Source organism: Muntiacus reevesi, chromosome 2, assembly GCF_963930625.1.
Source record: "Muntiacus reevesi chromosome 2, mMunRee1.1, whole genome shotgun sequence".
NCBI lineage: Eukaryota > Metazoa > Chordata > Mammalia > Artiodactyla > Cervidae > Muntiacus > Muntiacus reevesi.
Window position 1 is genome coordinate 46,883,666 of NC_089250.1, and position 106,453 is coordinate 46,990,118.

At 39.0% G+C, this 106,453-nt stretch overlaps 3 protein-coding genes and 1 non-coding gene across 6 annotated transcripts; 2 read left to right on the top strand and 2 right to left on the bottom strand.

The window, feature by feature from the left end:
• Positions 1-330: 330 nt before the first annotated feature.
• On the top strand, positions 331-15,020 carry CHGB (chromogranin B). Its single transcript, XM_065919625.1, has 5 exons — positions 331-379; positions 5,342-5,388; positions 5,839-5,932; positions 12,369-14,029; positions 14,915-15,020. The coding sequence occupies exons 1-5, from the start codon at positions 331-333 to the stop codon at positions 14,996-14,998; spliced, it is 1,935 nt and encodes a 644-aa protein (XP_065775697.1). The 3' UTR covers positions 14,999-15,020.
• A 19,235-nt stretch (positions 15,021-34,255) lies between these two features.
• Positions 34,256-45,993, bottom strand: TRMT6 (tRNA methyltransferase 6 non-catalytic subunit). Of its 2 annotated transcripts, XM_065921469.1 has the most exons (11): positions 45,721-45,993; positions 42,875-43,002; positions 40,792-40,901; positions 40,148-40,239; positions 39,937-40,020; positions 39,546-39,670; positions 38,421-38,779; positions 37,953-38,038; positions 37,233-37,335; positions 37,055-37,141; positions 34,256-35,733 (listed from the first exon to the last, which is right to left on the bottom strand). In XM_065921469.1, exons 1-11 carry the CDS (start codon positions 45,846-45,848, stop codon positions 35,542-35,544), a joined length of 1,494 nt encoding a protein of 497 aa, XP_065777541.1. In that variant the 5' UTR covers positions 45,849-45,993; the 3' UTR covers positions 34,256-35,541. The 2 variants fall into 2 exon arrangements, with proteins under 2 accessions (XP_065777541.1, XP_065777542.1); XM_065921470.1 differs by lacking the exon at positions 42,875-43,002 and having other exon boundaries at positions 45,721-45,927.
• LOC136161957 (U4 spliceosomal RNA) lies at positions 42,336-42,475 on the bottom strand. The gene has a single exon (XR_010661826.1). It is a non-coding gene; the product is annotated as a U4 spliceosomal RNA (small nuclear RNA).
• A 149-nt stretch (positions 45,994-46,142) lies between the features above and the next one.
• MCM8 (minichromosome maintenance 8 homologous recombination repair factor) lies at positions 46,143-97,037 on the top strand. 2 transcript variants are annotated; one of them, XM_065921472.1, is made up of 19 exons: positions 46,143-46,456; positions 48,990-49,194; positions 49,473-49,556; positions 51,796-51,878; positions 52,289-52,438; positions 53,694-53,797; positions 54,575-54,773; positions 59,442-59,527; positions 64,149-64,300; positions 64,549-64,744; positions 67,719-67,749; positions 68,417-68,557; positions 71,405-71,546; positions 77,027-77,222; positions 78,958-79,177; positions 79,508-79,717; positions 85,514-85,590; positions 94,947-95,136; positions 95,831-97,037. In XM_065921472.1, exons 2-19 carry the CDS (start codon positions 49,050-49,052, stop codon positions 95,921-95,923), a joined length of 2,499 nt encoding a protein of 832 aa, XP_065777544.1. In that variant the 5' UTR covers positions 46,143-46,456; positions 48,990-49,049; the 3' UTR covers positions 95,924-97,037. The 2 variants fall into 2 exon arrangements, with proteins under 2 accessions (XP_065777544.1, XP_065777543.1); XM_065921471.1 differs by having other exon boundaries at positions 49,048-49,194; positions 95,831-97,036.
• Positions 97,038-106,453: the final 9,416 nt, after the last annotated feature.

Below are 106,453 nucleotides of genomic sequence, written 5' to 3' on the forward strand. Positions count from 1 at the left end.
GCCTAACTCCCCACCTGCACTAAAGACTCAGAGCACCGAGGCGACTGCACTGGCGTAAATTTCTTCCTACTTGCGCCACCGCCCCTGAAGGCTGTTTCATGACGTCAGAGCTGAGCGAGGGGGCGCCGCCTCCTGGGTGCCAGCCCCTCCCAGCCCTGCGGCCCTGGCTTGCCCTTTAAAAGAGCAGGGCCTGCGCCAACCGCCCCACACCGCGGGAACCAGGATACAAGGTTGTTTCCCCGGAGCATCTTCATCTCGCCTTCCGTCCCCTTCTCATTCACCGCTTCAACTGCTATCCTCTTTTCCGCGCAGATTTGGACAAGCCAGGCCATGCAGCCGGCCGCCCTTCTCGGCCTTCTGGGAGCCACGGTGGTTGCAGGTGAGTGGGCGCGGCTGGCCGTTCAGCACCGCGGACAGCGCCAGCCTCTGTCTCCTTGGCAGTTCTGGGCATCTTGGCTGGTGGATACTGGGAGACAGGATTGAGTGGAAGGTCTCTCCCTCTTGATTTAGGGTCTTAATTTCTTCCCTTCCCTGAGTGTTTCCCTTCAACTCCCCTCCCCAACATCTGACTTGGAAAAAGCCAGAGGACTTCCTAGCTCATGTCTAAAATGTCACATCCTCTCCATCTATTTAGAGAAATGCTGTTATAGTCTTTTTCTGTATCTGCAATTAAGTGTTTGGCTTTTTAAAGCCAGATGACCACGGAGAGACAGGTATACACCTATTATATTAGTTGGCAACTGTATAATTTCTATGACTGTTATTAATATTATTTAAACATAATGAGATAAAGGTAAGTCTCTTATGTATATATGTATATAAGATATACTTTTTTCTTAACATATATGTTAAGAAATGACACATATGTATGTTCATTTATCCACAGGCTTAATGTAATATTTTTCTGTGTTTTATATTTCTGTCTCTAGGCAGAGGTAATTTCACACTCAAATTAATACATCTTTAAGTTATAAATGAAAAGTGCAACAGATATTTTGACTTTTGTGCTCCAGAAAAATAGTGTGTGTGAAATAACCACAAAAATATTCTTAGAGTAGTGAAAATAAATTGTTTTATTCAATTTGGGAGGGTGCAATTTTAAGTAGTAGGTATTTGACAGTTTCTTTATGTGTGGAAAATTGTGGGATTAATCTTTCAAACTGCTCTGAATCTCAATGATCTTTGGAGATTTGGGAGGGGGGAAGTGTGTGTGTGTGTGTGTGTGTGTATTTGTGTGCTGAAGTCACTACGAGTTCTACTGAAAAGTCAATATGCTGCCACCAGATTAAACTGGAGGGTTTTTTTTTTAAACTGTCTTAATGACCTCATAGAATATTGTTCTTATCTAAGACTGAGATTCCTAACTAGAATTGAAGCATTGCCATCCATGAATATGAGGGTTTCATTGACAGTAATTACTGGATCCCAGATGTAAAGAGAAGACAAAAGCCAGTGATAATTTTTTTATTGCAAATTCAGAATTTTCAAAAAATTCTTGTCACTCTTACAAATTGTCTACAAATGTTCATGATTTAATTGAAGAAAGCCAAATAAATATTTAGAGTCCTTCCTGGTGAAAAATATTTGCTGAAAGGAATTGCTTAATAGGCTAAATCTATGCTATACATTGTGCTATAGACCACAAAAACAATGTCATTTCTGAGACTTATTTACCTACGTGTGTATTAGTCACTCAGTCATATCTGACTCTTTGTGACCCCATGACTATAGCCCACCAGATTCCTCTGTCCATGGAATTCTCCAGGCAGGAATACTGGAGTGGGTTGCCATTCCCTACTCCAGAGGATCTTCCCAACCCAGGGATCAAACCCAGTCTCATGCATTGCAGGCAGTTTCTTTACCACTGAGCTACCAGGGAAGCCCCTATAAGTGGTAAAATATTTATGGCTCTTTTGCAAGATAATATTTTAAGAAGGGTTTATATTTTAATATCAACTAAAATCAAGATATTCTTTAAAAAAGTTTTTTGCTGAGCTATAATTCACACACCATAAAATCTATACTTTTTAAAGTGCATAAATCAGTGACTTTTAGAACACTCACAGATTGTGTAACCATTATAACATTTCAGAACATTTTCTCTCACCCCAGGAAAAAAAACTCTATTCCCCATTCCCTCTTCCTTCAAATGCTTGGAAATGAGACATGATAACCTTCAAGCAGAGTTTGTTATTTACCAAAATCACAGGAATCCTGCAGAAACCATCTGGTTTATTTCCTACCATTATGAGCTTCTGGAAGGAGATCTATACCTTTCTACAGTAGTTATTATGCATCCTAAAAATTAATATGCATTCAGGAGCTACATGCTATTCATATTACACTAGGTAAGATGGTTTCTGCATTCAAAAGAGCTTGCTTACTGTATTATTTTATAGCTGTTTTATTTCCACTCTGGGATCAAACCTTAGTTTGTTAGTCTTATTTGTTGTTCTTGTTCAGTCACTCAGTCATATCCAACTTTTTGCAACCCCATGGACTGCAGCACCCCAGGATTCCCTGTCCTTCATCATCTCCTGGAGCTAACTCAAACTCATGTCCATTGAGTCAGTGATGCTATCCAACCATTTTGTCTTCTGTCATCTCCTTCTCCTACCAAAAAGATCTTAATGACCCTGATAACCACAATGGTGTGATCACTCACTTAAAGCCAGACATACTGGAATGCAAAGTCAAGGGGGCTTTAGGAAGCATCACTATGACCAAAGCTAGTGGAGGTGATGGAATTCCAGCTGAGCTATTTCAAATCCTGAAAGATGATGTTGTGAAAGTGCTGCACTCAATATGCCAGCAAACTTGGAAAACGCAGCAGTTAGTCTTATGGAATACTAATATTTTGGAAGTTATTCTCAGATTTACCATGTGATATTATTTGAAAGTTTTTCTGCTATTTGATTACTTCACTTTTATCATAATCATTGGGTTTTCTTTTGTGCCCCCTAAATCTTAACTTATACAGAAATAAAATAAGCTACATCAGGAGTATCAACATATCTTTGGTTATTACTTTGTTGTCACAGATTCTACTGAAAGAAATACAGTGGAACTTAGATATCTCACTAGATGCATAATATGTTTTCATAAGGAGATCTGAGTTCCATCAAAAACACATCTGAAGAGCCTCAATCAGGGACACAGGACTGTTCTATAAAAACAAACATAAGTTACAAATTGTTTAGAGTCACTAAAGAAAAATATTACTCTGCCCCAAATAGTTAATAATAGCAACTATTATACATTTGTAGGGGGGGAAAAAGAGAAAGGCTATTAGCAAGAAAATAAATTACCAAAGAAAGTTTAGTAAAACTAGAATGTAAAAAGGCAACTTCTAGTTTATTGCAGGAGTAATTCTCTCAGTTATTTCTTTTCAGGGGATTTTCCAGATATCAGGTGGAAAGAGTAAGTGCTGAAGTGGAAATGTTCTCAAATAACAGTCATTTGGGGGATAAAATAATGGCCCAGCATATTGGACTCTGAATGTCAAAGGTGGCCATCCAGAGCTTGTCTGAACTGCATTTCAGGAACATCACAGGGTCATACCTTGTTAGCCACCTCTCAAATATTTCACCCATGATTTTAATTTAACACATTGCATTACTTAAGTCCCTTGAAACAACTGAAGTAGATCCCAGGCTGCGCTTTGATAAGGAACATTCACTAAGGTAAGTAAATGAAATAGGAGTTTTGTTTCTAAATTGAGTGCTATGGTTTGACTAGGGGGAAGCAGTCAAAGAGACTTTGAGAGCAAATATTTGGGAAGGAAAGGTCAGGTTGCTGGTAATAAGCAGCTGCATTTGAATAGCTTACATCTCTGATGTCTGAGAGTTTTGCTCTTGCTCCAAAAAGCTCTTCACTTGTTTCAAATTCCTGGAAGAATCTTTTGCACTGAGCTTCCCCAGCCATAATAACTGGAAGTGTCAGGAGAACTATGGAGATGGGCCTATATGTAAATGCTTTGAACTCCTCCAGTGGAAAGGGCTTAGACAGAACAAAATCAAAGTGAAAGATAAAAAAATCATAGCAACTGAAAAGGGCATTGTAAAATTAAAAACACCTGAAGTGTTTCCTAAGAAGACAAAAGCACCTCAATCATGGGTTTAAAAAAAACAGAATCTCATAAAATTTAATTTAAACAAATGAAAATTTATCTTTTTGCAATATCTCATGGACTTCTGTTAAACACTTATTTGCATGTGCTATCATGGACTTGGTGCTGTCTGGTAAAATTAGATACTTTCCATGTTCTTTACCTGGATGCAGACAACATGGGGGAAGGGAAGCAACACCGATACAGCCACATAAGCATGCTTGTCTAAGAAAAGACTTGGGGTAAAACAAGGTAATTAATTATATAAAATAATCACAACCAGGTTTTTGTAAAGGAAGTGAGTTTCAGGGAAAATATTTTCTTGGGGACTAAAGAGGCAGAGAGAATCACATATCTTTACCCATTTTGAGTAGGCAGAAAGGTTGCAGAGGGCACCCTGGTTTCCTTTAAACTAGGTTTGCTTTTAATTTTTTTTTTATTGATATACACATAGAAAACTGCATGAATCATAAGTTTACAGTTTGGGCTTCCCTGGTAGTTCTGTGCTAGAGAGTCCACCTACTAATGCAGGAGATGTGGTTTTGATCCAGGAAGATCCCACATGTCTCAGAGCAATGAAGCCCATGTTCTGCAACTATATTAAGCCTGTGCACCACAACTGATGTGTCCTTGCGTCCTAGAGCCCATGCTCCATAAGAGAAGCCACCACAATGAGAAGCCTGAGTACCACAGATAGACAGTAGTCCCTGCCCACTGCAACTGGAGAGAAACCTACACAGCAAAAAAGACCCAGCACAACCAAAAATAAATAAATAAAATTATTTTCAAAAAGACTTTTTTTATAAAAAGAAAGATCTCACATGCCACATGGCCAAAAAAATAAATAAGTATACTTCTTACTGAATTTTTCACTCACTGAACACACCTGTGTAATCAGTACCCAGATGGAAAATAGAACATTGTCAGCATCCCAGAAGGTCTCCTTCTGTGGATATGACTTATATTGGATATAAGATGGCATTTATTTCCAAATCTTGTCTACAACATGTTAAGGGAAAACAGTTGTGTCTGTGTATGCGTGTGTGTATACTTGCAACTGGGGTGATTCTGGTCTCTGAGGCAGACATCCCCAACTGTCTCCACCCTGCTCAGCTCTGACTCTGCTCCGCCTTCCAAGTAACATGCTAGGTGTGGGGTGATTTTGTGAATTTGCAGACACACAACTTCCAAAAATCAACTCACATCATTTCCCATTCCTTTTCTCCTTCAAAGCTGTCAGCTCTATGCCAGTGGACATCAGGAACCACAATGAAGAAATGGTAAGTTGAAATGGAATTCTTTAATCTAGACTTTTATCTAGACTCTGGATTCTCCCACTCATTAGCTCATCAAACTAAACAAAACAAAAAAGATACAACAATGTGGAAACGGGAGTAAGTGATGTCTCTCTTGCCTTCGTTTTTTTACCTTCTTCCTGGATGTTTTAGTGACCATGAGGATAGCTGTCATCACACCATTTTCCTTCTAATCTGTTCAGAAATGGGTATTTTTTTCTTTCTCTGGATAGTCTTGACTCAGTGCCTTTTTGCATTGCTCTGTGGAGAGGCCTGGGAGGTTTCAGTACAGACCTTGTGAATGTACATTCCTGATCCAAGGATTCTGCATAAGTACAGGTCACACAGTCAAGCTTCTCTCAACAGCAGCTCTGGGTTAAGTAGTCCATCCCAGTGACACCAGCTTTGCCAACCTGCTTTTGGGTTCCCCCCTAGGTGACTCACTGCATCATCGAGGTCCTCTCAAATGCCCTATTGAAGTCCAGTGCTCCACCCATCACTCCCGAGTGCCGACAAGTCCTGAAGAAGAGTAAGTATCCTCCACTGCAGGAAATCTTTGTCCTTTGAATAAGGACAAGATTTGTCCTTTTTCCTGCTCCCTCCATTTCAACTTCCACTTTACTTCCCTATGACCCAGGGTTGTGATGCAATGGGATGGGTACAGGCTCAACCAGTATCTGGGGAGATAAGCTATGGCTTTTAGTCCTTGCTATGCCACTTAATAGCTAGTATTACCATAGGGAAGACCCCTTGCCTCTCTAGGCCTATATCCTCAAATTAAATAAGGGAGTTGAAGTCAATGATAGTCTCTGAGATGTTTATCAGTTCTTAAATTCCTTGGTTTGAGAGTTTGGAATTTTAAAACAGGTTTTTATTTAGTGGAGGGACATATGGGGAATGCTTGTTTGTGATTAGACAGAGGGGAGAAGTGTTGAAAGATGAAAGGATAGAAGAAAACAAAAGTTATGCTTCTCTTTGCTTTCTACTCTCCTGACAATGAGGAGTTAGAAGCTTGGAAAGGTGACTGGGAAAATTTTGGCCGGTTTATGTAACAGATTGGTTAAGCCATTTTAATGCATAGTTTATTAGAATTTGTGTGTGTGTGTGCGTGTGTGTGCATGCATGCATGCGTGCTCACGTGCAACTCTTGGCAACTCCTGTCAGGCTCTTCTGTCCATGGAATTTTCCAGGCAAAAATACTGAAGTGGTTTGCCATTTTCTTCTTCAGGGGATATTCCTGAACCAGGGATAGAACCTGAGTCTCCTGCATTGGCAGGTGGATTCTTTACCACTGCACCACCTGGGAAGCCCATTGTTAAAATGAGTGGTACTACCAAATGGTGTCAGGAGCTTCAGGCCTGAGAATTGGAAGGGGTGGGGACAGACCTAGAGCATCCAAAAAGTCAGAGTGATGGCCTTTTGAGTATAGACTAGGATGTTTCTCTGCAAAACAGCTGATGCTGAAAACAAAACTTGAACAGTGATAATCAGTATCTATTGGGAGTTGTCTTGAAGAGACAAATTTTACAAAACTATGCATCTCTTTTATCATAAAGTCAAACTGATTAAAAAAAAATCCAAAAAGCTGTGCTCTCTTTAACACCTTTCTCTGCTTTTAAATTTTGAGTCAGGCTATGAACATAAGATTTTATTTTTCTTTTCACCTTCAAAATTTCCCATTGCAAGATAATACTCTTTCCATTGCTGCACATGAGGCCCCATGTATAAAATTATATTAAAAAAAAAATTAGTGACTAACCAAAAGAGTAACCTGGGGGTCTCTATTCACCACTGGGGGCTTAAGGATAACCATAGGAGGTGTGGGAGCTTGAGGCCGTAGGAGCCCCATGCACAGTGGAAGGAAGCTTCCCTACCACTCCCAGCCTAATACTTTTATGAATTTCTCCCCAACTGTCTCTTCCAGCAGTTACAGGAATGAGCTTGTTTGAATGAGCTTATTAACCATTGCAGGGAATGAGTGAAAGCAGGGTGGGTCTCCTGGCAGGGACTAAAATCTGCTCCTTTGGGCCAACCCATCTTGCTCTCTCCAGTCCCCTTTCTTTGTTTACCAGATGGATGTAGAAGTTCCGGGTCTGCCAGACTAAGTCATCAAAGAGTCATCATTGCTTTTTGTTGTTCAGTCACTTAGAAGAGTTATTGATTGTAGGGCAAACTGCTGTTAACTGCCAAGATCAGATTCTTAACCCTCAGGTAGGATTCTAGCTTTTGCTCATCATTGACTGTGTCCTGGGTTTTTTTGAGGTCTCTTGAGAGATCCCCAGGAAAACCGGTAAAAATCAAATGACCCATGTCTATCAGGACCTTAGAGACATCACAGCCAGAAAGCCATTCAATACTGAGATCAGGAAAATTTGAGCTCCTCCAGGGTGGCGGAGAAGAGAAGGCAATGGTATCCCACTCCAGTACTCTCGCCTGGAAAATCTCATGGACAGAGGAGCCTGGTAGGCTGCAGTCCATGGGGTTGCTGAGTCAGATATGACTGAGTGACTTCACTTTCACTTTTTACTTTCATGCATTAGAGAAGGAAATGGCAACCCACTCCAATGTTCTTGCTTGGAGAATCCCAGCAACGGGGGTGCCTGGTGGGCTGCCGACTGTGGGGTCGCACAGAGTCGGACACGACTGAAGCGAGTTAGCAGCAGCAGCAGCAGCAGGTTGGAGGAGACTCAAACATCAGTTAGGGCCAGACAGACAGATAACAGAAAGGAGTAAAACAGGACAGGAAGTGACTCACAAACTGGAGGATACATGCTCTTTCTAAAGGGGAGTAGATTTTTCGCAGCTTCAATGCTATTGTAAGAGAAATATGGATTCTGTTGAGACATCTTGGGATTTTTCAGAATAATTTAAAAGTTGGATTTTTCTGAGCAATGTCTCCTGGCATTTAAGTATTGCCTCTGATTCAAATTTACTGAAAATGTTATTTGGGCCAAATACAACTCACCTCTGGGCTACCAGTTCATAACTTCTGTTGACTGGAAAAAAAAGCACAACCTAAAAGTTGAGAATTATGTTTTATTCCATGGACATATTGAGGACTTAAGCCCAGGAAACAGCTTCTGGGATAGCTCTGAGGGACCATTTTGAAGAGGTAAGGGAGGAGCCAGGATATATAGGAGTTTTTGCAACAAAAAGCAGGTAATCAGAACTTCAAAAGATTACTGTTAATTGAAGATAAATAGACATCTTAAGTTAATGAATTTAGCACTTTTCTACATACAGGAAGATGCAAGAGTCAGGGATTATTGAAGTCATCCCTTGGATATGTACTTTTATCTTATTTTTTCCTTCCTAAATCCCCTCTGGGTACACAATTAGGTGTGGCTGATGATTTGATGACCATAACATCCTTTGTTTACTGACTTGGCAGGTGACACTCTTTGTCCACACTTCTGTCCTATTCTGGTTTTCTCTCTCACTGATATGTCTTATGCTTATCAGAAAACTAATGGAGTTTTCTGTCAACTAGATGGACAAATTCCTTCATGTAGCTTCCCTCCCATCCCCAGACCATCTCCATCTCCACTCCTACTCTCTCCAGCACATCTCTGGATGTGCTGAGCAAACGAACATTTGGGGAGTAGAGAAGAATCATTGTTTTATGGTTTGAAGAGACCTTAGGGAATTCATGATCCAATTTAACAGGTATAAAAATCTATTTGACCTGGTTTATCTGGTCCTCTTTGCCACATGACAGTCAGGGAAGGAAGGTGCATTTTTCCCCTTTTTACTTGAAGCAAAAGTGAGCTTCACACCTTCATTTTCAGATTGACAAAACTGTATGCTGCTAATCACAGTCCTCCTCATATCTCAGCTGAAGGGGCTAAAAGCTAAATTTAGGAAGAAGTGCTAAGTCTCAGGCAAGCTGCTATAGGCAGCATACATTTAACCAGGAAAAAATAAAAATAATTCTCTTCCTTACCAGCAGGTAGTAGGAAATGGGCCACACAGCTGGTGCCCAGGGAAGCTGAGATCCTGTTTGAATGATGTCAGTATCTGCTCAGATCCTCCCTGCTTATCTGTGCCTACCTGGTCAACCCTGCCTCAGTGTTGCACACACCATCACTGGCTCTTAAAAGGCAGAGGCATTGGTGAGGAGCTAGCCCTCAGGTGTCTGGGTGTGAATGGTCAGGGACATTTCAGTTGCCTCATAAAACATGAGAATATTATTATGCCAGACTAGGCTTTTAAGCAGAGAGAAATAGACTGCTTTCATGGACATTTTTACAAAACAGACCAATTTTTTCTGTTTTGCAAATGTCAATTCAAAATGACTCATCAAGAGTTGTTCAGTAGAAATACCATGTGAACCACAAATATAATTTCAAATTTTCCAGTAGCCACATTAAAAAAGTAAAAAGAATAAATAATAATAAATTTAATAAGTAAATAATAATACATTTAATTTTGTCCCATTTATTTTGTCAATATAATTTTTATATGTCCAATATATTTATAATATATTATCCTGTACATCTAAAATATTATCATTTCAACATATAATCAATATGAAAATTTGAGACATCTTACATGCTTTTTTTTAATCTGAAGTATCTGACATTTTGTCGCATCTTACATTTATGGCATGTCTTAGTTTGGACCAGCCACATTTCAAGTCCTCAATAGCCACAAAGAGTTGGTGGCTCTCACCATGGATGGTGCAAAGGTCAGCCCAGAGCCGTGAGCAACCTTGACTTCAGTTGTTCTATCTGAACTCAGTGACATCAGCTGAAATCCAAGCCCTCCAAACTAATAACTCAGTGTTAACTGCATTATCTCCTTTCGTGGGATGCCCTTGAGTTAAGGGACTTCCCTGGTGGCTCAGACGGTAAAGTGTCTGCTTACAATGCAGGAGACCCAGGTCCGATCCCTGGGTTGAGAAGATCCTCTGGAGAAGGAAATGGCAACCCACTCCAGTACTCTTGCCTGGAAAATCCCATAGACGGAGGAGCCTGGTAAGCTACAGTCCGTGAGGTAGCAGAGAGTTGGACACGACTGAGCGACTTCACCTTACCTGACCTTATCTTAGCAAAGAAGCTGTCAACATATAATGAATTTGAGTCAGTGTAGTGAGGTGGATGAACCTAGGGCTTGTTATATAGAATGAAGTAGGTCAGAAAGTGAAAAACAAATATTGTATATTAACATATATATGGAATCTAGAAAAATGGTACTGATGAATCTATTTGTAGGGCAGGAATAGAGATTCAGACATAGAGAATGCACTTATGAACACAGCGGGGGAAGAAGAGGGTGGGACAAATTGAGAGAAGAGCATTGAAAGATATACATTACCAAGTGTAAAATAGATAGTTAATGGGAAGTTGCCATTTACAGCAGGGAGCTCAGCCTGGTGTTCTCTGATAATCTAGAGGGCTGGGATGGGGTAAGAGGTGGAAGGGAGGTTCAAGAGGGAGGGGACATGTGTATACCTGTGGCTGATTCATGTTGATATATGGTAGAAACCAACACAACATGGTAAAGCAATTATCCTCCAATTAAAATTAAATAACTTAAAAAAGAAGCTGTCAACATTTGGAAAAGATGAGAGAAAACAATATTCAGTTGAAATATTTGCTACACCATCTACTGTTACTATTGACTTGTGCCATACAAAGATAACTCAGTTTATTGAAGTTCACTCTCTACATTTGAGAACAGGAGGGGCAGATGGGACCTGAATGAGGGAAGGATATGGTCCCTTCCACTGCTGTGCAGTTTTCTCAGGGAAGAAATATACACCCCGCTTATCACCAATTATTAAGTTATATTGTCACTTACTGCTAAGTTGCATTTATACAGTTGATTGGATAATTAAAGTCTGATAAACTAAGAGTCAGACAAGTCTGAGTGAACAACAACAAACTAATAAAGAAATTTAATCCTCTGTTGAATCTGATATTTCCCATTTTGGCTATTTAACTTTACTTAGCTGGGTTCTGGAGAAGGCAATGGCATCCCACTTCAGTACTCTTGCCTGGAAAATCCCATGGACGGAGGAGCCTGGTAGGCTGCAGTCCATGGGGTCATGAAGAGTCGGACACGACTGAGCAACTTCACTTTCACTTTTCACTTTCACGCATTGGAGAAGGAAATGGCAACCCACTCCAGTGTTCTTGCCTGGAGAATCCCAGGGACGGTGGAACCTGGTGGGCTGCTGTCTATCTATGGGGTCACACAGAGTCAGACACGACTGAGGTGACTTAGCAGCAGCAACAGTTGGGTTCTAGTGGGAGATATTTACACAATGCTAATTTTTAAAGGTTTACTTAGAGTAAATTTGGAAAGAATGGTCCTTAATTATACCTCTCTGAGCCGCAATGTCTCTGTAGTCACAAGGAGGTTGAACTACACAAATTCTAAGGTTTCTTCTGGTTCTAAATTCTAACATTTTATAGAATTTTTATAGTACTTTATAAACCTATATTTGAGTTTCAATTTGGTCACTGAAAGATGCTCAGGTGATTCAGTGGTTAAGAATCCACCTAACAACGCAGAAGACACAGGTTTGATCCCTGGTTCTGGAAGCTCCCACCTGTCTTGGAGCAACTTAGTCCAATACACCACAACTACTGAGCTTGTGCTCTGCAACAAAAGAAGTCACTGCAATGAAACACCTGCACACCACAAGGAAGAGTAGACCCCTAACTCATTGCAACTAGAGAAAGCCTACAGGCAGCAAAGAAGACACTTCCCCCCCCAAAAATGCAGCCAAAAAAAAGATGCTTATTGGGTGTCATGAAAAAATAAATATGTAGAGTATTTATCAGATTTAAATACAGCTAAGGAGTTTTCATACCATTTCTTTCAAAAGTAATCTTAAAAATTAACTTAAATAACCCAAGGATTTTCAGGATCTTTAGGGTTTGTAGTGATCACTGAGGCTGGTGCTTACTGAACCACAAGCAATTCTGAAGTGATACTCTTTTTTATTTTCATTATAGATGGAAAAGAGCTCAAAGACGAAGAGAAAAGTGAAAATGAAAACACAAGGTTTGAAGTGAGATTGTTGAGAGACCCAGCTAACACCTCAGAAGCCCCCGGGCTCTCCAGTAGGGAGGACTCAGGGGAGGGGGATGCCCAAGTCCCAACAGTAGCAGACACGGAGAGCGGTGGGCATAGCCGAGAGCGGGCAGGCGAGCCCCCAGGAAGCGAAGTGGCCAAAGAAGCAAAGACACGCTATTCTAAGAGCAAGGGACAGAACAGGGAGGAAGAAATGGTAAAATATCAGAAAAGGGAACGTGGGGAAGTTGGCAGTGAGGAGAGACTGTCTGAAGGGCTGGGAGAGGCACAAACGGCTTTTCTCGACCAAAGAAACCAGACTCCGGCTAAGAAAGAGGAGTTAGTGTCCAGATATGATACACAGTCTGCCGGGGGCCTTGAGAAGTCGCACAGCCGGGAGAGGGGCAGTCAGGAGAGCGGAGAGGAGACCAAGAGCCAGGAGAACTGGCCCCAAGAGCTGCAACACCGCCCGGAGGGCCAGGAAGCACCCGGAGAAAGCCAAGAGGATGCCAGCCCCGAGGTGGACAAACGGCGCTCGAGGCCAAGACACCACCACGGGAGGAGCAGGCCCGACAGGTCCTCTCAGGAGGGGAATCCTCCCCTCGAGAAGGAGTCACACGTGGGCACGGCCAACTCAGGGGAAGAGAAAGCCCGCCATCCAGCCCACTATAGGGCTTTGGAGGAGGGAGCCGAATATGGGGAGGAAGTGAGGAGACACTCAGCTGCCCAGGCTCCCGGGGACTTGCAGGGGGCACGATTCGTGGGCAGAGGACGTGGAGAGCACCAGGCTCTAAGACTTCCCAGCGAGGAGAGCCTAGAGCAGGAAAACAAGAGACACGGCCTTAGCCCGGGTCTAAACATGGCGCAGGGGTACAGCGAGGAGAGCGAGGAAGAGAGCGGTCCGGCGCGGGGACCCAGCTACAGAGCCGGGGGAGGGGAGGCGGCGGCCTATTCCACTCTAGGCCAAACAGAAGAGAAACGGTTTTTGGGTGAAACGCACCACCGTTTTCAGGAAAGTCAGAGGGACAAGGCGAGGCGCCGCCTACCAGGCGAGCTGAGAGATTACCTCGACTATGGTGAGGAAAAGGGTGAGGAAGGAGCCCGAGGGAAGTGGCAGCCGCAGGGAGACCCGCGAGACGCTGAGGAGAACAGGGAAGAGGCTAGGCTTCGACAGTATGCTCCCCGTCACATCACTGAAAAGGGATTAGGGGAGCTACTCAATCCATTCTACGACCCTCCCCAGTGGAAGAGCAGCCGTTTTGAGAGAAAAGACCACATGGATGACAGTTTTCTTGAGGGTGAAGAGGAAAATGGGCTGACCTTGAATGAGAAGCATTTCTTCCCAGAATACAACTATGACTGGTGGGAGAAAAAGCCCTTTGAAGAGGATGTAAACTGGGGGTATGAGACGAGAAACCCGGTCCCCAAACTCGATCTAAAAAGGCAGTATGACCGAGTGGCCGAACTGGACCAGCTCCTTCACTACAGGAAGAAGTCAGCTGAGTTCCCAGACTTCTATGACTCCGAGGAGCAGATGAGCCCACGACACACAGCAGAAAATGAAGAGGAGAGGGCTGGCCAAGGAGTTCTGACAGAGGAAGAGGTATAGTGTGGGGCTTCTGCTTAAAACTAACTTCAGATAGTTAATGTTAGTATGTTATGTACAAGATTATCTAATGTTATGGGGAAAATGATGGGAATTAATTACCATGAGACTGTAGACCTAGTAAGGGAATGGTAGAAATCTGGGTTTGATTTCTACCTGGCATCTAGCCGTTGTCCACATCCCTGTCAACTTCCTCCCACTGCAGTGCTTCTCAACCTCAGCCACACACTGTCATCACCTGGAGAGCTTGAAAAATTACTGACATTCTGGGACCCACCCTCAGAGATTCTGTCTGGTACTGGGTGCTGCGGGCATAAGAATGTTTTAAAGCTCCCAGGTGGTTTCAGTATTCAGCCAAGGTTGAAAACCACTGACCTAGTGTATTCTCCTCGGTCATTTGACTTTTCATCACTATTTCCTGGGGTAGGAAAGAACAGATGGTACAGAAATTAGCTGCTTTGTTCTCTCTTTATCTCCTAGCCTACAACAGTCAGACGTCTACGTCTGGGAGAAGTAACATTCCCGGAGCGTTACCTTCCTTAACAGTGTTTTTTTTTTTTTCTCCCAGTATTGATTATGTAGGTTGATGCATCAAAAAGTTGAATGTGTATCAGAATCATATGGGATTTCTAGCCTTAGAGTGTCTGGTTTGGTACATAGGCCCCAGATAGGGCCCAAGAACCTGTATTTCTGATAAGTTTCCTAGTGATGCTGATGCTGCTGGTCAAGGAACTGCATTTTGAAAACCACTGATGTAGGCTATCTTCTATAGCCTCTAACATATCAAAAACTCCCTTTTCTGTTCATACTCCCTCAAACTACAAAAAGGTAGGTTGTTTTTTGATCTGGGACCTCATGCCTCCACTTTTCTGTATTTTCTAGGAAAAAGAACTTGAAAACTTGACTGCGATGGATTTGGAACTACAGAAAATAGCTGAGAAGTTCAGTGGTAACCGAAGGGGCTAATGCTCATTAGAGTAAAGGGCAGATTTTAAGAGAGCCTTCACATGATCTGTTACCCACCAGTTCGCTGAAAGATTCCATTTATTTACCTAAAGGCAGAAAGTAGAATTTGCTCATCTAATGTTTGACACAATTGGAAATGTCTTTAATTTTTGCCAGAATGCTATTGAAAATATGAATAGCATGACTTGTAGTATACTATTGATCAAAAAGTAGATATATTAACATGCTTGTGACAATGACTGTGCTACTGTCCTTGAAAAAATGTCTTAGTCTGAAGTAATAAAAGATTCAACTGAGGCCAAAAGCGTCATGTTCTCAGCTTCCCTTGGGCTAATAGGAAGGAGTCTGACTTTCAGATCCTTTCTTAAGTAAATTCTAAAATACAGCACTAAGATTTGTTGGTTTGTTGGTCTTTGGATGCAGAATAGAGAAAAAAAAAAAAAAAGGAAATGAGCAAACATCTGAAATAAAATAATCCTGTGGAGGATATAGAGAAAATCAGGAAAAGGCATCTATTCCTCTGGGCTGGAGAAAGGTTAAATAGGCGTAAAGAACCTGTTTCAAAAATGATTATAAGACATTACTTTTAAAATCCTTTACCTGGAGAGCTCTGGGAATAGCTGGCCCAGAGTCATTTTTCAGGCCTGAGGAGAAAGTTGGGATAGTAGGAAGAACTCTCGACTGGGAATCATATCTGGGCTAAGTCAGACAGATCCTTGGAACTTCAGGGCCTGCTTGATTTCTGCTCTTCAAGAAGACAAGGCTCTGACTCAAGCTGTGTGACTTTGGGCAAGTTACTTTCCCTCTCTGGAGCTCAGGTACATCAGTAAAACAAGGATATCTGTTCATTGGATTGTTATGAGGATGACTGAGTTTATGCAAAACACTCAATATAGTGCCTGGTGTAAGGCAATGGTGTAGGAAACACTGGCAGCTAGCATTTCTATGGCTACAGCTTCTCCCAGCAAGACTGACAGACAAGATCTAGTCTTCCTTTTACTTGTCATCTCATTCCTCACATAAGGTGGCTTCTGCTTGGTTTATTACTACTGTTTTGGTAGTTGAGGGAAAGAGTTGTTTTCTGGGCATCAACCATGACTTTTATTCAACTGGAAGGCCGGTTATCCTCCTCTTGACTAAGTCAAGAATGGCCTGTGACTCAGCCAGATTATTCTGAGGTTAACTCTCGGTGGTGACACTTTTATCATACAGAGAGCAAGCCAATCAGTGTGATGAAACTGACAGCAAATTGTTCTAAATCTGGGCACACACTTTTCAAAGGCTCTTTATTATCTCTTTAGGGTCCTTTTTTCTTGCCATGGGATCATGATAGGTTTCTTGCAGAGGCAAGTGAGAGTGCTAGGTGGCTGCTGAAGGCAGTCCTCATGAGGCAAGGAGTTGATATATAAATGTTGTACTGGTTTCCTGGGGCTGCCGTAACAAAGTACCACAAACTGGGTAGTTTAAAACAACAGAAATTTCTTCTCTTGTAGACAGAAGTTCAAAATTAAGGGGCTGGCAGGGCCACACTCCTCCCAGTCAGTAGAAGAACATCTTTCCTTCCCTCTTCCAGCTTCTGGTGGTTTCAGTCATTTTGTGACTTGTGGCAGCATCACTCCAGTCTCTGCCCCCATCTTAACATAACCATCTTCTTTCTGTGAGTCTCTCCTGTTCACACAATGTTCTTTTTATAAGGATGTGAGTCATACTGGATTAAGGGCCCACCCTCCTCCAGTATGAACTCATCTTAACTGATTACATCTGCATCAATTCTATTTCCAAATAAAGTCACATTTGGAGGAACTAAGGCTTGGAACTTCAACATATCTTTTTCTGGGGGCAAAATCTAACCCATTTAAACAATTTAACAAGCAGGCCAGCTCCCACACCCCTCAGGTGGGTTAACTCTGAGCCACATATTCTATGCCTCCCAGAACTTCCTGGGGGATTGAGCCCCAGGTGCCACAGGTGACCTCACTAATGCACCCATTATGGGCTGTGTTTACCTCTGTCCTTCTCCTACTGGTGTTTCCTGGGATCACCTCCTAGATAAACTGATTGTCCTCAACTATTTAGTTCAGGGATTGCTCCTGGGAAACCCTAACATAAGAAAATTCAAAGGCAAGCTTATTTTATGGCAAATAATGTAACTGTAGTTATAATACATTGCAGTTATAACCACCTGTCTTAATGCATCTTGGTAGAAGATACTAGGAAATGCTTAACGTATTGCAATATATAAAATGCAATATGTCTCTCCCTTTCTCCAGTGCAGTCCAATAAAAAAATAACTTCCTAAATAAAGAGAACTCATGGGCCCAAAATGAATAGACATTTACTTACTGGATGAGAGAAACACTGCAGTGCATCCAATTCCAGCCTGGCAAGTCTCTCACAGACATGCAGTGGGCACTGCTCACGAGGGGAAGCTGCTGGTAAATGGAGCACAGCAATGCATGATGCCTCAGGCTTGGAGATGGTTCACGCAGCTTCCTTCTGGCCCACTGCCTGGTGAGGTCCTATGCACAGCCTTTCATCTTAGTTTGCAGACACTTCAGGGCAGGGGAATGTGCAGGCACGAATGCCCTATCAAGGATGCAGGAGACATCCAGAGAGTCCCACCTGAGCTGTGGTGCCCAGCAGAGTGCAATTAGGACCTCTGTGGGGCCACTATTTCTTCAAGAAGTCCAGGACCACCCAGGTCATGTTTTCACCTCCTTTAATCAAAATAATATATGTTGATGGTAAATCATCAAGTAGTCCTAAAAGGCTTACAGTGAGTGTTACGAGTTGAATCATGTGCCTCAAAATGCTGTGTGTTTAATCACTCAGTTGTGTCTTACTCTTTGCAACCCCATAGGCTGTATGTATGTAGCCTGCCAGGCTCCTCTGTCCATAGAATTCTCCAGGCAAGAATACTGGAGTGGGTAGCTATTCCCTTCTGTGGGGATCTTCCCTACCCAGGGATCAAACCTGGGTCTCCCACATTGGAGGTAGATTTTTTACTGTCTGAGCTACCAGAGAAGACCAAAATGCTATGTTGAAGGCCTAACTCCTGGCACCTGTGAATGTGACCTTATTTGGAAATAAGAGTTTCTACAGATGCAATCTAGTTATACTGGGGTCATTAGGGTCCCCATATCCAATATGAAGAGGGAAATTTAAATACAGACACAGAGGAGAATGAATCCCATATGAAAACAGACATAGAGGGAAGACAGCCATGTGAAGACAGTGGCAGAGACTGTAGTTATGCTGACACCAGCCAAGAAACGCCTGGGGTTACCAGAAGAGGCAAGGAAGGATTATTGCCTAGAAGTCTCAGGAGGAGTGTGGCCCTGCTGACACCTTCATTTGGGATTTCTGGCCTCTAGAATTGTGAGAGACTGCATTTCTATTTTAAGACACCCAGGTGTGGTACTTTGTTAGGGTACTGTAGGCACCTGATACAATGAGAAACAGATGGCCTTTGCCTCCTCCTCCCAAATCTTTTTGCAGATGCAGCCACCTGTAGTTACTTTACAGTTTTTTTTTTTCCTTTTTCTTAGTTGAGTATTCTAATTATCACAGTTTCTAATATTTTATCAAGTGATGGGTCAGGAGGGGAGAAAGGATCCTCTTATTACAAAATGAAAATACACAACATAGTATATTGTTATAACATATAATTGGGAGATCTCAGGTGCTAAATAACTAACTAAATACAATAATTACTATTTTCGCTCAGGAATTAGTCACTTGGACACATAACAGGCCTCAGTGAGAAAGTGAAGAACAAAAGGAAACAGAATGAGCCACGTGGACATCTGAGAAAAGACATATCAGGCAGAGGGAATAGCAGGTGCAAAGGCCCCGAGACAGGAATATGGTTAAAACACTTAGAGAACGAGGAGGCAGCTTGGGTACAGCCATGGAGGATGAGCATAGAGAGGTGGCAGGGTCCAAATCATGCAGGGTTTTGGTTTACCATGCATGCTCCTGGTAAGGACATTTACTTTAGCTACTGGAGAATTCTCTAGAAAACTGACATGGTTTGGTATACATCGTGATGGCTTGCAGCAGGGTGGTGGCACTAGGGATGAGGAAAAGTAGTCAAACTCAGGATCTATTTTGGAGGCAGATAATGGAGGGCCAATGGCTTTGGTGTGGATGGAAAAAGAGGAGTCCAGGATGATTCCAAGGTTTCAGGCCTGAGCAACTGGGCTTAGAACGGAGGTGGGGAACGCTGCAGGAGGGACTGGTTAGGAAGGGAGGTGTGTGGAGCTCAGGTTGGGATTTGTTAGGTTTGAGATTGGATGGAACACCAAGTAGGAAGGGTTGAGTTGGGTTTATGGGCCTGGCCCTCAAGGAAAAGGTCTGTTATAGACAGTGTGGGAGTCACCATCACAGAGATGGTATGCTGCTGTTGCTGCTGCTGCTGCTAAGTCACTTCAGTCGTGTCCGACTCTGTGCGACCCCATAGACGGCAGCCCACCAGACTCCCCCGTCCCTGGGATCCTCCAGGCAAGAATACTGGAGTGGGTTGCCATTTCCTTCTCCAATGCACAAAAGTGAAAAGTGAAAGTGAAGTCACTCAGTCGTGTCCAACTCTTAGCGACCCCAGGGACTGAAGCCTACCAGGCCCCTCTGTCCATGGGATTCTTCAGGCAAAAAAGTACTGGAGTGGGGTGCCATTGCCTTCTCCCAGAGATGGCATATAAAGCCTCCAAAGTGAGTGAGATCACCAAGTGTTATAAAAATGAGTCAAAGATGCCCTTTGTATATCATCCCCAAAGTTGTTTATTTCCTCAGTATAGGTTGATAACTGTTAGCTCAAAGACCTGTCAGTGGCAGACTCAAATTTTACACATCCATCCATTTTATCACCACAGAATCTGACTTTGAAGGTCAGCAGGATTTAATTACAGAAATTCCACAGGACTGGGGAAACAAACTCTTGGAGGGCACAAACAAAACCTGTGCACACCAGGACCCAGGGGAAAGGAGCAGTGACCCAACAAGAGACTGAGCCAGACTTGCCTGTGTGTGCTTGAGAGTCTTGGTGGAGGCGTGGGTCAACAGAGGCCTGCCACAGGGTAAGGAGCACTGACTATAACAGTTCGAGGAGGCCCAGCATGCTGGCATAAGTCCTTTTGAAGGAGGTCGCTATTACTGCCATTACCCCTACCATAGTTTTGCCTCAGGCCAAACAATATTGGATTAAAGACTTCCTGAGCATGGCCTTGCCAACCAGAACAAGACCCAGTTTCCCCCACAGCCAGTCCCTCCCATCAGGAAGCTTCCACTAGCCTCTTATCCTCATCCATCAGAGGGCTGCTGCTGCTGCTAAGTCACTTCAGTCGTGTCCGACTCTGTGTGACCCCATAGACGGCAGCCCACTAGGCTACCCTGTCCCTGGGATTCTCCAGGCAAGAACACTGGAGTGGGTTGCCATTTCCTTCTCCAATGCATGAAAGTGAAAGTGAAATTGCTCAGTCGTGTCCGACTCTTAGCGACCCCATGGACCGCAGCCTATCAGGCTCCTCCATCCATGGGATTTTCCAGGCAAGAATACTGGAGTGGGGTGCCATTGCCTTCTCCATCCATCAGAGGGCAGATAGAATGAAAACCACAAACACAGAGAACTAACCAAATTGATCACATGGATCACAGCTTTGTATAACTCAATGAAACTATGAGCCATGGCATGCAGGATCACCCAAGACAGCCAGGTCATGGTAGAAAGTTCTGACAAAACATGGTCCACTAGAGAAGGGGATGGCAAATCACTTCATTCTTGCCTTGAGAAACCCATGAATAGTATGAAAAGGCAAAAAGATATGAAACTGAAAGATGAAACCCCCAGGTCAGTAGGTGTCCAATATGCTACTAGAGATGAGCAGAGAAACAGTTCCAGATGGAATGGAGAGGGGGAACCAAAGTGGAAACAACACCCAGTTGTGGATGTGTCTGGTGGTGAAAGTAAAGTGCAATGCTGTAAAGAACAATATTGCATAGGAACCTGAAATGTTAGGTCTGTGAATCAAGGTAAATTGTACATAGTCAAACAGGAGATAGCAAGAGTGAACATTGACATTTTAGGAATCAGTGAACTAAAATGGACAGGAATGGGAGAATTTAGTTCACATGACCATTATATCTTAGAAGAAGTGGAGTAGCCCTCACAGTCAACGAAAGAGTCTGAAATGCAGTACTTAGGTGCAATCTCAAAAATGGCAGAATGAACTCTGTTTGTTTCCAAGGCAAACCATTCAATATCACAGTAATCCAAGTCTATGCCCCAACCACTAATGTTGAAGAAGGTGAAATTGAATGGTTCTGTGAAGACCTACAAGACTTTCTAGAACTAACACCAAAAAAAAAAAAAAAAAAATATCCTTTTAATCACAGGGGACTACAATGCAAAAGTAGGAAGTCAAGAGATACCTGGAGTAACAGGCAAATTTGGCCTTGGAGTACAAAATGAAGCCAGGCAAAGGTTAATAGTTTTGCCAAGAGAACACACTGGTCATAGCAAATGCTCTCTTCCAACAATACAAGAGATGGCTCTACTTGTGGGCATTACCAGATGGTCAATACGGAAATCAGAAAGATTATATTCTTTGTAGCCAAAGATGGGGAAACTCTATACATTCTGCAAAAACAAGACTGGAAGCTGACTGTGGCTCAGATCATGAACTCTTTATTGCAAAATTCAAACTTAAATTGAAGAAAGGAGGAAAAATCACCAGGCCATTTAGATATGACCTAAATCAAATCCCTTATGATTATACAGTGGAAGTGACAAGTAGATTCAAGGGATTCGAATTGACAGGCAGACTGCCTGAAGAACTATGGGTGGAGGTTCATAACACTGTACAGGAGACAGTGATCAAAACTATCCCAAGAAGAAGAAATGCAAAAAGGCAAAACAGTTGTCTGAGGAGACCTTACAAATAGCTGAGAACAGAAGAGATGCAAAAGGCAAAGAAGAAAAAGAAAGATATACCCATGTGAATGCAGAGTTCCAAAGAATAGCAAGGAGAGATAAGAAAGCCCAAGTGAACAATGCAAAGAAATAGAGGAAAACAACGGGAAAGACTAGAGATCTCTTATAGAAAATTAGAGACACCCAGGGTATATTTCATGCAAAGATAGGCACAATAAAGGACAGAAACAGTATGGACCTAACAGAAGCAGAAGATATTAAGAAGAACCGGCAAGAAAACACAGAAGAACTGTACTGAAAAGGTCTTAATGACTTGGATCATCATGATTCTGTGAGACACTCTGGGGCCAGACATCCTGGAATATGAAGTCAATCAGGCCTTAGGAAGCATCACTAAGAACAAAGCTAGTGGAGGTGATGGAATTCTAGCTGAGCTGTTTCAAATCCTAAAAGATGACAATGTTAAAGTTCTGCACTCAATATGACATCAAATTTGGAAAACTCAGCAGTGGCCACAGGACTGGAAAAGGTCAGTTTTCATTCCAATCCCAAAGAAAGACAGTGCCAAAGAATGTTCAAACTACCATATAATTGCACTCATTTCACATGCTAGCAAAGTAATGCTCAAAATCTTTCAAGCTAGGCTTCAACAGTATGTGAACTGAGAACTTCCAGATTTACAAGCTGGATTTAGAAAAGACAGAGGAACCAGAGATCAAATTGATTGCATCCACTGAATCATATAAAAAGCTAGAGAATTTCAGAAAAACATGTACTTCTGTTTCATTGACTAAAGTCTTTGTGTAGATTACAACAAACTAAATTCTTAAAGAGATGGGAACACCAGACCACCTCATCTGTCTCCTGTGAAACCTGTATGCAGGTCAAAAAGCAACAGTTAAAACCAGACATGGAAAAACAGACTAGTTCCAAATTGGGAAAGGAGTACATCAAGGCTGTATGTTGTCATCCTGCTTATTTAACTTATATGCAGAGTGTATCATGGGAAATTCCAGGTTGGATGAAGCCCAAGCTATAATCAAAATTGAGGGGAGGAATATCAATAACCTCAGATATGCCAATGATACCACCCTTATGGCAGAAATCGAAGAGGAATTAGAGTCTCTTGATGAAAATGAAAGAGAAGAGTGAAAAAGTTTGGTTAAAACTCAACATTCAAAAAATAAAGATCATTGACATTGGTCCCATCTTTTCATGGCAAATGATGGGGAAACAATGGAAACAGTGACAGACTTTATTTGCTTGGGCTCCAAAATCACTGCAGACGATGACTGCAGCCATGAAATTGCTCCTTGGAAGAAAAGCAATGACAAAACTAGACAGCATATTAAAAAGCAGAGACATCACTTTGCCTACAAAATCTGCACAGTCAAAGCTATGGTTTTTCCAGTAGTTGTGTACAAATTTGAGAGCTGGACAATAAAAAAGGCTGAGCACCAAAGAACTAATGCATTCAAACTGGAGCTGGAGAAGACTCTTGAGAGTCCCTTGGATTACAAGGAGATCAAATCAGTCAATCCTAAAGGAAATCAACCTTAAATATTCATTGGAAGGACTGATGCTGAAGCTGAAGCTGCAGTACTTTGGCCACATGATATCAAGAGCCGACTCACTGGAAAAGACCTTGATGCTGGGAAAGATTGAATGCAGGAGGAGCACAGGATGACAGAGCATGAGATGGTTGGATGGCATCATCAACTCCTTGGATATGAGCTTGAGCAAGCTTTGGGAGTTGGTGATGGACAGGGAAGCCTGGCATGCTGCAGTCCATGGGGTCGCAAAGAGTTGTGACTGAACATCAAAGTTCATTTTAAACATAGCCCAAAGAAGTACATCTTTGCACATTCAGGGCCCATCTGCTTCACATACCTACACCAAACTATACCCGGCATCTGCTGGCCGTTGATAAGATAGAACCATGTGACTACAAGACAGATCTCAATCCTTACAAGCTATGAGACTCCTGCCCCTTGGAGCTCTCTGACCCAGGGACTTCCTGCTACGCTGCTGAATGGCATTTATCTAGGCACCAGAGGCACTCTGATTTCCCTCTCCCTGGGATTTCCCTTGCACTCCTCCCCTCCAGTAGCAACCCCCTTGGTGTAGCTTCTGGATAGATTCCTGCTGTGAGGGACACCCCTCCCTCCCTGCCCTTGCAAACTCAACAGAGTATCATTATCATCCAGTAAGTGTGTGCTCCTGCCACCTCATGGTTCTATCTTTTTCTTATATCAAATCCCTTGAACTTTCTACAACCAAGGAGCAAGTGTAGACAAAACAGGGAAAAGGTGCAGTGCTTTGCCTTGGGGCACACTAATGTTCTCCTCAACATTCATCACAGAGATGAAGAAGAACCAGAAACAGAGATGGAGGAAGAAAGGCTGAAAAGGAAGCAGGGAACCAGGAGAGGAAAACGGTCACAGAAGGGGGTCAAATGCTGCCAACAGGTTCAGAGGACTGAGAAAGGGCTTTAGATTTCACTTTATATCTTTTTCCCCCCTGTACATTCACTTACTGCTTTAAAGTTTTAAACTATTTCAGTAGTTACAGGAATTACTTTTTACTCAGAAAGAAAAATATTTACCTTTTAAATACGAAAGAAAAATTTAAATTATTCTTGGTTTATCTCTAAAAACCCAACCACTTACATGCTTGTGATTTTTTTTTACCAACCCATTTTATATTCAACATGTGCATCTTGTGTGCTTACTAAGCATTTATTTGCACTTGGATTTTGTGTCAGGCTTACTTTGATGTGGAGCTTCTTTTAAAAAGTTAACTGAATTTGTCCAATAAAAAGCCTCACATATTTTAGAAGACCAGTGCTGCAATAGTTTCCAGATCTGCCTCCAAAGCTGAATTTAGCTGTCAGTGGTTCTTTGAAAGTTCAATTCCTTCACTGAATTCACTTAGCAACAATTCCTTGATTAAATTATATGAGGTTATTAGGAAAAAAGTCAATCACTTTTCAACATTCTGAAAAGATCAAGCTTCATCTTCTCAATTGAACTGTCAGGATTAAGGTTTATGGCATCAATATCCCTCTGGCAATACTAATATGAAACTGAGACAGCTTTGTAAAAAGTTTCAAAAAGTTTCACCTTTGGGATTTCCCTGGCTGTCCAGTGGTTAAGCCTCTGGGCTACCAAGGCAAGGGGTGCAGGTTCAATCCCTGGTCAGGGAACTAAGATCCCACATGTAAATAGGGACCAAAAGAAAGCAGTAGTAGCATTACTCATATTAGATAAAATAGACTTTGAAATAAAGATCATGATCAGAGACAAAGGACACTACATAATGATCAAAGGATCAATCCAAAACAAAGATATAACAATTATAAATATATATGCATCCAACATAGGAGCACCTCAATACATAAGACAAATGCTAACAAGTATGAAACAGGAAATTAACAGTAACACAATAATAGTGGGGGACTTTAATACCTATGGATAGATCAACCAAACAGAAAATTAGCAAGGGAACACAAGCTCTAAATGATACAATGGACCAGTTAGACCTAGTTGATATCTACAGGGCATATCACCCCCAAACAATGGAATTTACCTTTTTCTCAAGTGCACATGGTACACTCTTCAGGATAGATCACATTCTGGGCCATAAATCTAGCCTTGGTAAATTAAAAAAAAATTGAAATCATTTCAAGCATCTTTTCTGATCACAATGAGGTTAAGAGTAGATGTTAACTACAGGGGAAAAAAACTACTAAAAATACAAACATATGAGGCTAAATAACACACTTCTGAATAACCAACAGATCATGGAAGAAATAAAAAAGGAAATCAAAACATGCAAAGAAACAAATGAAAATGAAAACATGACAATCCCAAACCTATGGGATGCAGTAAAAGCAGTGCTAAGAGGGAGATTCATAGCAATACAAGCTGACCTCAAGAATCAAGAGAAACATGAAATAAACAACCTAACTTTACACCTAAAGCAACTAGAAAAAGAAAAGAAGAATCCCAAAGTTAGTAGAAGGAAAGAAATCATAAAAATCAGAGCAGATATAAATGAAAAAGAAACAAAGGAGACTATAGCAAAAATCAACAAAACTAAAAGCTGGTTCTTGGAGAAGATAAATAAAATAGACAAACCATTAGCCAGATTCATCAAGAAAAAAAGGGAGAAGAATCAAATCAATAAAATTAGAAATGAAAATGGAGAAATCACAACAGACAACACAGAAATACAAAAGATCGTTAAGAGGCTACTGTGAGCAATTATATGCCAATAAAATGGACAAACTGGAAGAAATGGACAAATTCTTAGAAAACTATAACCTTTCAAAACTAACCAAGAAGAAACAGAAAATCTTAACAGATACATCACGAGCACGGAAATTGAAGCTGTAATAAAAAATCTTTAAAAAACAAAAGCACAGAACCAGATGGTTTTATAGGAGAATTCTACCAAAAATTCAGAGAAGAGTTAACACCTATCCTACTCAAGCTCTTCCAGAAAACTGCAGAGGAAGATAAACTCCCAAACTCATTCTATGAGGCCACATCACCCTAATACCAAAATCAAACAAAGATGCCACAAAAAAAGAAAACTACAGGCTGTTTTCACTGATGAACATAGATGCAAAAATCCTCAACAAAATTCTAGCAAACAGAATGTAACAATATATTAAAAAGATCATGCATCATGACTAAGAGGGCTTCATCCCAGGGATGCAAGGATTCTTCAATATTCACAAATCAATCAATGTGATACACCATATTAACAAATTGAAAGATAAAAATCATATGATTATCTCAATAGAGGCCGAGAAAGCCTTTGACAAAATTCAACACCCATTTACAATAAAAACTCTCCAGAAAGCAAGCATAGAAAAACATACCTCAACATAATAAAAGTCATATATGACAATCCCCCAGCAAACATTATCCTCAATGGCAAAGTATGAAAGTATTTCCTCTAAAATCAGGAACAAGACAAAGGTGTCCACTCTCACGACTACTATTCAACATAGTTTTGGAAGTCCTAACCACAGTAATTATAGAAGAAAAAGAAATAAAAGGAATCCAGATTGGAAAAGAAGTAAAACTCTCACTGTTTGCAGATGACATGATCCTCTACATAGAAAACCTTAAAGACACCTCCAGAAAATTACTAGAGCTAATCAATGAATATAGTAAAGTTGCAGAATATAAAATTAATACACAGAAATCCCTTGCATTCCTATACACAAACAATGAGAAAACAGAAAGAGAAATTAAGGAATCAACTCCATTCACCATTGCAATGAAAAGAATAAAATACTTAAGGATAAATTTACCTAAAGAAACAAAAGACCTATATACAGAAAACTATAAAACACTGAGGAAAGAAATCAAAGAGGACGCAAATAGATGGAGAAATATACCATGTTCATGGATTGGAAAAAAATCAATGTAGTGAAAATGAATATATTACCCAAAGTAATCTATAGATTCAATGCAAATTCCTGTCAAGCTACCAATGGTATTTTTCACAGAACTGGAACAAATAATTTTGCAATTTGTATGGAAATACAAAAAAAATGTCAAATAGACAAAGCTATCTGGAGAAAGAAGAATGGAACTGGAGGAATCAACCTTCCTGACTTCAGACTATACTACAAAGCTGTAGTAATCAAGACAATAAGGTTCTGGCACAAAGACAGAAATACAAATCAATGGAACAAAATAGAAAGCCCAGAAATAAATCAGGCACCTATGGGCACCTTATCTTTGACAAAGGAGGCAAAAATATACAATGAAGAAAAGATAATCTCTTTTATAAGTGGTGGTGGGAAAACTGGTCAATCACTTGTAAAAGAATGAAACTAGAACACTTTCTAACACCATACACAAAAATAAACTTAAAATGGATTATAGATCTAAATGTAAGACCAGAAACTATAAAACTCTTTAGAAAACATAGGGAGAACACTCTCTGACATAAATCACAGCAAGATCCTCTATGACCCACCTCTCAGAGTAATGGAAATAAAAACAAAAAAACCCAAATGATACCTAATTAAACTTCAAAGCCTTTGCACAACAAAGGAAAGTATAAGCAAGGTGAAAAGGCAGCCTTCAGAATGGGAGAAAATAATAGCAAATGAAATAACTGACAATCTCCAAAATATAAAAGCAGCTCATGCAGTTCAATACCAGAAAAATAAATGACCCAATCAAAAAATGGGCCAAAGAACTAAAGAAGATGTTTCTCCAAAGAAGACAGGCAGATGCATCGCTTCTCGGCCTTTTGGCTAAGATCAAGTGAGAAGACAGGCAGATGGTTAACAAACACATGAAAAGATGCTCAACACCACTCATTATCAGAGAAATGCAAATCAAAACCAAAATGTACCATCTCATGCCAGTCAGAACGACTACCATCAAAAAGTCTGCAAACAATAAATTCTGGAGAGGGTGTGGAGTAAAAAGAACCCTCTTATACTGTTGGTGTGAATACAAACTAGTACAGCCACTATGGAGAACAGTGTGGAGATTCCTTAAAAAATTGGAAATAGAACTGCCATACAACCCAGCAATTCCACTGCTGGGAATACACACTGAGGAAACCAGAACTGAAAGAGACACATGTACCCCAGTGTTCACTGCAGCACTGTTTACAATAGCTAGGACATAGAAGCAACCTAAATGTTCACCGGCAAATGGATAAGGAAATTGTGGTACATATACACAATGGAATATTACTCAGCTATAAAAAAGAATGCATTTGAGTCAGTTCTTTTTATTTTTAAAAATTAATTTATTTTAATTGGAGCCTAATTACTTTACAATATTGTGGTGGTTTTTGCCATACATTGACATGAATCAGCCATATGTATACATGAGTCAGTTCTAATGAGGTGGATGAAACTGGAGCCTATACAGAGAGAAGTAAGTCAGAAAGAGAAACACCAATACAGTATATTAACACATATATGTGGAATTTAGAAGAACGGTATCGACAACCCTATATGCAAGAGAGCAAAAGAGACACAGATATAAATATCAGACTTTTGGACTATGTGGGAGAAGGTAAGGGTGGGACAATAAGAGAGAACAGCATTGAAACATGTATATTACCATATGTAAAATAGATGACCAGTGCAAGTTTGATTCATGAAGCAGGGCACTCAAAGCTGTGGTGGTCTGGAACAACTCAAGAGGGATGGGGTGGGGAGGGAGGTGGAAGAAGGATGGAGGACACAAGTACACCTGTGACTGATTCCTGTCGATGTATGGCAAAAACGTCATTGTAAAGTAATTAGCCTCCAATTAAGATAAATTAATTTTAAAAAAGCACTGAAGCATCCAATGGAATCTTATTTTTACATCTACATTGGTTGAGTCATACCCTCTTCTCCAAACCAGATTAATCCTGTATCTCCATGTTCTTGGAATGTTTGCAATTCTCTCCAGATAGCACCCCAGTGCTCTTAGGTCCCCAGTTGTTGGGGCAAAGCTATCCCCTCTGGACTGCCCCCTCAGACCATGTCTGAGGCCCGAGCCCCACTGCTTTACTTGCTCCAAACCAGTTCCCACCACACTCTGAAATGCTGTGCTCCTGTTGTATTCATCACTTCATTTAAATTTGTGGCCAGTACAGTCTTCCTGAAAGGGCCAGATGGCACATATTTTAGGCTTCAAGGCCATATGGTTTCTGTCACAGCTATTCAACTTGGCCATAGCACAGAAGCAGCCATGGACAGATAATACTTGAGCAAATTAGTCTACTTGTGTTCTAATAAAACTTCATTTATGGGTGCCACAATTTGAACTTCATGTAATTTTCACATATCACAAAATTATTGTTCTTTTGCTCCCCCCCAACTTTAAAAAACTATTTTAGCAAAAAAAAAAAAAAAAAATGGCACGCACCAGATTGGGTGCAATTTGTTAGTTTAAAGCAATCATATACGTTCTTATTTTTGCTGCCTCTCTGCCTTGGTCTGTCACTTGCAGGTGATGAAAAAGAACTAAGAGAGGACACATTATTTACACTTATTTGTTTGGGTAAAGTACTCCCAGAAGGCAAAGGACTTTCCACTCTCACTTCCACCCTCTGGATTAATTTCTCTCCTTTTCCAAGTGTGCTGCTTTAGAGTGATAACACAAAGCAGACCAAACAAACAACACATTGAGCCCACCCACATTTTGAAACAAAGTTTCTTTAATGCCTTGTTAACTTTCTGGCAGTTGGAAAATGAAAGGTCCCAATCACTAGCCCAGAAGTAAAAAATAGCAGATGCAATCAGATTCCTTCTATAGAGTCCAAAATCAGGAACAGTTAGAACAAGGTAAGTCTTAGTAGTCAGATTTTTAGGACATGCTTCAGTACTTGAAAGTGAAACTAGAAATAGCACATGAAAAAGACAAAATGTCAAAAACACAAAATGTAGGGGGAGTGTAAAAAGGTAGACTTTTTGTACCTGAATATGTATCTGAAGAAAATGAAATTCATATCTCGAAGAGGTATTTGCACTCCCATGTTCATTGCAGCATTATTTGCAATAGACAAGATACAGAAACAACGTACATGTCTACCAACAGATGAATGGGTAGACGTGGTATGTACATACAATGGTGTATCATTCAGCAATGAGGAGAGAAATCCTGCCGTTTGTGACAACAGGGATATACCTCAAGGGCATTATGCTAACTGAAATAAGTTAAAGTGAATACTGTCACTTTTAGGTGGTATCTTAAAATATCAAACTCATAGAAACAAAGTAAAATGGTGGTTGCTGGGGACCCTGGTGATGCAGTGGTTAAGACTTCACCTTCCAATGCAGAGGGTGTGGGTTCAAACTCTGGTGAAGGAGATAAGATCCTATGCCTAGTGGTCAAAAAAAAAAAAGGAACAACAACAACAACAAAAAACCAGAACATAAAAACAACAGAAGCAATAATGTAACAAATTCAATAAACTTCCCTTTAAAAAAGGTGGTTGCCAGGAGCTGGCAGGTGCAGGAGATGGGGAGATACTGGACAAAAGGGACAAACTTTTAGTTCTAAGATGAATACATTCTGGGGAATTAATGTAGAGCATGGTGACTGTCAAGATCACTGGAAGAAATAGCAACAACCTCAGATATGCAGACCATACCACTCCAATAGCAGAAAGTAAAGAGGAATTAAACAGCCTCTTGATGAGGGTGAAAGAAGAGAGTGAAAAAGCTGGCTTAAAACTCAAGATTCAAAAAACTAAGATCATGGCATCTGGTCCCATCACTTCATAGCAAATAGGAGAAAAAGTGGCAGCAGTGACAGATTTTATTTTCTTGGGGTCCAAAATCACTTCACACAGTGGCTGCAGTCATAAAATTAAGACACTTGCTCCTTGGAAGGAAGGCTTTGATAAATCTAGACAGCATATTAGAAAGCAAAGACATCACTTGGCTGACAAAGATCTGTATAGTCAAAGCTATGGTTTTTCCAGTAGTCATGTACAGATGTGAGAGATGGATCACAAAGAAGAATAAATAATTGATGCTTTAGAATTGTGGTGCTGGAGAAGACTCTTGAGAGTCCCTTGGACTGCAAGATCAAACCAGTCAATCCTAAAGGAAATCAACCCTGAATATTCATTGGAAAGACTGATGCTGAAGCTCCAATACTTTGGCCACCTGATACGAACAACTAACTCGCTAGAAAAGACCCTGATGCTGGAAAAGAACGAGAGCAAAAGGAAAAGAGGGCAGCAGAGGATGAGATGGTTAGACAGCATCCACTGACTCAACAGACGTGGATGTAAACTCTGGGAGACAGTGGGGGACAGGGAAGCCTGGCATGCTGCAGTCCATGGGGCTGAAAAAAGTTGGACACGTCTCAGTGACTGGACAACAAAATGGTGATTATAGTAAATCATAATTATATACCTAAAAGTTGTTGAGAGTAAACTTTTTTAACCCATTACAAAGAATTTTTATTGTCTGCTTATAAAAAAGCTTAGCCTTAGACATAGATCTTTATCATCTGGCTTGCTCTGTGCCTCTGTTTACACACAGTAACTTTATTTCAATAACAAATCACAGCAGACTGTTGAAGACGTTTTAAATAGCAATTAAACTCAATAGCATGTTGTACCAACAATGTATGTAACCCAGTGATATAAGGAACAATATAAATAACCGTGACCAAACTGACATACACATGCAGGTAGTGACTACCATCATGACAGCTGCCTGGCTGACAGCACAAGTAAGAGACCAAGTCTGAGAAAACATCCTGAATGATAAGGAGACAGATTCCAGCACCCAGTTCAGCAGGATCCCCATACATGCCCATCATGACATACATGCACCTTGGCTTGCCCGACGGTAATGATCATACAAATTTCTGAGCTCCACTGAACAAGGCTCTATCTTGTGTACTCTAATTTCAATGATTTTGGCTCCAGCTAACAACCTAGATAGCATATTAAAAAGCAGAGACATTACTTTGCAAACAAAGGACCATCTAGTCAAGGCAATGATTTTTCCAGTGGTCATGTATGGATGTGAGAGTTGGACTATGAAGAAAGCTGAGCGCCAAAAAATTGATGCTTTTGAACTGTGGTGTTGGAGAAGACTCTTGAGAGTCCCTTGGACTGCAAGGAGATCCAACCAGTCCATCCTAAAGGAGATCAGTCCTGGGTGTTCATTGGAAGGACTGATGCTGAAGCTGAAACTCCAGTACTTTGGCCACCTCATGCGAAGAGTTGACTCACTGAAAAAGACCCTGATGCTGGGAGGGATAGGGGGCAGGAGGAGAAGGGGACAGAGGATGAGATGGCTGGATGGCATCACCGACTCGATGGACGTGAGTGTGAGTAAACTCCAGGAGTTGGTGATGGACAGGGAGGCCTGGTGTGCTGCAAGGGGTCGCAAAGAGTCAGACACAACTGAGTGACTGAACTGAACAACTGCATGATTAAACAGATATAACAATTGGGGAGATACCCAATTCCATTAGGGTTTCTCTTTGGATGCAATAACAACTCTCATCCAGTAGAAAGGATCTACAGAATCTGATGATATGATTTCAAACAGTGGTATCTGACAACAAAATAAGAATAAGAAGAGAGTTACAGCAATCCATAGAACCTTCTCTCTAAACTGGATTTTCCTTTCAGGTTTCTGAATTTCTGGTAGAACTGCACAGAAATTTGATAACCTCTAAATATTTGATGTCCAAGGTGGCAGCTGGGGCCCCGCGGCCTCAGAGCCCGCTCCCGACGTGCTTTGGCCAGCCCTGTACAGGCTCTGAGAGTAAATTTTTAATGTTCTTCCCCCACCCCACCAAAATGGTAATTATATCACAGAGGTGTTAGTTAATGCTGTGGTGATAATAATTCTGCAATATATAAGTGTATTAAATCAACATACTAACACCTTAAGCTTACAAAATATTATGTCAATTACAACTCAATAAAGCCGAAAAAAAATTGCTTCATACAATTTTGGTATACCTTTAAGCTAAAAAATCTAATTAACACATTGTATTTCCAAGTACCCTAATCAAATGAAAAGTATGATAGACATTATTAATGATTGTCTTTACTTTTTGATGGCCACTCATTGAAGTGCAATTTCACATAACTCTCCTGGTGACTGGATGTCCAGTAGTCATAGAGTTACCCACTTATCTGCTCCAAAGGTGATGTTCATTTTACAAATAAGACACGTGTGATTTGGGTATCCTCACATAAATGTTTCTCAAATAGTTGGTTATGGTCCAGCAGCACCAGTGTCACCTGGAAAGCTGGAAATGTGAATTTTCTGCCCCATCCCAGACTTACTTAGAAACTCAATGGAGCCTAGCAATCTGTGTTTTAATAAGCCCACAAGGGGATTCTGGTGCACACTAAATCTTTGAACCACTGAATTAAATCATCAGTACCCAAAGATTAAGTAAGTTACATGAATGAAAAAAAGTAATAGGTAAAAGTTAACTTTTAACCTGGTGTGTTAAGTTCACAAGTCAACTCCAGGGTAGCTATGTGGGCACACAGGGCCTTGGCAGTGCAGACCCCTAAACTGAACTGAATGAGCTGGGACTTGAAAACTGGTTGAGTTTCAAGTAGGATATGGTTCTAACAACAGTGACCAGTGGAGACCAGCCACTACTCAATCTGTCTGTGCATATATTGTGTTCTCTTTGAACAGACTTGACTGGATGCATGTGGGTGACAACTGTTTTCATGGACATGTTCAGTGAGGTGCCAATCCAGGCATGTTTTCTTACACAGACCATGTGTCACAATCAGCTGAAAGTGAGTGAAGGTGGCATCACTAACAGCATCATTAATATAAGTCAGACAGATCATAGTATGAAATGCTTTTATTCCTTAAAAGCAATTAAGAAAGAGGAATCAGAACTGTACTTGTTGGTAATCACAACTGGCCATTTTTAGAACAGTACATGCTATCAGGAAAGAGCAATTTTTTTTTTTGAGATGCTCCCTGCTGGATGATCCACATCTATTCTATAATGACATTAACAACATACATGATGAACATGTTCGGTGAGCAAGACTCAGATTCTCAATGGACAAAAGCCTTGACTTCCTCTAAACACTTTTTCTTGGCTGCAGCAGATGACCAAAATAATTTGATTACACTTTTTTTTCAGAGCTTAGAAAGGCTAACCCCCAGTCATGTCAGAGCTCAACAAACCAGCATTAATAATCACCAAAAAAGGCACTTTAAAATACATTTGACAAGGAGTGACACTAATGCAGTGAGGATTGGTCTAAGCCCTGCACTAAACTTTGCTATAGTTCATATAGACAGTGCATTCTCTCTGTCTCCATGTGCATGTGTGTGTACATAAATATATATATGTGCATATACCAACATTCACATACATGTATCTATCTATCTCCATAAGTCTCTGGGGAGAGAAAAAACCATTTGCTTCCTTTAATAGTACATAAAAATTCTAGTCACTTTATTTTGAACAAAAGAATGAGAGATTTGGCAAATTAATGCAAAAAAGTACCCTACTACACCTATTGACAAAAACAGCAATAAAATAAATACTCAAGAGTTTTTCCAGGTCATCAACTATTAAAATAGTAAAATATTTTTTAAAAGTTTATTCCATTGAAAGGAAAAGGATGGACATTTTTGGTACTGTAAATCTCACACACATTCATATTGCTTAGGTTGAAGAGAACATAATGAAGAGAGGGAATTTCTTCCACAAATTCCTTCTTTCTAGTACCCAAGTTTCACTGATGGTGTGTTATTCCACTTAGTTTAACATATAAACAAAATTTTGTATAAATATATTTCTTTGATCTCTAAATTCTCAAGAAATTTGCACAGAGTACTGAAAGTACTTAAAGGATTTTTGTGAAATAAACAGAATTGGCCATATACCAGACCACTGCTTACCCCAGGTTTAGGTATTTTGGCTCAAGGTTTTGACAGTCCAAACCTAGCTATGTCAGAGGTGGACAAAAGGTTTACTTGTCCTTCCTGGGAACAGGTGTATAAACACGTTCTTATTCTTAGGATACGAAAACACAATTAGTAATGGCATTTAAGGTTTACTTACCTACTGTATAATGTCTGAGAACAAAAATCAAAACAATTTTTAAAAGGTTAAGAGTCAGATTCTGGGCATTTCCGTTTTTTAGCTGCTGGCTCTTCAGTCTTGTGAGATTCTAAAGTGCTGGTGCTAGATTTGAGACTGGGGTCTGCTTTAAGGTTGTCCATGGCAACAGTGAAGCCTGAAAGAAGGTACCCCCCACCTCCGCTCATCAGTAGTTTGGGATGACTTCGATCTGGCAAAACCTAATCAAGACAGAAAGACATTCATGTTTCCCTAAGTAGATAAGGCCATGCTAACAATACACATGAAAGAAATTAGAATTTAAATGACACAGATTCTCTTGAAGAGAGAACAATTTAATTAGACCAATTCCTAAGGAGGTCCTTCTTTCACATAATAGTGCAGATAAAATACAGAAATTGGTTTGAGTGATTTTCTTTGAAAAATATAAGTGAAATAATTTCTCTTAAACCTGAAGCAAGTTCCTGGAGGTAAAAGGGCAACTGGTTTCTGTAGTGCTCTGGGCCTGGCTTTCTCCCTCTTGGCTCCAGAAAGCTTCATGGTCAACAGTGGAGCTGGGTCCATGGAGAAGTAGCTATAGACATACAGCCAGAGCCTTCCTCCTCCAGCACCCTATTAACTCTTGTCAAGAATTCTTTTCTTCTGTTTCCAGAACTAAATAAGATGACTACCATGAAGTGCGGGGTTTTCCAGGTCTGCAGAGTGTCCTGGATTAAGTAAGATGTCCAGGAAGCAAAGCAGGGCCTGTGACTGTCATGGAGGTGGCCCCCCCCGCCCCCACTCCCAGATCTCTATAAGAGGGAACTGGCTGTGAGGTGAAGCAACAGAAAGCCTCTAGCTGCTGCTCCTTTAAGATGTGTGCATTTGAGAGTCACACCTATGGAGCCTATGGGTTATTCCAAGTTGACAGCTGAGCACGGGTACCACAACTGTCTGATACTGCACTCCTTTAGTGGGCAATCTCTGCTCTGGGGTTCCTCATCATCCTTTCTCGGAGCCGCATGCAAGTCCTTCCTCCCCCTTCGTCCTCCAACTGTGTCATAGGCTTCAGAACTGCATGATGGTCTGGCAACGCTCCCTACCTAATCCTGCTCCCTTTCTCTTTATATTTCAAAGGTGTTTCTCCAATAAATCTCTTACACGTCTACCTTTCAGAGAACCTGAACTTACAGACTCCACCAGGAAATCCTGAACACTAGCTGCAAAGACATCCCAGCAAAGAGGAAAGGGTCACCTTTCTTGTTAGCTGAAGAATTTTGCCATTATCAGTTATTCACTCTACAGTGCTCTCAAAGCCTTGGGGAAACATAAGCACAGTTGTCTGCATTTTAAGTGTCTCTGGACTTGAGTTACTGACCATGACATAATAAAAGAAAAAGAAAGAACGGTCAGGAAAGGTCAGGGCACTTTGAGTTACAGACATGAGACTCTTTCATCCCTGTAGATGGAAATACGGAGATCCTCAGCTCTCGGCACTATTGTGCAGAACTGGCAACCCAGGAGAGTAGCTCCCAGGGACTGGCTGTAAGAACACATACATACCTGGTAATTTCTGAGCCAGGTTTCAGACAGCCTGAGGTTGATGACCCCTCCTCTTTCCCGAAGTTTTGTGTAGCACTCCAACAGAGGCTAAAGGCATAAACAGAGTTCTATTAATAATTATTCTGAGGGCTGCAATGTTTAGATGTAAGAATTGCAGTCCATTCCATTTCAGTATTACCTCTTTATACTGACAGTAGACCACAAATGGCCTCGAAGGAGCCACAAAGTCCAGCAAAGACAGCAGCAGTGGAGTGGGATGGAAACGACTAGCTACAATTAAACTGCAAGAAAATGTTAGACAAATTATTTCTCTAAGTTCCAAGGTGGAGCACAGGTTTTAAAATGCATCTAAAATATTCAGATATTTATTTGCATGATTCACACAAGGAAGAGTTTTAAATATAATATTCTAGAGATCCCAAACAGTAAAATCATGAACTATTACTTTCTAAGGAACACAAACTGGATTATAAACTCTCATGGTGCTTGGCAACTTGAAGTGGAATTTAATGACATTCTTGATTTAAGAAAAGATCTGGAAACAAATCCAACATTGTAATATTGGCTTTGTAGATACCCAAATCTACCTTTTCCATCAGGTGATCCTTAGCCCTTGCCTTTAGCCAGTATCACATCAATTGGACTGCCCCACCCACCTGCAGCTAGTGGGACTACAAAGCTCCATCTCCAGTGTGCTATCACTGGAGAAATTTCAGTTTCTTATAAAACTCTGAAATGAGCATAATCAATTTCCCACCCCTGCCAGATGCAGTCTCCTTTCTTTACAAACCCAAGACAGAATCATCATGCTTGTTCCTGCTACAACCAAAGGAGACAAGCAGAGAGTGCTAGAGCCCTTGAACACCAAGACATCGCCTGTTATCTTTCATCAACGCACCCATCTGCGTTTCTTTCACTCAGCAGAGCAGCAGCCTCTAAATGTCTTTTCTTCTGCTCTTCTTGTCTCCTCTGCTTTTCCTGAATCTTCAAGAAGAAAAATAAGAAACCAACATACTGAGTCAGCTTTTTGGAAATGCTGGTCTAACCAAACATTTTAACAATAATTACCAACTTGAACTTAAGCAACAGACGGAGATCATTTATAGGGAAGTTGAAAACACCTAAGAGCCCTGCTGTTATAAAACCATCATGGAGCTACCTATATAATGCTTCTGTATCCTAAAGTTCCATCCCAAAGATGAAGTCACACATGTATACACTCACACACACTCTTTCTCTGTTTTGATACTTATTATCTTGGGAGCTGATGCTCTTAAAGTCAAATCAAATCTCAAGGCTTACATGAAGTTAACTGAAGCCTTGGGGAAGACATTATGAGGGTAGTGGGAACTCTTAACATTCTTACATAATCCTTTTTACTTCCACTCTCTTTAGGCTCCTTATAGTCTGGATCTTGAGAGACAATTTCCATTGTTTCTTGTTCTTCTGGGTGATTGCTCTCTGGGGCCTCTGCTATGCTATCTTCATTCTCTTGTTCAGAAGTCTGTTTTTCCTCCAGTGTGCCATTACTTTCTTCAACCGAAGCATTGTCTTTCGGCTCTGAAGACAACATCTCGGCAGAAAATGTTCCATTTAAGAGACTGTCCACTTTGTTGAGGGGGAATTCATAAAGACCACTGAGGAAAGATTTTGGAAATCCAAAACATGCCGTTGCTGCCCGAACAGGTCCACCTCCAGGGTATAGCTGAATAATGGAGCCAAAACCTGAAAAGATAAAAGAAACAGACATCTGCTCAATGGAGGTGACTTGACTATGCAACCCTCAGGGTATGCCATGTCATGGAGACTGATGGTTTCTCTGCTTTACGCTGTTCAGAGGTTGAAGATGACACAGCTCCTCAGGGAGGTCCATCTGGACTCTATGTATCTTCCCAATGGAGATTACACATTCCAAACAGGTACACAGGAGGTCTTAAAGAAGCGTACCCCTACTGACACTACAGTAAAACCCTGTGAGCCTACAAATTTGGATGTCACATGATTGGTGATTGGCTCTCAGCTTCCCTCTGGGCCAACCTTTAAACAGAGAGTTAAAAGTTCTTATCTTCAACAGGGTCAGAGAAAGGGCAGGCAAATCAGGCTGTGTTGTTTTCTTCTAGGACAGAATACACACCTAGTATTCTTCCCACTCTATCCTCTCCTCTCAATTCAGGCCAATAAAATGAGCACCAGCTACCCAAGAGTTTATTGAAATCACTGTGCTGAAGTCCTAGCCAGTCACAGGCTTCAAAGCCACCCCCACTGACATGGAAGCTGGGAAGGACACTGTCTTTGGGGATGCCAACACCGCTCAGGCTGGGAGACGTGGACTGTGGAGGAAGCTCCTGGAGACTGCAGCAGTGCAGGCACACCCAAGTCACTTCATTAACTTCCAGTAACTCAACCTCACTTTCCATGAGTTTGAATTTTTTAGACCCCTCCACTCAAATCATGGTGGGGTTTTAATGAACATGAAAACATCAAATCTTACCTCCCATTCGTTCCATCATTGCACCCAGCACCAAGCCTGCACATGTCTCCATCACAATCATTTTATTGCCAGCACGGATATTTCCCAATGTCAACATCTGGGCGAGTGTATCATATCTCATGTGGCTAAGGAAAAAAGAATAATGTATTCATTTTTAGCTAAGCAAAGTCTTCTATTTTAACCATCATTTTTCAAGTTTTGTTTGTTTCATAAAAATGATGTTGATAAGATTATTGATTGCTTTGGAGGCAATAGTAAAAAAGGACTTACAATTTATGAAGTAGGAGGATACTTTACGCAGATGAGCAAGATTTTCATTTTACTTAAAATCATGACTTTCTTAAAGATATATTTTCCCCCAATTATACTTTTGAAAGGAAACAAAGCGTACTTAATTTTTCCAGGTTCTCTTGCATAATACATAACTGAAAGAATGCGGGTGGACGGCCTCACAACAGTAATCATGGCTTCATATCTGGGGGAAGAAAAACAGAACATCAGTTTTAAAAAGTTAGTTTAAAAATATTTTATTTAAATAATACATTTTATAAATCTATAAAAATATTTTGTATTTCCATCCTTTTAAAAGCATAATTACTCACTTCTTTTTCTTCTTTTTTATATATTTATCTTGAGCAAATTCTGTCTTGTCTCGGAATGTTGTACTATTTTCAATTAATTGCTGAACTATTTCCTATAAGAAAAGGAGCAAGCAGATTTCCTGAAACTTTATTTTCACAACACAGATAACTTCAAAGGTTTCTTACCACAGAATGTATCCAAAAGTCTGATTCTCCAGGCCCTTTTCCACAGAAGTCCAAATGGATGAACTTTGTATTTTTATACTCTATCCAGAATTTATATTAAAATATTAGTACCTTATAACTCCATTTAAATCAAAGTAAAAGAACAGACATATACAATTTAGGGAGAAAAGAGGTAAAGTACACTGTCAGTCCTGAAGACACTGGCTGAAAACATTATTGAAAATGAACAAAGTCAAGCTCTAAGATGTAATAAGTTATCAAATTCCTTTTTGCTAACAATATTAGTAATGTTATTCACTTACATTCCTGCCTATAAGAAACAAAATCTTTGATATACTGAATTGCATAAACACTTCAAGCTATTTTTAATAGAAATGTACTGTATTTTTACATCTTACCTTAGGAAAAGTCTGCTTTAAAAAGCAAGCAATTTCCTAAATAACAAATGAAAACAAAACAAAAAATCCTTTGAATTTTACCTCGCCTTTAATGCCTTTGTCCTTTAAAGCTTTTATGTCATCTTGAGTAAGTTTCTGAGATTTTCCATCATCAATTATATTTCGATTATCAGTGCCCGCTTCTTTGGTTTCTAAGGAAGAAAATTGCTCTATGACATATATGATCTGAAATTACTTAAAAATCTTTCTTCTTCTAAGTTTATATCTATATCTAGCCCATCAGCCACTTAAATTTGGCCTTTCAATGCTACTTCTTGTTGTTGTTCAGTTGCTAAGTCGTGTCAGACTCTTTGTGGCCCCATGGACTGTACCCACCAGGTTCCTCTGTCCTCTACTATCTCCCAGAGTGCTCAAATTCATGTCCATTGAGTCAGTGATGCTATCTAACTATCTCATCCTGTGCTGCCCTCTTCTTTTCCCTTCAATCTTCCTCAGCATCAGGGTCTTTTCCAATGAATTCCACTGCCCCTACCCCAATCCATTATCCTTTCTTGTCACAATATTCCTCTCACTCATATTCTTGCTTCCACTTTTGCCCCCTAACAATTCACCTGGATAGCAGAGTTCTCTTTTTAAAATGCAAACTGGCTCATCTATTCTAATGCATAAAACCACACAGTGACTTCCTGTAGCAATTTAAAGGCGACCCGCAAGGTTATACATGATTTGGTACCCGGCTACCTTTTCAGGTCTCATTTCTTAAGCCCTGTACTCAGACACTCCACTTCCTCATGTTCCTCAGACACAGCAGTATGGTCACAATGCGGGAATTTGGCATTTGCTGCTCCCTCCACCTGGAATGCTCTTGGCAACGTTTCCAAGTGGGTGGATCCTCTTTACATCACTCAGGACTGAGCTCACAATCTTAGCCAAGTCTTATACCTCATTCAATCAGCCTTCAGTACACCTCCCTGCTCCATCATCTGCGTAGCACACATCACCACCTGAAATTATGCTGTTTGCTTGTCTACTTGATTATTTTTGGCATTTCCCACGGCTAAGTCGGAATCCCTGGTAGTTCAGATGGTAAGGAATCTGCCCTCAATGTGGAAGACCCAGGTTCAATCCCTGGGTCAGGAAGATCCTCTGGAGGAAGAAATGGCAACCCACTATAGTATTCTTACCTGGGGAAATCCACAGTCCATACGGTTGCAAAGAGTCAGACACGACGGAGTGACTAACACTTTCACTGCTAAATAAATTATATGGGATGTTCTATCTAACAAACTGCTGTAACTGCAGTGCTTAATCATGCCTGGAATGTATCTGATGCTTAATAAAAATATGAATATTTAGAAGTAATATTTAATAAATATTTAATAAAGTGGTTTGAACCAAAATCTCAATAGTATTTTAATTACTTAATTTTAATAATAACTTTATTAATAAAATATTTTAAGTATACTTATTTTAATAAAAATTTAAGCATTCAATTTTAATTAATGATTATACTAAACCCATGGAGCAGTTACTTTAACAGGCAAGGCATTGTTAAGAACTTTCTATGTGTCAGATGATTGAATACTCACTATAGCTTGGTCACTAAACATGTGTTATGGTCCTATTTTACAGATAAAACTTAGAGAAACCAAATAACTAGCTCGAGGTTACAAGCTAAGTAATGAAGTTGAGAAAAGTTTTCAATTAGCAATAATCGCGCCTCGGATAAACCTCATTGGCTACGATACTGCCACTGTGCAAAGCTTAAGTGATGAAGTTGAAACTTAAACCTAGTCAGTTGAATTAAAAACCTGACATCATATCCTCTTCCCTATATGCTAACTACCTCAAAAGCTGGTAACTTCTAGACACCAACAGGGCTTTATATCTCCTCTTACACTGAAGTTGCAAGGATTCATGGGATTAAATATCTGGCCCAAGATCAGAGGGCTGGTTAATGATGGGCTGGAGTCAGAACCCAGGTTATCTCAAAGCCAAAAGCAGACCCTAATTCATTCTACTGAGCTACAGTTCTCAGGTTGTGAGTTCAGATTCCTTTGGGAACAGCCTGGGCTAGCATTTCAGAATTAATTCAGGTTGACAGGTTTCTGACTGGACAGTTCAAGGGCAATCTATTTCATTCATCCTAAGTAGTATAGAGCACCTGAAGTAGGCTCTTCCTTCTTCTTCTTAGGCTGAAGACTTCCTCCATTGGTCACTTCAAATGTGGTTCCATAACTATGGCCAATGACGTTATCCAGATAGAACCACTGTTTTTCAAAAGTTACTTTCCTGGGGGGGAAAATGCAATCAATAAGCTGAATCTCATCTGCACTCAATTTAGGAAAGATATATTTGACCTAGTTTACTTCATAATCACTCTCCCTAAAGGATAATCGCAGCATTATTTCTGACCATGAACTGACAAATGAATGAAGAGAACTGGGCTATGGGCAGACAAAATTAACAAACAAGGCACAAAAACAAAGAATTTGGAATGAAAAACAGGGACAGAAGACATTATTTTTCCGAGGCATTGGTCTGGCTCCAATTTTTACTGTCTGACAGGATGTCCAAATTTGCAGATTTCAGATTTCCTAAGTAGCATAAAGTGCTGCCAAGATTGCCGTGCCACTAACACACATACTGTGACACCTCTTGAACATAAGAAAACCTCAAAACTGAACAATCATTGGGATAACAGGGATTTAACAAATACCCTGGCCTAAATGGCCATTTTCTTTGAAAATTATCCAGTAAAACCAAATGACATTTGCCTGTAAACATTACTGACCATTTACACATTTGTAAGTGATGCCTAACACTGACAAGGCTCTACTGAGGCCCAGGCAATTTTAGCTTTTTCCACTACCCAGATTTTGCTTCCCACGTGGCGCTACTGGTAAACCGACCCTGTCGATGCAGGAGACTTAAGAGACACCAGTTTGATCCCTAGGTGGGGAAGATCCCCTGGAGAAGGAAACGGCACCCTACTCCAGTATTCTTGCTGGAGAATCCCAGGGGAGGCTGGCAGGCTACAGTCCATAGGGTTGCAAAGAGTTGGACATGACTGAAGCACAGCACAATTTAAAAAGGAAATCCCACAAAAGCCAAAAAAACTTTCCTTTCAAAAGATGAGAAATAACACCTGCTGAGTGTTGATCAGAGGTTAGGTAGTATGTGCCAGATGGTTCACACTTTTTGATTTAATTTTCAATTCAGTCATCCTGGACATAACTCTTAACAGATGAGCAATCTTGAAGCTCAGGAAAAGTGTCTTGCCCAAGATGCAGTTACATAGTAGGAGCTGGGATTCAAATCCAAGTCTGCCTGAACCCAAAGCCTGGTTCTTTCCACTACATGACATAGTCTACCCAACAAAGAACAAATGGCTCTCAGGAAGTCTGTTTAGCTTCAGGACATGGCCCACACCAATAGAACTCTGAATTCTGAAAGACGTATACTGACTAGTTTTTGTGCCCCATCCCACACCTTCTCTTCCTGTGGGCCCTGAGAGGCTAACCATGACAGAATCAGATGGCACCACATCGCCCTGGCCAAAGGCTTCCCATCATTCTAGATCCCTGGATGCATCACAAGTCTCTACTGGTGCTCTAAACCTTTTCATAACTCTGTATGTGTACGTGCACATCTTCAAGTCTCCTCACTAGAATCATCTGAGTGAATTTCTCCAAGATCCTAAGTATTCAGACAGGGCTAATTCGTGTTCTTTGCTGGGTCCTCAGTGACTGACACATAATAGACACTCAAAATATTTGTGGACATGAATCCCCTCAGAGAAGCTGAAACACAGCTCAGGCTAGATTATGCGCCATCCCCTGCCTCATCCTTTGAGTAGTCCAGTGCTAGTGCAACACTGGGTCTGAGATGGGTTGGGTTTACCCTCTGGCAGCTGATCTGATATGCAAAGAAGAGTACATCACTCAAACCGACCAGTCTGACAGGAGGTCGCTGTCAGGAAAGTGGGACCTAGCCAGAAGGACGTGGGCAAGAGTGAGATGTGCAGAGTCTGCTCACAGAGCCAGGATTGCTTGTGCCCAACCAGATGAGTGCAGACCTGTGGAAAGAGTGAAGGGGAGAGTCTGCCCTGGTATGCAGTTGAGCTCAGAATCATTTTCTAAATAAAATGGCAACTAAAGCTATGCTTCTGCCAGGAAAACTGATAAAAAGTGTTGCAAAATATGTGTCTTAAGAATACTTTTTAGAAATAAAGATGTTGCTGTCTGTCTCCTTGGGAATGAAAAGCCTAGTCTAAAAGAGCATGTTTTTAAGACCCACATTCAAACAACCACATCTCGCGATAAAGCAACTTAAAAGAACAATACAAGAAAGAAAAACCAAAGGTTCACCTGTACAGTCATTATACAGCTATGTAACTGTGGAATCATTCATCGAACTTATAACCTAAGGACTTGGCTGTACTGCTATACTTAAATTTAAAAGCTTAACTAGTATAAGCACTTTATAAAAATTACGTACTTGGAAGCAAGCACATATTTCTAATCAGAAATTCTGGGGGGGAAAAAGGTATTGGTTGCAAGAACACACAATAGTGATGAGGGGGTTCTGGGAGGCAAGCATGAGATTAGAGGGTGGAGGGTGGGTTCTGTGAGAAGACAAGAGAGAAGAACCCAACACTTGAGGAAAGAACCCTAGGACGTGGGAAGTGGGGTGGGGGCGGCTTGCTGAAAAGGGGCGGGGCACCCGAGCGAGGGCCAAGAATGGGGAAAGGACTCTGGAAAGATTAAGTAAGATATTAAGATAGAGGACTAGGAATAAGGTCACGGCTCTGTTGGAAGACAGGAGGCGTGAGGGTGGTCCCGAGGGCCAAGGATTGGATGATGGGGGCAAAGTCCTCAGTGAAAAGATCCGAGAGGAGATAACAAGGGAGAAGATAAAGAATCCAGAGAACCAAGAATGGGGCCTCGGTGAGAAAGTATGTCTAGAAGGTAGGGGCAGAGAACTCCTAAGGCCAGAGACCTGACTTACTTTCTCCGCTGGACTTGCACTGCTTTAAACACATCTTCCCGTTTCAGCACCACGAAGTCGCCGTCGCGGATGCAGTGGTTCCCGGGATACTGTGGCTGTGGGCCTGGTTGCTCCTCAGAGCTCTCCATGATGCTCAGCGGGTCTCAGAGCCCCGCAGCGTCCCTTCAGTTCCTCGCACTCCGCCCCTGGCTTTAGGCCGTTGCCGCCGGCAGGATCACCTCCAAAAACCTAAAGGGACGCAAAGCCCTCCGACCGGCACCGCCCCCACGTGCTGCGTGCCGCTTCCGCTTTCCGGTCAGAACCTCGGGAAGGCTTCCGGAAGCCTCGCGGCTTCCGCCTGGCTGATCTCCTTGATTGGCCGTCCTCCATCCCGCCCCTCACATCTCTGCGCGGCTTCGGATGGAAGTTGCGTCACAGAAGCGCCAAAAAAGAACTAGGAAAACTAGAGTTTGGTTTGCATCCCTGTTGTGGCTGCCTGCGCTAGACGTTTTCCGGCTAACCTATGCGACCTAGGCGGAGAAGTTGAGGTCCTCGAGCCGCTTCGACAGACAAGTCTCAGTCCTGCGCCGGAACGTCAGGAGAGCTAAGGGTGAAAAGTCTCCGAGGCTTGGGTAGAGTCACCTGAGGAGCTCGGTCTGTGGGGTCTCCTCACGCCCCGCCTTGCCTTCCCCCTAGAGGAAGGGAGAGTCAGCCGAGCAGTGAACTGAGAGTGTTTTGGGACCTCTGTCTTTTGCAAGTAAGGGCTTGGTCTTGAGGAGACGTAAATGAAGTGGCGTATATAGCCAAGCATAGCAGCCCGACGGTGGCTTTAACTCATTTTCCAGTCCTACCTCTTAAATTTGTGTTGGAATTTTTACTAGTTATTCTTACCATATTAGCTCATTTGTAAAAGAAGCGGCTGGTAGCGTTTGGGAGCAGCGCTTCAGCTTAAGAATGGCAGAGACGAAGTTTCAGCTCAGTACTGTCAGCAGACAACTTTGATCTTAATTAGTTCGCTTATTTCTTCTGGTCTTCAGTTTCTTAACATATGACGTGGTCTATATATTACCAAAGCCCTATTAGTTCCTTTACATCATGAACTTTAACTTATTTATTAATTAAACGCTTTAAATAAAGATGCGGCTAGGCTGTTTTGGAATGAATTGCCCCTACAGTCTATGTTATGATAAATTCTTATTTTTATCCTCAGGATAGGAACTTTTAAAAATTGAAGTGTAGTTGATTTATAATGTTAGATTCACGTGTACAATATGATGTTTAAATTTTTATAGATTATACTTCACTTAAAGTTATACTTCAGGGAATACTTTGGGCTAAGTGCTTCCACCTCAGGGGGGGCAGATTCCATCCTTGTTCAAGAAACTAAGATCCTGCATGCGGTGCAGCCAAAAAAAAAAAAAAAAAAAAAAACCGTAAAGAAAAGAAAATCCCAATCATAAAGTTAGTATGAAATATTGGCTCTATTCCTTGTTGTATGCATTGCATTTTTTTTTCACTTACTTTATACCTAGTAGTTTGTACCTCTTAATCCCCGTTACGGATTCCACCCACACCCCTCTCTACTAGTTTTTAAACATTTAAAAAAATTTCTTATTTACGGCTGTGTTGAGTCTTCTTGTGGTGCCCCGGCTTCTCAATGAAGTGGCTTCTCTTGTTACAAAGCACAGGCTCTAGGGCTCCACGCCTCAGTGTTTGCCCGGCTTGAGCTCAGTCATTTGTGACACCTGGGCTTAGTTGCCCCAAAGGCATGTGGAGGCAAATTCCTAACCACTGAATCACCAGAGAAGTCTTTGTTTTATTTTTTAGATTCCACTTATAAGTGAAAATATACAGTACCTGTCTCTGACTTACTTTATTAAGCATAAAACTGTCCAGGTCTATCTATTTTGTTGCGCGTGGCAGAGTTTAATTGTTTTTCATAGTTGAATAATGTTTCATTGTGTGTATGTATATGTGTACATACCACATCTTTATCCATTCAGTTTAGGTTGCTTCCATATCTTAGCTGTTGTAAATAATGTCTGAATGTTGGGGTGTATATACCTTTTAAAATTAGTGTTTTTGTCTTCTTCCTGTATTCTGGAGTGGAATTGCTGAATCTTATGGTAGTTGTATTTTTAACTTCTTGAGGACGCTCCACGTTATTTTTCATAGTTGGCTACATCAATTTACATTCCTACCAACAGTGTAGTAAGTCCCTTTTTTCCACATCCTCCCCAACATAAATTTGTTGTGTTTTTGACAATAGCCATTCTGGCAAGTGTTAAGTGACAGCTCATTGTAGTTTTTGATTTGTGGCATGGCAAAGCTGTGAGAAACCTAGACAGCATATTATAAAGCAGAGACATTACTTTGCTGAAAAAGGTCCTTATAGTCAAAGCTATGGTTTTTTCCAGTGGATGGATGTGAGAGTTGGACCATAAAGAAGGCTTAGAAGTCGAAGAATTGATGCTTTTGAACTGTGCTGATGGAGAAGACTCTTGAGAGTCCCTTGAACAGCAGGGAGATCAAATCAGTTAATCCTAAAGGAAATCAGTCCTGAATATTCATTGGAAGGACTGACGCTAAAGCTGAAGCTCTAATACTTTGTTTGGCTACCTGATGCGAAAAACTGAATCACGGAAAAAGACCCTGATGCTGGGAAAGATTGAGATAGTTGGATAGCATCACCAACTCAATGAACATGAATTTGAGCAAGCTCCAGGAGATGGTGAAGGATGGGGAAGCCTGGTGTGCTATATATAGTTCATGGGGTCGCAAAGAGTCGGACATGACCGAGTGACTGAACAATAAATGACCAAAGTAAAAATTAATTAATTAAAAAAAAGAATATCCCTGTGTCTCTTATAAAAGTGGATAGAGCACTGCTGGATTGACTGTCAGGAGCTATGATGATGTGTTCCTAAAGTCACAGGTCAAGACAATGTTCAGCCAGTGCTGCCCTGTAATAAGTCTCACAACACTACAAGGTTACCTTACAGTTAATTACCTCTTATTTTCACTTCTACTGTGGAAATTCCTTGAAAACAAGTATGGTACCTTTTCTTACTTTTATCCCATGATGAGCATTCAGTATACTTGTTTGATAAGCATTTAAGCATTCAGTATACTTGTTTAAACATCTGTGGTATACCTTACAAAGAGGTGAGGATTAGAATAGTAACTGCAGAGTGTTTGGAGTTCGTACCATTCTGTGCAAGCCTGTTTGCTGGTCTCCAACTAGAATATATATTAATTTTTGCTTATTTACTGTGTTAATGCATTTTTAGGAGCACAGTTTCCCCTACAGTTTTGATGAGGACTTTCCTATTCTCTATCTTTTAAAAGACATGAATGGAAAGTACAGAGGCAGAGGATTTGGACAAGGAAGATTTCAAAGCTGGAAACGTGGAAGAGGTGGTGGGGGCTTCTCAGGAAAATGGAGAGAAAGAGAGCACAGACCTGACCTAAATAAAGCCACAGGAAAACATCCTGGTAGGAGAGGCTAACAGTAGTTCAATTTTTTTTTTCTCCTCCATGAAGGAATCTGTTCATGCCTGTTGTGAAAAGCAGTTTAACTTAAATTTGTCTGTCTTTTATTTGATGTTACCCTTAAAGGTAACATTTGGATGTTAATATCCAAAATTACTGAAACTGTAATTTAGATATTTGTTAATAACATGTCAGTGTCTCATTAAAAAGGGAAGCAAATTAGAAAAAAATGTTTCTATTAACCCAGTATTCTGTTTTTGTGGGGTTTTTTGCTTTTTCAGAACAAACCCCACGGTCTTTGCTACTGCAGTCAACATTGGATCAGTTCATACCATATAAAGGCTGGAAGCTTTATTTCTCTGAAGGTAGAGTTTAAAGTGCTAAAGTACCATAAGTCTTATTTTCTTAACTTTCTTTAGATGCTACATCTAAAATTACTATAATTTATTCTGCTTACATATATATATTGTGTGTGTATGTATATTTTTATGTATATCACCATCTCCTTTAATATTGATTCACCTTTATATTAATATTCACCTTTAATATTAATTCAAACAAATTATGTTTCAGGATCATTATTTTTCATTTTTGTATCAGAAAAACAAACCATACTAGTTATTTCAAAGAGAGGATTTAATACAGGGAATTGGGTATACAGACAGAGGATTAAAAGAACAAAAAGGGAACATTAAGGTAAACTCCTAGATAGTATTAACTCTGGAAAAGAGCATCAACCTTTTGACTGAGGGAACAAAAGATAAATAGTGCTGAGGTTGGACTTCCTCGTTGGCTCAGTGGTAAAGAATCCACCTGCTGATGGATGAGATTTGGGTTTGATCCCTGGGTGGGGAAGATCCCCTGGAGAAGGAAATGGCAACCCACTCCAGTATTCTTGACAGGATAATCCCATGGACAGAGGAGCCTTACGGGCTACAGTCCACGGGGTTGCAAAAAGCTGGACTCGACTGAGCATGCATGCACACTGAGGTTCCAGAACCTCAGAATTCAAAGGAGGAGCCACAGCATAACTGCGGTTTCAGCCTTAGAGGGACACCCTACAAAGCTGTATTTGGATCTTTGCAAAATATCTTTCAGAGCTGTGCTCAGACTATGAGGTGAATTAAGCTGGATGCTGCTGGTAATTCTGGCAGGAGAATGGTTGGTGCTTGGAGTTGGGGGCTAGAACTGTAGCTATCTTCTGCATCTGGAGAAATGCTGAAAAGAATTGGAAACAATAAATTCCTTTCTTCCTATCCTTTCATCTGCCAGTATCTAAAGTTGCCTTTAATTGGCAGAACCTTACAGAAATCTGGGAAATGTATTGTGTGTGTGCAGATCTTGATAGTAGAATCACAAAGCGGAAAATAGAAGGATAAGCTTGGAACCAAGAGACAACAACCAACAAAGTTTGTGTAGAAACATAGTTAAGGAATCTCCTTTTTGAAATCCAGAACATCAGTTAACTTCATATATCTGTGCGTATGGATTTGGAGAATTGACTTTTCTGTGGTCTGATAGTATTGTGGGCTTGTTATATCTCCCACTAGACTGCACTCGGAGAAGGCAGTGGCACCCCACTCCAGTACTCTTGCCTGGAAAATCCCATGGACGGAGGAGCCTGGTAGGCTGCAGTCCATGGGGTCGCTAGGAGTCGGACACGACTGAGCGACTTCACTTTCACTTTTCACTTTCATGCACTGGAGAAGGAAATGGCAACCCACTCCAGTGTTCTTGCCTGGAGAATCCCAGGGACAGGGGAGCCTGGTGGGCTGCCGTCTATGGGGTCGCACAGAGTCAGACACAACTGAAGCGACTTAGCAGCAGCACTGCACTGCTTAAGGGCAAAGATCTTGCTTCATACCACATACTCAGTATTCATTCTGTGAATGAAGAAAGTGATGTACAAATGTTTTCCGTATTAAGAGTCAGGTGTTCTTTTTTTCTGTCATGTGAGAAATGTTATGTTTCATAGTTGATGTGTCTTTTGTTGCTTTAGGAAGCATTAGCCTCCAATACTTGCAATATTTCCCTAGCAGTTAGCTCAGAACAAGGCGCCTTTGGCCAGTTGTACTTTCAAACTCCAGTCTCCTTCATTGTACTGATCGTCTGTGGGAGATCAACTTAAAAATGTTACAGAACTTTACCATGTGGAAGATAACTTGACAGTTTTGGGACTGGAGTCAAGTTGTAACCTACCTACCCTGATCTCAGGAAGGGATTTGACAGGTGGCTATTTGGACTAGTAGGATTTTCTTTGCAAAGAAATAAGAGTTTAGTCTGTGTGCTAAACTTTGGCTCTATCATGTAAGCTATTTGAACTAGTAGGTCTTACTAGGTGTCACATTTCACTGTAAAGATTTTCAGATATTTGTGGTTTTAGAGAGAGCTATTTCCTATCTGTATTTCAGATTATGCAGACCTGAATTTGTTTTAGAATCATAAGTTTTACATTTTATACCAGTTCTAATCTAAATGTAATTAGAATGCACAGTGATTATAAGCCATCTACCATGTATATAAATAGTATTTCTTCTGTCTCATGAAAAATATGCTTGTACATTTGTGATTATTATTAGTCTGATGTAGTATTTGTTGGATTAGTTTACAGTGACAGCATTCCTTTTATTGAGAAGATTGAAGCATTTGAAAATTTTTTCACAGAGCGTATTGAGTTATATGATAAGGTAAGGTTCTTGCACAACAAAGCTACTAGTCCACCTTTATGTGTCATCTTTTTGAACAGTGTATTTGAGGTGCTAGTAATTGTTACTATAGACAGTGGGCTGCCTTGGCCCAGCTACCAGCTTCCCACTTACCAGCAGTGTGGACATTGGTGAATTACTTACTTGCTTTGTGCCTTAGTTTTCTCATCTATTATTAGAGTATAATAGTATTAATTCCTACCTCAAAGGGTTGTTAAGTGGCATAAATAAGTTAATATATTTTAAATACTAGAACTGTTCTTGACACAAAACATAGGATACTTATTATCACCATATTAACATTATATGCTTTCTCATAGTGTGTGATTGAATGCTCATGATAATTCACTCTGAAAAAGCAATCCTTATTTTCATATCTTTATATTTTATAGGATGAAATAGAAAGAAAGGGAAGTATTTTGGTGGATTTTAAGGAACTGACAAATGATGCTGAAATAACTAAACTGATACCAAATATAGCAGATGAATTAAGGGATACACCTGAGAAAACCCTGGCTTGCATGGGTCTGGCAATACATCAGGTAAATGTTTATTTTGTGACTTTTGTCAAACTTTCAAAGGAAGCTTTCACAGTAACTGTACCTTCTCATAGACTTAATTTTTACCAACAGACCTTTGCTAGAACTGAAAGGTTGCAGGCTGGTTAGAGGAAGACTTCATAGGTGTGGGGGGCTTTATAGTGGGTCTTAAAGTGTTACTGAGGACTGGACATAGAGCAGAGGAGGTCAGGGTATCCGAGTGAGGGTTCATTACAAAGGTTCATCACAAAGATGTATACACTGCTAGTGACCTAAGACTGGGAACCTTGACTGTTTTCAGACTCCTCTTGTTCATTAGTTCGTATCTAAATTACCACATCTTTTCACTTTTATTTCTAAAGTATCTCTTAAATCCACCTCTTTTCCATGTTTACAGTCTCTTTCATCCTTCCTTAATGGTTGCCATACATGGTAAAACTTAGTTTATCCTTGGAAACCATGGTGACTGTTTCCTGCCAAATGACACTCAAACGCTTTATGTGGCATTTGAAAGCCTTCCATAATGTAGTTCAACTTCACTTCCCACTCTCCATTTAGTACCATCCAGCTAAACTGAGCTCCCTCTAGGATTCTCTGAGCTCTGCACCGCTTCAATGTGCTGTCCATTTGGCATAGAATGCCCCTTGCCTCACATATCCAACTGTCTTGGGTCTAACTCAGTTATGACTCTGTGAAATCTTTTCATGACTCCTTTTCAAAACTCATATGGTTTTTTGGTCTGTATATCTTTATGGTAGCAATTACAGCTGCGTATTCACATCTCTTTTTTCAGAGATGAGCCACTTTTTCATGGCAGCATGCTGCTTTGTACACAAGTAGATGTTAAATATTTATTTTACTTAATGTCAGATGCCAAGAAAGTAAGTATTGGTTGTTTCAGAAGTCATCTTTATTTCTTTATCTTAACATTGAATTTGAAGAAGTAGAAAATACTTTTTCACCAGAATGCATCTAGAATGTATAGCTTTGGGGACTGCTGTAAGGACTTTTAATACTAGGTTTAGTTGAGACAGAAAGTAGCAGACTTTCTATCAGTCCAGGGACAGCAAAACTCCAGGTAAAACATAATCCACTGTAAAATAATTGATCATAAATATCATAATTTTAAAGGGCAGTTAGAGTTCTGTTAATCTCTCTGAACTGTTTGTATTCTAAACTTCATATTCTCTGTAAAAGAGTTCTGCTTCAAGAGGATATCTTGTTAAGTAACTCTTAAGTAAATGTCTGTCTTGTCTAGGTGTTAACTAAGGACCTCGAAAGGCATGCAGCTGAGTTACAAGCCCAAGAAGGATTGTCTCGAAATGGGGAAACAGTGGTTAATGTACCACACATTCATGCAAGGTGAAGAATTTGTTGGTATTAAAGTATTAAAATGAGGTTCTCATTCTTAAACAGGCCTGTTTAAGAATGAGAACCTCATTTTATAAAGTCAAAGAAATCAGTAAAAAGGGTATGACTTTATTGCTAACTCAGTGGTTATCACACCCAAGTGAACATGCTGAATTTAAAGAGATCATGATAGAAATAAACCTTTTCTGCCCAAATAAGTTGATATGTGAGCCTGCAAATTTCTGTGTTAACTTTGGATGTGTGCCTGTCAAGACTCTGCTGTTTACATTTAATAATCCCTGCAATACACTAAATGGTGTAATTAAATTTTATTCAAGTTATTAGATTTCTGTTAAACACAGAACAAATGGACTTTTTTCTTGAATTTACCTGTATTGTATTACAAGATTTTAAATTCACATTAGAAGAGATGAATAAGGTGATCAGGTATTTTTGTTCTGTTTTTCCCCAGAATTTAAAAAAGACATTTCCTAATACTTCTTGAAAAAGAAGTTAGAAACTCAAAAATTGCTGAATCTGAGACTTTCCCTTTGGCATTATTTTTTCCTTTTCCCGTAGAGAACAGCCAGTGGGACAAGAGTAAAAGGGGAGATTTAGCTTCTTTTATTTTTAAGAATGACTTAATACTTGTAAGATACCTGATATATGGGGTGATATTGTTTGAGAATTCCATAATTGCTTCTAAAAGAAACTTGTGAAAATACAGACAACCTCAGCTTTCTGCTCACTGTAAGTTCACAGTGAATATGTTCCTGTTTTTGTTTTTAGAGTATATAATTATGAGCCGCTGACACAGCTGAAGAATGTCCGAGCAAATTACTATGGAAAATACATTGCTCTGAGAGGAACAGTGGTCCGAGTCAGTAATATAAAGCCTCTTTGTACCAAGATGGCTTTTCTTTGTGCTGCATGTGGAGAAATTCAGAGTTTTTCTCTTCCAGATGGAAAATATAATCTTCCTACAAAGGTGATATGTTCTTTAACTACTTCATTATTTTTTAAAATATTATTTATTCGTTTATTTGGCTGCATCAGTTAGCTGCAGCAGTTGCGGCATGCGAGATCTTTATTGCGTCATGAATTGCATGGTGTGTAGGCTCCAGATCACGCAGGCTCCGTAGTTGCGGAGCATGGGCTTATTAGTTGCCCTGAGGCAACTTAGTGGGATCTTAGTTCCCTGACTAGGAATCGAACCCACATTCTATGCATTGCAAGGCGGATTCTTAACCATTGGACCACCAGGGGAGTTCCCACTACTTCTTTCTTTATCTTGATAAAGAAGACAAATCAGTTTACGGAAACCATTTCCCAGTGTTTCTAAATACAGAGCTTATTTTTATTATTTTTGGTTTTTAAATTATAAAATACTTCAGGGTACAGAAAATAAAGAAATAAAAATCTCTACCCACCACTTAGAATTTACATTTTGCCAGCTCCAGATATATCTTGAAAGATATATAAAGCATTATTGGTGTAACTTTTGTCTCTTTTTTTACCCCTTGCTTGTCCCATTCCCAGAGACAGCCACTATCTTGAAGTTAACATGTATTCTTTCTGTTCATTTTTTTATATTTTGACTTGATAGGTACACATATTGTTTTCTTCCCTTTATTTTGCTGTTTGAAAGTGATGTGTTCCTTTTTTTTGTTAAACTATAGATTTTGAAACTACAGAAAAATATAGAGAATAATGTAATATCTGTATAGCACCATTATGAGTTGGCAAATATTTAGCTAATTTTTTTAACAAAAAATGTTAAGTATTATGAAGTCTGTTTGTTTCCCTCTGCAGTTCCATTAACCTTGTTCTACCCCTGGAGCCACTATTCTGAAATCAGCATGTGTTCTTCAAGTCTACATTTTCATATATGACTATATATATGTGTAGAATTTGTTTTGTTTACATAAGTGATATTCTGAAGGTAGCAAATTGCTACCTTTTTTCCACTTGTTTATTTTGGAGTTCTACCTGTATTTTTTTATTATTATTATTGGAGTACAATTGCTCTATAGGGTTGTGTTTCTCCTGTACAACATCATGCACCAGCTATTTGTGTACATATATCCCTCCACTCCTCATATCTGTCTTGATACATATGTGATTCTTTTCATTTACTGAGTGGAGTAAATGAATAGTCACTGTTTATCCATTCTCTTGGCAGACATGATGCTGTTTCCAGTTTTTCACAATTACAAATGATGCTGCCGAGAACGTTCTTATACATGTCTCCTTAGCAGAGGAATTTCTCAGTTATATGATACACTTAATTTTAACTTTTTAGGCTGTAGCCAAAGTACTTTCCAGAATGTTGGTCCCAACTTACACCCCTTCTGGTAATATTTTCAGGCTATTATAATTTCCCCATATTTTCATTAACACTTAGTGTTGTTGGGTTTTTTAATTTTTACCAGCCGGATGGGTATAAAATGGTATTTCATTTTTTAATATGAATGTCTATGATTTCTGTTATGTTTGAGCATCTTTTCACATGTTTATTGGCCATTCAGTTACTTTATTGAATTTTGTTTTAATTTCTGTTCATTTTTCTGTTTATACTATTGATAGAAGTTTTAATGAATTCTAGATATTAAACAGGGTTCCCTGATAGCTCAGTTGGTAAAGAATTCGCCTGCAATGCAGGAGACCTCGTTTTGATTCCTGGGTCAGGAAGATCCACTGGAGAAAGGATAGGATACCCATTCCAGTATTCTTGGGCTTCCTTGTGGCTCAGCTGGTAAAGAATCACCTGCAGTTTGGCGATTGGGAGACCTGGGTTCGATCCCTGGGGTTGGGAAGATGCCCTTTGATTTCTTACATTATAGATATTTTCTCCCAGTCTTTAGTTTATTTTTTTTTTCTTTTTTTTTTTTTTCAGTCTTTATTTTTAACTTTGTGGTACATTTTTTTGTTTTAGAGTTTTACATTTTGACATGGTTCGATTGATCAGTCTTTTTCCTTATGACTTTTTTACATTTTATGCATGGCTTAAGAAGGGCCCCTCACTCAAGCATTATAAGCATCTCCCTTACATTTTCTTCCAATATTTTTAAAATTTAATTTTATTCTTTTTTTAATACCAAAAACATTCTGTATTGGGGTATAGCCAATTCACAATGTTGTGATAGTTTCAGGTGAATACACACACACACACACACACACAGAGACACACACACACCCAGACACACACAGACACACACACGTCTCCATTCTCCCCCAAACCCCACTCCCATCCAGGCTGCCACATAACATTGAGTAGAGTTCCATGTGCTATACAATAGATCTTTCTTGGTTATTCATTTTAAATACAGCAGTGGGTACATGACCTTCCCAAAGTCCCTAACTGTCCCTTCCACCTGGCAACCATAAGTTTGTTTTCTAAGTCTATGAGTCTCTTTTCTGTTTTGTAAGTAAATTCATTTGTATCTTTTTAGATTCTACATATAAGGAATATCATATGATATTTCTCCTTTTCTATCTGACTTACTTCACTCAGTATGACACTCTTTAGGTCCATTTATGTTGCTACAAATGGCCTTATTTCATTCTTTTTAATAGCTGAGTACTATTCCATTGTATGTATGTACCACATTTTTATCCATTCCTCTGTCAACGGACATTTAGGTTGCTTCCATGTTTTAGCTATTGTAAACAGTGCTGCAATGAACCTTGAAGTGCATGTATCTTTTCAGGCCATGTTTTTCTTCTTCCAATACTCTTAAGTCTTATATTTTCTATTTAGATCTTTTGTCCATCTGAAATTTAACTTTGTGAATGCCATTAAGCTAAGGATCTGATTTTATTCTTTTAGGTGAAAACCCAATTGTCACCATTTATACATTAATATTTCTGTTTCTACTGATGTGTAATATGTCATGTGTAGTACACTGTACTCCTGTAGACATGTGAATCTGTTTTATATTACTGTTCCTATACCAGATCTACATGATCCTATTTACATTGACCTTATAAAAACTTTTAATAAGGTAGGGAGACTCGCCATACCTATTCTTTTCCAGAGTTGCCTTTATCATCCTTAGACTTTAATAAGTTTAGCATTAATTACATTTTTACTCAAATTGAAATTCCTAAGGCTTCCTTCTTTTGTAGGAAGAATAGAATGTGTTAGATTCAACTGTTGGTTCTGAATAGTCAATAGTGTTGATAAATGTATGGCGTCTACTATTTGGGCTTAAGATTCAGGACTGCCTTTAGGTCAGAGAGGTCAGGTATTTTTTGTTGTTGTTGTTGTTGTTTTTATTTTATTTTGGGGGCCATGCCATGCATGTAGAATTTTAATTTCCTGAACAGGGATTGAACCCAAGACCTTGGAGTGAAAGTACAGAGTCTTAACCACTGAATCACCAGAGAGTTCCCTGGAGAGGCCAGAATTTAAATCCTGATTTAAATCAGATATTTTCTGTAAATATTATCTGACGAAGGAATTTCCATACCTTATAATATAGTAGATAGAAACGCCAACTTGTTATTCATGTGTCTGAACTTAAGTAAATCAAAGTGATCAGAAAGATGATTGTTCCAGGTGGTCTCTGTTTTAGTCACTATTGCTGCATAGCTAATCACCATAGGGACTCAGAATAACAATCATTTTATTATTTTACATGGTTTCTGTAGGTTGAGTTTGGAAGAACTGGTTATCTTGGTATTTCTAGGTCTTGATCTCTTTTGGAGCCGGATGGAACAGCAAGGGACTGGAGTGGCTGGGTGCTGGCCAGCATCTCGTCTCTATATTATTTTTCTGTGTGGGCTGGTTTTGGCTTCTCACACACAGTGTAGTTGCTCAGGACACTCATTCTGCTCACATGACTGCCGATAGCTTCAAGAGGCAGAGTTCCAGCTGACAGCAGAAATGGCTTTGCCTCTTTTCAGGCAGCCTCAGAAGTCAAGCAGCATCACTTCTGTCACATTCAGTTGGTTTCAAAGTGAGTCACAAGCCTGTCCACATTCCAGGAGAGGGAAATTCGACTCCAGCTCTTAATAGGGGAGTGGCAAGGTTCTGGAAAGGTTTGAGGGGAGATATTACAACCTTATATTTGGAAACCACAGTTTGCCACAGTCTCTGTATTTATAAATGCATCTTGAGGTACTTAAGTGATTTATGAAAATAAGTGATTCATGAAAACTTGAACACTGACTTAACGTGTTGAGGACTGCCTGTGTGGTACAATAAAAATATTATGTTTAATAGTATACAAACAGTGCAGAAAGAGATTAGATAGGAGAATTGGGGATTAAAGAAGACCCAAGAAAGGCTTTTGAAAAAGAGAAGATTGGGGCTGGGTATGTGGGACTGGATATAAGGGAATGTTCAAGGATTGGGAGACTACTTGAATACAAAGGAAGATATAAGTGCTTGGTGTGAGAGGCATGTAAGGAGCCTTGCATACCCGCAGCAGAAAGAATAAGAGCAGTAAGTAAGAGAGACCAGGCGAAAAAGTGCCTCAAAAAGAGAATCAGTAATAGAAGGAAATAGATCATTGCAGCTTTTAGCTCATCTTACTTTAATACTGTTCTGGGACCAACTTTTAAACATACTAAGTGAAGCATTTTAACTTGAATTTTCCTGAAATATGATTATAATTTATCAAAATTTAAGTGTGAATTAATCTTGTTGCAGTGTCCTGTACCAGCATGTCGAGGGAAGTCATTTACGGCTCTTCGTAGCTCTCCTCTCACAGTTACAATGGACTGGCAGTCAATCAAGTAAGCAATCAGACTATTAAATAAAAGGCAGGTTTTAGAGCTCTCATAATGCCAAGTTAATCTACAGTATTCTTGTATTATACGTTGATTCTTAGGTATAGATAGTAATAAAGTATAAAAGGTTTATTTGGTGAAGCGTTACGTGTTGAAAGTGATAATTATCTTTATTTGAGATTTGTTTTCTATCAGATTCCAGAAGGGATTTGATGTGCAACTATTTTGTCATTTTACTACTGAGAAATTACCTTATTTCTCATTTTATGTGACTCATTGAACTGGATTTACATACAAGCAAAGCTGTATGACAGACTACAGTCCATGGGGTCACAAAAGTCAGATATGACTTAGCAATTAAACAACAACAGTGTTTCATTTCATAATGAATATATTCTAGAAATAATATTGTTTTCAAGTTTTAAAATAGAGACTCCTTTAGAAATAGATATTTCATTTTATGTTCACACTATTCATGAGACATTTTACTGTATAGGTATTTTTAAAAACTTGTTTTTTTTTTTTTGAAAGTCAGATAGTTTTCTCTGTGTGTGTATATTTTTAGTCTAACAGTTTGTCCCATTTTTTTTCTGGCTATAGTCCCATAACTCATCCCTAAATATAATGTAATGGATAGCTTTGAAGTCAGAGTGCTATCCAGGAAACTTCTAAGAACATAGGGGAAATGAAGTAAATTGCTACCAAGCCCTGTCCTAGCTTGACCTCCTTCTGCCAATATATACAGTAATTAGCTGTGCACTATGCTGAGATGTTTACAAACAGCATTTTATAGAAGATAAAATGTTTAAAACTCTTGAGTGTGATCACGTGCCTTGTGAATGGGGAAGCCTGGTTTCTAGCCTGTGTCTATAGTACTTTGACCACTGAAGAGGGTAGTAAGGGCCTCAAAGGTGCTATGAGGTCCACATAGATGCATGGAAGATCTAGTGATTTAATTATATTATTATGGCTTTTAAGTGATTTTAAAGTCTCTTTGTTTTCAGGTAAAAATAGCAGACTAAAAATAGGCTTAAGTATTTTAACTGAATTTGAATGATCATCTCCTAATATTAGGAAATCAAACTTAGGGGTAGACAATTGAGAAAAGGAGGACATTTAAATCCTTTTTGTGGGTTTTTAAAAGGTATTACTCAAGTTCATTTTAAATGAGTCAGTTATAGTAAAATTTTGTTAATGCAATATTAGCTTACATGATAGTTGTTTTAGTCAATTGATAAAATGATTTTTTGCCCTAGAAGAAAGGCTACCTTCCTGCCATATATAGTAAATTCAGTTTCATTTTTTCCTGAGCCTTAGCTTGGATGTCCATAAGGAATTAAGTTATAGTTTTTCAGCTAGCATTGAAACGTTTGGATGCATCAGGGTGACAGTTTTATAGTGTATATCAGAATCAGAAGCAGGCCCAGTTCTAGGAGTTCATCTGATGAAGACAGTCACAATACGTGCAGAAATTACTTGCTGAAGGTACGTTTTCACAGTGTTGATGACCAAAAATGGAGAATAGCCTAAACATCTGAAGAAAATTTATAAGGATGGGACAGTGAATTATTGTATAGCCACTAATTACGATGATGTAGGAGAGTGTTTCGAAATGACATCCAGAAATGTTTACACTGTATTTAGTGATAAAGCAGTTCACAGAATGTTTTCTACTATTAATATATAATACTGACTTTATTTATCTTTTTTAAAAAACAACACTGGTAAATAAAAAGACATGTTGAGAGTATACTGTTTGGGAAGTGAGATGAGGGTGATTGTTACTTTCTTCTTTTTGTTTATCTGTGTTTTTAAATTTTTCCAAAGGTGACATAGAAATAGGTGTTCTTTTAATAAGAAAAGTCTAAAATATACTTTTTTTAAAGCAAGATGATCTTAGCATGTTTGTGTCATTCTGATACTTCTCATTGCAATTCACTAGGATTTTTTTTTTTAATTAATTAATTTAGTTTTGGCTGTTCTCGGGCTTTCTCTAGTTGTGACGAGTGGAGGCCACTCTCTAGTTGTAGTGCATGGGCTTTTCACTTTGGTGGCTTCTCTTACTGCAGAGCACAGACTCTAGACATGCAGGCTTAGTTGTGGAACGTGGGCTCAGTAGTTGTGGCTCATGGGCTCTAGAGCATGGGCCCAGTAGTTGTGGTCCAGGGGCTTAGTTGCCCTGTGGCGTGAGGGATCTTCCTGGACCAGGGATCAAACCTGTGTCCCCTACATTGGCAGGCAAATTCTTAACCACTGGACCACCAGGGAAGTGTCAGTTTGCCAGTTTTTAAAATGTGCTTTGAAAGTTGAAGGTAGTGGGTAACTGTGCAGTAGGGTTTGTGCTTACATTCATCATGTAGGTGATTAAAAGTTTTTAAAATAATGCATATTAAGTGTTTTAAAAAGCTTAACATAGAAGATCACAGTTCCTGCAACTTCTTGTTGCCTTATACATAATTCTAGATAGCATTATCATGTCTCTTTCTTCACTTACATGTCACTTACTCATCCACTCTGTGAGCTGAGGACATTAGAGACATGGTACCTGCTTTCCCTTCTTCCCCTTCCACCTTTGGACTTTTTTCAGCTAAAATGTTATTTTTAAATTGTCAAGGTTTGCTTCTGTTTCCTAATCAGAATTATCTGTCATGTTTTATTCATAGGTCATATCTGATAAAACCAACAAACAGCACTTATATTTTTAATGATAATGTAAATATTATTAAACAAAGAATCAACTCAGATGATCAGATGCCAAGAGAAGCAAATGTAATTTGTGTAACTGGGTTGGATTGTTTTGTTGATTTTTTTTCCCCCTTAAAGGAAAATGACCCAAGCATCAAAATCAGAGTGGATTATCTTTGGGAATTCCCTGCTGGTCCAGTGGTTAAGAATCTGCCTTCCAATGCAGGAGCATGGGTTCGATCCCTGGTCAGAGAACTAAGATCCCATGTGCTATGGGACAGCTAAGCCCATGGGCTGCCACTACTGAGCCCATGTGCCACAACTAAGATACAGTCAAATAAATTTTTTTTTAAAAGAGAGAATGTTTTTATTTTTATTTTTTTTCTTTTTGTTTTTATTTAGTTTTTTTTTTTTTAAGAGAGAGAATGTTTTTAAAAAATGGATTATCTTTTCTCATGCTTCACTGAATTATCCCATATTTTAACACGCTTCATATTTGGACTTTAACCTTGTTGTTTAGCACTTTTCCAACTCTTTGTAATCTTTTTATCCATGGTGTTCTGGAAAAAATATTTATTTATTTAACTGCATTGGGTCTTATTTGTGGCACATAGGATCTTTGTTGTGGTGGCCAGGGTTCTCTAGGCATCACGACTTCTCTCTAGTTGTGTTACTTGGGCTGTAGAACACAGAGGCTCAGTAGTTGCAGCATGTAAGTTCTCTAGTTTCAGCATGTGGGCTTAGTTTCTCTGTGGCCTGGGATCGAACCCATGTCCCCTGAATTGTGAGGCGAATTCTTAACCACTGTACCGCCTGGGAATCCCCCTACCCTTTGTTTTCTTTATGCTCTTCTCTAGATTTCTTTTTTTTGCTTCTATTCTTTCTGTAAATGTTTGCTTTTTATATACGTCTTTAACTTTCCTGATTTCACACTTGTGTTTTTCAATAGTTTCTTCTTATAGCAGCTAATTCTTGTTTTATGAAGGTAGTTTTCTTAGAAACTCTTAGCTTGTTTTGTTTTTAATGCTCTTCTCCTTTTTGAATTGTTGCCATTTCATCCTCAATATCTGATGAGGAATGAGAAATTTGAAGTAGGTAGGGTAGTGCTATTTCTTATTTCTTTGCTATTTCTTAGGTAGGAGTTTTTCTTCAAAAAGCCTCATCACTGGATAGAAGGTAGAGTTTTGACTGTCAGATTTTGCTTTATGAATGTGTTTTTTAATTTGACTTGGACTCAAGTGCCAGAATGAGAAGCCCTATGCTGGAGCACTGTCTCCCCTCTGGACACTTTTAGCTACCTTCACAGAGCAGATGGTCTGTTTCCTTGGAACAGTGCTCTGGTTTTGCTGGGCGGGGAGACCTGATGGCTTTCGTGGGGTGCCCTCATTCTTCTACCTTCCTGTCTACCCACCTTCCAAATAATTTCTGAATAGCTATTCAGTGACTTGCTTTCAGTTAATTATCCTGTTTTGTTTCAGCCATCTACTCCCAGTTTTCATTCCTGCCAGCTCCAACTTAGAAGGCTCTCTGGGGCTGAGAACATTGGCTCCCACTTCTCTTGTACCTGTGTAAATTTTTCCTGTGTGTGTTCTGGAATTCATCTTACTTTATCCATCAGTACGTTCCCATTTTCTGTTTTCTAAAATTTCATATCTCTTACTTGTTGATGGTACCTCCGCACACCCCTGAATTTCCCTTCCCTCTTTTAGTGACTGTCATCTTGGTGCACATTTTGATGGGAAGGTAGGCAAATGCATGTGCCTTTTCTGCTATCTTTAATTGGAAATTGCCAAAGTAGTTTTAGATATACTGTTGAACCTTTTTCAACTAAAGAACTGCCCTTTATCTAGCTTAGCACCATGTGGACCCTGAATAGTTAATATGTTGAAGAAATAACCTAGAGTCAGTGTAAGTACTGACTGAAAATTGTTTAACTTTTTAGAATACAGGAGTTGATGTCTGATGATCAGCGAGAAGCAGGTCGGATTCCACGAACAATAGAATGTGAGCTTGTTCATGATCTCGTGGATAGTTGTGTCCCAGGAGACACAGTGACTATCACCGGAGTTGTCAAAGTCTCCAATGCTGAGGAAGGTGTGGTATAACTTTCCTCAATTTGACTGTCTCTCTGTAGTTTGTGAGCTTTCGTCTTTTCCCTTTTAAATATATTTCTGAATTTGCACTGATTTAAAGAACTCCTTGATTCTTATATAGGTGAAACTTTTTCTCTAAAATAAAGGTTTATTTAGTAATATAACTCATCATGCCTTTCTTTTACATTCTACTTGAATCTCTGTAGGGAAAATACCAATTACTGTATTTTTGTACTTTGAAATTTACAGGTTCTCGAAATAAGAATGACAAATGCATGTTCCTTTTGTACATTGAAGCAAATTCTGTTAGTAATAACAAAGGACAGAAAACAAAGGCTTCCGAGGATGGATGTAAGCATGGAGCATTGATGGAGTTCTCACTTAAAGACCTTTATGCCATCCAGGAGATTCAGTCTGAAGAAAACCTGTTTAAACTCATTGTCAAGTATGTATGAGATTATCTCAAGTTTTATTTTATCATGTGCATGTTGGGGGTGCTTTTGACTACCAGTAACTGAAAACCAGTCAAAATGGTTGCAAATTACAATTCATTAGATATCTTTAGACCTGTGCAGCCCAGTCACTGAAAGAAGGAGACTAAAGGGTGAACTGTATACATAATATTTAAAGAAGGGATAACATTTCATATTTTATTTCATATTCATATTCGAACTGAAATTTCATACTCAGTTCAAAGAATTAGAATACATAAGGCCATATATGAAGTATTATGTTGAATATAAACAAGTATTTTCCATTCATCAATTGTATAATCCTATTTGTACAAAAAGGGCAGAGTGGAAGAGATATAATTTAGCTAATTACTCATTTTTGTATAGCCTGTGAGCTAAGATTGGTTTTTATGTTTTTTCATGACTGAAGAAATCAAAAGAAGAATATTTCATGACACACATAATTACAAGAAAGTCAGATTTTGCTGTCCACAAATAAACTTTTATTGGAACACAGCCACACTTGTTCATTTACATAGTATCTGACTACTTTTGAGCTACAGTGATAGAGTAGATGTGATAGAGATGGGTCACAGATATTTACTGTTTGTACCTTTACAAATAAGATTGCTGATCTCTAGTTGAAACAATAAGGAAAATTTACTATCTCACATTAACTGGTTACTTAACAAAAGAATCATGGGGCAGTGAATTCCAAAGTAATTTCAATTAGTTGTATGTAGAGGGTTGTTTGTTTACTTTTAGAAAGCAAGAAAGAGAGTCACATAGAAGTCCCTTACTATTGAGAAGTATTTCAGAATAGTTTTTATTTCTGTTATTGTCCTGCAATAGAGAAGAAACAATGTAGAGGTACTTTTGCTTTAGTGGTTATAAACTTTTTTAGGGAGATACAAACCTAAGTTAGAATCTTGCTTCAGCCACTTCCAGTTGTAGTCTGGGGCATTTAATTTCTCCTTCTAAGGTAGAAATAATAATAGCTGCCTCAGAATGTTATTCTAAAGATTAAATGAGATTTCATTATATGGTTAACACAATGTACTGTTATTTTGGCAGTTTTTTGGATAATTTTGAAGAAATAGAAAATGAGAGACTAAATAGTAGATGTACCAAACAGAGGTACAGAACTGAGATTTTGAAGTGCATTGTGTTAGAAAAATTGATCTTGTCATTTAGCCTTTGGGCTCTAGGAGAATTTGACACTTTTTTCTTTCTGTCTTTAATATATTAATTAGCAAGCTGGGAAAAGTATAGATTCCTTGAGGGTTTTTTGTTCTTAAACCCTCAAAGATATGCTTTGAATAGATAGCCATCCAAACATCCTGGTAGATAGGGTGCCCTGTGCTAGGGAGACTCAGTGATCTGGTGATAAGTGGTGGAGTGGTGAGTGGTCTGTAGCAGGTGGCAAGGAACTCCCTGGTTGAGGACCAAAACGCCTCTTTGGTACCTCTTACCAATTATAATAACAGTGAACATGTGCAGTGGTCCTTTTTCTGCCATACTTAATGAAGTATGTATGTTAGTATGAAAAACTTGGATTTCCTTCCTACAGTTTGCTTTTACCTTTTAGTTCTAAATTTAGAATTTTTCATGGCTCCCCATTTGTTAATCTTGCAGGTATTGGTAAAGTAGGCAAGCTGCCTATTTTGGTAAATAAAGTTTTATTAGAACACAGCCCCACCCATTAATTGGCAAATTATTAATCGTTCCTTTGATAAAAGTTGGGTAGTTATGACCCAGACAGTAAAAGTGAAACTATTTATTTTCTGGCTCTTTATGAAAAATGTTGTCAACCTTTGCTAGATTAACAAATGGAAGCCTTTGAGAAGAGAATGGAGAAGACAAATAGAAGGCTGTTTTAGTTTAGGTTCCTTCAGAAACAATGATTTGCATAAGTGTGGTTTATTGGGGAGATTATCCCCAGAAATACTGGGAGGGGAATGAGAAAGTGAGACAGAGAAGGGAGGTAGTCAGTGTCTGGTGCCTTAATGAAGGCTTAATCTTTTCTGAGGCCTCTGGGACACTTGACTGAAGACCTAGCCTCAGTATTTTTCCATTTAAGTGTCTAGATTTGGAGCTGCTCCTGAGAATATTAGACATGCCAGCACTTCTGTTCTGCCCAGCCTGCCTTCTGCTAATGCTTCTGCAGCCATAGAAAGCCTTTTGGCACACAGATGCAGTTGCTTGGTAGGAGGTGAGCAGTGATCTGCAGGAATGATTGCCAAGGGGGAATGGCAGGATACCAACTTTGTGTTTACATATGTTAACAGATAAAATGATTCAGAGTTTATTCCTGATTGTATGTCTCCCACCCTGTCCTTTTTGTTCCTGTTTATACAATTGGTAGATGTGAGATACTTCTTTATATTAAATATAATACTTCATATGTTCATATATGGCCTTATTTATTCTGATTCTTTGAACTGAAAAAATGAAATTTTATTCTTTCTTTAAATATTGTGTACTCAGTTCACCCTTTAGTCTCCTTCTTTCAATGACTTGGCTACACAGGTCTAAAGATGTCTGTTCATATAAAAGATAATTCTTTACCCTAAAGTATTAGGGTACAGAATAACCCATAATCATAACACATGATTATGATGTTCTTTTTTTTTTGCCGTGCCACACGGCATGCAGAATCTTAGTTCCCCAACCAGGGATCGAACCCCTGATGCAGTATCTTAACCACTGAACTGCCAGGGAAGTCCCTATGATGCATTTTAAAGGCTAGTAATGTAAATGCTTTATAAGTATCCTGTCTCCCTTACACAGACACAATTTCTAAAGTATTCTTCCCTTTATAGATTCATCAAGAATTTTGATAAATTTGTTGGAATAAAGTTTCTTGAGCTGTTTGGTACTAAGTAAAGTAAATTAAGCAGATTGTAAAGTAGATCCTGTTTATCACCTGAAAATGTTAGAATTTATAAATCGTATTCTGTTTTTCAGCTCGCTTTGCCCTGTCATTTTTGGTCATGAAGTAAGTATTTTACTTCATTTTACTCAAAAATACATAAATTTAACAAAAATAGAATATAAAGATTTTGCAAAAAAAATAGTAATTTCTGTTGGCCAGTTATTCATAGTTTAATATGAATCATTATTCTCCATAAATGATGTGAGAGAGAAACCACAGTCCCTTGTAAGACACAGCTTCCTACCAATTAGAGTTAATAGGAATGGACTTCTTTTAAAGTGACTCTGAACACAGTAGATGGTAAAGCAGAAAGTAACAAATACTTCTCAGTTTTGTGGAATTGATTCAGTGCCTGGCAAGGTAAGTCTTCACTTGGTGACTTTTTTTTTTTTTAATTTATTTATTTATTTTACTTTACAACATTGTATTGGTTTTGCCATACATTGACTTGACTCCACCATGGGTATACATGGGGAGGGAGGTGGGAGGGGGATTCAGGATGGGGAACACATGTATACTCAGTGACTTTTACGATACCTTATTTTATATGCTTTCTAATCATTTACATTAAAGAAGTGTATTTTTACACTTTTCTTAGGAAAAGAGAAAAGCAACATGCAGTCATGTTTAAAAAAAAAATCCACACACATATGTAAATATAGGAGGAGCACCCCTTTTGCTAGTCATCTTTGTCTTTCTTGTTTTTTCTTTCTCTCCTTTCACATTTGAGCTTGTTAAAGCAGGTTTGATATTAGCACTCTTTGGAGGAAGCCAGAAATATGCAGATGACAAAAACAGAATTCCGATTCGAGGAGACCCCCATGTCCTTGTTGTTGGAGACCCAGGCTTGGGAAAAAGTCAGATGCTACAGGTAGGAAATCAGACATTTAATATTTGATCTTTTGCTTATAAAATGCATGAATAATTCACAAGTGAATTTTCCTAAAACGTGTGGTATTTGTGTTCCAGAGGATATCATTTGTCAAGTAGTGTGAGTGAGATGGGGTTTGTGTGAGTGAGTAACTTGTATCTGACCATCCTCTCAAATTAAGCCAGTCTCCTGTCACACAGGCTGTATAAACATACTGCCGTGTTAAAGATGTCAACTATTGTAAAATATTAACCATTTTCCTAACCCCTATTTTTAAAAAAAATGCGATTTTTTTTTTCTTTTCTTTTTTAAAGTATTTATTTAATTTATTTGGCTGCACTGGGTCTTAGTTGTGACATTCAGGGTCTTCAGTTTTCATTGGGGTCTTTAGATGCGGCATGCAAATTCTTAGCTGCAGCATGCAGGATCCAGTTCCTTGACCAAGGATTTAACTCAGGGCCCCCGCCTCCTGCATTGGGAGGATGAAGTCTTAGCCACTGGACCACCAGGGAAGTCCCCCTAACCGTTTTTTGTATCCAGCATTGCTTTACTAGTCTTTATTGTTGTGACCTCACCTATGAATAGAATAGTTCAAGAAAGTAAAGCAGGTTCACCCAATATCTCTTTATACAACTATATAAACACTGAATTAGGCTTTAAGAGTAGTCTTATAAAGGTCAATCCTATCCATCTCCACTGCTTCCCTCTGAGTCTAAAACAAGGAAATTCCCATGACCAATACATTGTTGGTCCCCAAGATTTTAGCTCTGCCCCTCAGAGCCTAGTAGTTCTCCCCATGCTGCCCTAGAAGGTACAGCCTTTGGAATGCTTACGCTTGGAGTGACACCTGCCAAGCCAATGTAAGAATGGTTAGGAACCCTATCACTATCAGTGTTGGAGTTTTTTGAAAATACTGTGGCCTTCCCCAGTATTAAGAATTAAGAATATCTTGAATAAGGGTCCTAGCATCTACATGTTATAACCACAGGTGATTCTGAAGTGCAGCCAGAATTGAAAACTGGTCTCCCCATTGTATTATAAACCTACTGTCCATCAGAGCCATTATTCCCTATGGCTGAGTGTTAAATTAGTTATTTTATTTTTTTTCTATTCATTTAAAGTTTCATATAAATCACAACTAGTTTATCGTGTTACAAGTTAACTGGGTGGTGCCTGGAAAGGGACTTTGGGAATGCTAGTTATGTTGTTTCTTGATCTGTATGCCAGTTGCATGGAAATTTGTTGAACTGTACAGTTATATGTACTATAATTATGTACATTATATTTAAATAAAAAGTATACTTCAACAAATCACTCAGTTATTTTAATTTCTAATCTGACATTTTTAAAATCCTTTGTTTTCATATTTTGTTTGTTTTGACCATTGGGCCAACTTGTTTTTATTCTGTTCTGAACCCTTGCTACAAGCCTGATAACTGAGACACAGAGTATCCAGTTATAGGTGAAACAGAGTAGATTGTAAAAATGAAAACAGTATACTTAGGTAAGGTATGTGGGTAAAAGTGTGTGTGGGAATCTGAATTTCATATAAGTCCGCTAGCCCCACTAAGCCAAGGTTTTTAAAAATTAGGCTAATACTAATAGTTATGATGGAGAAGACTCTTGAGTCCCTTGGACTGCAAGGAGATCCAGCCAGTCCATCCTAAAGGAGATCAGTCTTGGGTGTTCATTGGAAGGACTGATGTTGAAGCGGAGATTCTAATACTTTGGCCACCTGATGCGAAGAGCTGACTCATTTGAAAATACCCTGATGGTGGGAAAGATTGAGGGCAGGAGGAGAAGGGGATGACAGGATGAGATGGTTGGATGGCATCACCAACTCAATGGACATGAGTTTGGGTGAACTCCAGGAGCTGGTGATGGACAGGGAGGCCTGGCGTGCTGCATTCCATGGGGTCACAAAGAGTCGGACACGACTGAGCAACTAAACTGAACTGAACAGTTATGAGTTGTTTATATTTTTAAACTATTTTCCTTTGACCATTTAGTAAGCCAACATATTCTCAAACTAACAACTAAGGAATTACAAGTAACAAAAATAATGATAGCTACCGTTTATTTAGCTAGGCACCAAAGCTTCCCATTAGGTTGTGTGCTACATCAGTCCAGAGCACACTATTGACACAGCAGGGTAAGCACTGCCTACTAGGGCTGTGAGGTGCACAGAGGTGTACAGTGGCCTTGCACGAGGCACATATTATATGCCATGTACCAGATTAAGTGCCTTGCACATATGATCTCATTTCGTCCTCAATGCAGTATGTAATAAAACATAAGGAAGCTGAGGTTTCAAGAGAGGTTCAAGAGCAGCACCACCAGTAGGTACATGATAGAGCCAAGATTTAAACAGGTCTGCCCGACTCCAGAGGTCCATGCTTTTAGCTGTTGCATTACTTAACTACTTTTCTGTGTGCTGTTAACCTTGTTTGAAGGTGAACACTATTAAGCCATTTTATTACCTGGTGTTTACAGAAGCACTGGGGTTTCTGAAATTAAAATGAATACATACATATTTGCTATTTTAACTTGAAGCATAAGTTGCAATGGTGTATTCACATGACCACAGACTTTAGAATCAGGCTGCTCGGGTTTGATTTAACCCTAACTTCACACCTTCATAGCTGTGTGAGTTACTCTCTTCAGACCTTTGTTCTACATCAGTAACAGGTGTATAGTACTGTGTATAATACTGTATAATATTCTTACTGTGGTGGTGAAGATTGTACGGGAAAGCTTTTAGAAGAACGACTGGCATATAGCTAATGTTTTTGAGCCTCTACTATATTCTTTCCCTTTTACTTTCTTTTAAACTCTCCATTTCATTAGGCAGTATGCAGTGTTGCTCCACGTGGCGTGTATGTTTGTGGTAATACCACAACCACCTCTGGTTTGACTGTAACTCTTTCAAAAGATAGTTCTTCTGGAGATTTTGCTTTGGAAGCTGGTGCCCTAGTACTTGGTGATCAAGGTAAGAGGCCAAAACACATAATAATTCTGGGGCTTTTTTTCTTTTAAGTCTTTCTTTTTCAATTACTTTCTCTACATTCTGTTCCAAGAGTCATTTGGATAGCACTTTCCAACCAGTGAGTTGAGAATGAGTGCCAAAAAGACTAGAAATACCCATCTCATTGTTTTGTGTTTTCAGGATATGACAAATAGTTTTTATAAGAAACCTAGTTGGAAGTCTCAGCAGGAAGAGATTGACAGTTGGGCTTGGCTGCCTGTTTCTCTTTGTGATGTTTTAACCCTATTGGGAAAACATATACCTATGTATGTCTCAGGCAGTGTGTACCCAGATTCTAGTCCAGCTGAGATCATTCATTCCTTCCAGTTTGCCAGCAATGTCACATTTCTAAATCCAGTAACTGTCAGCCATGTTTGGCACAGCTGATGACTGCATCAATGGAATACTTTATCTCCTTGGTTTCCAGGACACTGCACTCTTCTGATTTTCTTCTTTATTCACTGTTCAGTCTGTCTTTACTTGTTCTTCATCTCCTCAGCCTCTTAACTGGTTGGCTCCTCAGAGTACTTAGTTTTTGTAGTATTTTCTTCTCAGCCTGTACTTATCTGCTTGGTTATTTTATCTAGTTTCATGGTTCTTCACCTACCTATATGCTAAAGTTTTCCAGATTTATGTTTCTTCTCCCTTGAACTCCAGGCATATATATCCCTTTGCCTATGCAGTGTCTCTGCAACTTTCTCAAACCTAGCACATCCAAAGCCAAAATCTTGATCTTCCCCTCTCAGTAAATGACAGTTCCATCCTTCTGTTTGCTCATATCAGGAAACATGAAGACATTCTTAATTTTTTCACATACCTCACATCCAGGCTGTCAGCAGACTTTGTTTGCTTTACCTTCTGGACACCACTTATCCACTGCTGCTGCACCATCATCTCTCACATGGATTATTACTGTGATCTCCTAGTTGGCATGCCTGTGACCACCCTTGCTCTTTCTATTGTTTGTAACAAGGCAGAGAAATCCCATTAAAACTTAGATCACATTGTTCTGTTCAAAACCCTCCAGTGCCTTCCCATCTCACTTGGTGAAAGCTAGGTTTGATAGTGACACAGATGCCCTTTAATCACTATTTCATATTCTGGCCTTTAATCACCTCTTTTGCCTCATTATCTACCTGTTTCTTCACTCTTATTTCCTCTTCCCCAGCTACCCTGGCCTCCTTGCTATACCTTGTATAGTACCAGCACTCCAGGCATGTCATGTTCCCACATCACAGCCTTTGTACTTTGGAACCTTCTTACTCCAGATACTTTGCAGGGCTCTTTCAATGTTTTGTTCAAAAGACCCCAGTGTGACCTTCCCTTAACAACACATTTTACACTGTAACCCCCACCCCCACTGACCCTGTTCTTCTTATCCTACTCAACCTCTCTTGCCCAGAGCATTTTACCTGCTCATATACCACATGGTTTACTTTTTTTTATTGTCTGCCTCCAACACTGAAGGGAATGTAACCTTCATAACAAGTATGGGGAATTTTGTCTTTGCACAAAATGTTGCAAAATTTTGTCTTTATATCCACATGCCTAGAATATAGTCTTGTTTTTCAGTCAATAAATCATGTCCAATTATTTGCTACCCCATGGACTGCAGCACGCCAGGCTCCTCTGTCTTCCCCTGTCTCCAAGGGTTTGCTTAAATTCATGTCCACTGAATTGGTGTTGCTATCTAACCACCTTATCCTCTGCCGCCCACTTCTCCTCCTGCCTTCAATCCCAGCATCAGCTCTTCGCATTAGGTGGCCAGAGTATTGGAGCTTCAGCAACAATCCTTCCAATGAATATTCAGGACTGATTTCCTTTAGGATTGGCTGATGTGATCTTGCAGTCCAAGGGACTTCTTGGTCTTCTCTAGCACCACAGTTTGAAAGTATAATTCTTTGGCATTCAGCTTTCTTTATGTTCCAGCTCTCACATCTGTACATGATTACTGGAAAAACAATAGCTTTGACTATACAAACCTTTGTTGGCAAAGTGATGTCTTTGCTTTTTAATACACTATCTAGGTTTGTCATAGCTTTCCTTCCAAGGAGCAAGAGTCTTTTAATTTCATGGCTGCAGTTACAGTCTGCAGTGACCAAGAAAATAAAATCTGTCACTCTGTGTGTGTGTTAGTTGCTCAGTTGTGTCTATTTGTGACCCCATGGACTGTAGCCTGCCAGGCTCCTCTGTCCATGGGATTCTCCATGCAAGAGTACTAGAGTGGGTTGCCAATTCCTACTCCAGGAATCTTCCAGACCCAGGGATTGAACCCATGTCTCTTAGGTCTCCTGCATTGGCAGACAGGTTATTATCTGAGCCACCAGGGAAGCACTAAAATCTGTCACTGCTTCTACTTTTTCCCCTTCTATTTGCCATGAAGTGATGGGACCAGATGCCATGATCTTAGTTTTTTGAATCTTGACTTTTAAGCCAGCTTTTTCACGCTCCTCTTTCACCCTTATCAGGAGGCTCTTCAGTTCCTTTTCACTCCCTGTCATTGGAGTTGTATCATCCACATATCTTGAGGTTGTTGATATTTCTCCCAGTAATCTTGATTCCAGCTTGTGAATCATCCAGCCTGGCATTTCACATGATGTACTCTGCATATAAGTTAAATAAGCAGGGTGATAGGGTACAGTCTTGTATTCCTTTCCCAATTTTGAACCAGTTCGTTGTTTAGTTCTAACTGTTGCTTCTTGACACGCATACTGGTTTCTTAGGAGACAGGTAAGGTGGTCTGGTATTCCCATCTCTTTAAGAATTTTCCACATTTTGTTGTGATCCACACAGTCAAAGGCTTCAGCGAAGTCACTGAGGCAGAAATAAATGTTTTTCTGGAACTCTCTTGCTTTTTCCATGGTCCAAGAATATTGACAGTTTGATCTCTGGTTCCTCTGCCTTTTCTAAATCCATCTGAAAGTTCTCAGTTTATGTACTGCTGAAGCCTACCTTGAAGGATTTTGAGCGTGACCTTGCTAGCATGTGAAATGCAGGCAATTGTACGATAGTTTGAACATTCTTTGGCATTGCCCTTCTTTGGGGTTGAAATGAAAACTGACCTTTTCCAGTCCTATGGCCACTGCTGAGATTTCCAAATTTGCTGACATATTGAGTGCAGCACTTTCACAGCGTCATCTTTTAGACTTTGAAACAGCTCAGCTGGAATTCCATCAGCTCCACTAGCTTTGTTTTTAGTAATTCTTTCTGAGGCCTGCTTGACTTTACACTCCAGGATGTCTGGCTCTAGGTGAGTGATGATACCATCATGGTTATTCAGGTTATTAAGACCTTTTTTGTATAATTCTTCTGTGTATTCTTGCCACCTCTTCTTATAAAAAGCATTCAGTAAATATTTGATGAATTCATAAATTCTAAAACATTTCTCTGGTCATTGTATAGCTCATTAGAAGTGACAGTATTTTTACTAAGTTAGCAGATGAAGAAAATAATAAGCAGGAAGAGGTTATTCAGATGGCAAAGAATGTGTTTGCAATGCAGGATACCTAGGTTCGATCCCTGGATCAGGAAGACCTCCTGGAGAAGGAAATAGCAACCCACTCCAGTATTTTTGCCTGGAAATTCCATGGACAGAAGAGCATGGTGGGCTACAGTCCACAGGGTTGCAAAGAGTCAGATACAACTGAGCAACTAACACTTTCACACTTTGTTAAACTGTCAGATCTTCCATTAAATAGAAGTTGAAGGTGATACAGTGTTTAGCTGTGCAGATCACTAATGGGATTTAAGATGCAGAGTATTAAAAGTTCATGGCCATCTCTTTCAAATCTATGCAGATAAGCCAAGCATTATGATGGTAAAAATATCACTGCTAACAACAACAACAACAAAATATATATATATATGTATATGTATATATATATATATATTACTGTTAAAATACAAAAGAATATTAGTCAACAGAGACCAGATTCTAGAAACAAATATAATCCTAGCAAATAATAAATAGGATCCTACTAAAATTTTTACTGAAGACTTTCAAGGGAGAAAATGAGAAATAGAGCTGTTTTATATTTCTCTTCAATAGCTGATGAAATAACCAAAAAATTGTTTGAAAACAAGCAACAAGATATATCAATTGTAAACAAACTAGAAAGAGCTTAAAATGTTCATAATTTAAACTTTATGCTTTAAAACCAGGTATTGGCAAGCTTCAGTCCACAGATCAACCCACCCTTCAGCCTGTTTTAGTGTAGTCCACAAGCTATTTCATTTTTTTAAAATCTTTTTTTACTTTTTTTTTTGGGGGGGGGCTGCATTGGGTCTTCATTGCTTCCTGAGGGCTTTCTCTAGTTGCAGCAAGCAGGGGCTACATTTTAGTTGTGTGAGGGCTTCTCATTGCAGAGCACAGGATATGTGGGTTTCACTAGTTGTGGCGTGTGGGCACAAGCTATTTTAAAGGACTGTAAAGAACAAACAAAAAACCCAAGAATATGTGACAAGACTGTATGTGGCCCACAAAACATCAAAATCTGCCCGTTTATAGGAAAAGATTTCCAGCTCCTGCTTTAAACTTTGCAAAGTGGCAGAGAGGTAGCTTGACTTTATTCCTACCCTGTCCCCACCTCTGAAGAACTATGACTAGTAATCTCAAGAATTTCCAGTAATACCATCAATTCCAGAGAGGTCTGCACTGACTGGTCATAGAGTAGGTATACAGAGGATTAACCATAGCAAAGCCCTTGGGGCATGACCACCAAATTATCATGGTATGAAGAGGAGGAGAGGAAAAATATTACAAGATAATGTTAGAGGGCCTCCAATAACCTCTGGATTAGATGTAAAATACATCTGGCACATAAAATGCCTTCATTCAGTGATGGGTCTTCATATTTAAAGAGTTTGAGTGTACAATTAACTGTAAGTTCTGTAGTCAACACCTGGTATTGCTGAGACCTGCACTCTAGTCTTCTGACTTTAGAGCCCATGTGTTCCTTCCCAAATCATGCTGCCCACTGTTCCCAAAGACCCAGCTCATATAGCACCTTTTTCTTGAAACCTTTCCAGATTCCCCTTCCTCTTTTAATCCCACCTCACCCCCAGAAAATTCATATGATGATGCATATCTATTATAGTTGTTAAAATACACTATCTTGAATGTGTATATCCTTACCTCATCTGTTCAGATTTAACTCTTTAAGCTTTTGAGAGTTACTCTCATATTTTCATTTTTGTAACGCTCACATGTAGTGCTTTGCCTGTGGAAAATGCTAATTAAATAACTAATTAAATTATCGTTAAATAAGACCGATATTTTATTTGCTGTAAATCAAGCACAAATGTTGTACTGTATGACACTTCATAATTTTAACTGTTGGAAACTTATGGAAATATGCTTTATTGTGGAATAATTTCTTTCCTGTTAGGTTTGAAACTTGACCAAAGGAAAAATTTTTGTCTGAATTATTTTACTGTGGTTGCAGGTATCTGTGGAATAGATGAATTTGATAAAATGGGGAATCAACATCAAGCCTTGTTAGAAGCCATGGAACAGCAGAGTATTAGTCTTGCTAAGGCTGGCATGGTTTGTAGTCTCCCTGCAAGAACTTCCATCATTGCTGCTGCAAATCCAGTTGGAGGACACTACAATAAAGCCAAAACAGTTTCTGAGAATTTAAAGTAAGTCTCTTCAAATATTTATACTTTAATATATTGAATCCCTATAGATATGAAAAAGATAAAGATAATTGTGGACGTATGGATATTTTACAGAAGTTGCAAGTTTCCAATAAATGTACAAAAATGTGTTAGAACACTCAATTAAAGCAGTGAAGTGCTATTGACATCTACCAGATTGGCAGACATTTTAAATATTAATCATTCTTGTCAGTGGGGTGGGGAAATGGAGTCTCACATACATAGTTGAGATTTTGAAGGACAGCTTAGCATGTTTATCGCTATTTTAAATGTACTTTGTTTGTTCCAACCATTTCTTTTAGGAGTTATATTCACAGAAATAGGCACAAGAATACACAAAGATATGTTGACAGGGTGGGTTTTACAGCATTGTTTAGCACCATCACAAACTGGAAACAACTTGAAATGCTCATTGACAGGGAAGTGGTTGAACTATATAGTAAGACTATACTGTGGAAAGCATCAGGTAGAAGAATGAAAGTAGCTTTGCATATACTCTGATAAGAAACATGTCTGTGCTTTACTGTTAAGTGATAGGAGCACGTTACCTGCTTATTTGTATGTGTGATGTGATCCTACTTTTTTCCAAAACCAGTATTTATATCTTTATGTGGATATGCTTTCTCTTCTAATTTGTTCTGTACAGGTTGGACAAAATGTTTGGGAAGGGGAAAATAGACTCAAGTGATGCATAAGTGAAAAAAAGACAAAAAGATGCCTCAGATGAAAATTTAGAACTTTAAAAATTCTAGTGGGAAACAAAATGCTAATTTTCTAATATTTAGTAATAGCTACTTTTTCTTTTTTTTTTTTTTTATTTTCTGGCTACGTGTTGGATCTTACTAGGTCCCCAACCAGAGATTGAACCCTCACCCCTGCACTGGCAGGGTGGAGTCTTAACCACTGGACTGCCTGGGGAGTCCCAATAATAAATATTTTTATTGCAGAAATGGTACATAGTAACATACACAATTTTACTTTGAGATTCTGGGTATTTCTGTACTACCAGCACCAAAAAAGCCATCCTACTAGTGTTTCTTAGTAAAATGACAAAATCCTAGATTGGAAAGATCAGAAAGATCCTATTGAACAAGGATCCAGGAGACTTAGATTCTGATTTTAGTGGTACCACTGGAATGTTAGTCAGATTCTTTAATCATTCTGGATTTCAGTTTGTTGGTCTCAAATAAAGGAGTTGTGTGATTGGTAGATTCAAAAATGATTAAGTAGGACACAGCACTTTTACTATAATGACTAATAGGCATATAGAGGTATATTTGAGAAAAAGTGGTATTTTGCTTCTAAATGGGCATAGGTGCTTTGAGAGACTCAGTGTTTTGGTGAGACAAAAGATGTAAAAGATTAAGAATTTCTCAACCAGATAGTCTTCAGTGTATCATGAAGCATTCTAGCTTGTAATTTCAATGATCCTAAATCATCAGAAGTCATATAGAACATAAGAGAAGAATTTAGTTTTGATGGTGTGAGAAAAGGCATCCTTAACATATGGGAACATATAAGCCTGTGCACATGTGACCTGGTATGTCTCTGGAATTGGTGGGTACATTGAATCCAGAAGCTATTGCTTGTTTCCTTAACCTAAAGCTTCATTTTTTAAGTTCTACATGGAACTTGATTAGTAAAGAAGTGAATAAACAGCTTTCTAGGTTTTCTGTTTAATTCCAATCACTGTTTCTTCTTTCTTTCATACCTTTAGAATGGGGAGTGCCCTACTATCCAGATTTGATCTGGTCTTTATCCTGTTAGACACTCCAAATGAAGATCATGATCATTTACTCTCTGAACATGTGATTGCAATAAGGGCTGGAAAGCAGAGAGCTGTTAGCAGTGCCACAGTAGCTCGTATGAATAGTCAGGATTCAAATACGTCTATACTTGAAGTGGTTTCTGATAAGCCACTATCAGAAAGACTAAAGGTAAGTTTCTTCTCTTTAATAATTTGGTTCAGTTTTGTTTGAAAGTCAGAGTTCAGTGTGTTGCTTGTTGTAGAGCAGTAGTATGTAAACTTTCTTAGCAAATATCTTTTATATTATAATACTAGAGTTTATATAAAGTTCAGTTGAAATAATCTAAGTCAGCTAGACCAAGAGCTAGAACTGCAGAGTTTGGTTTATTTGGAGAATATAATATTTATCTAAGTATTAGAATATTTTAGAATATTATATTTATCTAAACAAGTTATTTTAGCAGAAAGATTGTATTTGCTACATATTCTTGTAATCTTGGGCCTTTTTATCATGTTTTAGGTGGCTCCTGGAGAAACAATAGATCCAATTCCCCACCAGTTATTGAGAAAGTACATTGGCTACTCTCGGCAGTATGTCTATCCAAGGCTATCCACAGAAGCTGCTCAAATTCTTCAGGATTTTTACCTTGAGCTCCGGAAACAGAGCCAGCGGTTAAATAGCTCACCAATCACTACTAGGCAACTGGAATCTTTGATTCGTCTAACAGAGGTTCATTTATTTTAAGTTCTTGCTCTTTTGGCTTATAAAGGGGGTATAGTGTTATAAGATTTCTCTTAAATTTTCTGTGTAATTATTTGCTTTTCTTCCTATTGGGTAACATTAGAAATGGGTAGATAAAAAACTTTTTTAAAGGTTATCATGGAACTCAAAACCTATGGGATACAGCAGAAGTAGTTCTAAGAGGGAAGTTTATAGCAATACAATCCTACCTCAAGAAACATGAAAAACATCAAATAGAGAACCTAACTTCACACCTAAAACAACTGAAAAAGAAGAACAAAAAAGCCCCCAAAATTAGTAGAAGAAAAGAAATCATAAAGATCAGAGCAGAAATAAATGAAAAAGAAATGAAAGAAACAATAGTACAGATTAATAAAACTAAAAGCTAGTTCTTTGTGAAGGTACACAAAATTGACAAGCCTTTAGTGAGACTCATCAAGAAAAAGAGAAGAATCAAATCAACAAAATTAGAAATGAAAAAGAGGTTAGAACACACAATGCAGAAATACAAAGGATTATAAGAGTATTATGAACAACTATATGGCAATAAAATGGATAACCTGGAAGAAATGGACAGATTCTTAGAAAAGTTCAACCTTCTAAGACTGAACCAGGAAGAATAGAAATTATGAACAACCCAATTACAAGCACTGAAAATTGAGGCTGTGATCAAACATCTCCCCAAAAACAAAAGCCAAGGACGAGATGGCTTCACAGGAGAATTCTGTCAAACATTTAGAGAAGAGCTAATGCCTATCCTTCTAAAATTCTTTGAAAAACTTGCAGAGGAAGGAACACTTCCAAACTCATTCTACAAGGCCACCATCACCCTGATATCAAAACCAGACAAAGACAACACAAAAAAAGAAAACTGCAGGCCAATATCACTGATGAACATAGATGCAAAAATCCTCAACAAGATTTTAGCAAACAGAATTCAGCAACACATCAAAACTTATATACCATGATCAAGTTCAGTTTATTCCAGGGATGCAAGGATTCTTCAATATATACAAATCAATCAATGTGATATACCATATTAACAAATTGAAAGATAAAAACCATATGGTCATCTCAATAGATGCAGAAAAAGCCTTTGACAAAATTCATCACCCATTTATGATTAAAACTCTTCAAAAAACGGGCATAGAAGGAACCTACCTCAACATAGTAAAGGCCATATATGATAAGCCTATAGCAAACATTATTCTCAATGGTGAAAAACTGAAAGCATTACCCCTAAGATCAGAAACAAGAAAAGGGTGTCCACTTTCTTCACTATTATTCAACATAGTTCTGGAAGTCCTAGAAATAGCAATCAGAGAAGAAAAAGAAAAGGAATCCAGATCAGAAAAGAAGTAAAGCTCTCACTGTTTGCAGATGACATGACACTGTACATAGAAAACCCTAAATATAGTATCAGAAAATTGCTAGAGCTAATCAGTGATTTTAGCAAAGTTGCAGGATACAAAATCAATACACAGAAATCACTTGCATTTCTATATACTAACAATGAAATCAGAAAGAGCAATTAAGGAATCAATCCCATTCACCATTGCAACAAAAAGAATTAAATATCTAGGAATAAACTTACCTAAGGAAACAACTGTACACAGAAAATTATAAGACACTAGTGAAAGAAATCAAAGATGACATAAACAGATGGAGAGGTATTCCATGTTCCTGGGTAGGAAGAATCAATATTGTGAAAATGCCTATATTACCAAACTCAATCTACAGATTCAGTGCCATCCCTATCAAATTACCAAAATGGCATTTTTCACAGAACTAGAACAAAAAATTTCACAATTCATATGGAAACACAAAAGACCCAGAATAGCCAGGGCATTCTTGAGAAAGAAGAATGAAGCTGGAGGAATCAACCTTCCTGACTTCAGATTATACTACAAAGCTACAGTCATCAAGCCAGTATTGTACTGGCACAAAAACAGAAATATAAACCAATGAAACAAGATAGAAATACCAGAAATAAACCCATACACCTATAGGTACCTTATTTTTGACAATGGAGGCAAGAATATACAATGGGTCAAAGACAGCCTTTTCAGTAAATGATGCTGGGAAAACTGGACAGCTACATGTAAAAGAATGAAATTAGAACACTTCCTAACACCATACACAAAGATAAACCCAAAATGAATTAAAGACCTAAATGTAAGACCAGAAACTATAAAACTCTTAGAGGAAAACATAAAACACTTGATGACATAAAGCAAGATCCTCCATGACCCACCTCCGAGAGTAATGGAAATAAAAACAAAAGTAACCAAGTAGGACCCGATTAAACTTAAAAGCTTTTGCACAGCAAAGGAAACTATAAGCAGGGTGAAAAGACAAGCCTCAGAATGGGAGAAAATAATAGCAAATAAAACAACTGACAAAAGATTAATTTCCAAAATATACAAGCAGCTCATACAACTTAATACCAGAAAAACAACCCAATCAAAAAGTTGGAAAAAGACCTAAATAGACTTGTCTCCAAAGAAGACATACAGATGGCTAACAAACACATGAAAAGATGCTCAACATTGCTCATGATTAGAGAAATGCAAATCAAAACTACAATGAGATATCACCTCTCACTGGTCAGAATGGCCATCATCAAAATGTCTACAAACAATAAATGCTGGAAAGGGTGTGGGGGAAAAAGGAATGCTCTTGCACTGTTCAAAGGAATGTAAATTGATACAGCCACTATGGAAGATGGTATGGAGATTCCTTAAAGAACTAGGGATAAAACTACCATATGACCTAGCAATCCCACTCTAGGCATATACCCTGAGGAAACCAAAATTGAAAAAGACACATGTATCCCATTGTTCATTGCAGCACTATTTACAATAGCTAGAACATGGAAGCAACCTAGATGTCCCATCAACAGATGAATGGATAAAGAAGTTGTACTATATATACACAATGGAATATTACTCAACCATAAAAAGGAATGCATTTGAGTCAGTTCTAATGAGGTGGATGAACCTAGAACCTATTTTACAGAGTGAAATAAGTCAGAAAGAAAAGGATAAATATTGTATTCTAAACTGTGGAAAATTCTGAAAGAGATGGGAATACCAGACCACCTGACCTACCTCTTGAGGAATCTGTATGCAGGTCAGGAAGCAACAGTTAGAACTGAACATGGAACAGACTGGTTCCACATAGGAAAAGGAGTACGTTAAGGCTGTATATTGTCATCCTGCTTATTTAACTTATATGCAGAGTACATCATGAGAAATGCTGGGCTGGATGAAGCAAAAGTTGGATTCAAGATTGCTGGGAGAAATGTCAATAACTTCAGATACGCAGATGACACCACCCTTGCGGCAGAAAGTGAAGAACTAAAGAACCTCCTGATGAAAATGAATGAGGAAAAAAAAAATGAATGAGGAAAGTGAAAAAGTTGTCTTAAAACTCAGCATTGAGAAAACTAAGATCATCACATCTGGTCCTATCACTTCATGGCAAATAGATGGGGAAACATTGGCTGACTTTATTTTTGGGGGCTCCAAAGTCTGTAGATGGTGACTGCAACCATGAAATTAAAAGACACTTACTCCTTGGAAAGTTATGATCAACCTAGACCATATATTAAAAAGCAGAGGAATTACTTTGCCAACAAAGGTCCATCTAGTCAACGCTATAGTCTTTCCAGTAGTCATGTATGGATGTGAGAGTTGGACTCTAAAGAGCGTCAAAGAATTGATGCTTTTGAACTGTGGTGTTGGAGAAGACTCTTGAGAATCCCTTGGACTGCAAGGAGATCCAACCAGTCCATCCTAAAGGAGATTAATCCTGAGTGTTTATTGGAAGAACTGATGTTGAAGCTGATACTCCAATACTTTGGCCACCTGATGCAAAGAGCTGACTCATTTGAAAAGACCCTGATGCTGGGAAAGATTGAAGGCAGGAGGAGAAGGGGGTGACAGAGGATGAGATGGTTGGATGGCATCTCCGACTCAGTGGGCATGAGTTTGGGTAAACTCCAGGAGTTAGTGATGGACAGGGTGGCCTGGCATGCTGTGGTCCATGGGGTTGCAAAGAATTGCACACAACTGAGCAACTGAACTGAACTGAACACATATATATGGAATCTAGAAAAATGGTATTAAAGAGTTTATTTACAGGGCAGCAGTGGAAAAACAGACATAGAAAATAGACTTATGGACATGAGAGGGGAGGAGGGGATGAGATGAATGGAAAGAGTAACATGGAAACTTACCACATGTAAAATAGATAGCCAACGGGAGTTTGCTGTATGACTCAGGAAACTCAAACATGGGCTCTGTATCAACCTAAAGGAGTGGGATAGGGAGGGAGATGGGAGGGAGTTTCAAAAGGGAGGAGATCTATGTATACCTATGGCTGATTCATGTTGAGGTTTGACAGAAAAACAACAAAATTCCAGGAAGCAATTATCCTTCAGTTCAGTTCAGTTCTGTCGTTCAGTCATGTCTGACTTTTTGCGACCCGGTGGACTGCAGCACACCAGGCCTCCCTGTCCATCACCAACTCCCAGAGTTTACGCAGACTCATGCCCATTGAGTTGGTGATGCCATTCAACCATCTCATCCTCTGTTGTCCCCTTCTTCTCCCGCCTTCAGTCTTTCCCAGCATCAGGGTCTTTTCAAATGAGTCAGCTCTTTACATCACATAGCCAAAGTATTGGAGTTGCAGCTTCAACATCAGTCCTTCCAATGAATATTCAGGACTGATTTCCTTTAGGATGGACTGGTTGGATCTCCTTGCAGTCCAAGGGACTCTCAAGAGTCTTCTCCAACACCAAAGTTTAAAAGCATCAATTCTTTGGCACTCAGCTTTCTTTATAGTCCAACTCTCGCATCCATATGTGACTACTGGAAAAACCATAGCCTTGATTAGACGGACCTTTGTTGGCAAAGTAATGTCTCTGCTGTTTTGAATTATCCTTTAGTAAAATATTAAAAAAAAAAAAAAAAAAAAAAAAGGTAGTCATAGGACTTCCCTGGCGGTCCAGTGGTTAAAACTCCCTGCTCCCAATGCAGGGGCACTGGTTTGATCCCTAGCTGGGGAACTAAGATCCTGCATGTCCCAAGGCAAGGTCTAAAAAGAAGGCTGTGGTACATTTAACATATCAAGCAATGTTTAGCCACTTTCTAAAAGCAGACTAGTTACATACCATGTAATGGGTTTTTTTGTTTGTTTGTTTTTCCTTTAATGACAGTCAGGGAACTCTTGAGGTTTGAAGATTTCTTAGGTTAAATAAGAATTTAGGTATTCAAAAATGAGCATATGGTAAGATGGAATGTGTCAAATATCTTAGTAGTATTTGATCTGATACATGACAGGTCTGTAAGTGCCTATTTTTCTAACAGCATTATATCTCTTCACAAGTATGGAATGCTAAGAGAACTCAGGCAGTTAAAATTAGCTGGGTTAGAGTTTGAGCTTTTTGTTTCTAGAATCTGATTAACTCATCTTTGTTGTTTCCACAAATTAATAGCTAGGCATGATTTCCTGAAAGTAAAAGGCATAATCAAATCTTCTGGAATGAACATTCAGAAAGATGTATTAGTAGATAAAAATAGATTTTAAAATGAGTGATAATTGTCATATTCAAGCTTTTGATAATATTTTAAAATTCTGACTTTTTATATTGCAACCTCTCCTTCTAAAAGTTTTTGTGTAATTTCATTAATAAATGAAATAAGCTTATATATACTCTACCTGCTCAATGTTAAATATATTTATCTTTTGTTATCTGAAGATGGTTGTTTTCTTTTAAAGGCACGAGCAAGGTTGGAATTGAGAGAGGAAGCAACTAAACAAGATGCTGAGGACATAGTTGAAATCATGAAATACAGGTGAGAATACATTTTAAATGCTGTTTTAAATGAAATAAAACATTCATCAAATGAAATGGTCATCATTCTGTCTCAATTTATATATTTAATTAGGCCAAGCAAAATTATTTTTAGTTAACGCATTTGATCACTTACTTTCCTCAGAACAAATTATACTTTTCTGGCTTAAAATATTCCTGTGTAAATAATCTTTACATGTTAAAAAAATGTTTTTTGAATGGGTAATTTTAAAATTGGGTCATTTTTTAATATTTATTTGGCTGCCTTGGGTCTTAGTTGCAGCATGCGGGATCTTTGTTGCAGCCCACAGACTCCCTACAGGCTTGGTTACCCTGAGGCATGTGGGATCTCATTTCCCAGACCAGGTATTGAACCCGCGTCCCCTGCGTTGCATAGCGGATTCTTGAGCACTGGACTACCAGGGAAGTCCCTGAATGATTATTGATACATTCACATAGTTCTAAAATGAATTTAAAAAACACATACTTTGAGAAGGCTTGCCCCATCCTATTTACCGTCCACCCTTTCTCTTTACCAGGACACCCATTACTTTCTTATGAATAGCATATGACTTACACTGTTGTTCTGTACTTTACATATTAAAATGATTACCACACTGCACATGTCTATCACCACACAGTTACAGTTTATTTTCTTGTGATGAGAACTTTAAAGATCTCCTCTCTAGCAACTTTCAAATATATAATACAGTATTACTAACTAGTCACCGTGCTTACATTACTTAAATTTATAACTGGAAGCTTGTACCTTTTGACCTCCCTTCACCCATTTTACCCACCCCACCCCTTATCATCCCCTTCCCTGTCCCCCCAGCCTCTAGCAACTGCCAATCCATTCTCTTATATCTTTTTGTTTTTTTTTAATTTGACAGTATATCTAGGGATCTTTCCTTATTGGGACATATAGAGTTTTTTTTTTACAGCTACATAGTATTCTATTGTTTAGATATACCGTGATATACCATAGTTTATTTAATCAGTCTCCCATTGCTAGACATGTGAATATTTTCCATTCTTTTGCTGTTGCAAACAGTGCTACAATGAGTAATCTCTGTGAGATACTTCATGTGTTGTAAGTATATTCTAAGAAATGATATTTCTGGGTTCAAGGATCAATAAATGCATTAGGATTTGACAAATATTGCTAATATGTGACCTTTGCATTTTATATCATTTGGTAGATCATAGTTCTTAGGAGACAGAAAAGAAAAAATCTGTATTTTAACTGATGATATATGACTGTCTTAGACATGCAGTTTTTGAAAAAATCAATTAACTTAGAAGAGCACATCAAATGGTAAACTGCTTGTGGTCATGGATGCCTTTTGTTTTTGCTTCTTGTGTTTTTTGGTTTCCTGTTTGCACATGTTAACTTTTAAGAAGTGACATATGAGAACACATCTTATTCTGATTATTTTAGATACACGTTTCAGTTAAAAAAATTTTTTTAATAGGTTTACACATTCATATACCTCAAAATTCCAAAGTTCAAACAGTATTTTATGGTAAAAGTTTCTTCATATACTGTTAACTAGCTCCCTTGTTCTTCCTCTTCCCTAGTGACAAATCAATTTTCGTGTGATTTCAGATATAAAATATACATTAGAACTCCATATCTGTATATTCTTTTCCCCCTTTTATAGACAAAAGGTAGCATACACATTGTATACCTCAGTTTTTTCACTAAGAAAATGATCTTGAAATCATTCCATGTCAATGCCTAAAGAGTATCTTTTTATTTTTCACAACTGCAGTGTTTCATTGTGTGGATTTATCATAATTTAGAAATTAGTTCTTTTTAATATGCACAGTACTTAAAATATAAATCTGTTAGGAATCTGAGGATCTAAAAATACTAATTTAAAGACAAAATTATTTTGTTAAGTAATTTTTTTTTCCCCTAAGAGCTACTGTTCTGGACTTGCTTGGAGTCAGAACCAATTGTTTCTCTTTAGCTCTTAGTAAAAGTGGTACAGCATTGCTGCCAGAGTGTGGGCTTTAAAATCTGACCTGGAGCTGCCACGGACAGGGAAGAATGCCATGGATGGACAGGGAAGCCTGGCGTGCCGCAGTCCATGGGGTCACAAAGAGTCAGACGTGACTGAGCGACTGAACTAGAGCTGCCATGGCAAGTTACACTCTGCTTTTCAGTCTCCTTTTGTGTAGAACTCAGCACAAAAGATTGTGCCCTGGGATATCATGCACTAAGGCAAAGTGACAAATGTGATTCTGACACATTAGTGGACACTCAGTAAACTATCAATATTGCCAGCTTTGATGATATGATGATGAGACTGTGCAGATAACTTTTACTCTGACTCATCACACACATTGAAGTTTTCAAAAACTGGTAGATATCATGTCACAGATCAGAAGTTTCCAAAATTCCCCCTTTCAAAGAATTTCTTCATTCTGACCTTTAGAGCTCTCCATATACATTGTTCAGTAGCTCTGAGCTTCAGATCCTTTTCTCCCTGTCTTTATAGGGAGAGATTTACCTAGTTGTTTCTTCATCCCTGGGCTGTCACTAACTTGTCCCCAGAGGACACCCTGTTCCCTCTACTGCCTCTGGAAGCGTGCTGTATGGGTAGAAGGGCACCCATGCTATCTCCCAAAGGTCTAAGCATTAAGTTGCAACTTGTTTCTTGCCCTTTTAGGTAATCTGTGCAAGAAGCAGAACTTTTCTTCTTAAATCAACATGTCAGAATTTGTCAGCAAGTGAGGTTACACTTACAGTTTTTGAAGCTTTAAGGACTCTTGAATTGATATCTCTTAATTTTTTACTGCTAGCCCAAGAACAGCTGTCTCATAATGAGTAAAATTACTAACAATTAATGACTACCAATCCTTTCAACCAGGACCCAGGGAAGGGAGCAGTGATCCCCACAAGAGACTGAGCCAGACCTGCCTCTGAGTGTTTGAGGGTCTCTGTGGAGGCATGGGTGAACAGTGGCCTGCCATGGGAACAGGGGCATTGGCAGCAGGAGTCCTGGGAAGTGTGACATGTGTCCTAAGTCCTCTTGGAGGATGTAGTTGCCATTAGCCCCACCATATAACCTCTGGGTGGGTGATCAAAAAACTGGAGAACAATTATACTGAAGAACTCGCACTATTGTTAAAGTGCTAGGCTCCACAACAGACTTCTCAACCTGAGGATACAGCAAAGGGACTGAGAATCCCCAGGGAATCTTGACTTTGAAGGTCAGTGGGATTTGATTACCAAACTTCCACAGGACTGGAGAAACATAGACTCTTGGAGGGCACAAACAAAATCTTGCACACCAGGTTCCAGGAGAAAGGAGCAGGGACACCACAAGAGACTGAGCCAGCCTTGCCTGTGAGTCTTTGGGAGTCTCTGGCAGAGGTGTGGGTTGACAGTGGCCTGCTGCAGTTTCAGGGACACTGGCAGCAGCAGTTCTGGGAGGTGCAGCATGCTGGCATAAATCCTTTTGGAGGAGTTCTGCCATTACCCCTACCATAGTTGGGCTTCAGGCCAAACTACAGGGAGGGAGCACAGTCCCACCCATCAGCAGAAAACTGGATTAAAGACTGACTGAGGATGGCCATGCCCACCAGAAGAAGACCCAGTTTTCCCCACAGTCAGCCCCTCTTATCAGGAAGCTTGCACAAGTCTCCTATTGTCATTCATTAGAGGGCAGACAGAATGAACACCACAGTCACAGAAAAACTACCAAAATGATCACATGGATCACAGCTTTGTGTAAGTCAAAGAAACTATGAGCCATGCCATGTTGGGACACGCAAGATGGATACGTCATGGTGGAGACTTCTGACAAAACTTGGTCCACCAGAGAAAGGAATGACAAACCACTTCAGCATTCTTGTCTTGAGAACCCCGTGAACATTATGAAAAGGCAAAAAGATATGATACAGAAAGATGAATCCCCCAGGTCATTCTGTGCAAGCAAGTCGGTTCAGTCCTGTTAGACTCTTTGCAATCCTATGTACTGTAGCCCAACAGGCACCTCTGTCCATGGGATTCTCCATGCAAGAATACTGGAGTGGGTTGCCATTTCCTGCTGTAGGGGAGTTTCCTGACCCAGGGATCGAACCCACATCTCATGTCTCCGCACTGGCAGGTAGGTTCTTTGCCAGTAGCGCGACCTGGGAAGCCCAGGTGGTTAGGTGTCCAATATGCTACTGGAGAATAATGGAGAAATAGCTCCAGAAGGAATGAAGAGGCTGAGCCAAAGCGGAAACGACGCCCAGTTGTGGATGTGTCTGGTGGTGAAAGTAAAGTCCAGGGCTGTAAAGAATAGTATTGCATAGGAACCTGGAATGTTAGGTCATGATCAAGGTAAATTGAAAGTGGTCAAACAGGAGATGGCAAGAATGAATATCAACATCTTAGGAACTGGTGAACTAAAAAGGATGGGAATGGGCGAATTTAATTCAGACAATCATTATATCTACTACTGTGGGCAAGAATCCCTTAGAAGAAATGGAGTAGCCCTCAGTCAAAAAAAGAATCTGAAATGCAGTACTTGAGGGTGCAGTCTCATAAACAACAGAATGATCTCGGTGTTTTTCCAAGGCAAACCATTCAACATCACAGTAATCCAAGTCTGTGCCCCAACAATTAATGCCAAAGAAGTTGAATGGTTCCATGAAGACCTTCTAGAATGAACACCAAAAAAAGGATGTTCTTTTCATCATAGGGAGTTAGAATGCAAAAGTGGGAAGTCAGTAGATACGTGGAAAACAGGCAAGTTTGGCCTTGGAGTACAGAATGAAGCAGGGCAAAGACTAACAAGTTTTGCCAAGAGAATGCGCTGCACTGGGCATAGCAAACACCCTCCTGCAACAACACAAGAGATCACTCTGTATGTGGATGTCACCAGATGGCCAATACTGAAATCCAATTGATTATATTCTTTGCAGCCAAAGATGGAGAAGCTCTATACAGTCAGCAAAAACAAGACCTGGAGCTGACTGTGGCTCAGATCATGAACTCCTTATTGCCAAATTCAGACTTAAATTGAAGAAAATAGGGAAAAACACTAGACCATTCAGGTATAGCCTAAATCAAATCCCTTATGATTGTAAGTGGAAGTGACAAATGGATTCAAGGGATTAGATTTGACAGAGTTCCTGAAGAACTATGGACGGAGGTTTTTAACACTGTACAGGAGGCAGTGATCAAAACCATCCCCAAGAAGAAAAATTGCAAAAAGGCAAAATGGTTGTCTGAGAAAGCCTTACAAATAGCTGAGAAAAGAAGAAAAACAAAAGGCAAAGGAGAAAAGGAAAGATATATCCATCTGAATGCAGAGTTCCAAAGAATACCAAGGAGAGGTAAGAAAGCATTCCTCAGTAATCAGTGCAAAGAAATAGAGGAAAACAAAAGAATGGGAAAGACTAGAGATCTCTTCAAGAAAATTAGAGATTCCAAGGGAACATTTCATGCAAAGATGGGCACAATAAAGGACAGAAATGGTATGGACCTAACAGAAGCAGAAGATATTAAGAAGAGGTGGCAAGAATACACAGATGAACTATACAAAAAAAGATCTTAATGGCTCAGATAACCATGATGGTATGATCACTCACCTAGAGCCAGACTTTCTGGAGTGTGAAGTCAAGTGGGCCTTAGGAAGCATCACTACAAGCAAAGCTGGTGGAGATGATGGAATTCCAGCTGAACTATTTCAAATCCTGAAAGATGATGTGAAAGTGCTGCACTCAATATGCCAGCAAATTTGGAAAACTCAGCAGTGGCCACAAGACTGGGCGACTAAACAACAACCAGTTGCTAACTTTTACCCTCTATATCTTAATATCTTACTGGTTGAGCATCACACATTGCTTGAACTATCAATTTTCTCTTTTACATGCCTCAGAAATAGGGCTTAAAGGGTCTTGTGGTAAAAATTACCAAACTTGCTTCTTTGTGCTGGAGAACCTCCAGTTGCTATTTATAAGCAACCTTATAAATACTAGAATTACTAGACTTCCTCATACAGCATGTTGCCAGGACTCACTATAGTGAGCAGCATATGAAGTAAAGGAATGGCTACAAAAACCAATTACCCACATGACTTCTAGTGGGATGAGACCAATAGGAAACTGAGAATCTGACCTAACAGAGATCCAAAGTAAGTCATTGAAACCAACCAAAATTCTAGAAATCTTGTATTTTAAACTTTTTTCCTAATTAAAAACAGGGACTAACAATAGAGACAACTTGTTCAATGACAGGAAGTGCTTCTTTGCTCACAATCTCGATTGCATGTATCATCCTCTTTCATTCTCTTAAGGCCAGTGTATCCTGGCCTTAAGCTCTCCACCTTTGGCAGTGGACCCAGATTGCCACTCCTGGTTTTTTCTTTTTATTGAACTCTTGCCCTTTCTTTGGGTCTTCTAGTGCCTGGTTCTGCTAAAGAATGTCATGTGCTCTACATCATAGACTGCTGGCAAATCAAGGGTCAGACTACCTCGGCAACTTTCCTTCACCTGTAACATTTGTTTTTTGAGGCTTTACCCTTCGTCAGTTTCCTAAGACCTTAGACCCCAGACTGCTTCAAGTAGCCACTATGGTGTTTCTCTACAGTAAATCCATGGTTCTGTGGATGCCATGGATTAGTTCTCATATCTGAGCATTATACTTAAATTTTAATTGCCTTTTCAATAAAAATGCTATAGTTCTCATTTATGAATAGTTCTACATGTCTGAATACTCATGTCAAACAATGTTTGCATGTGCTTTTCCTTATGGAAATTGTATTTGTTTCTACTTCTCAAAGTTGCCTTGCTGATAAAACTGAATTAACTTCAGACTGTCAGTTTTCTTCTGGGATCCTGAAAAAAAGAGGTCTCATGATTAAGTGTAAATAGCACTCACATCCAATTACCACTTTGTGTCCCTGAATTGCTTGAGTGTTTACCAACTTTTATAAAAATGTTCAGAGAAAAAAGGAGGCTAGCTTGATTCCAAGGGAGAAGGAAATGGCAACCCACTCCAGGACTCTTGCCTAGAAAATTCCATGGATGGAGGAGCCTGGTGGGCTACAGTCCATGGGGCTGCAGAGTCGAACACAACTGAGCGACTTCACTTTCTTCTTTCTTTCTTTGATTTCAAATGATTGATATTATCTAGCATTATTTCCATGGTAGAGATCAAGACCCAATTAAACACAACTGAGACTAGACTGGGAATTATCTGCTTTGTTATACTTAACATGCTTTCTGTCCTTCGTCTAAACTCTGTGAGAGAAGAGAAAGTTATCTGTCAGATTTACCACTGTACTCCCAGGGCCCAGACTCATGTCTCGCACACAGTAGGCTCTCAGTAAATATACTACATTGATTGTTAGGTTGATTTTAGTAATCATTTTTCATTCATTAAATCTTCCATTTCAGAGTTTCTGTCTCTTTAGCTTTTTTTTTTTCCTTTTTTTTAAATTTTTATTAGTTGGAGGCTAATTACTTTACAGTATTGTAGTGATTTTTGCCATACATTGACATGAATCAGCCATGGATTTACATGTGTTCCCATCCTGAATCCCCCTCCCACCTCCCTCCCCATCCCATCCCTCTGGGTCATCCCAGTGCACCAGCCCGGAGCACTTGTCTCATGCATCCAACCTGGACTGGCGATCTGTTTCACACTTGATAATATACATGTTTCGATGCTGTTCTCTCAGATCATCCCACCCTAACCTTCTTCCATAGAGTCCAAAAGTCTGTTCTATACATCATTACATTATATACATTATCATTTGTTGTTGTTTAATCACTAAGTCATGTCCGACTCTATGTGACCCCATGGACTGCAGCACTCCAGGGCTCCCTGTCCTTCACCATCTCCTGGAGCTTGCTCAGACTCATGTCCATTGAGTCTCAGTAATGCCATCCAACCATCTTATCTTCTGTTGTCCCTTTTCTCTTCCTGCCTTCAGTCTTTCCCAGCACAGGGTCTTTTCCAGTGAGTTGGCTCTTCTCATCAGGTGGCCAAGGTATTGGAGCTTGTTTCAGCATTAGTCCTTCCAATGAATATTCAGGGTGGATTTCCTTTAGGATTGACTGGTTTGATGCAAGGAGATCAAACCAGTGCATGGTAAATAAATATAATTAAGGTAAATACTAGCTATTATAATTGACATAGTAGCCTAAAGCATTTGTGATGGCTGTTCTATGAGAAATAAGAATATGGTGAATTATATGGTGTGGGCTTCCCTGGTGGCTCAGTGGTAGAGAGTCCACCTGCCAATGAAGGGAAGATCTCCTGGAGAAGGAAATGGCAACTACAGTATTCTCTCCTGGGAAATCACACGTGGGCTGCAGTCCATGGGGTCGCAAGAGTCGGACATGACTTAGTGATTAAACAACAACAAATGATAATAGGGTAAATTAATTATTAAAAAAATTACGCTACATTTCTAGGGAATACACATACTCATCTAAATCTTTTATTAGCTACTACAGTCTTATTTGGATGACTCATTCCTGTATGTACAGCTTATTCTCTTTCATGTGGGCTCTTATCTATTCAGGGAACAAAATGAAGATGTGTTTTTAATAACCCTTTAAATGCATTCCTATGAGCTCCTTAAGGGCAGAAATTGCACCTGTTTTGTTCCACCACGAGAAGCCTACTGTCTAGTGACCAATTCATATTTGATTAATTAACTGATTAAATAACATCTTTGCCTCTGAGCCTGGCTGTGAGATTATATATAAACCGAGAATTAAGGCAGGCAATCAGCAACAGGGCTGATGATGGCTAATTTCTAACTGGTACTTTCAGACTTCTGGCTAAAATTCACTATGAATTATGTGTTTCTTTCCTGATGATATTGTGAAAATAAGAAGAAAACAGCAAGAGCTGGAGAAATAGGTGTATCCTTTAATATCTAACCATCATTACTGTAACTCAGCAGAACCTTTCTACTTCATTCCCAGAGTATTTTCCAACACATTTTATTTGGTAGAGGCTGCTACAGGAGATGGGAAGACATCTTTACCAAGGAAAGCCTAAATTTAGTATGTTTAGAATTTCTTTTTTTCATGAATCAAAGAGAATGTTCTAAGTATTTATATTGTAGTCTGTCAACTTTGTAATTTTATGCAAAAATACATTTGTATTTCTGTTTCTAAATATAGGGAGTTTCTTAAAAAGTGGTAACTATGTCCAAAATATTTTTATCCCCGAATAGTCCATAAATAGTTAATTCACAATCACCACTCAATAAATACATGTTTAAATCTTTGTTACCTGATCCTCCGGGCTGCTTCCACATTTTTCTTTTTATAACTTGGACAAAAATTTCTATAGCCGAAACACATTGGGTAACTGTTTTTCTTTCCTTCCATAAGCATGTTAGGAACTTACTCTGATGAATTTGGGAACCTAGATTTTGAACGATCCCAGCATGGTTCTGGAATGAGCAACAGATCAGCAGCAAAAAGATTTATTTCTGCTCTCAACAATACTGCTGAAAGAACTTACAATAATTTATTTCAGTTTCATCAACTTCAGCAGATTGCCAAAGAGTTAAATATTCAGGTATGATAAATAATTAGTAAATCTTTTTATAATAATTTCAGGATGGCTTTATTAATATAGAACTTTTGAATGTCAAAAGATTTATACTAAAATCATGGAATATGCTGTTTTGGTGTATTTAAAACACATTCTTGTTTTTTAAGATATAAAATTAGTTGCTCAGAACTTTAAAAAAACAGTTTTTATCTAAAATTCAAAGTTCTTTTCAAAAGAGTTTTCAACATCTTGATAGGAGAAACATCATAGCAAGTTTCCATGTTATTCTGACAGTCTCTGAGGGCAAGTCATCTTACACATCATTGAACCTCAGTTTTCTCATTTGTTAAATGGACATGATTCCACTTGCTCTAACTACTTAAAAGTCTTAGTGAAAATGGGGACAGTAGCACTTTAAATATGTAAAACAGTTTTTGTGGAAAATTGCTCATTCAATTTCAAAAGTTAGTCTAATTTTTGTTTTGAAGCTAAGCTAAAACAAATATAAAAGATTCTGTGCATACTGGAGTTATTTTTGATTAGCTAGGTGTTATAGAATCCAGGGTTCGTATGTAGGCAGCTTCCTCTGTAAGAAGTACAAATGATTTTATTTGCCCAAAAAACTTGACAATTGTATATTACTGTTTGAGAAATTAATTTTTAAAAAATCACATTTTTTGCATATTATTTAACAGGCTCTTTTATTATTTTCTACTAGGTTGCTGATTTTGAAAATTTTATTGGATCACTAAATGACCAAGGTTATCTCTTGAAAAAAGGCCCAAAGGTTTACCAACTTCAAACTATATAAAAGGACTACCAAGCCAGGATCTCCTGGGTTTGTTATGAAGAATATGCAAAAAAAAAAACAAAAAAAAACTGTTCTCTGAAAATGGCACCCCAAATGTAATAGGAAAAGAGAGTTGAACTAATTTAAGAAGTGATAAAATCATGTGTTAATTTTTTACTTCTCCAAAAGACTAAAAATATTTTACATTTTATCTAAATGATGGAATTAGAAGTTATTTATAGTTTTGTTTTTGACCTTTCTTTTATTCTTATAAATATTTCATGGTTGTGCATATCAAGTGTCCATCTGGGCAAACAGTCACAAGGTTACATTTAAATGTTTAAATAGTTCTGACACACAAAATTGAGCATCTTTTAGAAATAAATTGAAACCAGCTTTCAATTCCCCCAAATTTTGGGAATATTATATATTGACTTTTTAAAATTTAAATTTTTTTCTTTATCCTTTTTTATTAGCTGTGCCGTGCAGCTCACAGTACCTTAGTTCTTTGACCAGGGATTGAACCTAGACCCTTGGCAGTGAAAGCATGGAGTCCTGACTATTTGGGCTGCCAGGGAATTCCCTTACTTTATTTACTGACTTTGATTTATAACATGATATAAGCTTCATGTGTAACTAGACTTCTGTATATACTATTTCCTGCTTACCTAAAGCCTAGTGTCCATCCATATATTGACATATTAAGCTTAACATCGTAGCTAATGAAAAAAATTTAAATAGCTGTGCAAGACTGTAACAGCCTCTGTTCCACTCTTCCACATGACCTAATTTTCTGTTCAGTCTCAATTGTTCTCCCATTTACCTCCATTTTTCTAAAGGACATGCTACTAATGCTAATTATTTTTTTTTCTTAAAGTATACTTGATTTATAATACTGTGTTAGTTTCAGGTGTACACCAAAGTGATTTGGTTATGCATATGTATGTGTATATTATATTCTTTTTTCTATTCTTTTCCATTATAATGTATTATACTGAATATAGTTCCCTATGCTATACAGTAAATTCTTGTTATCTATCAATAGTAATGCTCATTCTTGAGTTTTCAGTTTCAAAAATTATACTGACTTTTTACCTACCTCAGAATATGAGTGTAGTTCTTTTAAACCCTTCTATGTATATACATACATATACACTTTCCCATTTCTTTCTAGTTTAGTTGTATATCATAATTTTTAGTTAAATCTAGTGAAAAGGCTGGCTTAAAACTCAACATTCAAAAAACTAAGATCATGGCATCTCGTCCTATCACTTCATGGCAAATAGATGGGGAAACAATGGAAACAGTGAGACACTTTTTTTTCTCGGGCTCCAAAATCACTACAAATGGTGACTGCAGCTATGAAATTAAAAGACGCTTGCTCCTTGAAGGAAAAGCTGTGACCAACCTAGACAGCGTATTAAAAAGCATTGACATTACTTTGTCAACAAAGGTCCATCTAGTCAAAGTTATGGTTTTTCCAGTAGTCATGTATGGATGTGAGAGTTGGACTATAAAGAAAGCTGAGTGCCGAAGAATTGATGCTTTTGAACTCTGGTGTTGGAGAAGACTCTTGAGAATCCTTGGACTACAGGGAGATCAAAACCAGTGATTTCCTAAAGGAAATCAGTCCTGAATATTCATTGGAAAGACTGATGCTGAAGCTGAAACTCCAATACTTTGGCCACCTGATGCGAAGAACTGACTAATTGGAAAAGACCTTGATACTGGGAAAGATTGAAAGCAGGAGGAGGCGGGGACAACAGGTCATGAGATGGTTAGATGGCATCACCAACTCGATGGACGTGAGTTTGAGCAAGCTCCAGGAGTTGGTAATGGACAGGGAGGCCTGGTGTGCTGCAGTCCATGGGGTCGCAAACAGTTGGAAACAACTGAGCGACTGAACTGAACATAGTCTTATTGTCACTGTGTCTGTTGAATATTATTCATCTCCTTTCTGGTATACTTTTTTCCCCTTAAAATTAATAATTTGTTTTTCAACTACTTAGCTTTCTATGTACCGACCACTAATTTGAACCCAAGGCTCCACTACAAGTCTAAGTCTCCTCTCAGAATATGCAGATAAACCAAAGAACCTATTTTAACTGGAACTAACTGGAATTCTCTGGCCCTTTCCAATCTCAACTACACATCTCTCTGGGACTTCTCATTTTCTCTCCCATTTCCTGGCTCCCGTGTCTTTCTCTTTCTCATTTTATTCCCTCATTTTGGTGGAATCCATTTTTCAGTAGCTTCCTGAGGAAGAGTTTATAAGATACATTCTACCATTATTCCTGGACTGACAATTTGGGCATAGAATTTTAGTTTGGAAATCATCTTCACTCAGAATTTTAGATATTGCTCTATTGCTTTTACTTTTCAGTGTTGCTGTTTGGAAATCCAAAGCCATTTTTATTTTTGGCATGTGACCTTTATTTCCTCTTGATAAGCTATTTGTATCTTCCCTTTTGCCATGGTGTTCTGAAATTTTTTATAGTGTTTAGTAACTATCCTGCTGATTTCTCATGCCAAAAATGTTGGAGTTATCTTAATTTTCTCTTATCCCCTAATCATTCCATCAACAAATCCTCTTAGCACTATCTTTAGAACATCTGAAACCTGATTACTTTTCATTACTTCCAGTTCCATATTCTGGCTCAATTAATCATCTTTTCTCCAGCTTCACAAGGACAAAGACTTTGCTTTATTCACCACTATGGCCCTGGCATGTAAAACAGATTTTGACTACATGCCCCTGTGAGGTAAACACACATAAAATGGGTTCAGTTCAGTTCAGTTGCTCTGACTGCAACTCCATGAACTGCATCTTGCCAGGTTTCCCTGTCCATCACCAACTCCCAGAGCTTGCTCAAACTCATGTCCATTGAGTCAGTGATGCCATCCAACCATCTCATCTTCTGTTGTCCCCTTCTCCTCCTGCCTTCAATCTTTCCCAGCATCAAGGTCTTTTCCAGTGAGTCAGTTCTTTGTATCAGGTGACCAGAGTATTGGAGCTTCAGCTTCAGCCTCAGTCCTTCCAATGAATATAAAGTAGGTGATTATACTGTTTATAAATGAGGACAAACAGAGTGTTATAGAACTTAACCAGAATGCTTAAGCAACTTGACTTAAGAATATAGAAAAAGGGTTTCCCTGACTACTCGGTGGTAAAGAATCTGCCTGCCAATGCAAGAGACATGGGTTCAATCCTTGATCTGGGAAGATCCCACATGCTACAGAACAGCTAAGCCCAAGTGCCACAATTACTGAAACTGCTCTAGAGCCAGGGTGCCACAGCTACTGAAGCTTGTAGGCGCTAGAGCCCGTGCTCTGCAGCAAGAGAAGCCACCTCAATTAGAAGCCCATGCACCACAACTAGAAAGTAGCCTCCACTTGCAGCAACCCATGCAACAATGAAGACCCAGCACAGCAAAAAGTATTTTTAAAAAGAATATAGAAAAAGAGAATAAAAGGAGTTTCTAGTAACAAAAAGGAGGCATTCTCCTTCATTTCTCCCTGAGAGATTGCTCAAAAGCAACAAGGAAACTAAAGAACAAAAGTATATAGGCCATCTTCTGTGAACTAGGAAACAACTGAGACCCCCAAACCCCAACATTAGGAAGAACCGCCAAAAGTTTCCAGGCAGCCTTGCATGAGGGAGGCAGAGATAATAATGCCTATGACTGAAGATTTCTGAAGGAAGCAACAAAGTATCTCTCAAAGTGTACTTTGCACACCTATTGGAGCAAAAAGTAAAACTACCATTGCAATAGTGTGAATAGAGTGTACAGATTGTCAGCAGCAGCTTCTCTGGACCTAGCTAACATATAAGAAGTAAGAGAGTTTAAATGAGAAGTCATATAGATAAGCCACTTTGAAAACAAATCTAGCTGTCCTCAAATTTCTCCAAAGCAACACTCATCACGGAAGTATGTAGAGTAATACCTACAAATCTTTTTAACAAAGAATTTTATACCCAGATATTTTGGTCAAGTTTCTTAGTTGGAAATCTGGAGTCAATTTTTTTCTGTAAAAGACCAGACAGGAAAAATTTTAGGCTTTCTGGGCCATATATCCCCTGTCACAACTATTCAACTCTGCCATTGTAACACTCAAATGAGTGTAGATGTGTGCCAAAAAACTTTACTAATAGACACTTAAATTTGAATTTTATAAAATTTTCATGTGTCTAAAATGCTAAATACTCTTTTAATTTTTTTCATCCATTGAACAATAATAGGTAGTGGGTCAGATTTGGCCCATGAACTGTGGTTTGCACACTATTGGATATAAACAGAAACTGACACTTGCTTAAGCAGAAAAAGGAGGATTTTTAAAGAATTTTGGTTAGCTGTCATAACTGTTGAAAGGCTGAAGGATAAGCTTCAAGCAGCAATTTCTAAAATTCTTCTGAAGAGGAAGCCGCTACCACTCCACTGCCACACAAGGCACGAGAGGAAGGTGCTGTTGCCTCCATGTCCCATGGATGCCACTTCTGTACTAGGAACACAAGGAACCCACTGCCAGTGCAGAAAGTTGGAAGAATGTCCCCACTCACACCAAAGCAGCAAGAAAGGATTCTTCATGGGGCCTCCTTAAATTGCCAAACCCAAAAAGCAAATCTCATCCAGAAATGCCTGACTAAAGAAGCCTAGGTTATATGCCCCTTACCTAGAATGCTGAAGAGTTTTCTGGGTTCTAGGTTAGAAGGCAGCACCAATAAAGCCAGCCTTTTTCCTATATGTTTTTTTTTCTTCCTATATGTTGAGAGTTCAAATGGTACTGGGTTGCCAGACAATTATCATTCACGTATAAATGCTAGCAATCATCCACCTGCCAATGCAGGAGACACAAGACACGAGTTCAATCCCTGGGTTGGGAAGATCCCCTGGAGTAGGAAATGGCACCCCACTCCAGTATTCTTGCCTGGAAAATTACATAGGCAGAGGAGCCCGGTGGGCTACAGTCTATGGGGCCACAAAGTCAGCCACCACTGAGGTTATTTGCCCCTCAAAAAACTTCCTAACTAAAGCCAACAGTTACTTCCTAACTAAGAACTTAACGTGTGAATCATTCTTTTTTTTTTTTTTTTTTTAAATTTTTATTTTTCAGTGGGTTTTGTCATACATTGATATGAATCAGCCATAGAGTTACACGAATTCCCCATCCCGGGTGAATCATTCTTGGAGAATCTTTTAAAATACAACTTAGTAGACTAAATGAATGGAAATTTAAAACTGAAAAAAAAAAGGCAATTATTAAGTTCTGACTTTAAAAAAGAAAGGAAGGTAGATAGTGATGTAAATATGATGTATGTGTGGGATAGAGGGTTAAAAGGTATTAATAGTATAAAAGCACATTTTACCAAAGTTAGCACAAGTAACATCAAATGAAATAGTGATAGATATGAGAGGGAAGAGGAAATATATTACATACATAGTACACACATACACTGTATGTTTCTATAATATATACTTGGATGAAGCACAAGCTGGTATCAAGATTGCTGGGAGAAATATCAACCTCAGCTATGCAGATGACACCACCCTATGGAAGAAAGTGAAGAACTAAAGAGCCTCTTGATGAAAGTGAAAGATGACAGTGAAAAAGTTGGCTTAAAGCTCAACATTCAGAAAATACTAAGATCACGGCATCCAGTCCCATCACTTCATGGCAAATAGATGGGGAAACAGTGAAAACTGTGGCAGACTTAATTTTAGGGGGCTCCAAAATCACTGCAGATGGTGACTACAGCCATGAAATAAAAGACACTTACTCCTTGGAAGGAAAGTTATGACCAACCTAGACAGCATATTAAAAAGCATTGACATTACTTTGCAAAGAAAGGTCCGTCTAGTCAAGGCTATGGTTTTTCCAGTAGTCATGTATGGATGTGAGAGGTGGACTATAAAGAAAGCTGAGTGCCAAAGAATTGATGGTTTTGAACTGTGGTGTTGGAGAAGACTCTTGAGAGTCCCTTGCACTGCAAGGAGATCCAACCAATCCATCCTAAAGGAGCTCAATCCTGAGTGTTCACTGGAAGGACTGATGTTGAAGCTGAAATGCCAGTATTTTGGCCACTTGATGAGAAGAGCTGACTCATTTGAAAAGACCCTGATGCTGGGAAAGATTGAAGGCAGGGGGAGAAGTGTACAGCAGAGGATGAGATGGTTGGATGGCATCACCGACTTAATGGACCTGAGTTTGGGTAAACTCCGGGAGTTGGTGATGGACAGGGAGGCCTGGCATGCTGCAGTCCACGGGGTCACAAAGAGTTGGACATGACTGAGCAACTGAACTGAACTGAACTGATGTAGTGTAAATATACCATGTTAATATACATTGTTCAAAGGGGAAAATAACAGATGCTGTTTTAAAAATCAAATGATAAAATTATTTTAGATGATATTTCATCTGATTTTTCATAATTAGATGAAGTTATAGAAAAAAGATGATATAAATCTAAATTATCAGAAAAAACTCTTCTGTGTTTCTTAGATCCTCTTTGTCTATTTGGCATCCCTTAGTCACAAGGCCAAACTAATGTCCAAAGTTGTTTACATCTCTCCTGTGATCTGGCTTTCTCTGATTATGAATCCTCCAACCGCAAATTCCACTAACTGTGTTTCACTTCCTGCTCAATATGGGATGTCCTCACCTAACCAATTCCCACTACCACAGCAATAAACGCCTAGGATTTCCCTTTGTTCCTGCCCCCTGACCAGCCCTGGTGATTCACTCTGTGGCCCTTTGTGGTAATGGTATTGCCCTTTTCTCTTGGGAAGTATAAGTAATAAGTTCTTTCAAAGGCAGTTGTCGCATGTCTGTCAACTTATTCCTGATTAAAATAAATCCCAGGCACAAATTTTAGAACAGAAACATACAAAGCAAAACAAGAAAACATTGTGGATTTTAGGACTAAGAAAAAAGTCTACCATATTCATGACAGAAGTAAACCTAAACCCAAATATGTCAAATCAATAAATGCAAAGGGGCTAAACTCACATACTGAAACAAAAGTCTTTCAGATGGGAATAACAAGCTCTTGGATGCAAGTTATACCTAAAACAAAGTCAATTACAAAGTTGAAAATAAAAGTATGGACAAAGATAGACCAGAAAAATACAAAAAGAAAGCAAGGGTGTCATTTTAATATAAAAGGAGATTAAAATCAAAGCAAAGCTTTATTAAAGGAAAATATAATTCTAGAGAGAGCAATTCATAATAATAATAATTATGGATATGTGCCAAATAGCAATAGGAACCAGAAACTACAAGAGATACTAGGAAATGAAGAAACCCATTAATAAGAGATTCTGATTTGCTTCTCTCAGTTCATGGTAGTCAAGTGGACAAAAATTAAGAATAAGCAGACAAACTCTAATAACACCACATACAAAAATAAACTCAAAAAGGATTAAAAATGTAAAGGTAAGACCAGAAACCTCCTAGAAGGAAACATAGGCAGTTCATTTTGACATAAATCATAGCAGTATTATTTTTCTGACATGTTTCCTAAAGCAAAGGAGATAAAAACCCAAATGATTGGGTTGGCCAAAAAATTCCTTTGGTTTTTTAAAAGAATTAAAGACACATTTTTCATTTTCACCAAGAACTTTATTGAACAACATGTTCACTTTTTTTAACTTAAATTTCTTTTTTTCTTGTTTCTATTTTAAACTTCTTATTTTTATTGGGGTATAGGCAATTAACAAGCAATGTTGTGATAGTTTCAGGTGAACAGTGAAGGGACTTAGCCATACTTCATTTTTTCAACTTAAATTTTTACTTTTCTGTGTATTCACCATTTTGTTCCACTACCTTCTGCCGTTTTTCATAGAAGACTCCTTTCCAATAGCACTGTATACACATCACTTTCTTTGGATGAAGACCAGCCTTTGGGGTGGTTCGTGGTGGTTCATTTCACTTGCCCCATGATCTCTTCCATTCCACATTATTGTACAGAACCACTTTTTCATCACCTGTCACAATTTGTTTTAAAAATGGAACATTTTCGTTATGTTCAAGTAGACAGTCACATGCGGAAATATGGTCAAGAAAGGTTTTGGGGTTTGTTTTTTGTTTTGCTTAACTTCAGGGGAATCCAAATATCAAAGTAATCTAATAACCAAGCTGGTGCAAATGATTTTCCTTGTTTGATCTGGTTATTTTGAGTATGTCCCCCATCTCTCTCATGGTACAACCTTGATTGTTCTCAATCAATTTGATTGCTATCAACTTCAACTGGTCTACCCAACTGTGGCACACAATCCAGCAAATCTCCAGCGTGAAATTTTGCAAACCACTTTGACATGTTCAGTCAATCACAACACCTTCTCCTTACACTGCAAAAATCTTTTTTGTATTTCAGTTGCATTTTTATCTTTCTTGAAATAATAAAACATAATATGCTGAAAATGTTGCTTTTTTCTTCCCTCATCAACATTCATTTGAATCAGTTCTAATAAGATGGATGAAACTGGAGCCCATTATACAGAGTGAAGTAAGCCAGAAAGATAAAGAGCATTACAGCATACTAACACATATATATGGAATTTAGAAAGATGGTAATGATAACCCTATATGCAAAACAGAAAAAGAGACACAGATGTACAGAACAGACTTTTGGACTCTGCGGAAGAAGGCGAGGGTGGGATGTTTTGAGAGAACAGCATGTACATTATCTATGGTGAAACAGATCATCAGCCCAGGTGGGATGCACGAGACAAGTGCTCGGGCCTGGTGCACTGGGAAGACCCAGAGGGATCGGGTGGGGAGGGAGGTGGGAGGGGGGATCGGGATGGAGAATATATGTAACTCCATGGCTGATTCATGTCAATGTATGACAAAACCCACTGCAATGTTGTGAAATGATTGGCCTCCAACTAATAAAAATAAATGAAAAAAAAAATGTCTACACAAAAATCCACCATTTAGAAAAAAACTGCATGCTGATATGACAGCTGTCACAATACAGTCTAACAAAATTGTTTTGAATGAAGTTAAAGAGAACTAAGCGCTACTAGAGCCAACTTACAGGAAAAAAATGAACAAACCTTTTGGCCAACCCAATACTAAAGGGGACCTAATTAAACTTAAAGCAGATGGCCAACAGGGACATGAAAGAATGTTCTACATTGCTAATGATTAGAGAAATGCAAGTTGTAGAATCACAATGATATATCACCTCACACCTGTCAGAAATGCTACCATCAAAACACACAACAAATGTTGGCAAGCATGTGGAGAAAAGAACCCTCGTACTCCATTGGGGGGGAATGTAAATTGGTGCAGCCACTATGGAAAACAGTATGGAGGTGTCTCAAAAAACTACCACATAACCAAGCAATTTTAATCCTGGGTGTGGGTATTTATATATATATATATATATATATATATATATATATATATATATATGCCCCACTAATTCAAATACACACTAATACAAATACCCCAACACACACACACGCACACACACACTGGAATACCACTTAGCCATAAAAAGAATGAAATTTTGCCATCTGTAACAACATGGATGGATTTCAAGAATATTAAGTAAATCAGAGAAAGTCAAATACTGTATGTCACATATATGTGGAATAAAAAAAATGAAATGTGGCCACAACAAAAAAGAAAGAAATATTAAAAAAAACTAATGGTTACCAGTGAGGAGGGGGAAGACAGAGTTAGGGAATTAACAGGTACAAACTCTTATGCATAAAATAAATAAGCCCCAAGGATGTATTGTACAACATAGGGAATATAACCAATATTTTGTAGTACCTATAAATGGAATATAACCTTTAAAAATTGTGAATCACTATGTTGTACACCTGTAACTCATGTAATTTTGTATGTCAAGTATACTTCATTTTTTTTTTAATGAAAAAGAATAAGGAAGAAATGAGTAACATAATTATTGAGGTGAATCCAACTGATAAATATCAAAATCTGCACCCTGGAGACAGAGCATACCTTCTTTTCAAATAAGCATAGAAGTTGCAGTTAAACCTTAAATTCTAAAAAGTAAAAATATTAGCCAATAATCTCTCATCACAAAGCAATAAAGTCATAAATTTAAAATTAATATGTAAATAGCTCTTATGTCTGGAATCAAAACAAAAAATTTGATATATTACCGATGAGCTAACACTAGTCCTGGGAAATGCAGAACATCATTGCAGATTACAGTTGGATGGAGGGTGGGGTGGAACTATGGTAATCAGGTAACAAATGAAGTTAGGCCTAAATCCATCTTATAGTGGTGTTGCCAAAATCTCGCCTCTCTGTGCACCAGTTACAAACAGAAATATGGAGACACGGAGGAGAAAGAGCAGCTTTATTACTTTGCCAGGCAAAGGGGAAACACAGTAGGCTAGCACCTCGGGAACTGTGCCCCCTTCCCTGGTGAATAGAGAGAGGTGATATAGTCAGGCAGGGGTATGGGCTTTCCAGGTGGCTCAGTGGTAAAGAATTCACCTGCCAATGCAGGAGACACAGGAGACACGGGTTTGACCCCTGGGTGGGGAAGATCCCCTGGAGGAGGAAATG

Bases quoted from the DNA above. Each gene is read 5' to 3' on its own strand.
- TRMT6 (XM_065921469.1), bottom strand. From the start codon at position 45,848: ATGGAGAGCTCTGAGGAGCAACCAGGCCCACAGCCACAGTATCCCGGG. The intron at 40,240-40,791 runs GTAAAATTCAAA...CTTTTCTTATAG, and splicing joins ACAAAGGCATTAAAGGCGAG to GAAATAGTTCAGCAATTAAT. The intron at 38,780-39,545 runs GTAAGATTTGAT...TTATCTTTTCAG, and splicing joins AATGATGGAACGAATGGGAG to GTTTTGGCTCCATTATTCAG.
- MCM8 (XM_065921472.1), top strand. From the start codon at position 49,050: ATGAATGGAAAGTACAGAGGCAGAGGATTTGGACAAGGAAGATTTCAA. The intron at 54,774-59,441 runs GTGATATGTTCT...ATCTTGTTGCAG, and splicing joins AATATAATCTTCCTACAAAG to TGTCCTGTACCAGCATGTCG. The intron at 79,178-79,507 runs GTAAGTTTCTTC...ATCATGTTTTAG, and splicing joins CACTATCAGAAAGACTAAAG to GTGGCTCCTGGAGAAACAAT.
- CHGB (XM_065919625.1), top strand. From the start codon at position 331: ATGCAGCCGGCCGCCCTTCTCGGCCTTCTGGGAGCCACGGTGGTTGCA. The intron at 5,933-12,368 runs GTAAGTATCCTC...TTTTCATTATAG, and splicing joins CCGACAAGTCCTGAAGAAGA to ATGGAAAAGAGCTCAAAGAC. The intron at 14,030-14,914 runs GTATAGTGTGGG...TGTATTTTCTAG, and splicing joins GAGTTCTGACAGAGGAAGAG to GAAAAAGAACTTGAAAACTT.